This window comes from Pseudophryne corroboree, chromosome 6 (genome assembly GCF_028390025.1).
Source record: "Pseudophryne corroboree isolate aPseCor3 chromosome 6, aPseCor3.hap2, whole genome shotgun sequence".
In the NCBI taxonomy this organism is placed as follows: Eukaryota; Metazoa; Chordata; class Amphibia; order Anura; family Myobatrachidae; genus Pseudophryne; species Pseudophryne corroboree.
The window spans coordinates 373,651,753-373,795,931 of NC_086449.1; the positions used below are offsets into that span (position 1 = coordinate 373,651,753).

At 45.7% G+C, this 144,179-nt stretch overlaps 1 protein-coding gene across 2 annotated transcripts; it reads left to right on the plus strand.

Moving 5' to 3' along the window:
• The first annotated feature begins 41,076 nt into the window (after positions 1-41,076).
• Positions 41,077-116,957, plus strand: SMO (smoothened, frizzled class receptor). Of its 2 annotated transcripts, none has more exons than XM_063926719.1 (12): positions 41,077-41,416; positions 48,789-48,994; positions 65,611-65,820; positions 66,012-66,184; positions 68,534-68,753; positions 70,239-70,362; positions 95,271-95,363; positions 109,998-110,106; positions 110,438-110,623; positions 111,851-111,999; positions 113,681-113,815; positions 116,296-116,957. In XM_063926719.1, exons 1-12 carry the CDS (start codon positions 41,173-41,175, stop codon positions 116,871-116,873), a joined length of 2,427 nt encoding a protein of 808 aa, XP_063782789.1. In that variant the 5' UTR covers positions 41,077-41,172; the 3' UTR covers positions 116,874-116,957. The 2 variants fall into 2 exon arrangements, with proteins under 2 accessions (XP_063782789.1, XP_063782790.1); XM_063926720.1 differs by lacking the exon at positions 41,077-41,416 and adding an exon at positions 46,844-46,917.
• The last annotated feature ends 27,222 nt before the right edge of the window (positions 116,958-144,179 follow it).

The window sequence follows — 144,179 nt, forward strand, 5'->3', positions numbered from 1 at the left end:
CAGCCTATCAGCTACCACCCCATAGACCCTAGGACTGTCCAATAGATCTAATCCCTGGGAATGTGCCTCCTCGAGTTCGCACGTATCCCCTGTCATTACTGCACGAAGTCTGGCTGGCCGGGGCTGTATCAGCTCATCCTTCTGCTGCAGCCTGGACCCGTGTAGCCCCGCCCCTTGTTCCATGTAGCCCCACCCCCTTTTAGGTCCGTGCACTGCAACAAGGGAAGGGAGGGGGAGAGGAGGCTTTGTGCTACCAGTGCTGCTGCCTGTCATAGAGTGTGACAGGGGCAGCAGCCGGCAGCAGCATGGGGGACAGGACGGTGCAGCATAGGAATGCAGAGCGCCTCTCCTTCCTGGCTCCTCCCTGCACTGCATCCCTTTGCTGAGCAGCTAGCGCCGGGCCTGGCTATGCTATTTCTTTAAGTCTGTGCTGGTGAACCTTAATAATTTTATTTTGACCTTTTTACTTTTGTAGTAATTTAGAGCTGACACTAGGTGGCATACCTTCTAAGTTTGGTAGAGGTCCAAAGAAGAGGACACCGTGCACTAGTGATGTCAAAAGAGAATGTCTATAGGAGATCATTTCATTAAAACAGCTGTCCAATGTAGTGGCCTCTATGCATGAAAGGGTTAAAGAGAATTTCAGTAAATACTGAAAGTGATTCAACCATGCTATTAAGCCTGTGAGATGAAATAGTTTTATTGCCTGGGGGTGGGGCCTGGAGAGTAAAAAAATCAAGATTATGATTATGATCATGGGAAGCTAAAATAACTAAAAAAATAAAACATGCCACATGGTGCCTTTGTTAGCAAACCAAAATAGCACACTAATGGGTAAACCATGTTGCACTGCAGGTGGGGCAGATGCAGAGAGATTTAGATTTGGGTGGGGTGTGTTCAAACTGAAATTTAAATTGCAGTGTAAAAATAAGCAGCCAGTATTCAACATGCACAGAAACAATATAACCCACCCAAATCTAACTCTCTCTGCACATGATAACAATAGTGGGGTCTATTTAGGTAAGTTTGTACACACTGTATGTTGATTCTGATGAAAGTTTGTTATAAAACTGAAACGATAATCGCAGCCAAGGCTCCAGTTTCCTGATTTATTGTAGTCTTGTGAGTGCAATCCTGCTTCCACTGCCATACATCCTGTAAACGGGAAGCAGTTAGCTTCCCGACAGACGGGATCCAGGCAGTCGATATACCGACACCAGGATCCCGAAGTAGGAGGCAATGCCAGCGTCGAGATACCAACGCCACATGGAATGCAGGCATCACATTGCCGACAGCCGGCATCCTGATCGTCCGAACAGGACACGTTGGCGTCCTGCCGCGGGGGAGAGGTTAGCTTTAGGCAGAAGAAGGGGAATTAGGGTTAGGCTGCAGGGCCGGTAAGGTTAAAATTAGGCATCTGGGGAGGGAGGGTTAGGGTTAGACACACAGAAGGGGAGGTTAGGGTTAGGCATCAAGCAGGGAGTGTTAGGTTTAGGCAGCAGGGAAGGGAGGGTTAGGCACAAAGCGGGGAGGGTTAGGATTAGGCACCACCGGGGAGGGTTAGTGTTAGGTACCCACAAGGGAGGGTTAGGGTTAAGGTAGGGGGCAGAGGAGGGTTAGAGGGGTTACTGGGGGGCTGTTGGGATTCTGATTGATGGGATGCTGCTGTCGGTATTCTAACCGCCGGCATCCTGTCCATCAGCAAATCATACTGTATACTATTGGAGGGGCACCCAGGCAATACCACAGCTGATACGAGTGCCTGTCACTACAAACCTCTATATATATATATATATATATATATATATACCCATCCACAATATGCTGGCACTCAATATAATGATCCCAACTGCTCAGGTGCCCTTCCAAACAAATTAATAGCCAACAATATCAGAGATGGCACTCAGAGACTTGTAGCAGTGAAAAAAGACATCTGTATTGGATGTTGATACACAAACGTATTCGGAGCTTCTGCCCCGTCCTCAGGACAACAGCTACAGCAAATAACAGACACAAAACACTTACATAAATACCCTTACCTGTCCCTCGATTCTCGCTCCGTCCAGCGCTCAAACCACACGCCCACCGGAAGTATCGTCTGCTGTACTTTCTGGTGCGCGGCCTCCGTTACTATGGATACCGCTCAGAGTGCGTTCCACAGCCAGCTTCCTGCGCTCCATCTAGCCAGCAGAGGATCCCGATGTGGCTATAGCATGAGAGTTGTAGGGAAGAGGAACAATAACAAAACAAGTTAAAAACATACATATAACACCAGATAAACTACCCCGAGGCTAAAGAACAGGGTCAATATAAACAATAGTATATACCTGTAAAAAAGGAATTAAAGCTACATGACCACAGTGCCTGCAATATATCAAAGCATACTATTCCAGTTAATTTTTTCATTTAAACCCATAGGTTTAGTAGCGCCCAAGCGGATGATCCAACGGGATTCCTTTACCAACAATTGTTTGCCCCGATCTCCTCCCCGAAGGGATACCGGCACATGGTCAATAATGTAATATTTCAAATCTTCTAGTAAATGACCTGCCTCCTTAAAGTGTCGGGATACCGGCTGATCAATATCTTTCCCATTCAGGGTCATGTTGATTGCCGACCTGTGGGCGTTCATCCTCTCCTTAAACTAACGGGTGGTCTGACCAATATAATATAAGCCACAAGGACACACAATTATGTACACTACATGGGTAGTATTGCATGTCAGGACAAATCTAATATCATAGATTTTGTCCGTGTGCGGATGCTTAAATGCTCTACAGGCTACCATGTATTTGCAAGTAATGCAATTATGGCATCTGTAACAGCCTGGAGGTTTAGTGTACACATTGCTAGGTTTTTTGCCCCCTATGCCCGTAATGTCAGCGTGAACGAGTCTATCCCGTAGATTACTCCCACGCTTAAAAGCTGCCATAGGTCTCTTGTTCCTAAAGATTGGAAGCTCTTTATCAGAACTCACAATGGGCCAAAGTGCATTCGTTGCCCTCCGGATGATTGGACTGGCCGTAGTATAATTACTGACCCAAGGGATAATATTATCTTGATGACGTTTAGCAGGATTGAGTAAACTAGCTCTTTCCATAGCTAACACCTTCATTTTTTGTTCCTTAAGAGTTAATGGACTATACCCCCTATCAGTAAACTTTGCAATAAGGCCATCCAGAGCCTCTGGCAATAGCTCAGGTTCACTAGTGATGCGTGCAAAACGCATCATCTGAGATAACGGGAGACCTTTCTTCAAGGCCAAAGGGTGATGACTTGAGGCCCTCAGGAAAGTATTCCTATCAGTGCTTTTAGAATAAACACCTGTCTCAATTTTGCCATTAGTGACTGTCACCCGTACATCTAGGAAGTTGGCACTACTGGTACTATGGGTAAAAGTAAACTTAATTGGTGAATCAAAGTTGTTAATAGAAGCCATTAGTTGCAAGAAACTTTCCTCTCCCCCGGTCCATAGAAGAAACATGTCATCTATGTACCGGGTGAAGAACAAAATATGCTGACTGACATTTGCATCACTAAAGAACATGTCTGCCTCCTGAGAAAACATATACACATTTGCATACGAGGGGGCCACAGGGGACCCCATGGCACACCCTCGTAGTTGAAGGAAGAACCCACCATCAAATAAAAAGTAATTGCGCCTTAAAGTTAACTCTAGTAAAGTAAAAAAAAAAAAACATGATCAAAGCTCGATGTAGGGAGATGTCGTTCAAGAAAACGCCTCATAGCTGTCAGTCCTCCCTCATGGTCTTTCAAGGCCAAATGTTGGACGAGTCGGTGATTAAATATACGTCTACCCCCTGCCAGGTACGCCCCAATCTCTCCAAACTGGAACATTTGGCCTTGAAAGACCTGGTATCATACCAGGATATTGTCATCAGGCCCGCCAACAAAGGCGGGGCCATAGTGATCCAAGATCTTGACAAATATAGATTGGAAATTATAAGCCAGTTGGAGGATCGGGAAGTGTACTTGAAATTGGGTAAGGATCCTACCGCCTTATACCAAAAAGAACTGTTTGAAATCTTGGAGAAGGCATACAACGAGAATCAAATTCCCCAAAATGTTTTCAAAACCCTTTGTGTGCAGCACCCTAAGGTGCCGGTGTTGTACACTTTGCCAAAAATACATAAAAGCCTTACCGAACCACCGGGCAGGCCTATTATCTCCGCTAGGGACTCGTTGCTACAACATACTTCTCAATTACTGGACAGTGTCCTCCAGGCACTACTGTTGAAAGAAAAAACTTTCCTGAAGGATACGACTTCTTTTCTGAATCTCCTTGGCGACATTGGCAGTGTACCAAGTGGAACTTTGTTATGCTGTCTAGATGTGTCCAGCCTTTATACCTTTATCCCCCATGAGGGAGGACTGACAGCTATGAGGCGTTTCTTGAACGACATCTCCCTACATCGAGCTTTGATCATGTTTTTTTTTTACTTTACTAGAGTTAACTTTAAGGCGCAATTACTTTTTATTTGATGGTGGGTTCTTCCTTCAACTACGAGGGTGTGCCATGGGGTCCCCTGTGGCCCCATCGTATGCAAATGTGTATATGTTTTCTCAGGAGGCAGACATGTTCTTTAGTGATGCAAATGTCAGTCAGCATGTTTTGTTCTTCACCCGGTACATAGATGACGTGTTTCTTCTATGGACCGGGGGAGAGGAAAGTTTCTTGCAACTAATGGCTTCTATTAACAACTTTGATTCACCAATTAAGTTTACTTTTACCCATAGTACCAGTAGTGCCAACTTCCTGGACGTACGGGTGACAGTCACTAATGGCAAAATTGAGACAGGTGTTTATTCTAAAAGCACTGATAGGAATACTTTCCTGAGGGCCTCAAGCCATCACCCTTTTGCCTTGAAGAAAGGTCTCCCGTTATCTCAGATGATGCGTTTTGCACGCATCACTAGTGAACCTGAGCTATTGCCAGAGGCTCTGGATGGCCTTATTGCAAAGTTTACTGATAGGGGGTATTGTCCATTAACTCTTAAGGAACAAAAAATGAAGGTGTTAGCTATGGATAGAGCTAGTTTACTCAATCCTGCTAAACGTCATCAAGATAATATTATCCCTTGGGTCAGTAATTATACTACGGCCAGTCCAATCATCCGGAGGGCAACGAATGCACTTTGGCCCATTGTGAGTTCTGATAAAGAGCTTCCAATCTTTAGGAACAAGAGACCTTTGGCAGCTTTCAAGCGTGGGAGTAATCTACGGGATAGACTCGTTCACGCTGACATTACGGGCATAGGGGGCAAAAAACCTAGCAATGTGTACACTAAACCTCCAGGCTGTTACAGATGCCATAATTGCATTACTTGCAAATACATGGTAGCCTGTAGAGAATTTAAGCATCCGCACACGGACAAAATCTATGATATTAGATTTGTCCTGACATGCAATACTACCCATGTAGTGTACATAATTGTGTGTCCTTGTGGCTTATATTATATTGGTCAGACCACCCGTTAGTTTAAGGAGAGGATGAACGCCCACAGGTCGGCAATCAACATGACCCTGAATGGGAAAGATATTGATCAGCCGGTATCCCGACACTTTAAGGAGGCAGGTCATTTGCTAGAAGATTTGAAATATTACATTATTGACCATGTGCCGGTATCCCTTCGGGGAGGAGATCGGGGCAAACAATTGTTGGTAAAGGAATCACGTTGGATCATCCGCTTGGGCACTACTAAACCTATGGGTTTAAATGAAAAAATTAACTGGAATAGTATGCTTTGATATATTGCAGGCACTGTGGTCATGTAGCTTTAATTCCTTTTTTACAGGTATATACTATTGTTTACATTGACCCTGTTCTTTAGCCTCGGGGTAGTTTATCTGGTGTTATATGTATGTTTTTAACTTGTTTTGTTATTGTTCCTCTTCCCTACAGCTCTCATGCTATAGCCACATCGGGATCCTCTGCTGGCTAGATGGAGCGCAGGAAGCTGGCTGTGGAACGCACTCTGAGCGGTATCCATAGTAACGGAGGCCGCGCACCAGGAAGTACAGCAGACAATACTTCCGGTGGGCGTGTGGTTTGAGCGCTGGACGGAGCGGGAATCGAGGGACAGGTAAGGGTATTTATGTAAGTGTTTTGTGTCTGTTATTTGCTGTAGCTGTTGTCCTGAGGACGGGGCAGAAGCTCCGAAAACGTTTGTGTATCAACATCCAATACAGATGTCTTTTTTCACTGCTACAAGTCTCTGAGTGCCATCTCTGATATTACTGGATATGTATATATATATATATATATATATATATATATATATATATATCTATCTATCTATCTATATCTTTCTTTGGGAAATCTGGAAATCCCGGCGCCAGAATCCAGGCACATGGCCACAATCCCGGCGCAGGAACTCTTAACCATTGGCATCCTGAATGTAAGTGTGCCAGGGTCTCCTAGATATTAGCTGCTGGGGTTGGGGGTTGGGGGTAAGATTAGGTTTAGGCCACAAGGGGGAGGGGGTTAGGGTTAGGCACCCCCGATGAGGGTTAGGGATATGCTGCGGGGAAGGGGTGGTTAGGTTTAGGCTGCAAGGTGGGGGGAGCTAGGTTTAGGCACTACCAGGGAGGGATAAAGGTTAGGCTGCGGGTTGGAAGGTAGGCTGCTGCAAGGAAGGGTTACAGTTAGGGGGGTAAGAGGCAGGGACGTGCAGTCAGGGGAGGCAGGGGAGGCAGTGCCTCCCCTCTCATTCCTGATTACAATAATAGAAAGAAGATACTTATGACACATATTCTGTGTCATAAGTATCTTCTTTATATTATGGGAATCATTTTAGAGTGTAAATACTTGTGTAAAGCAGTTGTGCGGCACCGAGAACAGTGCCTCCCGCTGCCGATTGTAAGGGGACGGGCAGGGGTCGTGGCCAAGCCGAGGTCTGTAAAAGCCCATTAAAAAAAACAATGGAAGCGGCACTTGTCCAAATGCCGCAGAGCATCAGGGACGTGCTTTCAGCCTATCTGAAAGCACGCCCCTGTGACTGTGAGTGACTGCATCCAGCTGTACAGACAGGGCCGGATTAAGCCTTCAGGGGAATCCTCATGCCTCCGGCTCCTGGTGCTGCTGCAACTCGGCTCTTCCCAGCTCCAGGCGCTGCTGCTGCCGCTCGGCTCTCTCCGGCTCCAGGCGCTGCTGCTGCCGCTCGGCTCTCCTCGGCTCCAGGCGCTGCTGCTGCCGCTCGGCTCTCCCCGGCTCCGTGCGCTGCTGCTGCCACTCACCAGTGTGGGCTGATGCCCCTCTCTTCCCGGCTCATAACAGAGACGGACGATGCTGCGCTGCTGCTTATGAGTTAGTCTAGCTGAGAGCCCCCGGAGACAGGGGGGGCCGGGTTACTTACCCCCTGTAACCTCCCTCAATCCGGCTCCGTGTACAGGGAGTGCCAGCCTCTGGTGGGCGGATGAGTGAGAAGTGATTATCACATCGTAAGTGATCTCCCATGCGGTGTTGTGTGTGTGTTCTCCCTCTCCCTCTCCCTCTCTCTCTCCCCCTCCCTCTCCCTCTCTCTCTCTCTCCTGAGTCTCCTCCCCCCTGTGTATGACTTCAGGAACCACTAGATTGTTTGTAAGTATAAGTTTTCTTTTTTTAGAGGTACCCCTATTGGATTCTACTGGCAGTACGGATGGTGTAATGGTTAGCATTACTGCCTCACAGCAGTGAGGTCATGGGTTCTATTCCCACCATGTCCCTAACTGTGCAGAGTTTGTATATTCTCCCCGTATTTGCGTGGGTTTCCTCCCACAATCCAAAAATATACTGGTAAGTTAATTGGCACCCAACAAAATTAACCCTAGCGTGAATGTTTCTGTGTGTACATGTGATAGGGAATATAGATTGTAAGCTCCACTGGGGCAGGGACTGATGTGAATGGACAAATATTCTCTGTTAAGTGCTGCGGAATATGTGTGCGCTATATAAATAACTGATAATAAATAAATAATAATACTGGACAAGTGGACGTGATCGGCGTGGGATGTAGGTAAGTAATCTCTCTCTCATTTTTACAGGTACCCCTATTGGATTCTACTGGACAAGTGGATGTGTTCGGAGGGGGATGTAGGCAAGTATGTGTGAGTGTATAAGTGTGTTTTAATAAAGTTTTACTTTCAAGGTGTGTGTGTTATGTTTTTATTTGGGTATTTTTGTTGTTGTAGAACTACAGGTACCAGCGGGCCTGTTAGTTCCCCGCATGCTGGTACTTGTGGTTATCCAAGCGGGGGAGGTTTGCTGGGCCTTGTAGTTTCACAACAAAAAACAATATTCTTCTTTTTTTTTTTAACTTATGGCTATCAGCCCGGCACCCACCGCCATGGGGTGCTGGGGACAGCCTCGGGCTTCACCCCTTGCCCTTGGGTGCCTGTAGGGGGGGACCCCTTCATTTAAGGGGTTCCCACTCCTCCAGGGAACCCCGGCCAGGAGTGACTAGTTGGGGGGGGGGGGGTAATGCCATGGCCGCAGGGACCAATATAAAAGTGTCCCCCGGCTGTGGCATTATCTCCCTGGCTAGTGGAGTCTGATGCTGGTTTTACAAATACGGGGAACCCTACATCTTTTGTCCCCATTATTTTTGGAACCAGGACCGGACTAAGAGCCCGGTGCTGGATGTCTAAATATGGGGAACCCCTGTCCAATGTTTTCCCCAGTATTTAAACAACCAGGACCGGCTCAAAGAGCCCGAGGCTGGTTATACTTAGGAGGGGGGGGGTGTGGTTCGTTTTATCGACAGTATCTAGGTCGACAATGTTTAGACCTTTAGACCTGTCGACCTAGCACATGTCGACCTAGAAACCCTGTCGACCTTCCATCCATGTCGACCTGGTGACTGTCGACCTATAGTGGTCGACCTAAACATTGTCGACCTAGACACTGTCGATCTTCAGACCGGATCCCCTCTGTTTAATCTTAAATTTTAGGACACTTTTTTATCAAGGTATGATGTGGAGTGGTAGCTGTCACAGTTGATCAGGTATCTACTCACATAGCTATGTTGGCTGAATATGTAATCTATATACTGTACAGTAGTAGCACTATTAACAGGATCATGCAAATGATTTCTCCTGGGACGTCTGTAATCCAACTTCACAAAAAACCACCTCATGCCTGTTTCAACCAAATGACTAATGTCATCGTGATTGACTGCTTCCTTGCTCTTCTTCATACAGTGATTGTTTAGAGTAATACAGCAATGTTTACAGTACGGTCAGCCAGCTGAGAATTGTCCTGCACACTAACCAGCTGAGACACTGTATAGTAGTGAATACCAGACCCAATGAGGGTGCTGTAAACTAGACAATCTGTAGTCTGTAACAGGCAGAACACTCAGCAACACAACACAGCAGCTGTGCATCTGCAGGTTCTAAAAACTTTTATCAGTCATTATGGGCCAGACTCACATAGGGACTGCATCATCGTATATAGGGGGTCATTCCAAGTTGATCACTCGCTAGCAGTTTTTAGCAGCCGTGCAAACGCTATGCCGCCGCCCACTGGGAGTGTATTTTAGCTTAGCAGAAGTGCGAACTGTTGTATCGCAGAGTGCCTGCAAAATTTTTGTGTGTAGTTTCAGAGTAGCTCAAAACCTACTCAGCGCTTGCGATCACTTCAGACTATTCAGTTCCGGATTTGACGTCACACACCCGCCCAGCGTTCGCCCAGCCACGCCTGCGTTTTCCCTGGCACACCTGCGTTTTTCTGAACACTCCCTGAAAACGGTCAGTTGCCACCCAGAAATGCCCACTTTCTGTCAATCACTCTGCGGCAACCAGTGTGACTGAAATGCATCGCTAGACCCTGTGCAAAACTGCATAATTCGTTGTGCCCGTACATCGCACGTGCGCATTGCGCCGCATGCGCAGAACTGCCAGTTTTTAGCCTGATTGCTGCGCACAAATGCAGCTAGCGATCAACTCAGAATGACCCCCATAGTTGTACTGTGGACACATGCCTATACCACACCTGCTGTAATTTGTACAGAGACGCCCACTGTCAGCGTCTTTAATACGCCTTTTACGTACTAGTTGCATTATCAGTCATACCAACCAACCCTATGGTTTCTCAGAATGTCCGTCACAGCAAAACTGCTGGGGCCCAGTACAAATGCGTACACAGATGCAGCCGCTGGCTGCAAAACACCTGTGTTTGCCCCATTTTACCTCCCATAAATAGTCACTGATTAGCAATATTTCTGCATCTAAGTTATCACTGTGACCGCCATTGGTACACAATCGCAACTGATGCGTAGTGTGACTCAGAATGATGGCCCTCATTCCGAGTTGTTCGCTCGCAAGGCGATTTTAGCAGTATTGCACACGCTAAGCCGCCGCCTACTGGGAGTGAATCTTAGCTTCTTAAAATTGCGAACGAAAGATTCGCAATATTGCGATTACACATCTCGTAGCAGTTTCAGAGTAGCTTCAGACTTACTCGGCATCTGCGATCAGTTCAGTGCTTATCGTTCCTGGTTTGACGTCACAAACACACCCAGCGTTCGCCCAGACACTCCTCCGTTTCTCCAGCCACTCCCGCGTTTTTTCCGGAAACGGTAGCGTTTTTTCCCACACGCCCATAAAACGGCCTGTTTCCGCCCAGTAACACCCATTTCCTGTCAATCACACTACGATCGCCTGAGCGAAGAAAAAGCCGTGAGTAAAAATCCAAACTTCATAGCAAATTTACTTGGCGCAGTCGCAGTGCGGACATTGCGCATGCGCACTAAGCGGAAAAACGCTGCAATGCGAAGAAATTTTCTGAGCGAACGACTCGGAATGACCTCCGATATGTGTACAAATGACCTGCAGCCTGCAACTGAGGATTTGTGAAAGGAGGATTACCAGGGATAATATAATATATATATATATATATATATATATATATACATACACACACACACACACACATACATATATGGAATACATACAAAATGGTGGATTGCCGGTGGGTGGGATACCGGCAGTCATATGACAGATGCCGGTATCCCAATGCACAGAATCCCTACAGAGGTTGACTAAGTATGTTTACCATCCCTCTTACCAGTGGCGTGCGGTGAGGTCAGTGGCTGGTGAGGCACTGCAGCCATAATGTCTGCCGAATCCTGCCGATAACCCCTACCGCTGCCGAGCCAATGCCCGCTACTGCCCCTGAGCCGATGCCTGCTGCCACCGCTAATGGCTTACAAACTCGCCCACCAACTGACCCAGCCCTCTGCCACTAATTTGTAACTCAGTCCGATGCCGCCAATGCCCGCTGCCTGCCTGCTCATCATACTTGTGATATATTGTACATTTTTATAGAAAAAATAAATAAAAATTAGTGTGTGGGACTGGGAAGGGAATGGGAGGAGGACAAGAATGCAATTTTGTTGTCCAAGGCTTCCATTAACTTAATAGCACCGTGGATGAGGCGCTATTAAGTTAATGGAAGTCCTGGACAACAAAATAGCCAGCAGTGGGTGATGCCAGGGAGAGGGTGACAGGAAGAGCGTGACGCCAGGGAGAGAGTCGCCAGGGAGAGGGTGACAGCAGTGGGTGATGCCAGGGAGAAGGTGACGGAGAGGGTGATGCCAGGGAGAGGGTGAAAGCGGTGGGTGATGCCAGGGAGAAGGTGACGGGGAGGGTGACGCCAGGGAGAGGGTGACAGCAGTGGGTGATGCCAGGGAGAGGGTGACGCTAGGGAGAAGGTGGCGGGGAGGGTGATGCCAGGGAGAGGGTGACAGCAGTGGGTGATGCCAGGGAAAAGGTGACGGGTAGGGTGATGCCAGGGAGATGGTGACAGCAGTGGGTGATGCCAGGGAGAGGGTGACGGGGAGGGTGAGATACACTGCCGACCACACAAACACGAATCAATAGACCATCGGTCAAACATGGCTTTTATTTAATAGAACTCAGTAATTTACTAAGAAATTATAGTAATGCACGGATCATTGAGATCCGTGCATGCTTATCTGTGGAAAAGGGTGGGAATGGGTTAAAAAAAAAATGTAAAAATGCGTGGGGTCCCCCCTCCGGGATCTGGTCTGAAGATCGACAGTGTCTAGGTCGACAATGTTTAGGTCGACCACTATAGGTCGACAGTCACTAGGTCGACATGGATGGAAGGTCGACAGGGTTTCTAGGTCGACATGTGCTAGGTCGACAGGTCTAAAGGTCGACATGAGTTTTTCACATTTTTTTTTTTTTTTGGGATTTTTTCATACTTAACGATCCACGTGGACTACGATTGGAACGGTAAAGTGTGCCGAGCGAAGCGAAGGCACCATGCCCGAAGCATGGCGAGCGAAGCGAGCCATGCGAGGGGACGCGGCGCACTAATTTGGGATCCCGGTCACTTTACGAAGAAAACGACACAAAAAAAAATAACAAATCCTCATGTCGACCTTTAGACCTGTCGACCTAGCACATGTCGACCTAGAAACCCTGTCGACCTTCCATCCATGTCGACCTAGTGATTGTCGACCTATAGTGGTCGACCTAAACATTGTCGACCTAGATACTGTCGATAAAACGAACCACACCCAAACAGAGACATTTAGGGGCCCATTTATCATTGTATATTTGCAGTTATATCCCACAAAACACCAGTTTTCAGGGGTTTTACACCATCATGGTTATCCATCAATGGTACAAATGATGGTGACCATCAATGGATAAACCACCGATGGCCATCCCTAATGTCACATGTGCTGTCTTAGCATCCTTAGCAGCCATCACAGCATATTGCAGGGATGGGCTCATTTTGGAGGGTTCCGGTATGAATGGTCGACCATGTTATGGTCGACAGTCATTAGGTTGACCACTATTGGTCGACATTGACATGGTCGACATGGACACATGGTCGGCACATGGAATGGTCGACACATGAAAGGTCGACACATGAAAAGGCCGACATGAGTTTTTTTTACTTTTTTTGGTGTCGTTTTTTGCGTAATGTGACTGGGAACCCCAATTAGTGCACCGCGTCCCCTCGCATGGTGCCTTCACTCGGCTACCGCTTCGGCACAGATTACCGTTCCAATCGTAGTCCACGTGGATCGTAAAGTATGGAAAAGTTCCCCAAAAGAAAAAAAAGTAAAAAACCTCATGTCGACCTTTTCATGTGTCGACCTTTCATGTGTCGACCATGTGTCCATGTCGACCATGTCAATGTCGACCAATAGTGGTCGACCTAATGACTGTCGACCATAACATGGTCGACCATCTGAACGGATACCATTTTGGAGCCCTTGTCCCTGCATATGCTGGAAAATACATCCAGCCTATAGGATGGCATTTAATATGCGATCACTGGCATATTTATAATGGGTGCAGTATGTGTAGTGCACACGGGCCACCGGGGTTCAGAGGGGTGCACACCGCACACCCTGCACCCATTATTTTTAAAACTTACCCTCCGGAGTCCCGTGGCACAGCAGCAGCACTGCAGAAATCACTGGGAAAATGGTGCAGCGCTTTTTTCACTGTGTTTCACGCATGCGCAGTAGAAACATCACTGGGGCTATAAGAGGGATCCTGCACATGGTACTCCTCCTCTCTAGAAATGCCCCTGTATATGATCCATGATAAATGGGCCCTACTTGAAATAATGATGAAATGCTGGTTCCTTATCTACAGTGCTATTATATGAATCTGTTTTTTGTGCCAATGTTAAATTATAAGTCCTAGTTTGCACTACCTGCCAAAGCCACAGTTTCTTCGTTGGGAGGCTTGCCACCTAGCAACAGCTGGTGGGGTGGGTGAGCAAGCATCCCTGTCATATTTAAACGCAGAAAGGAGAATCACAAATTATATGTGATCTAAGGTGTGGTGATTACCTGCAGAAATAATCACCAATAATGATTGCAAGTAACTGTATACATACGACTGATCCATATTAAGGAGAGGATGAATGGGGCCGTGTATCGTGAGATTTTGGGCAAAAACCTCCTTCCCTCAGTAAGAGCATTGAAGATGGGACGTGGCTGGGTATTCCAGCATGACAATGACCCCAAACACACCACCTGGGCAACTAAGGAGTGGCTCCGTAAGAAGCATTTCAAGGTCCTGGAATGGCCTAGCCAGTCTCCAGGCCTCAACCCAATAGAATATCTGTGGAGGGAGTTGAAAGTCCGTGTTGCCCGGCGACAGCCCCAAAACATGACAGATCTAGAGAAGAACTGCATGGAAGAGTGGGCCAAAATACCTGCTACAGTGTGTGCAAACCTGGTCAAGAACGACAGGAAACGTTTAACCTCTGTAATTGCCAACTGAGATTATATTACAAAGTATTTAGTTATGGGCCCAACACACTGGCCGACAAGACTGCACGATATGAACGATCTCGTTCATTAATGAACGAGATACCGTGCAGTGTGGAGGCTCCAGCGATGAACAATGCGCAGCCCCGCGCTCGTTCATCGCTGGTTCCCCGTCGGCTGTACATGCAGGCCAATATGGATGATCTCGTCCATATTTGCCTGCACTTCAATGCAGCCGGGTGACGGGGGGAGTGATGAAACTTCACTCCCCCCGTCACTGCCCCCCCGCCGCCGGGTCGCCCGTCGGCCGTATCAGCCGTCGGGCAGCTCGGCGGCGGATCGGCCAGTGTGTAGGGCCTATTAAACTTTTTGATTGTCCAAATATTTATTTTCTGCAAGAATATACTAATAAATTGTTTAAAAATCATACAATGTGCTTTCCTGGGTTTTTTTCCCCCAGATTCTGTCTCTCACAGTTGAAATGTACCTATGATGGAAATTACAGACCTCTCTCATCTTTTTAAATGGGTCAACTTGCACAATCGGTGGCTGTTCAAATACTTTTTTGCCCCACTATATATATATATATATATATATATATTTATATATATATTTATATATATAAGTATATTTTTTTATTATTTCCGCCAATTATTTTTTTGGCAATGAGTGGGTCAATTAACACTTTCTCCCCAAAACACCAGAATGAATGTAATAAAGATGGAAGGGAAGGGGGGGAGGCACGACTTTTAGGAGACAGATTGTCACACCCTCACCTCAGTAATGTCAGTGGGAATTTCCCACTGTTTTGTGGGCCACTGTCTGATCCTGCGGAACTCCGTCAGTGGTCAGCCACAGAACACTTCAAGTTCTGTGTGTGGGTTGGCGGGTCGCGGGCGGGAGGACAGGACAGCACAGGAGGACGAGCGGGCATGAGGGAGCGTGGTGTGACATCAGCACGTCACACCGTGGCCAGGAACACAGCACAGGGTGGCCAGGAGCACAGCGCAGGGCGGGCAGGAGGGAGTACTGTGTGACATCAGCACGTCACATCGCAAGCCGGGCCGGTGCTGGATGGGGCTGTGTCTCAGCAGCGCGACCGTCCATTACCCTCAGGAATGTTAAATTTACCCCTGTTCCCTGACCACTGCACTAAACCGTGCTGGCAGTGATTATTTAGCATTTACGCTGTTATTTACAAGTCAGGTGAGTGTAATAAATGTTTATTCTTTCTACCCCAGAGTCTGAGGTAAAGTCACCTCTATTCTCTGTGCAGAGATAGAAATAAAGTGGTCTCTTCCTGCTGGTAGCGATTGTTTATTATTTAATTTGTTTATTATGATGAACATAAATATTATTCTGTTAAGTGAGTGGAATACATTTTTTTGTTTGTTTCTACCTCAGAGTCTGAGGTACAAACCACTGCCAAAAGACACCCTTCCCTGAAATTGCCCACAGGCGGCAAAGCACCAGTTACAGGTATAGGAACCTTTATATTTAAGTACCATTTATTTCACCCGATTGGCTATATAGCCACAAAGCAAATTACACCTTCATCCTAGAAAAACTGGGGTGAAAATGTATCAGATTTAATTAATTTTTAAGTACTGAAATGTCTGTTTACTCAGGGATGTTGAATTTGACCTTTTTTTAGTGCATATCAATTAAAATTTTAGTTTTATTATTAACATAACTGATACCCCTTTCACATCGCAAAAATAACCCGGTATATTGCCGAGTTTGAGCCGTGTCAGCCCGGTTTGAGGTGCAGTGTGAAAGCGCCATTATGAATTTACCGTGTCAAACAACCCGGTATTTCAACCCGTGTAAAAAGAAGGATCCTACACGGTTCGGAACTGGTTCATTTGGCAGTGTGAAAGCCTCAGACCCGCTATATTCAACCCGGTAATCTTAAAAAGGAGGTGATAGGTTGTCTCCCTGCATGATGTCACCTGTCTGAACCCGGAAATAACAGGCAGCACGCTTTAAACAGTGTGTTTTTATTTATACTACATTCACAGTGCTACATTGCTACAGTGCTTGGAGAATATGGCAAACTGGAGTGAGGATGAGGTTAGGGAGCTGTTACGGATAAGAGGGGAGTCTGAAATCACCCACCAAATGCCAGGGACTGTTAAGGATGCAATCACGTACAAAAACATAACTAAGATGCTTGCAGCCTCTGGATTCCACCGTACCTCCCAGCAGGTAATCAATAAACTAAAGGCCCTTAAAAGGAATTTCCATAAGGTCCACGACCACAACTGAAATAAAAGTGGTGCTGCCCATATGGAGTGGCAATATTACGACCAGTGTGCCACCATATTTGGCCACACAGCACTTGCAACACGGTTAGCTTATCCTCCAGCATAGCAGCAGCAGAAACAAGACAGGCCTGTGCTGCTTCCACCTGCAGCGTACAGGACCCAGACACCCGATCACCACCACCACCATCTCCACTACTCGTACTGGATGATACGCAACCGATGCCAACCACTATGCCTGACCCAGTTGTACAGGAGCCCAGCAGAACTGAAACCACTGATGAGCCAGAAGCCACAGAGGCTGGGCCAAGTCAAATGGCCCCAATTGCACAAACGCAGCCTTTACGTGGAAACAGTAAGTACAACAATCCTAAAAGCATAATAACTAACATTAACAATTAACGTAAACTAAACACAAACTAACAACTCTAAACATTAACGTCATTAAATCTTAACAATAAATGCATACAATTAAAAATGATAAATGTTGGAGAGTATATGCAGTGTGTAGGTGGAAGGAGGCCACAAACACGTTTGCGAACAACACTGCTATTTTATATAAGCTCTTTGCAAATTCCAATAACATAATTATTTGATTTGTGTCTGCAGTATATACTGTTCCGCCAAGGAGGCACTGCCCAAACAAAACGGAGCAAGCTGCAAGAATTATGACCATTGTCCTGGTGGAGAAATTAGAGCAGATGGACGCTGCCATGGCTGATCGAGAAGATGCACGTCTCGAGCGATTTTTGCAGGCAGAGCAAGACATGAACAACACATTTATGACGCAGCTGATCGCTATGCAGGAAACCTATAATAGGAATGCAAGAGAACGTCAGAGGGAAATGCAGGAATTTCAAATGTCCATATTTGACCGAATGTTCCAATGCATTGAAGGGCTGCACACAGTGCCACCAAACTACCCTCAACCGTATACCGAATATTACCCTTGCCCCCCCTACTATGATCATATCCCACCTCAACCAACGCCACACCATACCCATCCTCGACATAACCAACCTCAACAAAACCCACCTCCACTAACTCCAACTCACTATACCCATCCTCGACATACACAACCTCAACAAACCCCACCTCCACTAACTCCAACTCACTATACCCATCCTCAACATACACAACCTCAACACACCCAATCACCTTCTGAAACGGAGACAACTACAGAGTCTCCTGTTTATCGTAATTTATCTTAAATGGTTATTGTTTTGTTTTTTTTAAAGTTGGTTTTAAAATCATAGGAGTGTTTTTCCTACACTATTACTGGTTTGACTTTTATTACTGTAAAGATTTCACTACTTTATTTACCAAAGTTTTATACAAATTAAAATTCTAAGGTCTCTGACCTTTTGTTAATCTTTGGACTTGTCCTATTTTTACTTACAAACAAAATGCATGATACATCCATTTCAAATTGGATATTGATGTTGAACATTTGTTATCGACACAGTAGCAGAACGTCAACTAAACAGGTTTATTTTTTGTAGCAACAACAATTAACTGAATATACAAACTGAAAAAAATTAACGGAGTAATGAGGGAAGGTTGGCCATTATAGCAGACCTCATCTGTTCTGCACTTCCAGAATGGTCGCCCAGATAGGCCTCACAATCAAGTGCAGGGTACGCAGCAGAGGCCTGCACTGTCCACTCTGGTAGGAATTCCTCCCTCTGAAACTCACATAGGTTATGCAGAATACAACATGCTGCAACAATGTTAGGCATGATATTAATGTCTACATCATTGCGCTTCATAAGACAGCGCCAACGTCCTTTTAATCGTCCAAAGGCATTTTCGACCACCATTCTTGCTGAGCTCAGGGTGTGCGTTTATGTAATTTGAATGGGACTCAGCTGGACATGTTGAGTGAACCCCTTCATGAGCCATCGTCGTAACGGGTAGGCGACATCACCAATTATGTGTACCGGGATCTCCACTCCATCCACAAATTTGGATTTCTAGTAGGAATATAGATTAAAAAATGTACGTTAGCAACAGGGGCGGATCCAGAAGAAAATTAAAGGGGGGGCACCATAATATGGGAACAGTAATAGCTATATTTACATGCACCTAAGGCACGCGTGCTCCAGATAAGGAGTGTGGTTCTCCTTTTGAAAATAAAAATAAAAAAGTGTCAGTGATCGCGCTGAGCCCAAGGAAAAGTGGGTCCCACGGACCCCTCACTTTTAAAAATTGGGGTCCTATCTGTCCTTTTCTTGGTCCCATCGGAATGAAGGTTCATATTAATCTTATTAATTATTCAAATATAAAAACAGACTTGATTTGGACACTACAAAAGTATTGCGAGGGGGAGGAGGGGGTGACAATGCTGCTGGGCTGTGTAGCCAACAGGACACTCTGCCCCAGAGCTGTAACTAGACATTTCAGTGCCCTTTGGCAGAAAGTAAATTGGTGGTCCCCCTGCCACATTTCAAACCAAGGATAGTGCGCGCCGAAGGCGTGCACCAAAAATTTAGGGGTGTGGCTTCATGGGGAAAGAGCATAGCCACATAACAGTACCAATTCACATTACACCACACAGGTAGAGCACGTTATATACACATTGCACCAGGTAGAGCACGTTACACACATTGCGCCAGTTAGAAACACACATTGCGCCAGTTAGAACACCCTATACACATTGCGCCAGGTAGAGCACGTTACACACGCTGCGCCAGGTAGAGCACGTTACACACACTGCGCCAGGTAGAACACATTATACAGACAGAGCCAGGTAGAACACGTTATACAGATTGCGCCAGTTACAACACGTTATACACACTGCACCAGTTAGAGCACGTTCTACACAATGCGCCAGTTAGAACACCCTACACACGCTGCGCCAGGTAGAGCACGTTACACACGCTGCGCCAGGTAGAGCACGTTACACACACTGCGCCAGGTAGAACACATTATACAGACAGAGCCAGGTAGAATACGTTATACAGATTGCGCCAGTTACAACACGTTATACACACTGCACCAGGTAGAGCACGTTATACACAATGCGCCAGGTAGAGCACGTTATACACAATGCGCCAGGTAGAGCACGTTATACACAATGCGCCAGTTACAACACGTTCTACACAATGCGCCAGGTAGAGCACGTTATACACAATGCGCCAGGTAGAGCACGTTATACACACTGCGCCAGGTAGAGCACGTTACACACACTGCGCCAGGTAGAGCACATTATACAGATTGCGCCAGGTAGAGCACGTTATATAGATTGCGCCAGGTAGAACACGTTATACACACTGCACCAGGTAGAACACGTTACACACATTGCACCAGTTAGTGTTCTATACACATTGCGCCAGGTAGAGCATGTTATACACGTTTTATATGGTACTAGGGAGTAGCGACAGAGGTAGCAGGGAGAAGGGACAGAGGTAGCAGGGACAGAGATAGGCACCAGGGAATAGGGACAGAGAGAGCAAGGAGTAGGGACAGAGGCACCAGGCGGTAGGGACAGAGAGAGGCACCAGGGGGTAGGGACAGAGGCAGCAGGGGGGTAGGGACAGAGGCAGCAGGGGTTGTAGGGACAGAGGCACCAGGGGGGTAGGGACAGAGGCACCAGGGGGGTAGGGACAGAGGCACCAGGGGGGTAGGGACAGAGGCACCAGGGGGTAGGGACAGACAGGCAGGAGAGTGTGCAGCCAGAAACCCCACCAAATAACTCCCTTCAGGGACCAGGCCCCCACTGCTTACCATGGACACTGTGAGCAGCCAGCAGCGCTGTCAGGCCGGGGGTTATAGTTCGCCAGCATGGAGTCTCAGGATGCGGCCAGGGGGGAGCGGAAAACGCTGAGGGGGCGGCCGCATGGTCGAGGAGGGAGAAGAGGGGAATCAGCGGGGAGTGCGGCGGCATCCAGCTGGGGGACCAGGGACCAAACTGCCCCCACCTCAGGTACAGCAGCGGAGACGGAGTTCATCGTGGGGGGAGAGCATGCGGAGCAGAGGAGGAGGGGAGGGCGGGAGATCACACTCTTCATGGTCTCCGCCTCTTCCAAGTTCCTCCCTCCGTTCCGTCCCTCCCACCGGACTGATTGACAGGACAGCGCTGCGGCTCACAGCGCGTCCTGAGTGAGTCGGGACCCAGCGTTTTTTTATGTTTTTGTGTACCCATATCAATTCCTGGGTAACGACAGGGGGGGCACGGGCCCGAGTGCCCCCCCCCTGGATCCGCCACTGGTTAGCAACAAGAAATTGGAATACAAATATGAGCAGACTCCTCCGTGATGAGCAGGCTGGTGGGCACATAGGAAGCATGTTTGAAGGTAACGACAACTAATTGGTCCCAATGTAAATTAAATTGCATTCATCTATTACCTGCTTGATTCATGAACATTGCGTCATTTTAACACATCTTTTCTTGGGCATGTTTTCAAAAGTATTAAAATTATTAAACAAAATCACCTCTCTTGGAAAAAGGTAGCCCCCTTGCTTGTCCTCTGCTAAGCGGTACAGATCAGAGTTAGCAAGCACTCGAGCGTCATGTGACCGTCCCGGCCAACCGATGAATACGTCTGTGAAGCTAATATAAAAATATATATTAAGTTGTAAATTAATTATAAACAATTAGCATTAAGAAAACACACTGACAAGAACATTACCAATACTTATGATCGACCACAGCTGGCAAAACAATGGAATGCCATCCCTTTCTGTTGTAGTAGTCGGCAGGATTATCATGAGGTGCGATTATAGGGATGTGGGTACCATCAATTGCACCTGCACACTGCGGATATCCAGACTCCACAAATACCTTAATTGTTTTATCCAAACGCTGGCCATGCGGAAGAGAAATAAATCTGTGGTATAGGTTGTCCACCAATGCTCTGGTCACCTCATGTACAATGGTGCAAACGGTAGATAACCCCACACCAAACAGGCAAGCAATTGTGCGATATTCACCTGGAGTGGCATACCACCACAATGCTATAGCTAGCCTCCTGCTTGGCTCTATTGGTGACCTGAAGTTTGTGGTCTGTCTAGAGAGTGCTGGGGACATTAAATCCAAAAGATAGTGGAATGTGTGACGTGACATTCTGAAGTGACACTTCCACTGAACATCCTGAAAGTTCAGCACACTTTGCATAAAAACTTGCCCATGCTGCCGTTCTCTAGACCACAATTTTCGTTGAGTAGTGAGGTTAAGGTTGAGTATGGTGGTCACAGAAGCAGATATAAATATATTTCCTCCTGCGCAGGTATTGTCGGCGATGAATGCCGGTGTCTCTCAAATACTGCAGCCTCCTCCTCCTCATAACATAGCTGCTGAACAAGCTACAGAATGTGAGAAGCTCAAATATCCTCTCACAGGCTGAATCCAAGAGCAGTACAGCTGAGACTATCACAAAGTCTATAGAGACATGTGCTGTGTCGGCCATGATTGCTGCACTACTGAGCACTCCCCAGCCCCTCCTTGTAATACCTTTCAAACCTCATCAATAGGAGACAGAAAAGTCCATTTATAATGACATCACAAATGTTTTCAAAGGGTGAACCGGGTTCAGTGTGAAAGGCACCAACCCGGGAATAACCCGGTAATAACACGGCTCCAATGTGAAAGGGGTATAGCGTGTTCAGACCTGGGTCGGAAGCGTGTTCAAAAGCCGGTTCTTTACCGGGTTAGCGATGTGAAAGCGGTATAAGAGTGCCCCCAAAAGAGGTAAAATCTTTCTTCTTTTTCCTGTCCTATATGGTAAAACCCTTATTTTTTTATGTAAATGTCAATTTCCTCAGGGGAGCACCACCAACACCGTAAATTCTGTGAATTATCTACATGACACATATGCTAATGGGTTGGTACACAGAACAGATAATACTATAACTTGGTTGTGCAGGATCACCTAAAAAAACTTTTCAAAAGGCAAAGCACCAGTGTTGTTTTATTAAGGAAATTCAGATTTTTGCTAGCTTAAACTTTAGTGGCCAGGGTTGCTGAACTAACCTTAATTTATATTACTGATCCAAAACACTCTCCTTTGAAAATTGTATAGATGAGTCTGAGACTGGACAAATCTAAGTCTTTGTTTGGTTACTCAGCTCAACTCATACAGTACTTAAAACTTACTGCTCCGCTAACGTGAATCTTCACAGTTATTTCTTACTTGCCATAAACCCCTTTGACTTGCCAAACCGTCTATAATTAGAGAATATATAGTTACAGCTATGAAAAGTGTCCCAATTTAAGGGACACTCCTTCTGGGATGCTGATACCTCTAGTGCAGCTACAAAAGGTATGTTACAACTTTCCATAATGCATGCCACTCATTGGTCCTCTGAGTAAATGTTTGCAAAGCATTATTGGAGACCAACCAGTCTTCAAAGCAACCACCAGGTATGTGGTAGTCAGGCCCGGCGCTACCCGCTCAGCGAAGGGATGCAGTGCAGGGAGGCGCTCCCGCTGCTCTGCATCCCTTCCCTGCTGCTGCACTGTCCTGTCCCCCCTGCTGCTGCTGCCAGCTGCCGTGCCTGTCACTGTATGACAGGCAGCGGCGCCGGCAGCATGAAAAGCCTTCTCCTCTCCCTTCCCCTCACCTGTGTGACAGCGACTGTGTACATATCAGAGGAGGGGGCGGAGCTACATGGGCCAGAAGACGGCGGAGCTAAACGGGGCATAAGGGGTGGGGCTACACGGACCAGGTTGCTGTACTGAGGGAGACTGGAGAGTAATTACAGTGGCGGCCAGCCAGACTTAGGTAAGTGGAGGGTGAGAGAGAAATGTATGTTTGTGTGTATGGTGGGTGTGTGTGTGTATATGGTGGGTGTGTATGTGTGTGTATATATGTGTGAATTGTGTGTGTGTGTGTGTGTGTGTGTGTGTGTGTGTGTGTGTGTGTGTGTGTGTGAGGTATGTCTGTGTGCGCGCTTTATGGACGCTATTACTGGGGGGACATTACGTATAACGACGCTACTACTGGGGGGGCCATTACATGTAAGGACACTACTACTACTGGGGGGGGTAATACGTATAAGGACGCTACTATTACTGGGGGGGCATTACATATAAGGATGCTACTACTACTGGGGGGGCATTACGTATAAGGATGCTACTACTACTGGGGGGGCATTACGTATAAGGAAGCTACTACTACTTGGGGTCATTATGTATAAGGACGCTACTATTACTGGGGGGCATTATGTATAACAATACTACAACTACTGGTGGGGCATTACGTATAAGGATGCTACTACTACTGGGGGGGCATTACGTATAACAATGCTACAACTACTGGGGGGGCATTACGTATAAGGAAGCTGCTACTACTGGGGGGGAATTACATATAAGGATGCTACTACTACTAGGGGGGAATTACGTATGAGGACGCTTCTACTACTGGGTGTGCACTACGTATAAGGACGCGTCTACTACTGGGGGTGCACTACATATAAGGACACTACTACTACTGTGGGTGCATTATGTATAAGGATGCTACTACTACTGGGGGGGGCATTATGTATAAGGATGCTGCTACTACTACTGGGGTGCATTACATATAAGGACGCTACTACTACGGGTGGGGCATTACGTATAAGATGAATAAGATTGTGCTACATTGTGACATCATTTTAAATGGGGGTACTATTGTGCAGCCATGCCCCTTACTTGTGAGACCACACCCCTTTTCCCGATGCGCTCCAAAGGAATATGGGAGGGCGCAAATTTATAGTTTTCAGGGGGACGCCGAAAACCCTAGCACCGGCCCTGGTGGTAGTGTACCTACCAGCTGTTGCTAGGTGGCAAGCCTCCCGACGAACAAACAGTAGTTTGCAGGATTCTATGACCTGCAAATTTTCTTTGTTCTAGGGAATAGGATTGCCACATAGCAACAGCACCCACCCTACCCACCCATTACCTTGCTAGGTCTGTTGGTTGCTCTGTCCAGAGTTGCTTTCTCCTGAGTGGGCCAGGGGAGCATGAGATGCCACGGGAGTCAAAAGCTAGAGATATAAAATGTCTTACCATCTAGTTGTCCAACCTATAATAAAAAAAAACGTATAGAGTGTGCATGGCGCTGTATGATAAATCAGACGGTGTCAGCGTCCGGGGTCTTACCTGTATGCCAAGGCCATGGGGTTTGCCGTGCGGGCGGCTGGGGGGCAGCGGCGGTGGAGGGATGCTGCGCCGGGTAGGCGGCTGTGGTGGGTCCGCTCGCAGTGGCGGGATGCTGCTGCAGCGGATCTCACTAAATGCAGTTGCCGGGAGGCCAGGGACAAGGGAGTGTCTAAGCACCAGCAGGAATGTCTGCCTTATAGGGAGCCGACAGGTTGGAGACCAATTCTGAGCAATGGTGCAGGCTTCTTGTTGTATCCAGCCAATCCAGGGAGATCTCTCCTTATAAAAAGGGGCTGGTTTATGACAGAGGCGCCAGTGCTTCAAGTTACTACCAAGGTGTAGCCGCTATAGCTCTGCGCTCCTAGAATTCCTTCCGTGTCCTGTTACTCCCTGGCTCTGCTCTGCCATCATTTATTTGTTGCCGCAGCCCTGCCGTTTCTAACGTACTGCCGCTTGTGAGAGCGCTCCTGGGAACCCCGACCCAGTAAGGGTCTCAGGTCACGGACAGTCCCCGTGCTCTTCAGCCACAGTCCACAAGTCCGCAGTTCAGCCTTGTCTTTCAAGCCACAATTCACCAGTCCGCAGTTCTTTATCCTCAGCCTCGTCTTTCAAACCACAGTCCACAAGTCCGCAGTTCAGCCTCGTCTTTCAAGCCACAACCTACTAGTCCGCAGTTCTTTGTCTTCAGTTTCGTTTTCTGTTAAACTACTACTACCCGTCTCCAAGTCCTGCCTACGTTCTCCATTGGTTTCGTGTCTCATGAGAAGGAACTATATCCAGCACCCTCGTCATCTTCATCCGCAGGCAATCACTTCCTTGGGCAAATCTCAGTTGCCGCATCCTCAAACTCAGCCAAGCGTGACAGATGGCCTTTCCTCAGAAAAAATTTTTCTCTGGCAAAGCAGTCGTTTTCTAACACACCGTAACCAATGGAAACAGACTTACATTCTGGTTCTCACCCGCAGACTTTGAAAGGTATCTTTAGGGCTTGACCCAAGCACAGGGTGGTACAGACACATATGCGATGGTGTATCCACCATCACATATGTGTCTGTGCCACCCTGTGCTTGGGTCAAGCCCTCAAGAGCTCGTGCCGGCATTCTGGCAGGCGGGATGCTGCTGTCGGGATCTTGGCAACCGGCATCCCACCCACCGGGAAATAGTATGTAAAAAAAGTAGTTTCCTATACAGTATGTCCTTTTAGTGGGGAAGGCAATGGCTGTTTGTATTGACATAGACGTATTTAGTACTTTCATGTTGTATTTACATCTAGTATTGCCTTTTACATGGTAAATATGACTTTAGTATTAAATAATGACATTGTCCAAACATGTCCTACTGTATATTGTGTACTATAACTTTTGCATTTACTGCTAGCACTGTCAAGCCACATCTCCCGGAGTAAATCAGGTGTGTAAATTACTGTTCTCTCTGGAGTAAACCAGTCGCGTGTGTACCTAATTACCCTGCACCCAGGGCCGGTTCAAGGGCGCTCTGCGCCCCGGGCAGGAAAAGGGGTGTGGCCTAATACAAGGGGCGTGGTCAGTTACGCCCCCTGTACATTGCTAGCGCCGCTTGAATGCTGAGTGGTGCGCGATGACGTCATCACGCACCGCACAGCAAAAGGTCCTCTCCACGAAGGGAAACTAGACGCTATGCGTCTAGTTCCCTTCGTGGAGAGGACCTTTGCTGTGCGGTGCGCGATGACGTCATCGCGCACCGCTCAGCAAAGTTACTCTCCCCGAAGGGAAACTAGACGCATAGCGTCTAGTTCCCTTCACAGGAGGCGGACGGGGACGGCAGCGGGCAGCGGAGGCGGACGGGGGACACAGCGGGCAGCAGTGGCGGATCTTGCCACGGTGCGGTGCCCTCCGGATGGCGCCAGCGCCCTCCAGAAGGCGGCGCCCCGGGCAAAAGTCCTGCTTGCCCGTGGCAAGATCCGCTACTGCCTGCACCTAATAATTGAGGATAGCACATTTTCATTTTTAAGGGCAAAATTTTACATGTGACATTTCATTGTCTAATCCAGAAAAGATAAAAGTGCAAAATGCTGAATGATTGCTGTGGTTTTAGAGTGTTTTTTTCACCTTCCAGCAATATTAATAAATAACCCTTGCTTTTTGTCTGACAAATACTCTATACATTATTTCAATAAAACAAATTTAAAATAAAGAAACCACACACAGTATACATTGTTTGTATTATTGTATATAAAAAAAAAACAACAACCAAGCATTTCAGTTCAGTCTCAGCACCTTATTCAGTAAGGATTGCAAAATTTGCGATTCGCAATTGGGCCTATTATCGAATGACTGCGCATGCGTAGCGTTCACGGGGGTAATTCCAAGTTGATCGCAGCAGGATTTTTGTTAGCAGTTGGGCAAAACCATGGGGGTAATTCCAAGTTGATCGCAGCAGGAAATTTTTTAGCAGTTGGGCAAAACCATGTGCACTGCAGGGGGGGCAGATATAACATGTGCAGAGAGAGAGAGATTTGGGTGTGGTGAGTTCAATCTGCAATCTAAATTACAGTGTAAAAATAAAGCAGCCAGTATTTACCCTGCACAGAAACAAAATAACCCACCCAAATCTAACTCTCTCTGCAAATGTTATATCTGACCCCCCCCCCTCAGTGCAAATGGTTTTGCCCAACTGCTAAAAAATATCCTGCTGCGATCAATTTGGAATTACCCCCCATGTGCACTGCACCCACCCAAATCTATCTCTCTCTGCACATGTTATATCTGCCTCCCCTGCAGTGCACATGGTTTTGCCCAACTGCTAACAAAAATCCTGCTGCGATCAACTTGGAATTACCCCCACAGTGCGCAGACGCAAAGGGAAATAGCAACAGAAAATGCGTACAGATCGTAATCAGCCGCTGTTTGACTGACAGGAAGACGACGTTTCTGAGCAGAAACCTGCCATTTTCTGGGTGTGTCTGAAAAAACGCAGGCATGCCCAGGTATTTTTAAGGAGGGCCTCTGACGTCAGCGATGTCCACTTCCAGCCTCTTGTGTCGCAAAAATTGTGGACATTACCTGGTGCAGATACCAAAAATCTTCGATGTTCTGGTAATTGCGTATGGTTTTGCGATCAGTTCACATATTGTGATGCATTTGCATTTCTGCAATGGGCGTTTCTCCGGCAGGGTCCACAGGTTATCCACAGGATAACAATGGGATATGATGAAGCGACAGCGGATTGGCACCAATCGATCAAAGCCTGCCGGCCTCCCAGCATGCAGTGGGCCTGTCCATATATCCCCGCCTCCTGGCTCAGGCAAATCAGTTTTTTGTTTGGTGCGGCAGGAGCCGGACCATGGTCATAGGGCTGCTGCTTTTTAGCAGCCCTAAGCTTTCTTAATTTATTTTTATAGTCTTACTAGTTTTTTGAGTAATCTTTCTAAACGGCGTCCTATACGTATATTAGAAAGAGTCACTCCAACAACTCTCCGCCGGGTCGCGACAACGCTTACCCACGAGTACAGTGCTGTTTTGGCGGGCGTCTGTGTCGGATATACTAGCAGGTCCACAGACGTTACCAGGCTGTGGCCGGAGCACGGGGAGAAGGTAAGGCATCGGTTCCGCTTAGCTAGATGGAATACGGACACAGCCGCACTGTTTTGGGAGGAGACTACCAAACAGTAGCTGATGCGGCTGCCACCGCGGGTGCACCAGTGCTAGGCCATAGGGATCATAGGCTCCAGGAATAGCATGAGACCGCGATCCCTAGGGTTGATGTCAGAAGGGGGAGTCAGATGCTCTCCTTGTCGCCCCTCCCCCCGGTTCATGACCAGTTTCCTCCAAGTCTCACGCCATGAACTACTTCCGTCCCAGACGCTGTGCACGAGGGGACCCGGTCGCAGCATAGGCGGCTGTGTGACCGGTGCGTCTGTGTTCATTGAGCGTCTGTGTTCACTATAGGTTCATGGAGCGGCAGTGTACACTAGTAGCGTTTGGATCCACTCAGCGTTCGCTTACGTATTGATCGATCCTGGAAGCGAGGCGAGTCTCCCTGTATCCCGCTCTACTGAGTACAGGTTATACAGCACTAAATCTCTATCTACCTTTTAGTACGAATAGTTAGATAAGTGCCTATTGCATATGAGTCTGTATACATTTACTGTTGTTTCTTTCGCATTGCGTCTGAATACGTTAGATCCATTTAAACATGATCAGTAATATGTTCTCCTACATACTTAAAAATGTGTTTGTAGTTGATGATGTGCTCATATTGCTAATTATACTAATGTATAACATGTGACTGACTGCCAGTGTGATTGCTGACTTTACTATATGTCTGTCAGTTTGTTTCTCTGATCCTCAATGCTGGTGCATGGGTAGGGTCAGCTTGCATGTCACTTTAGAAAGTTTAAAGTGATTACAGTCACAAATTGTGTAGTACACTGTGAAAGTGCTGATTATTTATCAAGTCTAAGACCGGCAAAGGTGAGGAAGGTACACTCACAGCAACACCAACACTCATATCATGTTTGTCTTGCAAAACTGTATTATCCTCTCAGGATCTGGTTCAGGATGGTTTGTGTGCAAATTGTTTTAGTTTTCAGCAAAATACAAGGCAGATCTCTGTACAACGTCAGGTACAGATGGATCCACCTTGGGCTATGTTTGCACAGACCTTATCCAGTATAGCTGAATGGATAATTCCTACAGCTTCTGTACCAGGAATAGGTTACACTATTAACCCTTACATGCAGCTCCCTACCTACGGTATATCAATTTCACCAGCAGCTTCTCAAGAGAAACAAGCTGATAAACCGATGGTAAGTAAATCTTCACCTTCACAGGCTACACATGAGGCAGAGGAGGATTCATCGGAAGATGAAAGCTCAATTAATTCTACTTTGGCATACTAAGAGGAGGAAGAAGGTCTCAGCTCAGTGGATATAGCGGAGTTAATTAAAGCAATGAAAACCATTCTATCCTTAGAGGATTCAGCAGAGCCGGGGTTAAAAACCAAGGCACCTGTGTTTAAACATCCCAAAACATTTAAAACTGAGTTTCCAGGGTCAGATCAGCTGATGGAAATCATGGAAGAGGCTTGGGCGACACCCAATAAGAAGTTTAGAATTCCTAAAAAATGGGATTCCAATTATCCTCTTCCAGCTGGGGATTGTTTAAAAAGGGAGGTGGCTCCTAATGTAGATACACATGTGATTCGATTAGTGCGAAAATCTATATTACCTTTGCCTTCAACATCATTAAATGATGTCACGGATAGGAGAATGGATAGGTTTCTAAAAAAACAAATCTTCCCTGTCTGGGGCAGTCATAAGGCCAGCCATGGCATCAGCTTGGAAGGCAAAGGCAGTGGCTGCCTGGGCTGATACATTGGAGGGGGATTTTTCTGTAGCTTCTAGACAGCAAATATCCCATATAGCTCATATAAAACAGGCTGCAATATTCTTGGAAGAAGCAGCATTAGATATGGGTACTATTGCCTCCAGGGCACCAGCTTCAACAATAGCTCCTCGCAGAGCAGTTTGGTTACGTACGTGGAAAGCTGATTCAGAATCTAAGAAGGTTTTGGAATCTTTGCCTTTTTCTGGAAATATTCTTTTTGGTAAAGAATTGACAGATATTCTGGAGTCAGAAGCAGACTCCAAAAAGGTCAGGTTTCCTTCCACATACAACTTCAAACCTAAAGTTCTGGCTTTTCGTCCCTTTCGGTCTCAAGGAAAAGCTAGGGGAAAAAGGGATCGCAAGCAGCCCCAATACAACAAGTCTGATAAGTCAAAAAGCATTGGGCTACCAGAGGGACGGCTTCCACATCAGAAGACAAGCCATCAGCCTGATGGTGTAGGCCCCCACCTGGGGGACCCCAGGGCAGGGGGCTGACTTCTTCAGTTTGCACAGATCTGGCAGCAGTCTACAACAGATGCCTGGGTGCAGGAAGCGGTATCTCTAGGTTATGATTTTCCCTTCAAGAAGCATCCTCCTCGAAGGTTTTTTTGTACCAGCCCATCTTGGGTAGAGACAAAGACCAGGGCTTTGCAAGAAGCAGTTCAGAAATTGCTTTAGTCAGGAGTAGTCATTCCAGTTCCCCCTGCACAACGAGGACAGGGTTTTTACTCCAACCTGTTTTTGGTTCAGAAGCCAAATGAGTCATTTCTGCCCATTATCAATCTCAAAATGCTAAACAAATACATTTGGGTACCTCGGTTTCACATGGAGATGTTACGGTCCATAGTCTTGGCCATGGAGCCAGGAGATTATATGGTATCCCTAGATATACAGGATGCTTACTGACATGTTCCTATAGCACTGTCTCATCGGTGTTATCTCAGTTCACTATCCTCCAACAGCATTTTCAGTTCCAGGCTCTACCCTTTGGGTTAGCCACAGCCCCCAGAGTATTTACCAAAAGTATGGTGGTTATAGCAACTTATCTCCGCCAGCAGGGGATAAGAATTTTTCCATACCTCGACGATCTTTTAATCCTGGCACAGTCACAGGAATTGCTCCTATGTCATCTCCAACAGACAATAACATGTTTACAGAGGCACGGGTGGCTCATAAATTGGGCAAAATCGTCTCTAGTTCCGTCACAACGGATGACTCACTTGGGGGCTGTACTGGATTCAGGTCTGCAGAGAGTATTTTTACCTCGGTACAAGATATCCAAGGTTCAGTCAAGGATTCAAGACTTGCTACACAGTCAATCAGTATCCATTCATGCAGCAATGCGAGTGATGGGTTTGATGTTGTCAACATTCGACCTGGTGGAGTATGCACAATTCCACTCAAGGCTTCTGCAGCATCTGATTCTTGCCAAATGCAATGGATTACATCAGCCGATAAAAACACAGACTATGGTACTTTCGATAAAAGTAAGAAGGTCATTAGTCTGGTGGCTACAGATGTCCCCTCTGGACAAAGGGAGACCCTTTTGGATATCAGATTGGGAAATTCTGACAACAGATGCCAGTCTCCAGGGCTGGGGAGCAGTGTTCGGAAGGTTGTGTTTCCAGGGGCGATGGACCACAGAAGAAAGTTGTCTGCCAATAAATGTGTTGTAACTTCGGGCCATATACATGGCACTGATTCAGGCAAAGGACATTGTTTGAGGAAAACCAGTCCAGATCCGCTCACACAATGCGACGGCAGTAGCGTACCTCAACCATCAGGGAGGAACTTGCAGCCAAAAAGCAATGGAGGAGGTAAGTCACATACTAAAGTGGGCAGAACTTCATCATCCAGCCTTGTCCGCAGTGTTCGTTCTGGGAGTCCTAAACTGGGAAGCGGACTTTCTCAGTTGACACAGCATTCAAGCAAGTGAATGGGCTCTACACCTGGAGGTCTTCCAGACTCTAGTAGACAAATGGGGGTTGCCAGAGATAGATCTCATAGCGTCTCATCTGAACAACAAAGTGCTCAAATACGGGTCAAGAACAAAGGATCCCAGAGCAATCTTTTTGGACGCCTTGTCGGTGAGATGGGACTTTCATCTGGCTTATGTGTTCCCTCCAACCACTCTATTACCCAGGGTGCCGTGATACTAATTGCTTCGGCTTGGCTCAGAAGGCATTGGTATACGGATCTGCAGAGAATGTCGATGGATGCTCCATTTCTGCTCCCTCAACGTCCAGACCTACTGACGCAGGGTCCTTGTTATCACAGACATCTGGATCGACTGTCTTTGATGGGGTGGCTCTTGAAACCTCTATCCTGAAGTCAAGAGGATTCTCACAACAGGTAATTCAAACAATGTTCAGAGCAAGGAAACCTTCCTCAGCTCGTGTTTATCACCGAATATGGCAAACCTATATTCATATCCTGAATGCTTAGCCATAGGTATGTCTAGTGGAACAACAATACCCAGCAAGCTGTACCGAGTCTGCTAATTATCACATAGGAATATCCTGAATGCTTAGCCATAGGTATGTCTAGTGGAACAACAATACCCAGCAAGCTGTACCGAGTCTGCTAATTATCACATAGGAATATCCTGAATGCTTAGCCATAGGTATGTCTAGTCACTAGTGTATTAAATATTAGCAGATTTATCCAAGTTTTATTTGTAGTTATTTGGGGAATGTGTAATGGTTTCATTCCTACACATTATTTGTTTGTTTAAGTTTTATTGCCCCAAATGGGTGATGGGCTAGGGGAGGGTCCAATCAATCAATGTGCTTACATACACATGTTTGGGCTTTATATTGGTGTGTAGTTTAGCTGATTTTAGCGTAGCTGAATCATTGTGTGGAGAAAGATCTCAAAGGGAGAAAATCTCTAAGGGATTCGTCTGGCACTTATACTGGACTTTAACTGGACGGAAACTGCATGGAAACTCCAAACAAAAGCAAATCAACACAATCCACCAAACCTTGGACTGCAGCTACAAATGTATGTACACACCTATTATTCTCCAAACCTCACTTACCCGGACACTAAACATTCACTTTCTGCAAAAAACCTGCAATACAACTTTTACTCTGACCCTGCAAATACCTGGAAAACAAATGTTTAATTGAGAAGCATATTTGATGAAATAACACTGACTTGTGGTTTGCCAACACTGTATAATTTTCCATCTAACATCAACAAATATTTGATTTACTGGTAATCTGTAGATATTAATATCATTTTAATTACTTGCAAATCGTATTTCTTTCTGCAAACTTCACTGCTCTCTCATACAGCCACCACTCCTCCCCCTATTCTCATTACACTACCAGTTTACACACCATCCACACTATGGCCAGGCTGGCAACCCCCCTTACTCATTGTCCTTCTATTCCTTTATTCTGTCCCCTGTTACCACCTCTATCCCTCTCTCACAGTCTCCTACATCTCATCCTCCCTCCTCTCCTCTGTCTGCCTCCCTACCCCTCTTCTGTTTCCCCATTGCAATTCACTTCTGCCCCTTCACACCACTTATACCCCACCGCTCAACCCTACTCTTTCCCTCCTCTGCCTGTCTCCTCACCTCTCCTCCACCAGTATCAAACTGCACTCCCTCCCTGTTTCACGCATGCAGTCTCCCTTCCTAGCCAAGGCCCCAGCACCATCATCACACCCTCTTTATCTTCTCCTTCCAAATTACTCCTACCTCAACGCTACAGCAATCCTGATAATCTCATTCACATCTCTCCCACAAACTCATACCCCCTATCTTGTGCACTCTGGAATGCCCGATCTATTTGCAACAAACTGACCCCCACTCATGACCTTTTCATTTCCAACTCCCTGCACCTCCTGGCCATTACAGAAACCTGGATTACTCCTCATGACACCACTTCTCCTGCTGCTCTCTCTGCTGGGGGCCTCACATTCTCACACACACCCCGACCCGGGGGTCGCCATGGGGGTGGTGTTGGGATCCTTTTACCCTCAAGCTACACATACCAACTTATACCTCCAGAACCTTCTCTTACATTCTCTACATTTGAGGTCCATGCATTACGCCTCTACCAACCAACTAATCTTCGAGTTGCTGTAATTTACCGTCCACCTGGCATTTCCTCCAAATTCCTTGACAACTTTGCTTCCTGGCTACCTCACTTCCTCTCTTCTGACATTCCCTCCATTATTCTAGGTGATTTCAACATCCCTATCGATAACCCCACAAAATCACCTGCCTCTAAACTCCTTAACCTCACCTCTTCACTTGGTCTCTCCCAGTGGACCACCTCACCCTCCCATGTGAACGGGAGCTCACTGGATCTGGTTTTCACTCACCGCTGTGATATTTCTGATTTCTCCAATTCCCCTTTTCCCCTCTCTGACCACCATTTGCTCTCTTTCAACTTATCTATCTCTGCTTCCCCATCTCTCCCTCCTAAGGCTACCATCACGAAGCGTAACATTGAGGCTATTGACACCTCATCCCTGTCCTCCCTGTTTGACTCCCTTCTCTCTCCTCTTCTCTCTCTCACATGCCTTGAACAAGCCACATCCCTATACAATGCATCTCTTACTTCTGCCCTTGACTCTGTTGCTCCGCCAACCACTATTCACCCTCGCAGATCAACACCTCAACCCTGGCACACCAAATGCACCAGATACCTACAAAAATGCTCACGTACTGCCGAGCGACAGTGGAGGAAATCACGCTCTAAAGCAGACTTCCTCCATTTCAAATTCATGCTCTCATCCTTCAGTACTGCCCTTTCCCTTGCTAAACAATCATACTTCAAAATCCTCATTTCTACACAGTCTTCCAACCCCCGGCGCCTCTTTGCCACTGTTAACTCCCTCCTCTGCCCACCACCACCTCCTCTCCCTTCCTCATTGTCTGCTCTTGACTTTGCCACTTATTTCACATCCAAGATTGACTCCATACGTCAGGATATCACTTCCCACCAGACCAGCAACCAGCCACCACCCATCCCTTGCCACCCCTCCCCTTCCCTCTTACCAACTCTGACATCTTTCTCCCATGTATCTGGCGAGGAAGTCATGGCCCTCATCCGTTCCTCCCCCCCCACAACCTCCCCGCTCGACCCTATCCCCTCCCACCTCCTCCATTACCTCTCCCCTTCTGCCTGTTCCCATCTTGCCCACCTTCTCAATCTCTCCCTTTCATCAGGCACTGTCCCCTCTGCCTTCAAGCATGCTCTTGTCTCCCCTATTCTTAAAAAACCTACCCTTGATCCTAACACTCTCTCCAACTATCGACCCATCTCTCTCCTCCCCTTTGCCTCCAAACTTCTTGAGCGTATTGTCTATAATCGCCTCACTGCCTTTCTTTCCTCTCACTCACTGCTTGACCCATTCCAGTCTGGTTTCCGTTCTCTCCACTCCACTGAAACTGCCCTCACAAAAGTCTGCAATGACCTCCATGCAGCCAAATCTAAGGGCCACTACTCTCTGCTTATTCTTCTTGACCTCTCTGCTGCTTTTGACACTGTGGACCATCCTCTCCTTCTGCAAATCCTTCACTCTCTTGGTCTGCGTGATACTGCCCTCTCCTGGCTGTCCTCCTACCTCTCTGATCGTTCCTTCTCTGTCTCCTCTCATGATGCTACCTCCCCCCCACTTCCACTAACTGTTGGTGTCCCCCAAGGCTCTGTTCTTGGTCCTCTCCTTTTCTCTCTCTATACGTCCTCTTTAGGTGAACTCATTAGTTCTTTTAACTTCCAATATCACCTCTATGCTGATGACACTCAAATCTACCTCTCCTCCCCTGATCTCTCCACGGCTCTCCTCACTCGTACCTCAAACTGTCTTTCTGCTATCTCTTCCTGGATGTCTCAGCGCTTTCTTAAACTCAACATGTCTAAGACTGAGCTGATCATCTTCCCACCCTCCCGCACAGCCTCACCTCCCACAATCTCATTATCCATTGATGGCACAACTATCTCCCCTAGCCCCCAAGTACGCTGTCTTGGCGTAATCCTTGACTCCTCCCTCTCCTTCAAACCACACATTCAGCACCTCTCACAAACCTGTCATTTTCATCTCAAAAACATTTCTAGAATCAGACCTTTTCTCACACAGGATGCCACTAAGATCATTATTCACTCACTGATTATTTCCAGACTGGACTACTGTAATCTCCTCTTAACTGGCCTCCCTGACAATCACCTCTCTCCACTCCAATCTATCCTCAATGCTGCTGCCCGGCTCATCTTCCTCACCAAACGCACTACGTCTACCTCCCCCCTCCTACAGGCCCTCCACTGGCTTCCCTTCCCTTTCAGAATCCAATTCAAACTTCTCACACTCACTTACAAAGCACTCACCCACTCCTCTCCCATCTACATCTCTGACCTTATCTCCCTTTACTCTCCCACCCGTCCTCTTCGCTCTGCTAATGCACGCCGTCTCTCCTGTCTTCTGATTACTTCCTCCCACTCCTATCTCCAAGATTTTTCACGTGCTGCTCCATTTCTCTGGAATTCTTTACCTCTCCCCCTCTCTACAAAACTTCAAACGGGCTCTTAAGACCCATTTCTTTACCAAATGTAGCCAAATCTCAACATAACCCTCTGTTCCACGCTCTCTATGTACCCCATCTGTGTCATCCCTGTCTGTCTACCCCTCCCCTTAGAATGTAAGCTCTCACGAGTAGGGCCCTCTTCCCTCATGTGCTTATACTTTTCTTACTTTAATAATCCTCAACCACCCAGATCCCACAGTTTTTTGACCACCTGGAACTTATCTCTATGTTTACTGGTGTAGTTATGCTTAGCTGCCCTGTACTTGTCCTATATTGTATTCAACTGTAAGTCACTGTTTTCCTATTTTTTATGTGCATTTGTACTCTGTAATCGGGCGCTGCGGAACCCTTGTGGCGCCATATAAATAAAGGATAATAATAATAATAATAATAATAATTGGTGCAGTGAAAGAAAGGTGGACCCTAAAGCTTCATAATATCCCATTGTCATCCTGTGGACGTAGGAGAAATACCGTTATCAAAGGTACGTTCTTACCATAACGTATATTTTTTCTCTATTTTTGGGTGGCAATTATTTGATCGCAAAAACTGCTTTTTAGCAGAAAATGCAATCCTTGCTAAGATCCTCAGTTCAGAATATGGGACCCCCCGTGCTAGCATAACTAAACTGCCTCAGAACACTGTCCACATGGAGAAACATTGGGCATAGTAACCTGCAAGTGGAGCGGAGTGAGCCACCGTGCCTGAAGTGTGGTGATCGAAGCGAGCCCGCCAGAGTAGAGTTTCATGATCTGAGCAAGTTTAATGATGTTCTGAATAGAGATGTGCACCGGAAATTTTTTGGGTTTTGGGTTTCGGTTTGGATTCGGTTCCGCGGCCGTGTTTTGGATTCGGACGCATTTTGGCAAAACCTCCCTTAAAATTTTTTGGCGGATTCGGGTGTTTTTTTTCAAACCCCCCTCAAAAACAGCTTAAATCATAGAATTTGGGGGTAATTTTGATCCTATAGTAGTATTAACCTCAATAACTATAATTTCCACTCTATTCTGAACACCTCACACCTCACAATATTATTTTTAGTCCTAAAATTTGCACCGAGGTCGCTGGATGACTAAGCTAAGCGACCCAAGAGGGCGGCACAAACACCTGGCCCATCTAGGAGTGGCACTGCAGTGTCAGACAGGATGGCACTTAAAAAAATAGTCCCCAAACAGCACATGATACAAAGAAAACAGAAAATGAGGTGCACTGTGGTCGCTGGATGGCTAAGCTAAGCTAAGCGACACAAACACCTCAATATCACAGGAATTATTCATTCTAATCAATGGTATTATTGGTCCAAATCACTGGAAGAAGATGACAAAATCACAGGAATTATTTGTTCTAATCAATGGTATTATTGGTCCAAATCACTGGACGAAAATGACAAAATCACAGGAATTATTCGTTCTAATCAATGGTTTTATTGGTCCAAATCACTGGAAGAAAATGACAAAATCACTGGAATTAAATGGCAGTAATGTCGGGAATTATATCAAATGGCAGTACCACTGGACATATACAGAAGTATCAGACAGGATGGCACTTAAAAAAATAGTCCCCAAACAGCACATGATGCAAAGATAAGAGAAAAAGAGATTCACTGTGGTCGCAGGACGGCTAAGCTAAGTGACACAAACACCTCAATGTCACAGGAATTATTCGTTCTAATCAATGGTATTATTGGTCCAAATCACTGGAAGAAAATGACAAATTTACAGGAATTATTCGTTCTAATCAATGGTATTATTGGTCCAAATCACTGGAAGAAAATGACAAAATCACTGGAATAATTTGGCAAGATCACTGTAATTAATAATTAATTATAAATCACTTTTATTAATTGGTAAAATCTCGCTATCGCCTGCCTAGTGAAGTGGAATCTAGATGGGATTTTGTACCGGGGACACAATAACTTCATCAATTGTCTAAATCCCAGTGCACTAATGGCGGAAAACGAGCGCACGTCTAACAGCGCACTGATTATACTGAGAACTGATTATACTGATCAATCACTGATTATACAGAGCACTGATTTTACTGAGCACTGAGGATACTATGGAGAACTGACACTGAGCAGCGAGAACAGCACTGGACTATTGTACTGTAGTATACTGGTCACCACAATGCAGCACTGACACTGAACACTGTACTACTGTACTGTACAACTATATACTGTTCGTCACCAAAATGCTGCACTGTACTACTATATATACTGCTCACAACAATGCAGCACAGATATGGATACTTGAAGTGACACGGAGCTGCAAGATACAGCAATGGACTACTGTACTGTACAACTATATACTGGTGGTCACCAAAATGCAGCACTGTACTACTATATATATACTGCTCACAACAATGCAGCACAGATATGGATACTTGAAGTGACATGGAGCTGCAAGATACAGCAATGGCCTACTGTACTGTTCAACTATATACTGTTGGTCACCAAAATGCTGCACTGTACTACTATATATACTGCTCACAACAATGCAGCACAGATATGGATACTTGAAGTGACACTGAGCTGCAAGATACAGCAATGGACTACTGTACTGTACAACTATATACTGTTGGTCACAAAAATGCTGCACTGTACTACTATATATACTGTTCACAACAATGCAGCACAGATATGGATACTTGAAGTGACACGGAGCTGCAAGATACAGCAATGGACTACTGTACTGTACAACTATATACTGTTGGTCACCAAAATGCTGCACTGTACTACTATATATAATATATATAGTATATACTGGTCACACAACAATGCAGCAGATATTGAGCACTGATGATCAGGATACTGTCTAGAACTGAGTCTGACATGGAGCTGCAAGATACAGCAATGGCCTACTGTACTGTACTACTATAATTATATACTGGTAGTCCCCACAATGCAGCACACTGAGCACAGATATTTGCAGCACACTGAGCACAGATATGGAGCTTTTCAGGCAGAGAACTTAGATATTTGCTGCACACTGAGCACAGATATGGAGCTTTTCAGGCAGAGAACGTAGCCACGTCCTCTCCGTTCAATCTCCAATGCACAAGTTAAAATGGCGGCGACACGCAGCTCTTTATATGGAATACGAATCTCGCGAGAATCCGACAGCGGGATGATGACGTTCGGCCTCGTTCGGGTTAACCGAGCAAGGCGGAAAGAGCCGAGGCTGCCTCGGACTCGTGTAAAATAGGTGAAGTTCAGGGGGGTTCGGATCTCGACGAACCGAACCGGCTCATCTCTAGTTCTGAAGCAGTTTAGTGATGCGAGCCCAAAGGGTCCCATGTTCTGTACTTGAACCAACATAACATTTATTAAAAAGCATATGTGTATGGAAGTGATGGTGTTTTCCTATATACATTATTTATTACTGGTGGTGACTAAACTAGAAGTGACACCTGAAATAACCGATCTAAAACATTCTCAATGGCTCTTTGAGCAGAATGAATGTGTTCCTTCTATGTGCCCTGCAGATTATTCAGATGTCTTAGCATGAAACTGGCAGCACAGGATGGCTGGGGAAAGATGCTGCTAAATCTGATCTCAGCACATTGTCCTGCCAATCACCACTTTCCTTCTTGTCTGTATTTGGGGAGGGGAAAATTAGAAACTTTGTTCTTTTTTTTTTTTTGTCTCTTCCTTCCAGAAGGCACATTCCATTGTCTCCCTGCTCCCAAGCTGAATCTCAAAGCAACATTACAACTCTGGAAGAGCACTATTAAGATAAATTGATATATTGTGAGGGAAACTGCTTCTTTTAACACTGTGAGTCTCCAGGAAGTATTAGCGGTTGCAGGCACTATCCTGAGTGGGAAAGTGTACCCTTCTTTGTGTGAGGGGGAGGGCGAGGGGTGGGGGTGCCTGCGTCATATGCATTCCCAGCCCAGCCTGAGGAGGGAACGTGAATGAAAGACTGAACGTTCATGTAAATCATTGCAGTGTAAAAGTGGCCGGAATCGATGTGATTACTGTAGAACATCATTATGATGTTAAAAAATAAAATGAGGTGTTTAAAGGGAGCACAACATCTGGGTCCCTTCTGCCACATAGCAGGGCATAAACTTCATGGTAAACCGAGAAGTCAGTGCAGAATCATTGGTATTTGAGGAGTGTAAAAGCCACTTTCTCAAGTGTGAGTTAAAGTGAGTGAGAATGAGATGCAAAACTCAGAGAGCCCCAGAGAGAGAGAAAAGGAGGAGGAGGAGGCTGCAGATCCCATGGCCGGGATCAAATTACACCCCACTCTCCGAGTCTCACCAAATCCCTTTCCTGCAAGTTTTTGTTTGGGACAGGAAGAGCTGTTCTATCCAAGACCCCAACAAGTTGCGTTCAAGTGTTACCTGGCTGGGAAGTCGCCCGTGAGGGCGAGAACTGGGGATGGTTCTGTTTTGGTTCGAAGTTAGGACTATTGGGAATTGTTGTTTTTGGATTGCTTTGACTGAATGATCTGAGCTCTGGAGAGAAAAAAATGGAGGAGGGCAGATTGCAGGGCTGCAGTGGGCTAGCCAAGCACCCATCCTTCTGAAACGACATTTTGCTGGACAAAGCTGGAGGAGTTTGATGCAATTTCAGCTCTGTGTTCCTCCTGGAGAGTCATTACAGAGTTTCTCTAGGACCATCCCTCCTCCCTTACCCCTCTTCTGAAGATGTCCTCCATGGTGCTGTTGCTAGGCTGGATAGTGGGGGTGAGCTTTTCCATTTCTGGATCCAGTGGGGCTCAGTTCAATGAGTCTTTTTACATGGATCGGTGTAAGAAGACCACCACTTGTGAGTCCCTCAAGTATAACGTGTGCCTTGGCTCCACTTTACCCTATGGATTGACCTCCACTGTCCTGGCTGAGGACTCCTCTTCCCAGGAAGAAGTTCTCGGTAAACTGCAGCTGTGGTCCGGTAAGTATGGCCCTGACTCGGGCATTGCTGCCGCATATTGCTCTCTCTATGTAGGATTGCAGCAGTGACTTGCCCCATTACACGTGCAGCAGGAGAGCAGTCCCTTGTCTTTGTTAATGTGTACTGTGTTCGCATCTGTGATGGTGCTATTACATGGCTGCAAAACATTCTGTTTACAAAAAAAAGTTTAGTTCATGGAAAAGTGTTTCAGGTTGTTGCTGCTATTGTTTTGTGTGTATTCTTTTGTTGTGCGAAGTATCGAGCAAGTTACAAAACATAGGAGTTGTACACGTAATGGCAACATGTGCAGTTTGTTGTGTCCCGTTGCAGAGATCTGGTTTTCATTTAAGAATTGAATCGGCTATTTACACCTATCTAAATAGGTTGCACTGAAGTGTATTTTTATGTTGTCACTGGCTACGTACATTAGTGAGCAGCACAGCTGTCTAATGAGTTGTGGCATTGTAGCTAGTAGTAAGATGTGGTCACGTGATGCAGCTGCACTCATACAGTTACTGACCGGATGCTCAAATGATTGCTGAAAACATGAAACGTTATCCTTTTACATGTTGAGGGTTCTTTGCAACTCATCAAATTCACTTTGTCAACTACATCAGTATAACATTTTGCAAAATAGATCTATCTTAATGTAAACTTTTTATGTCCAGTGTTGAAACAATGTGTTAATAGTTGTCTGCATTTTTTGTTTAAACTTTATATTGACCATAAATGTGCAAAGTCTGTGTAGAGGGATGTGTCACTGGTGGGTTGTAAACAATCATCTCACATTGGGGGAGATGTACTAAGCCTGAAAAGTAATACATTTCACAGTGATAAACTGCCAGCCAATCAGCTCCTAACTACCATATCACTGGTTATGTTTGAAAAATGACAGTTAGGAGCAGATTGGCTGGTACTTTATCACCGTGATATTTATCACTTTTCAAGGCTTAGTACATCTGGCCCATTAAATTGTAACATGGAAGGCCAAGGTTTGATTAGACACAAAGGGAATTTGGTGCAAGTCCAGATATGTAGATCGGTCCAACCCCCGTGCCCGGACCACGCAGAGGGCGGGATTCCGCGGCTGCGTGACGTGACACACACCGCTGTGACCTGGACAGCGACGAGTAGCTCTTTGCCAGCACGCAGGAGCTGCGCTGGTAGGAAGCTACTCTTCAAGTACAAAAGCATAGCTGCTGTGCGATGCTTTTGTGCTTGTGCGGTGGGGTAGGGCCTGACATGCGGTGCGGACTAGCCCTGTGCTGGGCGTCCCCCCGCATGTCAGGGAAGCTGATCGTAGATGTGCTACATTTAGCACATCTACGATCAGGTCTGAATTAGGCCCACAGTGAGATGCAAAGGCCTCTCACTTCTGCAATCACCTCTGCCTGGTTGACAGAGAGAGGTGGTCACGGGATGTGTCGGCGGAGTTTTCAGGGAGTGGTCCGTACAACGCAGGCGTGTCCGGACCATTTGCGGGGCAGGCCACGGCGGCTGCGTGACGTCACATGCAGACGCTGCTGCCAAAAGCATGGTGGGGCGGACCAGCCCTGTGCTGGGCATCTCCCTGCATGTCAGAGATTATAATCGTAGATTTGTGTTTTTTCGCACATCTACGATCAGGTCTGCATTAGGCCCTCCGTTCAGCATTTAGCAAACAGCAGTCAGCTACTTCTGTATAGTATGTTACTGTACCACTTATTGTACACCAGGCATGTCAAACTCATGGTCATCCAGCTGTTGTGAAACTACAAGTCTCAGCATGCTTTACCAGCTTATCAGTGGAAGGTATGTTGGCAAAGCATGCTGGCAGTGCCGTTTCTTGCGGCGGGCGAGCCGTGCAACCGCCGCAGCACTTTTTGAGGACTTTGAAACTCTCCTCCCGAGTGCCCAGCTCGGGGGGCGAGGTCTCGCGGAATGACGCGTTTGCGTCACGACGCAATCGCGTAATTCCGCAAAACCCCGCCCCCCGAGCTGGGCACTCGAGAAGGGGGAGCCAAGCCGGCCGGCGGCGGCGCCGCACAGACGAGGGAGCGGCGGCTGAAGAGCGGGAAGAACCGCTTGAAATGTAAGTCAGCCACTCTCCCAATCTCTCTCTCTCTCTCATCACCACCACCTGCCGTACTGTGTAAAATGGGGACACCTGTCTGCCGGAATGTGTAAAATGGGGACGCAGTCTGCCGGAATGTGTAAAATGGGGACGCAGTCTGCCGGAATGTGTAAAATGGGGACGCAGTCTGCCGGAATGTGTAAAATGGGGACTCTTGCCTGCCTTAATGTGTAAAATAGGGACACCTGTCTGCCGGAATGTGTAAAATGGGGACACTTGCTTGCCGGAATGTGTAAAATGGGGACACTTGCCTGTTGTACTGTGTAAAATGGGAGCACGTGCCTGCCGCAATGTGTAAAATGGGGACACTTTCCTGCCGCAATGTGTAAAATGGGGGCACGTGCCTGCCGCAATGTATAAAATGGGGACACTTTCCTGCCACAATGTGTAAAATGGGGGCACGTGCCTGTCGCAATGTGTAAAATGGGGACACTTTCCTGCCGCAATGTGTAAAATGGGGACACTTGCCTGCCGTGCTGTGTAAAATGGGGTCGCGTGCCTGCTGTAATGTGTAAAATGAGGACCTTTTTTTTTTTTATATATATATCCTGTGGTGGCCGTGATGATGAGATCAGATGAGGTCACGCCCATCTTAACAAAGCCACGCCCATTTTAATGAGGCCACGCCCCTTGCCGGGAGCGCGCGCGCGCCTTCGGCGCACGCATGCTTTCACTCTTTATATCTATGGGGGGGGGGGGGCGCATTTTTTTATGTGAATGGGGGGAGTGGGGGGGCCCATTTTTAAATCTCGCACTGGGAGCCAAATTGGCTAGAAACGGCCGTGCATGCTGGGACTTGTAGTTTCACAACAGCTGGAGGGCCACGAGTTTGACATGCCTGTAGTACACCATCGTAGTGTTAGCGGTACAATTTCCATTGCCAGCAATGTGGACCTAGCAAATGCCTTTCAGACTATGCAGAGTCCCCACCAGGATGTAGCACAATGCACCTGAGCAGATGGACATAGCGCATGCGTACTAGTCATTAGGATGTTGCCGTCTGAGTTGGTTTTCTAACAAATTAGCAGAGAATGCAGCGGAAGAGGGACACTTGGCCGGACAGTGGCATATTCCTTGGTATTACTGTGATACTAAATAAAATATGCTGTGGTGTTAAATGGACCCCATTGGTTTGCTGATTTAAATGTGTTAAAGGTGTTTCCAGTGTAGTTGACTGAGATCTTTAAAAGTTGGGTTCCATATTTTTGGCTTCCCCAGCATAACATGTAACCTAAGTTTTCAATGGCATGAACCAAGGGAAAAATAAAGTAAAAGAGAAAATGAGTGATTAGTTGCCAAATGGAAACATTCATGTTTGTACACAAAGGGGGTAATTCAGACCTGATCGCTGCTGTGCATGTTCGCACAGCAGCGATCAGGTCTGAAGTGCGCCGGCGCATGGCAGATTAACGACAGCTATCTTAGCCCTGCAATGGCCTCTGCTTGATTGACAGCCAGAGGCGGTCGCTGGGCAGGCCGGCGGCGTTCAGGGAGGGAATTAAACTGTAAAGAATAAGGAACCCACTTAATGGAAATTCCTTTTTCTTTTATATTAACAATTACTCCATAGATCTCAGTTATAGCAGTTTCCAAATAAAGAGTAAAAGATAATTTCTGGTCTTAGCCAGGGCCAGTGCAAGGTCTGTCTCAGGGCCGTTTTAAGAGAGGAGGGGACCCGCATGCAGCTTCCGTCGCGGGCCCCTCCTCTCTACGGCAGCAGTAGACTCTGGCATAATGCCAGAGTCTACTGCACATGCGCAGGTCTCCGGGAACATGTCGCCTACGCCTTGTTCCCGGGGACACCTCCAGTGCGCATGTGCAAATCACTCGGAAATGGCCACGGCGGCCATTTTCCGAGTGATCTGTGCCCGCACAGCAGGAACCCCGTACCGGGACTCCGGAGGGGTAAGTATATTCTATGGGTGTCGTGTGTGCGGTGTGGGCCCCCCTGGACACCGCACACACTGCACCCATTATAGTAACGCCTATGGTCTGTCTGCACCCCAGGTGGAACTTTAGCCTAGCGACCCCTAACCTGGAAACCCCTGTCCCCCACCACCACCTCCTGGAGAGGAGATTCAGGTGGCCTGGGCTGAATTGCATCATCTTACATATACAGAGAAAAGGGACTAAGCTCAATTGACTTTTTAAAGTGTGCCGGTATTCTGAATGCCAGCATCCTGTCTGCCCGGATGACGACTGCAGTACATCCCTATAATTGTGTGTATGTGTATATATATGTATATATATATATATATATATATATATATATATATATATATATAAATAAATAAATATTAGCACAGAAATACATATATTTGTATGCTCCTTCTCGTGTTCCATCCCCCATCTGTAAGTTCATCACAGACACCCCTCCTCCATTTGTACTGTAATGTGCCCTAGTGCCTGTGTTGTCCTTATGCTGTTTACAAGTGCAACTTACCTTTCCCTTAGCATGATTGTTCTTGCAGTGTTACAGTGATTCTGCTTTGTGCAAACATGTAGTCAGGTGCTGCTTGCTGCTGGAGAGCCGGGATCCAGAGTCCTAGGGGAGGTGCATCAGGGCTATGAGGAGTGGCCCGTGGGGGCGCCCCTCGGTAGCTATAGTTATGTGCCTTTACATGACTTGAAGTTACAAGTGTCGGCACGGAGTAAGTGCCTGAGCGCTATGTGGTAGAGCCTAATAATGGCGGCTACACCTGACAAAACCCGCAGCAGCAGCCAGTGCAGTGTAAAAGGAGGAGGCCACATACAGAGACATCATTCAGTTTTTTGCTAGATGAATTCAGTGGTGCCCTCCAGGGGCTAGTGCAGGCATTCCCAACCGCGGTCCTCAAGGCACACCAACAGTGCAGGTTTTAGTGATATCCAGGCTTCAGCACAGATGGTTATATCAAAATAACTGAGGTACTAATTAAGTCACCTGTGTCCAAGCCTGGATATCACTAAAACCAGGACTGTTAGTGTGCCTTGAGGACCGTGGTTGGGAATGCCTTGGCTAGTGCCTCTAGGTAGCCACCTAAAGCTGCCTAATACTAAAGCCATCCCTGGTCTTAGCAATGAAAATGGAATGAAATAGCAGTATTAATGATATAACACTGCTGCTAAAATATGTTTTGAAAATGGAAGATATATAGCTGTGGTAATCAGAGGAAAATGTTAATTGCTTATTGCAGTGATTCTCAAACTCGGTCCACAGGACCCCACACAGTTCACGTTTTCCAGGTAACATAGCAGGTGCACAGGTGTATTAATTACTCACTGACACATTTAAAAGGTCCACAGGTGGAGCTAATTATTTCACTTGTGATTCTGTGTGGAGACCTGCAAAACATGCACTGTGTGGGGTCCTGTGGACCGAGTTTGAGAACCTGTGGCTTATTGTTTGGTAGGTACACTTGCGACACTGTTTTGTTATGGTTGTTTCTTTCTTTAAATTAGGCAAATGACTGAGCAATACTCATCTTCTCCTCCCAGATCGACAAGAGTAACTTACTGGAGAGAGAGAGATAAAGTACCACAAGCAAAGAGAGAGAGAATGCAGGGCACTATTCAAATATTACTAAGTAGAATTATATTAGAAATTTGCTATTAAATAGAGAGTTGCTTTTTTTAATCAAAATTGTGGCCAAGGTTATGGGCTTACCTACTACATCCAGGTAACCTCATCATCGGGTAAGTCCGTAGCATTCCAAAAGTTCAAGTTTAGGGTGTAGGACACCCCTAAGCCTGCCCAACTAAACCAATCCAAGGCAACACACTAGTGAGAGATAATAAGTGTTAAGGCCCATACACACTGGGCGATTTTTGAGCTCAAAGTAGCTCACTTTTGGCATTTTGAGCTCAAACTCGTCCAGTGTGTATGGGTGAGCGGTGAGCGCTGATGCACACTCCTGCATCATCGCTAGTGGCCACCGTCCATCGGGCTGTTTATACAGCCGAGTGAACCACCGCTGGTGAAAATACATGTGTATGCAGGGCCGACCCTAACCAATATGATGCCTTAGGCAAGATTTTGGCTGGTGCCCCCTTGCACAGACGCTAGTTCCGCCTCTGACGCTGTACCACTTTCCCAGCACCATCACCCCTCACCCATAGCAGTCCTCATTTTGGTGCTGCTACCCCCTATATTCTAAATAGGAACAGTGTGCACATTCGGTGCGCATCCCAGAACGGTGCGTGTTCTTGCTGGGAAGGGGTATGGCCAGACAATAATACCCCCAGTTGAAATTACGCCACACAGTACTGCAACTTTATTCACATTATACTGTATCATGCAATAGTGTCTCTTATTCACATTACATTACACAGTAGTACATGTTACTCCTCACAGTAGTGCCTCTTATTCACACTATACCACACCATATTGCTCTTTATTCACATTACACCACACAGTAATGCCCTTTCTATACGTTACGCCACAAAGTACTGTAGTACACCTTATACACATAATGGCTCACATTAGTAATGCATTTCGTATGCAGATAGAGCTGCAGTCACACCCAGAATATAGGCATATCATTTTAATCAGCAGAAGCTACTTGTGCCCCTAGGCATTTGCCTAGTTTGCCTATGCCTAGGGTCGGCTCTGTGTGTATGCACCTTTAGAGTGTTAGATAGGTGAGAGCAGCTACTATGTGTTAGGAGTGTTACGAGGGTGAAAGGTAAATGTCTGAAAATGTTACATGGATAAAAACAAACATATACGTTCTATAAAGTGCTAACTTGAGTGTTACAGCGTGATGCCTTGAAGCAGCCCAGCCAGAGCAATTCAAGGGGCCCCAAAACTCACCCCATAACTGACATACTATATAAGTTTATTCAGGTCTTACCTTAATAGTCTTATTTAATGTATTATAATTCTAAGTAGTAATGTTTGAATAGTGCACTTGCATGCTTTTTCTTGGTGTGTGGCACTATAAGCCTCAGCAAGGTAGCACCTCTCATTACATGTAGTTAGGGGTGTGCAGTCTAGGGCCCCAAGCATAGAGAGATAAAGTACTAACCATTCAGCTGCAAATGGCCATGTTACAGACTCTGTTTGAAAAATGACAGGAGCTGGTTGGTAGGTAATTTATCTCTCTTCAAGACTTAGTAAATAGACCCCTTTATCTCTCTCCAAGCTTTGATAAAGCTCCTTCTTTATGAGTAATTCACAACTAATTTTTTCAGCTGTGCATGTGTAATGTACCTGTTCTATACCATTAGTGTATTATGCCTGTTTCATTACAACTAATCTAGTTTGTGTTTCTGTGTCAGGTTTGCGGAATGCTCCCCGCTGCTGGGAGGCTATACAACCCCTGCTGTGTGCTGTGTACATGCCAAAGTGTGAGGCAGGCAAAGTAGAGCTGCCAAGTCAGGGCCTGTGTCAAGCTACACGTGGCCCTTGTGCCATTGTAGAACGTGAGAGGGGCTGGCCAGACTTTCTGAAGTGCTCCACTGATCGCTTCCCTGAGGGCTGTCCGGTAAGAAAGTACATATTTATATTTGCTGTTTAAGATGTATTTTATTTATTTATCTTCAAGATTTTAGCAAAACAGCGATAGCATTATAGAGAGGTCGTTATGTAGGAGCAGAAAGAAAACAAACAGAAAATAATGCATATCAATAAGTGGATGCTAACAAAAATATACAGAAGATGCATGTAGAGGAGAACATACCTCCCAATTTTCGCAGGACAGTCCAGTTTTTTGGGAGGCTGTTCCACCCGTGGGCTGCAGTGTCCCGCAGTTTGGAGGCTCCTGTCAATCACTGCTCTGCCTAGCAGAGCAGCGTTAAATAGACGCTGTGCTGGACATGCCCACTTAGTGACGAAAAACGTGGGGCGTGACCAGCGATTGCGGCACTGCCACGGAGCCATGTCCACTTTTGCTTAGGCCACACCTCTTTTTGGCACGAGCGCACGCTAGCCGCGCGCATAACCGCAGTGTCCCATTTTTAATTACCTCCCAACATTTGTGTATGGGAGAATGTTATGGTGGGGAGAACGTCTCCCGGGGATGAAAAACACAAGGTGGTAGATCTCTGCCCAATGGTAGAGGTGTTCAACAGAATAGTTTATAAATTGGGAGCAATGAAAACAAAATTTCCAGAAGTGTTTGGGATGTATGACTAATAGAGGAAGACTGGCTGAAGGTATACCAAAGGCTCCAAATTTATTATGAAAGTATACCATTATTGTCTCTATAGCAGCCACATATGTGCCAAATTATGTTGAGTTACTTATATAGTGCCAGTATATTCCGTTGCACTTTACAATTGGGAACAGACAGAAATAGAACAAGGCTTGCATAATAAACAGAAAGACATAGAGATAAGAGGGCCCTGCTCGCAGGGTATCAATAGGCATTGATAAACATGGATAAGTGCTACATAGTGCATATTGGTCCAGCCAGGTTTCAGAGGTTCTTGATGGGCTCTATGATCCAAACACACAGGAATGTTTTGTGTGTGGTGCTAAAATTTGATGAGCTTGTATGTAGAGGTGAGTTTTCAGGGAATGCTTGACTGTTAGAAGGATAGTCTTATTGTGCATGAGAGGGCATTGAGTGGGTGCAGCCCAAAAAAGTCCTGAAATCGGGATTGGTCGCAGGAATTGCGTGTGGATGAGAGTTGCAGATTTTGTGCAGAGCGAAGAGGTGGAGCTGGGAGATATTATGAGATAAGCATGAAATGTTTGTTGGTGTAGTTTGGTTAATAGCCTTAATGGTAAGTAAAAGTATTTTTATATTGAATTCAGTAGAATACAGGTGACCAATGGACGGTGAACGTTTAGTGAGGAAGATCAGCCTCACTGCTGCATTCAAATTAGACTGTAATGGTGAGAGTCTGTTTTTGGGGAAGACCAGTAAGAAGACAATTGTAATGGGATGCGGTTACAATACTGACAGTCGGGATGAGATACCAGTGCAGGAATCCCTACATACGCTGGAATCCCGAAAGGGACTAGGACACCGATGACAGAATCCTGACCGTCGGGATCCTGATTGTCGAGACAGTGGGCCAGGTAAATACTATGTTTAGGCGACCCCCGGGGGTTTAGGGTGTGGGGAGGGCGGTTAGGGTTGGGAACCACCGGTGTGGGGCATAGGGTTTGGATGCAGGGGGAAAACGGTTAGGCTTAGGGTGCAGGGAGGGGGGTTAGGCTGTAGGATGGGTGGGGCTTAGGGCTAGGCACTTAAAAGGGAGGGGTAGGGTAGGGGAAGGGTAACACTACTTACTGGCCCATGACGGGATTTCGACTGTTTTGGGGGCTGCTGTCTGTTTCCTGACCGATAGCATTTTATACTTAACCCAAGATTATTCCTAAAATGTAGTTTGCATTTCTGATGGAGACACTAAATGTCCCATATTTTACATCTGCCTCCTCATCATTGATGAAATGGTTTAAATGGCACAAAGTTACCACTGACGGCGAAGGAGGGGGATTTATTGTTAGGAGAGTCTTCCTTGTCCCACTTAATTATTGTCAAAATTTTAATTGTTTCTAAATTCCGACTAGATATAATACATGACCAGTTCTTTGTACGCTATATATTGCTGCTGTTTCATATTGAGTTCTGTAAAATGTACTTAAATGTGTGGCTCATGTGGGTGTGGTTCATTAGGTCGACATGAGTTGGGTCAACCACATTTGGTCAACATGCATGATGTCGACATGGTCATTAGGTCGACATGGAAAAAGATCGACATTAGTTTTTTTTTTAGTTTTTTTGGTGTCGTTTTCTTCGAAAAGTGACGGGGAACCCCAATTAGTGCACCGCGTCCCCTCGCATGGCTCGCTTCGCTCGCCATGCTTCGGGTACGGTGCCTCACTCTGCTACCGCTGTGCTCGCCACAGGCTACCGTTCCCAATTGTAGTCCACGTGGATCATTAAGTATGAAAAAGGTAAAAAAATAAATAAATAAAAATGTGAAAAACTAACGTCGACCTTTTCCATGTTGACCTAGATCATGTCGACCAAACGCGGTCGACACAATGTATGTCGACCTAATGACCGTCATCCGGCTTAAGGATCCTTTCCCCTCTTTCCCTGTTTTCTGTACTTTCCCTCTTTCCTCTCACTTTTTGCATATTGTTTCTTTAAAAAAAATTTAAATAAATAAAGCCTCTTGCATATAGAAAATTGTTTTCCTTGAAGATTTGTTTATGTCTTGCGTTATTTTTCCCTCTTATTTGAAAAATAAGAACGTTTGAAAGCATCCTCGTAGCATTATGCTCTCACCACAAAGTGTCACAGTAGCTTGTGTCATAACATAACATTTAGCATTAAGGCCAAGAAGTCCACCCATGGTCTCATGAGATAATAGAATATTCCTCCAATTGGAAAGTGGGTCTTCTACAGACTCTCTAGCAAACTAGATGATACGTCACATGAGTTTTCTTCAATAATTGTTTGTTTTTGCCTCTTTCCCATATAGTGTAGATTTGTGAAATGACAGAATTTTTGTCTCAGAAGGACAGTTATTTTCCCTACTCTGCCATAGAAAAAAATAACTTGTGCCATACTCTCTTCATTTTTTTTTTTAATAATAGACAGGACAGTGGTCTAGGAGATATTATTTCTTTTTAAATAATGTTATGTTTTTCACTGATTGTTAACTTTTCAAAAGCCTTTTTTTCTGATATACTTTTGAATGTTCTTGATCTTCATGATGAAGTTCTTGTTTAGAAATACACTGACCAACTGTAGTAACTCTCACAGGTTGGACTTATTTTTAAATAATTTGAGACACTTTAAATGCACACAGGTAAACTTGTGTAATATTTGATTATATGGCTTCTGGAAACCATTCATTGCACCCAGATTTATTAGGTATACCACAGTGACGAAGTTTTAAGAATAAGAAAACACTTTTTTGTGTTTTTTTTTTTTTTTAATTGGACAGTACAGAGCACTTTGTATAGATCAATGTTAAAACAAAAAAATCAAAGAAAAATCAATTTGAAAGAAAATTGTGACAAATATAAAAGAACCACTGTATATACATACTTCCTTCAAAGCCACAGGATACATCAGAGGCTTTTAAATCTTCAGCAAAAGTTTTAAGGGCCCTACACACTGGCAGATAACACTGCACGATATGAACGTTCTCGTTCATTAATGAATGAGAACTCGTTCATATCGTGCAGTGTGTAGGCACCAAAGATGAACGATGCGCGGCCCTGCGCTCGTTCATCATTGGTGCTCCATTGCTTATGCATGCAGGCCAATATGGACAATGTCGTCCATATTAGCATGCATTGCTATGGCGCCGGGTGACGGGGTGAGTGAAGAAACCTCACTTTCTCCCCCTTCCCCTGCCGCCGGGTCGCCCATATCCACCGTCGGGCAGCTCGGATCACCAAGTCTGTTGGGGGCATAACTTCTTTTTTTTTTTTTTTTTTTTTTTTTATTCTTTATTCTTTATTTTTCATTTTTCATTATAGAACATTTTCCAAATATGTCAACATACATATCAAAAATAGAACATGAAGGGCAGTCTCACATCTTATCAACTGCAGTAATACAACATCAGTAAATGGTTGCGAAAAGGAGAGAGCAACAGATTCATATATATTATCTTAAGTTGTGCAACGGTCAGCAGAAATGGTAGAATCTGAAATAAAGAGCAATCTCGCAGCAATATCGCTTAGGCACACAGTAGTCCTACAAAGTGTGAGGTAGCAAACATTTGGAAACACATAAAGAGAGAGAGGCGGACAAGGGGAAGGAGGGAGAAGGGGAGAAGCAGAATAGGGGGGGGGGGAGCAGGTAGGCCATAGATGTAGAGCATTTAGAAGGCAGCGCGGGGGCCTTATCAGCCTCCGTCAGCAGTGTATGTCAGGGTGTATAGCTAGCATAGGTCTTAGTGGTCTTAAAATCAATCCAAAGAAACCAGGTAGCCATATAGTCTGAGTATTTGTCTAGTGCGGCAGAATACACATCTTCCATGTGCATATAGAAATCAATGCGTTGGAACCATTCCCATATTGTCGGTGGGTTGGTGGATCTCCAGTGTACCGGGAGTACAGCTCTCGCCGCATTATTTAAGTGCTTAAGGAGGGACTTCTTGTAACGGGAGAGGGGTATGTCTGAATGTGACAATAGCCAAAAATCTGGACCCGGTGGAACTGGGCTTCCCAAAATCTTTGTTGATAAATCAATAATTTTATTCCAAAATGGGGTAATTGACGGGCAGTCCCACCATATGTGGATCAATGTACCAGTATCTCTACTACATCGCCAGCACAGAGGGGAAACGGAGGGGTAAAATTTATGTAGGAGAGATGGGCATCTATACCATCTCGTCAGTAATTTGTATTGCGTTTCCACAACGTCCAGGCTGGTAGAGCATTGTGCCATAACCTTACAGTGTGTGTCCCAGCGGATCTTGATTCCCCGATGTATTAAATCTCTATCCCAGGTGTCACAAAAAGAGGGGACAGTAGGAAAGGAACCCTGTTGAAGAATCTTGTAGATACCGGACACTACATGCAAGGGGGCTGTCTCCTGGTTGCACATGGATTCAAAGGGAGTGAGAGCCTTATAAAGGTCTATCGCCTCTCGCTGCGAGGTAATAAAGTGGTGTACCTGAAGGTAGAACCAATAATCTTTGGCGGGTATGGCGCCCGTTTTCTGTATTTCAGAGAACGTTTTGAGTTTGCCATGTGCAAGCAAGTGGGCCACCCTAGTCACACCCGCCCCCTCCCATCTAGAAGCAATCACGTTAGACCTTCCTGGGGAGAATAACGGATTATCAAAAAGAGGTATAAGGGAACTCCGTTTAGACGAGATTCCCATCTTATAGCGGAGCGTCCGCCACAAAGCCAAGGTGGGCCCCACAGTGGGATGTGTTGAGCGACTAAATCTAGGGGACCAGGGCACTGCCTGCAGGTTAAGGTTGGTGGAAGAAGACTCCAGGTCAACCCACAGTTTCCTGTGTGAAATGGGACGGGACCAATCTATAACTCTATGTAGTAGTGTGGCATGATAATATGAAGAAATCATAGGTAGTTGTTGTCCGCCTTGGGATTTCAGCCTAGATAAATGGCTATGCTTGAACCTAGGCTTCCGGCCGCCCCAAATGAAGTGGCTTATCGCCTTGTGCGCTTCAGCTAAGAATTGCAGGGGAAGTTTCAAAGGGATGGTTTGAAAAAGGTATAGCAACCTGGGGAGAATATTCATCTTTACTATATTTATACGGCCTAGCCATGAGAACCTCTGCGTGAGCCAGTATTTCATTTCCTGTCGCAGTTTGCGAAGTAGAGGGGTATGATTAATATTAGCTATAGTAGTGAGTGCCGACGGGATTCGGATTCCTAAATATGTAATATGGGATTTTTGCCATGTGAATTGAAATGATTGCGACAAGAGGGATGCCGTGGCGGGTGGGAGCGTGACATTCATTGCCATGGATTTCGAATAATTAATTTTAAAGTTCGACATGTCACCGAACCGCGCAAATTCTTTCATAAGGTTGGGTAGAGAGATCAAAGGATTCGTTATGACCGCCAGTAAGTCGTCTGCAAAGAGGGCCAAACGATGATCAATTTTGCCCACTCGCAGGCCCGTGATGTTAGGGTTGCATCTGATCGCACGAGCCAGGGCCTCCATGCATAGCACAAAAATTAAGGGCGACAGCGGACAACCCTGGCGTGTGCCGTTGGAGATTGATATGGATTCGGAAAGAACGCCATTCACCCTAACCCGGGCAGACGGAGCTCTATACAATGAAAGAATCCTCTGCAGGAAAACCTCTCCCAGACCCAACCGCCGAAGCAAAAACTAGACAAGAGAGCGCAGGCAGACTCCACTGAAAGTCACAATTTTAATATACACAATGATCACATACTAAATATGCATAATTAATACTAATTAGAGCCAATAAAAATCAATAAAATCAATAAAAGTCCGCACTACAATTTCATATATTTCCACACAATTTAGTGCATTAATAACCTGGTATATTGATAATGTATGGATTAAATATCTTGAAAATTGGCAGCTGATGTTTAAATGCTTAAAGTCCGAACAATATCCATAAAGCAGACTGATGTTTGAAACTGCTTCGTTCAGATTAGAGTCAGGTGAATATAAGACAAGTGAACTGTTAATTATGAATAAAGACCTCCAAAACCCCAAGTCAACACCGGTTCTGCTTTGTTTAGTGTAGCAGCATACTGTGGTGATATCGCTTACCACATCCTCTGTGTGTACGTAACACTGACAGGAGCTCGAGTGCTGCTAGCTCCGGCGGCTGAGTCCGATGCTCTCTCCTTATTGCGGCGTGTCAGACCAGTTGTTACTCGCCGCTTCTACGGAGCGTCTAAGCGGCACTATATTTATCCAGAGTACCGCTGATCCAAGGTATTGAGCTGACAGCCACGGTCCCCGTATGGCAAAAGGGACCAGTGCAGGTGGCTTTGTTCGGGCCGGTTTGACCCGACAGTGCAATGGAGCTCGAACGGGTGAAGCAGCCGTGAGAAGTTGGGGTGGTCAGATGAAAAGGTAGTCGGATCCTGAAACAGCCCTGACGCGTTTCTCGACCGGCACAATCTGGTCGTTTCCTCAGAGGGTTATGATCCCATCCTACCGGTTCCTCACATTTAAAGGACTCCTGGGATGGTCATTATTACAGGCACCTGAAAGCACCTGTTTGGCTCATTAATAGGTGTGTGTGCAGGCGGAGTCATAGTCTGCTCCACAGACAACCAAGCATATCTATATATATTCATTCCTAAATAAATAAACATTTAGATAGAATACCATAAAATAAAATTTACTTATAATTAATACTCTGATATCATTCTTTAATGTAATTCCTCTTATTAGCGGAGCGGGAGACAGCAGTATAACACTCTTAATACAATTAATATGACAAATCCATATTCATAAATTAAATTAAACATATATAAAATAAGTCAATACAACCGGGACAGTCACTAATCCAACAAATTCTTATCAGTGCAATATGACTGCTCCGGTGGTATATCATACATATTAATATTTATATTCATAATATTACAGTGCTTCTAGACCCTATATCTATAGGGGAATTTTCTCACTCTAATTTATCTGACCATAGGATATAGAGCATAAGTATAAAGAAAACCATATGCACTCCAAATAAAATTAAATAAAAAACTAGAATGCTCATAGACAGATTGTATACATTCCTATTCGTTACAACTAGACAATTTAGATATATAAATACAGATAGCATTATCTTAAAGGTGCAAAGATTAATAGGGGAAAGAGATATGAATAAATCTATAAGATCCATCCTCCTCCTCTCCCCTTTTTAAAGGGAAAAAAAGGAGAATTTAAATTAGATCGGGGGAATGGAGGAACCCACCCCAGCAGGGCAGAGAGATATATTTAAACTCGACCTGCCAAGATGGGGTGGGTAAAACCTCCATTCCCCCGACACCCACAAAGGACCAACAAACCAAGTAAAAATCATATAGAAAACATAAGGAGCGAGTCATGGGAATGATTAACTCCACGCTACAATTGGGGACAAAACCTTCCCCCATCACTTGTATTGCTATATAAGGAGAGGTTAATTAGATAGCATTGAGTTCCACCGTGTCATTAAGACCATGTGGACTCAATGTGTGTAATTGAAAGATCCAGAATGCTTCGCGCATGCAAAGCCTTCTAAATCTATCGCCTCCCCTCATAGTTACTTTTATATGTTCCACCGCTCTAATAGTCAAACCATTAGTAGCACCCTTCTGACACCAAGAGACATGACTAGACAGACTATGGGTTTTGATGTTCTTCGTGATGTTTCTCTTGTGTTCCATAAACCTTTCATGGAGGGGGCGAATAGTGCGGCCAACATACTGTATGCCGCACTTACATTGGATGACATATATCACAAAATTGGTCCTACAGTTCATAAAACCTTTTATCTCAAACTCTTCTGATCTACTGAAGGATTTGATCTTTGTACACTTATTTTCTGCAAAAAGACAGGTTACACATCTGTCCTTACCACATTTAAAGAAACCATTAGGTTTAGGTGGTAGTCTCAAAATATTTTCTCCCATTTCTTTAGATTTTCTTTTGTATAGACTCGGTGCTAGTTTTTGCTTCAATGAGTCAGCTTTTCTAAACGCCACTAGATTTTTGCCAGTTAGTGTTGTCTCTAGAAGTTTATCTGATTTCAGAATGGCAGAATTTTTTGTAATAATTCTTTTAATATCTTTTGCAGCTGTATTGTACTGTGTAATAAATGTTATTTGTCTATCATTAGGTTCTTGTCTCTTAACTACCGGATGGACCAATGAATTCCTAGATTTAAGTTGGGTCTCTGTGAGGGCTTTATCCAAAATCTGTGCAGGATATCCCTGCCTTCTAAATGCATTATACATACTCTCAACTTGATTCCCAAAGGCCTCCTCAGTGGAACAGTTCCGTCGTAACCGTTGGAACTGTCCTTTAGGTATATTTAATTTCCATGGTTTATAGTGACTGCTTGAGTCACTATAAACTCAAACACAATTGGTTTAAAATTCACTAACACTTTTAGTAAAGTATCTGTTAATTTTCTTGATATTACTGTCACTGTTCAGGATGGTAGTTTAGTCACTTCCACATACATCAAAGATGTGGATTGTAACAATTATCTACACTTCACAAGCAGTCACTATAAACCATGGAAATTAAATATACCTAAAGGACAGTTCCAACGGTTACGACGGAACTGTTCCACTGAGGAGGCCTTTGGGAATCAAGTTGAGAGTATGTATAATGCATTTAGAAGGCAGGGATATCCTGCACAGATTTTGGATAAAGCCCTCACAGAGACCCAACTTAAATCTAGGAATTCATTGGTCCATCCGGTAGTTAAGAGACAAGAACCTAATGATAGACAAATAACATTTATTACACAGTACAATACAGCTGCAAAAGATATTAAAAGAATTATTACAAAAAATTCTGCCATTCTGAAATCAGATAAACTTCTAGAGACAACACTAACTGGCAAAAATCTAGTGGTGTTTAGAAAAGCTGACTCATTGAAGCAAAAACTAGCACCGAGTCTATACAAAAGAAAATCTAAAGAAATGGGAGAAAATATTTTGAGACTACCACCTAAACCTAATGGTTTCTTTAAATGTGGTAAGGACAGATGTGTAACCTGTCTTTTTGCAGAAAATAAGTGTACAAAGATCAAATCCTTCAGTAGATCAGAAGAGTTTGAGATAAAAGGTTTTATGAACTGTAGGACCAATTTTGTGATATATGTCATCCAATGTAAGTGCGGCATACAGTATGTTGCCGCACTATTCGCCCCCTCCATGAAAGGTTTATGGAACACAAGAGAAACATCACGAAGAACATCAAAACCCATAGTCTGTCTAGTCATGTCTCTTGGTGTCAGAAGGGTGCTACTAATGGTTTGACTATTAGAGCGGTGGAACATATAAAAGTAACTATGAGGGGAGGCGATAGATTTAGAAGGCTTTGCATGCGCGAAGCATTCTGGATCTTTCAATTACACACATTGAGTCCACATGGTCTTAATGACACGGTGGAACTCAATGCTATCTAATTAACCTCTCCTTATATAGCAATACAAGTGATGGGGGAAGGTTTTGTCCCCAATTGTAGCGTGGAGTTAATCATTCCCATGACTCGCTCCTTATGTTTTCTATATGATTTTTACTTGGTTTGTTGGTCCTTTGTGGGTGTCGGGGGAATGGAGGTTTTACCCACCCCATCTTGGCAGGTCGAGTTTAAATATATCTCTCTGCCCTGCTGGGGTGGGTTCCTCCATTCCCCCGATCTAATTTAAATTCTCCTTTTTTTCCCTTTAAAAAGGGGAGAGGAGGAGGATGGATCTTATAGATTTATTCATATCTCTTTCCCCTATTAATCTTTGCACCTTTAAGATAATGCTATCTGTATTTATATATCTAAATTGTCTAGTTGTAACGAATAGGAATGTATACAATCTGTCTATGAGCATTCTAGTTTTTTATTTAATTTTATTTGGAGTGCATATGGTTTTCTTTATACTTATGCTCTATATCCTATGGTCAGATAAATTAGAGTGAGAAAATTCCCCTATAGATATAGGGTCTAGAAGCACTGTAATATTATGAATATAAATATTAATATGTATGATATACCACCGGAGCAGTCATATTGCACTGATAAGAATTTGTTGGATTAGTGACTGTCCCGGTTGTATTGACTTATTTTATATATGTTTAATTTAATTTATGAATATGGATTTGTCATATTAATTGTATTAAGAGTGTTATACTGCTGTCTCCCGCTCCGCTAATAAGAAGAATTACATTAAAGAATGATATCAGAGTATTAATTATAAGTAAATTTTATTTTATGGTATTCTATCTAAATGTTTATTTATTTAGGAATGAATATATATAGATATGCTTGGTTGTCTGTGGAGCAGACTATGACTCCGCCTGCACACACACCTATTAATGAGCCAAACAGGTGCTTTCAGGTGCCTGTAATAATGACCATCCCAGGAGTCCTTTAAATGTGAGGAACCGGTAGGATGGGATCATAACCCTCTGAGGAAACGACCAGATTGTGCCGGTCGAGAAACGCGTCAGGGCTGTTTCAGGATCCGACTACCTTTTCATCTGACCACCCCAACTTCTCACGGCTGCTTCACCCGTTCGAGCTCCATTGCACTGTCGGGTCAAACCGGCCCGAACAAAGCCACCTGCACTGGTCCCTTTTGCCATACGGGGACCGTGGCTGTCAGCTCAATACCTTGGATCAGCGGTACTCTGGATAAATATAGTGCCGCTTAGACGCTCCGTAGAAGCGGCGAGTAACAACTGGTCTGACACGCCGCAATAAGGAGAGAGCATCGGACTCAGCCGCCGGAGCTAGCAGCACTCGAGCTCCTGTCAGTGTTACGTACACACAGAGGATGTGGTAAGCGATATCACCACAGTATGCTGCTACACTAAACAAAGCAGAACCGGTGTTGACTTGGGGTTTTGGAGGTCTTTATTCATAATTAACAGTTCACTTGTCTTATATTCACCTGACTCTAATCTGAACGAAGCAGTTTCAAACATCAGTCTGCTTTATGGATATTGTTCGGACTTTAAGCATTTAAACATCAGCTGCCAATTTTCAAGATATTTAATCCATACATTATCAATATACCAGGTTATTAATGCACTAAATTGTGTGGAAATATATGAAATTGTAGTGCGGACTTTTATTGATTTTATTGATTTTTATTGGCTCTAATTAGTATTAATTATGCATATTTAGTATGTGATCATTGTGTATATTAAAATTGTGACTTTCAGTGGAGTCTGCCTGCGCTCTCTTGTCTAGTTTTTGTTTCTCACTTGTTTAGGGACTGCTAATACCCTGATCCTTTGGGAGCAGCAGGCAGCATCTTTCAACATAGGCTCAGGGAGGCGCCTTTTCCTTCTTGTAGTTTTGTTCCAACCGCCGAAGCACTGCCTCCATAAAATCCCAATCCACCCGATCAAAGGCCTTTTCTGCATCTGTGGAAAGGAGCATGAGAGGAGCATCAGCTATCTGTGCGTGTGCTATCAAGTCAATGACTCTAATAGTATTGTCTCTTGCTTCTCTGCCCATAACAAAGCCGACCTGATCAGGGTGTAGTAGATCTGGCAGGAGTTGCTTAAGACGGTTAGCCATGAGTTTTGCAAATAATTTAACATCTACATTTAGTAGCGATATCGGCCGATAGCTGGAAGGGAGCGTCGGGTCCTTAGATTCCTTTGGGATGACAGTGATATGGGCATTTAAGGACTGGTCCGATAGAGGAACCGCTGAGGAAATGGCATTGCATGCCCGCAGGAGAAGGGGGCTGAGTTTATCCTGAAAGGTCTTATAATACGTGATTGGGAAACCATCTGGCCCTGGGCATTTACTGTTAGGGGACGACTTTAGAGCAGCCCGCAGTTCTACCTCAGTAAAAGGGTCATCTAGGGCCCGAGCAACGTCCGTTGGGAGAGCCGGGAAAGTTATTTCATCTAGAAATCTCTGTATGGTGTGTATGTGATCCTTGCGTGCAGTTGAGGTCCGCGTAGAGGTCAGATTGTACAAGGCTGAGTAATAATTATGGAAAATCTCCGCTATCTCTGTATCAGAGGCCCGGGACAACCCATCAGCACCCGTGAGTTTAGAAATGTACGTTGAAGATCTCTGAGCCCTAAGAGCACGTGCTAGAAGTTTACCGGGTTTATTTCCCCATCTATGATATTTATGTCGGCAGTTACGAAACGCCCTGCGGGTACTGTCGCTAAGTAAAGTATTAAGAGCTTGCCTCGCTGTATGGAGCTCGGCAAAGGTGTCCGACGCCAACGTGGCCTTATGGGTCAGTTCTAGTTTTTTTATTTTCTCTAGCAAGACGTTTCTACATTCAGCCTTCTGTTTTTTCAGACGCGAGCCTAATTGTATGCACTGACCTCTAATCACACATTTGTGTGCTTCCCATAATATAACCGGGGAAACATCATCAGATGTATTCAAAGAGATATAATCATCTATTACTGTCTCAATTTGGGCTCGGCAAACAGGGTCCCGAAGGAGTTGTTCATTAAATCGCCAGCGCCAGTGTTTGGGGGGAGGATGACGGAGAGAGAGTATGAGCGTAATTGGGGCATGGTCTGATATTGTTATTTGGCCAATTGTCGCATCAATCAATTGATCAAGATGGGCATGGCTCACGCAGAGGCAATCTATTCGAGAATATGAGTTATGTGGGGGTGAGTAGAAGGTGAAGTCTTTGTCTGAGGGATGTAAAAGACGCCAAGCGTCAACTAGTTGGAAATCATGTAAAACAGCTTTAAATTGTCTGGTCTCTCTAATAGTATTCCGCGGAGACTCAGAGGAGGAATCTAAGCAGGGTTCAAGGACCCAGTTAAGATCTCCGCCCACTACCAAAGTGCCCTTCAGGTTTTGCTCGATTAGTTCCAATGATTCTCTAAGAAATCGAGTTTGGCCCCGGTTAGGAAGGTAGAGATTTACAAAGGTGAATGTCTGGTGGGCTATGGAAGCTCTGACCAGAATTCCCCTCCCATCACCTATCGACACTTCGGAAACATCCATCAATCTCAGATGTTTGGCGAAGAGTATGGCAACACCCCTAGCCTTCGCTCCCGAGTAATTGTTAAAGTAACCAGTAGGAAAGTGACGTGAGCGAAGACCAGGGGAGGCCCCCTTCTTGAAATGCGTTTCCTGTAAGAAAACAACTTCCGCCCCATCAGTATGTAGGGTGTGTAGTAAGCCCGATCTCTTTTCAGGGATATTTAAACCCTTGACATTATAGGAGATAATTTTTAAACTAGCCATATAGAAAAGAATGTAGGAACCAACAGACTGAACAATATGCCATGACTACAACTCCGACACAGTGCCTCGCCATATAAAGCCCGGGGTTGGTAGTGGCCCTGTAAAGGGGGGGGGGGGGGGTAGGCAGGGGAACACACGAGGAAAGAAAGGAAGACATAGGTATTTTTAACACAGAAAAAAGGAAGTAATCCAAAGAAAGAGAAAAAAAAAACATAGACATCGACAAATAGTGGCAGTCTCTGCATTGATAGCCATGAGCATAAGTTAAGCAGCCCATGGTCTAAGAATATACAGCAGAAAGGGGGGGTCCAAAGGGTGATAACGGGATCAACACATTTAAATAGTTAAATAAAAAGGTTTTATAAAGGGAATATGTCATGGTCAGGAGGGAGATGTGCGGAGGTAAACCAATCAACCGCCTCCTCTATCTCGCCACCTAATCCCACACTGCCCACAAGAAACCTCGCAAACTAAGTACATGAATAACTGCTAACAATAAGGGAGTAGTAGGCAATCTCAGGGCAATTGAAGCTTATACATGGAACAACCTGTAAAAAGATCAACGTGAGCATTCAGTGAGGTGACATAGAAAAAGGATATCACGTTTTAGGATGGCAACCGCTGTCACGGAATTTCAGATGTTTCAGCCGTTCTGCCAGCCCGATTACGTCTTCTGGAGGAGCCCACTTTTTTCCAAGGTTCTCCGCGGGGTAGTGTCGTGGTGGGAAGCTGCAGGGGGTCTGTCCAGTTTGGCAGCGAGATTAACGGTAGGCCCAACGCGGTACAAAATGCTGGGACACCATCATAGTCCTCAAGGACATGTCGGGTACCATCACGGGTGACCTGGACACTTAAAGGAAAGCCCCAGCGGAACCTGATATCCTTCTTCCGAAGAGCTTCCGTAAGGGGATGGAGAAGACGTCTCTGCTGTAGGGTCACCCAGGAAAGGTCCTGGAAAATCTGAATGTGGTGGCCATTGAAATCTATGGTCGGGACCTGTCTGGACTTCTGTAGAATAGTCTCTTTCACCTGGAAGTAATGTAGCCGACAGATGACATCTCTAGGACGCTCCGTGGGCGCCCCCCTCGGCTGTAGTGCCCGATGCGCTCTGTCAAACACTATTTGAGAGTTGGGGTCGGCACCAATAAGGCCGTTGAATATTGTAGTCAGTGCCGCGACCAAGTCCTGGGGTTGCACATCTTCGGGTAGACCTTTGACCCTTAAGTTATTCCGCCTACCTCTGTTATCTATATCATCCAGTCTACGTCTCATTTCGGTGGTGGTACGGGAGTATCGAGATACAAGATCGTGGAGGTCGGCGAGCTTAGAGTCCGTTTCATCTCTGTGATCTTCCAAATCAACCACTCTGTTTGCTACTTGCGTGAGATCAGACTGGATGGTGGAGAGACTCGCTTGTAGGGAATCCTGGATTCTTTTCTCCATATTGGATAGGTCTTGTTGAATGTCTTGGCGAGTCGGAAGAGAGCGTAGTTGTAGGAGGACTGCCGCCATATCGGCAGAGTCTTTACTGGCAGGACCAGCTTGGCGGTGTTTTGGAGAGGGCAGGGCCCCGGTGTCCTCCATGATGGTTGACGGCAGGGTATTAGAGAGAGGAATGGAGGTAACGGGGTCAGGCACGGGGGTGCCAAATAGAGTATGGAAGGCTGCAACTTGAGTGGTCGCGGATTTAGCTTTCGATGCGTTACCAGAGCGGCGCCGTCTTGTCATCTGTCTGAGTGAAGAGAACAGAGTCCCGGACAGTTCCCAAAGGAAGTAAAAAAAAAAACTTGATGACATATCTCAATTAGAAGTATAACCCGTTATCCCCTCTGCGTGGCTTGGACATATTATAGCATAATATACGTCAGGCCAGCACCTGTAAGCACTGGGGTAGGCAGTGTGGTAGCATACAGGACACGGTTGTGGACGCTCCGCTTTTGGTGTTCACATAGCCCCGATGGGAGAGCCGCGTTGGCATTGGTGGTCGCTGGGAAGATGGCCGCAGCGAGGCAGCAAGGGAGGCAGCTCACTTAATGCACCTTATTCAGGTTCCCCAAACAGATCGCTCCCGGCCGCTGGCTCTCGTCTCGATCCGCCAAGCGACCGTCGGAGGTTGCAGTGATGACGGGGAGTGCGCCGGGTCAGATGCCGCGAGCAGCCGTCCGCCACTCCGCGTCTCCCGTCCAGGCCTCAGGCAGGGTTTCAAGAAGATGGCGGCCGCCGTCCCCACCGACCTCGCCGTCTGAAGCCTCAGAGTCCGGCAGCGGCGGGTGTCCACGAGGGCAGTCAATGCAAGGTGGGTGTCCTGTAAGCCCCACGCAGAGCTCCCGAATCGCCGGGAGGGGTACACGGACGTCTGGTACACAGGCCGGGGTCCGCAATCACTCCAGGCCCCGGCTTCTGTCCGGGGGGAGGGCCGCAACCCGCAGGAGCGCTAAAAAGCACTCCCCGATTCCGCGGCGTTCCCCCAGAGCAGCTCAGAACACTCCACCGGCAATAAGGGAGACGGATGGATGTGGGTGAATGGGCCCAGGTAATCAAATATAGACTTTTATCAGGGGGATTCACAGGAGCTCTCAAGCTGTGTGTCTTTCTCCTCCAGCAGCCAAGCCACGCCCTGGGGGCATAACTTCTAAAAAGCATTTGACTTATTTTCTTAGAGTGGTATCCATTTCATTTGGATGACATGTCTACAAGATTTGTTAATGCAGAAAGCAGTATGTGGGTTGCTTCTAATTATTATAATCTTATGCTGATTGCAGAATGAGGTACAGAACATCAAGTTTAACAGCTCAGGACAGTGTGAGGCACCTTTGGTCCGCACAGACAATCCCAAGAGCTGGTACGAGGATGTGGAAGGCTGTGGTATTCAGTGTGAGAACCCACTCTTCACCATGAAGGAGCATCGTGAAATGCATGTCTACATCGCCATATTCAGCTCAGTCACCATATTCTGTACCTTCTTCACTCTGGTAAGCAAGTGTGCAGTTAAAAACATTAATGAGGTCACTGAAACATGTGAGTGCTCAAACAGCAAGGCTTCTGTATGTAGGTTACTAAGATTCTATACAATGCAGTGGTGAGAGGATGTGACAGACCTAAGTTATAGTGATATTGAGGAATCATTGCTAATTTTTTGTTTGTCCTCCACCCCTCTTACCAGGCCACATTCTTATCAGACTGGAAGAACTCCAACCGTTATCCTGCTGTGATTCTTTTCTATGTTAATGCTTGCTTCTTCATGGGCAGCATTGGGTGGCTCGCACAGTTCATGGATGGTGCCCGCAATGAAATAGTCTGTCGGGGGGATGGCACAATGAGGCTCGGTGAACCCACGTAAGTTGTATTCATTTATATAAAAAAATTATCTGAAGCTGCTAACTCAGGGCTGACAGGATAATGTTTGATTCACCAGTCAGACTCTGTCATAAAAGTATAACTAGCGACGGGCAACAGAAGGTATTGCTGTTTATACAAAAGTGTGCTGCCTGCCTTCCTTTGTGTACCAAAATCTAGTCTCTTCCTGATCTGATGACATGGTGTAGTATACCCACAGAAGTGTACAACAAAAATACTATAGACCAGATGTAATGACGCCCAAGATCAGCAGAGGTGCGAGATGCTGACCGATAGCAGACTTTTTTTAAAGGGGCAATCACTTATAATTCAAAACCATGCCTTGTAATTGATTTTTACGAAGCCGACGGGTGAGTAAGACGTGTTCTCCACTCTCCCCAACCCCCTATCTCTAATCCTTCGTCCCCACAGCCTAACCCCCCTGTAGGTGCCTAAACCTAACACCCCCCCCCCCCCATAGCCTAAACCTATCCTCTAACCCGCCCCCCCACCCCTAACCCTCCGAGGAGGGGTGCATAACCCTACACCCCTCCCTGCAGCCTAACCCTAACGCACCGGGACTCTAACAGCCTAAACCTTACTTGTTTAATTTTTTTTTTTTTAGTAAAAAAAAAAAAATGCATTAAAAAAATCCCTGATTTCACACCTATTATACAGTTATCCAATGTTAGTTGCCACTTTTTTTGGGTACAGGGTGATTTCCCCACTTATCCACACACTTAACATAGGTATTACCAGCCAGAATTATGACTCGACTTGGTGGAAGCCTTTTTGAGTTGACTTGCACTTTAAGCAAGAGCGCGTATATGCGACTAATTGAATTTGAACCCTTGTCTACACACAATACATAGCAAAAACATTAAGATATCATAGCATGCAAGACATAAGTAGCAAAGCTGAAGTAGCAAGAGGACAAAGGGCCTGATTCAGAGTTGTGCGCAATGACCGATATTCACACAAGTGAGCAATTTATCAGCAGTCTGTTCATGTGCTGCTATCACACTGCGCAAGCTTCAAGGTCCCGCTATGATCCCGCTCACAGTGAGGATTTCATGGGAAAGCGATTAACAGGAAGTGACCATTTGGAGGATATTGACAGAGAGTGGTTGCAAAAAGGCAGGCGTATCATTGTCATTTTCATGGTATGTATCTGACATCAGCTGCAAGCTTGTACGTACAACACGGCGCATGCGTCACTACTGACGTGTCCAGTCTGCGTAACCATAGGGCAACCCTTAGCCTCCATGTTCCTCAATTTTGCATATAGGCTGCGAATGTGTATTCAGCTGTGAAGGCTCCGGTGGGCGTCTCTTTTCATTTCTGGGCGGCAGCTTCACTTGCTAACATTAGCAGTTCTGTAGCCTAGAAAATGGCATTTGTGTATAATTCTGAATCAGGCCCATAGTTATCTACTTTAATATCTTGCCAAGATTGTACACTTACAATGACCTCTCTAGTTTGTCTTGTAGTCATATAAGTAGAATATTCAATTACTGTCACTCATGATGTGTTATGCTTCTGTGTGCTGTTCATGTACTTCTGCCCCATTTTAGAACTCTGCCTTCTGCCCCATTATAACTTTATAGATATATTGTATTTGAATACTGGAATTGATAAAACAGTGTACACAACATATTTAGGGGGTAATTCCAACTTGATTGCAGCAGGAATTTTGTTAGCAGTTGGGCAAAACCATGTGCACTGCAGGGGAGGCAGATATAACATGTGCAGAAAGAGTTAGATTTGGGTGGGTTATTTTATTTCTGTGCAGGGTAAATACTGGCTGCTTTATTTTTACACTGCAAATTAGATTGCAGATTGAACACACCGCACCCAAATCTAATAGGCCCTACACACATGCCGATCTTTCTGCACGATATGAACGATCTCGTTCATTAATGAACGAGATAACGTTCATATCGTGCAGTGTGGAGTCACCAGCGATGAACGATGCGCGGCCCCGCGCTCGTTCATCGCTGGGGACATGTCGGCTGTGCATGCAGGCCAATATGGACGAGATCGTCCATATTTGCCTGCAAGTCTACGGAGCCGGGTGACGGGGGGAGTGAAGAAACTTCACTCCCCCCGTCACTGCCCCCCCGCCGCCGGGTCGCCCGTCGGCCGTCGGGCATCTCGGCGGCACCTCGTTAAATGTGTAGGGCCCATAACTCTCTCTGCACATGTTAAATCTGACTCCCCTGCAGTGCACATGGTTTTGCCCAACTGCTAACAAAATTCCTGCTGCGATCAACTTGGAATTACCCCCATATTTAGTTGTGTTATATAGATATGGCATTTAGCTAACACTCTTTAACGTTTCTATTGCAGATCAAATGAGACACTCTCCTGTGTTATTATATTTATTATTGTGTACTATTCCATGATGTCAGGGGTAATCTGGTTTGTTATGCTGACTTATGCTTGGCACACATCCTTCAAAGCTCTGGGCACCACTTACCAGCCCCTCTCTGGCAAGACATCATATTTCCACTTGGTGACGTGGTCCATCCCTTTTGTCCTCACCGTGGCCATCCTTGCAATAGCTCAGGTAATTGGACTCCACAAGCCTGTGTGCACTTACCCAAAAATAACTTTCCTGACTGGACTAGACTGTATTGTCAACGTAATCATTACAACTCCTCTTGGTGGTATTTCAATGTTTCTGGGATGTCAGCTTATCTGCTTATTTGTCCTGACTCTATACATATTTAAAGTTTTAGTTACACCCTCCCTGCTCTATCCATGTAGATTTCTACACACAGCTCTAATGCTGGCCAATCACCAGGACGACCAGCATCCAATCCGATTCCAGTCTCGATTTCCCTTCAATTCCCTCGGCAGCTCTAGACATACAATTTGGTGCTGTGAACACATGACAATTCGTTAAATGATTGATGGTGTGCCTCACCCAAAAAAAATCCATGGAACTGCCCCTCAAAATCGTACGATGCATCAAACATGGGGGCCAATTCAGACCTGATCGCTGTGCTGCTCATTTTGTTGTCCTGCGATCAGATAGTCGCTGCTCAAGGGGGAGTGTAAATTTGCCCTGTGCAAGTGTACGATCGCATGTGTATTCTGTGCATAAATGCCCCTCAGTCAGCAGACAGCTGCAAATCCGTTCGCAACTCACTCACCATCTAATGATTTTTCCAGTGTGTGCGCGCAGCCCAGGACTTACTCCTACGGTGCGATGACAACAGGCTGATTGGGTCCGGAGCTGACATCACACACCCTCCCAGAAAACGCTTGAGCATGCCTGCGTTTTCCCTGACACTCCCAGAAAACGGCCAGTTACCACCCACAAACGGCCTCTTCCTGTCAATCAGTTGGCGAACGGCTGTGAGATTTAGATTTTTGCATCAGCCTGTCACTGTTTGGCGACCTGCATGTGCATTACGGTGCATGCGCAGTCAATCGATAATCGCTCGCTGTGCGAAAACGCACAGCAACGATCAGGTTTGAATTGGGCCCTTGGTACGATGTGCATACAATTGCTACGGATAATATGGGCTGCACGTATGATAATTTGATGCGACGTGCGACCCGCGGGCCCACAAATCACATCATGATGTGCACACAATGCGCCAAGCGACGCGTCGATATCGTGTATTCATACACTATATCGACCTGATGTATGGCCAGCATAAGCCTACAGAGTTCAACATAGAAGTAGAATGTTACAGTAGGATACATTTGAGTGCTTTCAAATCTTATGCCACCTTTTAATTCTTTATGCTGCCCATCGAGTACAACAATCTATATAGATTGCATATTCTTTAAAGCATTTATTTTTACCATGTAACCAGTTGACAGTCTGTTTCACCCAGATTACCAAACAGCAATGTTTTATTACTGCAAATATCTTGTTCCTTAAATGCAATACCATCTATTATAATTTTATTACGTGCTGAGCCATAAAAAGTCACCTTGAATTAAACGGTAATACTGAAAAATCCTACTCAAAGAAGCATTTTCAAAAGCACTAACCCTACAGTATGTAAGATATTTATTCTGTGTCTTGTTTTAACAGGTGGATGGTGACTCTGTAAGCGGGATATGCTTTGTGGGGTACAAAAACTATCGCTATAGAGCTGGCTTCGTGTTAGCCCCCATTGGAATAGTACTGGTTGTAGGGGGTTACTTCCTAATCCGAGGTAAGAATAAGCAAATTAAGAAAATGGTTGTTAGAAAGTATCTCACAACTGAAATAACATATAAGATTAGTTGTATGTCTTTGTCCTTGTGGGCCAGCTGAATTGGATCTCAGCTGATGACTAGGCTTCTCCTGGGGTTGGGTACGAAATCCCATCAGATACTGTCCTGACCCTAACCTCCCCCTGGTGCCTAACCCTGACGCCTGTACTTACCTTTGGGATTCATCGGGATTCCGCTGTCAGTATTCTGACTGCCAGTATCCTGTCTGTATCCCTTCTCCTGGATCTGACTATTAAACAGTGGTGGAAGTTCAGCCTCGGCAGGATCCAACTCCGTCAGGGCCATTATCAATGTGGCAAAACGTTAATTTAGCATATTTTTTGTCATTAGTATTTTGTGTTGCAGATGTTTTTTTTTTTTTTTTAACATGTCCCTATGTTACTTCTGGACCATTGAATTGTTTTTTGTTTTGTTTTTCTCGCAAAAAATTTGTCTGAAAAACTGTTTCATGCAATTCCTATATATATATATATATATATATATATATATATATATATATATATATGTGTATATATATATATATATATATATATATATATATATATATATATATATATGTATATAGGGATACAAATCAGCCGGCACTCATTCGTGTATCCAACAGCTAGCCCCGGTGCCGTAGTCCAGTAAATACATGTAGATCCAAATGCGGAAAAAAGGCACTCCAGAGGCGTAATGAAATCAGCAAAGTTGTATTAAAGTGACGTTTCGGGGATAACCCCTTCCTCAAGACATAACCAACAAGAAAACATAGTGAACTTACCAATATAAGTACCCCTGGACTAGCGGCATCCTCCTCCGTCTCTTCCGCCGCTTCTTCCGTCTCAGGCCGCAATCGTGATGCACTTCCGGGCTGTAGCTCTGCCTAGGTAGGCATAGCAACCCAGGCCGCTTGCGTTTCATCCCGGGAGGCTCGTGTTGCAGTCCGGACTCAAGAGCGCTGCGGGTGGTTGGAGGCTAGTAATACCGCATAAGTCCTTACAACATCTATAGAAAAAAACATATACATAAAATCAAATGGCAATGGAGCAACATTAATATGGTTTGAGGGCATCTCTGTCCCGACTAAAAACAAGCTGGGACAGTAATAAACTGATCATATCATAATACAATATAAGGATACAGTAATGGCATTCAAACCTCCAGATCAAAAATTAAGGATATAAGCTCGCTACATCAAACTATCCCAGTTGATTTTGTCATTAAGCCCATTGGGCCACATAGTGTTGAGTCTGAATATCCATCTAGATTCCGCCAGAAGTAAAGCTTTCTGGCGATCACCACCTCGAATAGACAGTGGAATATGGTCAATCATGAAATATTTTAACATGGATAATGAATGACCCATAGATTTAAAATGGCGGGCCACTGGCTGATCTAAATTCTTGCCAGCTAAACTTATTGCAGAACGATGTAAAGCCATTCTATCCCTAAATGGCCTTGTGGTCTGTCCAACATAATAAAGCCCGCAAGGGCAACAAATTACATACACCACAAATTCAGTTCTGCAGGTAAGGACATGCCTAATCTCAAAGGATTTCTCACAATGTGGATGGGAGAATTTTTTACAGGGCTGCATGTATTTACAGGTAGTACAGTTGAAGCAACTATAGCATCCCGGAGGTTTATAATATACATTAGGTAAAACCTCCTTGTCTAGCCCCGAGATATCAGATCTAACCAGCCTGTCTCGGAGATTGCGACCCCTTTTATATGCTGCCATGGGCCTGGTTTCTCTAAAGCAGGGTAATTCTTTATCTGATTTGACAATTGGCCACAATGCTTGAGTGGCTTTGTTAATAATTGGGCTGGCAGTGGTAAATTGGCTGACCCAGGGGATACGTGTATCGAGCTCTCGTACTTTAGATTGTAACAATTGAGACCTAGGCATATCCAAAACCATAGTTTTTTGCTGACTCAAAATTTTAGGATCATACCCACGCGAGATGAATTTCAAAATAAGATCATCTAAACGCTCAGGAAGAGTAGTATGATCACTCACTATTCTGGCTATTCGCATCATCTGAGACAGGGGTAAACCCCGTTTGAGTGCTGGTGGGTGATGACTGTCAGCCCTTAGAAAGGTATTGCGATCAACATTTTTGTAAAAGATATCAGTACTGATGGTTCCATCTGAGATCATGACCTTGACATCTAAGAAATGCATAACATCAGAGCTACAGGAATACGTGTACTTGATGCCTGAATTTTGGCTGTTAACACTGCACATCAGATCATCAAAACTGTCTCTACTCCCGGTCCAAAGGATGAAAATATCATCTATGTACCGGGAGTAGAGCAGGAGATGCTGGCTTACATCGGGGCGATTCAAAAAATTACGTTCTTCTTGAGCAAACATAAATACATTTGCGTACGATGGGGCCACTGCCGACCCCATCGCACATCCCCGACGTTGCAGGAAAAACTGACTATCAAAAATAAAAAAATTTCTATACAAGGTCAGTTCCAACAGCTTAATAAATAAATTGTGGTCAAAGATCTCAGGATCAAGGTGACATTCAAGAAAAGCACGCATAGCCTCCACACCTTCAACGTGCTGTATGGAGGTGTAGAGGCTACAGACATCTAAGCAACACATGATGGTACCCTGTGGGACTCGTGACACATCAAGCAGTAATTTAATAAAACTGGTGGTGTCCTTTAAGAAAGACCGCTTCCTTAACAATAGGGGTTGTAAGATAAAATCCAACAGCTGAGCTATTGTCTGTAATAGCGAGTTCCTGGCCGATATGATAGGCCGTCCAGGGGGGAAAGCACTGTCCTTGTGCAATTTCGGTAGAGTATAGAGCACAGGAGTTACTGGGTGCTCTTTATAAAGAATCTTCTGTAGAGATGGAGTCAACAGGCCCTCTTGGACAGCAATATCAAGAATGGCTCTCACTTCACGTTGGTATTCTTTGGTAGGATCACCCGGCAATTTTATATATACAGCTGGATCAGACAACTGACGAGCAATTTCAGCCCGATAGTCTGTGATGTTTTGAACCACCACAGCCCCGCCCTTATCGGCGGGCCTAATAACTATATCTTTATAGCTGGCTAAATTTTTGAGAGCGATGGTTTCATGGTGAGACAAATTCTTGCGTATACGCCCTGGAGCAGAAACAAATTTAGTGACGGAGTCATCCAAGAGTCTGTTGAAAGTTTTTAGTGACGCATTTGATGAAACAGGATCAAATTTAGAACTAGAGTGTAGATGCAAAAAAGGATCCATAGGAGTAGTTGCTGTAGTAACCGGACGAGACTGAAAATGTTCTTTTAGTCGTAGTTTGCGTGCCAATTTATGGTGATCTTGTTGCCAATCAAAACCATCGTGCATGTTGGTCGGCACAAAGGATAAACCTTTCTGTAGCACTTGTACTTCGTCGTCAGTTAGTGATCTATCGGATAGATTGAAGATTAGCGAATCTTCTTTTTGTCGACATTTCTGCCGCCTCTTGTTCTGCCCTCCCCGACGGGTGGACGATCGCTTGAGTGGCTTGCTTGCTGAAGATCGTGGCCTAAAGGGACAATAGTGCTTGATTGACCATCTTCGGAATCGGTGATACAGAAATCACTGTCACTGTTGCTGTTAGCTGTATCACGGGCAGAGCGTTTTTTCTGCCATGGTCGTCTCTTTTGGTAACGAGCTTTGCCGCGATATTCGCCCTCTGAGCCAGATAACCAGCGGTAGACTCTGTTTTCATCGTAGTCATTATCAACCGTGGATCGTTTATTCTTCTTAAATTTAAGTAGATCTTTTCTGTACTGTTCACAACTCTGTTCAAGTTTGGTGACCCAGCTCGCATTATTCGGGTCATTCAACAATTTCTTGGACTCTTTCTCTAGGATCTTAATTTTAGCACGAGTAGAGTCCAATTCAGAGCGTGACTCCTCAATCACTAGAATCATCAGATCTAGTGCGCACCTGTTTAGGATGCCAATCCATTTTCTAATGAACTCAGGATTACCTCTCCCGATCGTCGGGGTATTTCTGCAACGAAACCCCCGAGGGATTTTCTTATCTCTATAATATTCTGTTAGAGAGGAGGCATGTAAGAGATAATCCGTCTCTCGACGTTTGAGCTTAAAAAGCTGAAAGTACACGTCTTCCATGGTGAGCTTGGCATCATACCCGGGTACTTTCTCTTTAAGAAGAATACCTTCTATTTGCTCTGGGGTAAAGCAAAAAATCTCACCGGGCGGTACTATAAAATTTTGGCATCCTGCTGGATCTTGTGAGGCTGAAGTGCCACTGGCTGAATCCATAATGACAATGTTGCATACAAATACCACACCAGTGCAAAACCGCAGTGCAAGTTAAAAAAACAGACAGCCTGGCTTAGCTGTCTGCAGAGGCACAAATAGGTCAGTCCAAATAGTCAATGCAAGATAATTACTGTAGGTGCCATGCAACACGAACTGCAGAAACCACAGTTCCAATGTACAGGGATACAAATCAGCCGGCACTCATTCGTGTATCCAACAGCTAGCCCCGGTGCCGTAGTCCAGTAAATACATGTAGATCCAAATGCGGAAAAAAGGCACTCCAGAGGCTTAATGAAATCAGCAAAGTTGTATTAAAGTGACGTTTCGGGGATAACCCCTTCCTCAAGACATAACCAACAAGAAAACATAGTGAACTTACCAATATAAGTACCCCTGGACTAGCGGCATCCTCCTCCGTCTCTTCCGCCGCTTCTTCCGTCTCAGGCCGCAATCGTGATGCACTTCCGGGCTGTAGCTCTGCCTAGGTAGGCATAGCAACCCAGGCCGCTTGCGTTTCATCCCGGGAGGCTCGTGTTGCAGTCCGGACTCAAGAGCGCTGCGGGTGGTTGGAGGCTAGTAATACCGCATAAGTCCTTACAACATCTATAGAAAAAAACATATACATAAAATCAAATGGCAATGGAGCAACATTAATATGGTTTGAGGGCATCTCTGTCCCGACTAACCACCCGCAGCGCTCTTGAGTCCGGACTGCAACACGAGCCTCCCGGGATGAAACGCAAGCGGCCTGGGTTGCTATGCCTACCTAGGCAGAGCTACAGCCCGGAAGTGCATCACGATTGCGGCCTGAGACGGAAGAAGCGGCGGAAGAGACGGAGGAGGATGCCGCTAGTCCAGGGGTACTTATATTGGTAAGTTCACTATGTTTTCTTGTTGGTTATGTCTTGAGGAAGGGGTTATCCCCGAAACGTCACTTTAATACAACTTTGCTGATTTCATTACGCCTCTGGAGTGCCTTTTTTCCGCATTTGGATCTATATATATGTATATATATATATATCCTCAGTAAAAATGGATATATGGAAAAAACAGCTGCGGCACTCAGGGTCTTGTGAAAAAGTCAGATTTGTATTTGCATCACAAAATAAAACACCAACGTTTCGGGGTGTCTAGCCCCGTTGTCAAGATGTGACACATCTTGACAACGGGGCTAGACACCCCGAAACGTTGGTGTTTTATTTTGTGATGCAAATACAAATCTGAATTTTTCACAAGACCCTGAGTGCCGCAGCTGTTTTTTCCACATATATATATGTGTGTGTATATATATATATATATATATATATATATATATATATATATATATATATGTATATGTGTATATATATATATATATATATGTATGTATATATGTATGTATATATATATATATATATATATATATAATGTATGTATGTGTGTATATATATATATATATATATATATATATATATATATATGTATGTATGTTCCCAAATGACCGGCACTCCAAACAACTTGTTAATTACCTGGGTGCCCTCCCACGGTCCAGACAGAGCAGAAACAAAGAGCAAGTTCAGGCGGCACTCCACGGATTTACAAAACCAAATAAGACAGCTACACCAGCTTGATTGTCAACGTTTCAGGTGCTATTTAATTACACCTTTCGTCAGGATACAAATAAAGAAAGTACAACATACCTTATATAGATCACCAGTGTTCAGACCCCAATCACCTTTGCCACCCTTTTCCGGTGACGGGTGCCGTCATTAAGCACGGCCATCCACAGCTGACAGGAAAACGGGTTGCCATAGCAACCCCCAACCAACCAACACGTAACCTACGTGCTCCAGACCACCCACACCCCCGGAGCCCGCCCAGCGGCATCGCGTAAAGCCGCGTCTACCAATGAGCGGACGGGGGAGGCGGGGGCCCGTCGCCTAGGCAACGAAATGCTTACCAATGTGACAACAAACAGTGTGCGGAATCATGCTGGAACATAACACAGGCAATCAAAGCATATAACAATATCACATTGTGGTGCTTCGTCATGAGTACAACAACTAGGTTTAAATAAAAGGTCTGGATGCTGCAATAATCACGATATTAATGAGTCGGTTATCTAAGGAATTACGGCAGTATTGCGGTATATATTAATGATCAGAAAGCTATTACTTTAAAGCTGGTAACATCCATGGAAAAAATTCCTAAAGGCATTGATTAACCACCCTTACAACACTAAATGTGTCAAAGATCATAGCAACAACATAGCCAAATATAATATTAGTTTATGAATCCATTCAGCAATAAGCCGCCTCTCCTAGAAACCGAATTAATTAACAGTTAAATGTGTCATTAAATAGAAAGACTCATTATCGCTGCTAGCAGACCTATTAGGTATACAAAAAAACATATTTGTTGATGCTATTACCAGGCCTATTATACCCAAGCAGAGACAATACTTTATAAAAAGCATAGAAGAGATAAGTTTTCATTTGAGGCCCATTGGTGAGACAGTGTTTAAAGTTATTTATCCAACGTGCCTCCAACTGCAGCAGCTTATTTCGGTCGCCCCCACGCGGTAATGGTGGAACATGGTCCACCAATTTGTACCGCAAAGTGGCCATACTGTGGCCCATTTCCTTATAGTGACGCGCTACTGGCTGTTCGGTGGCTTTACCCTCCAAGGCCATTCTGATGGCGGATCTATGTTGTGCAGCCCGTTCCCGAAAGGTGCATACCGTTTTGCCTATGTATGCTAGACCGCACGGACATTTAATGATGTAGATAACAAATCTTGAAGTGCACGTCAGCACATGCTTAATGGCAATTTTTTTACCAGAGTGGGGATGCAGTACCACTGGTCCTGTTTCCAGGAATCTGCAAGTTGTACATCCCGTACACTTGTAGGACCCCGGGGGCTTACTCAAAAAATGAGACCTGAGCTCCCTTTGTGGTGATACTATATCAGAATGTACCAACCAGTCTTTTAAATTTCTTCCTCGACGATGACACTTGAGTAAGGAGCTGTTATGGAGCGCTGGAATCGAGTTGTCTGTACTGACAATGGGCCAGAGTATGTTGGCATTTTTCCTGATGATTGTACTGGCCGTCGTGTAAGTAGTTACCAAAGGAACTATCTTCCGTTCAGATTTACTTTTTCTACGTAGGCATTCTTCACGTGATAGTGCCATTGCTTTTTCTTTGGCCTTAATCAACTCATGCCTTCTATAGCCTCGTTGAAGGAATTTTTCCATCAAGTCGTTGATTTCTCTCTCTGCATCCATCTCATTGCTTGAAATCCGCTTTACTCTTAGAAATTGCGAGTACGGAAGACCTTTTTTCATGGCTTCTGGATGGAAGCTCCTTGCATGGAGTAGTGTGTTCCTATCCGTGGGTTTGTGATACATTGATGTAAATAATGCTGTACCTGTTTTTGTGATTTGGACGTCCAGGTAATGGATTGTGTCAGTACTTACATCATAGGTGAACTTGATGTTAGCGTCCATTTGATTGATAAGTGTCATATGACACAAAAAATCATTGAGTTTGCCGGACCATATTATAAGCAGATCATCTATATAACGCAAAAATAAGATGATACCGTTAGCAAAAGGTAAATTTTCTAAAAACAGCGTTTTTTCAACGGACAACATAAACGCATTTGCAAACGCTGGGGCCACGTTACTCCCCATCGCGCACCCCAAGCGTTGCAGAAAGAAGGTACCGTCAAACATAAAAAAGTTTCGGGTGAGAGTCTTTTCCAACAAAAGTAAGAAAAAGTCAATATCCGGGCCTTTGTAATGTGAGTTACCAATCAGCAACCGCCTCATTGAGGAAATTCCCTCTCGATGTGGGATGTTTGTGTACAGACTTACTACATCAATGCTCGCTAATACACATTCCTCAGGTAGATCTGTACAGTTTTGAAGGTGGAGCAAAAGTTGTGTGGTATCCATGAGTACCGTCTGCTCTGCTTGGATTACCGGCTGTAGATAATGGTCTAGATATCTGGAGATGGCATTGTATAGCGACCCACGTGCCGAGATTATTGGGCGTCCCGGGGGGGCAGACAGGCTCTTGTGCACTTTTGGCAATGTGTAAAGAATTGGAGTAATAGGATGGTCCACCGTCAGTGCTTTCAGGGTAATTTTATCAATATAATTCTTCTGATATGCATCCTGTAGAATTATATCAATCTCTTTTTTGAATGAGATTGAGGGATCCCCCCCCAATTTCTCATAGACCGACTGGTCATTAAGCTGGCGGTGGATTTCGTCCATGTATTGGGCACGATCCTGCAGCACAATGGCCCCTCCCTTGTCGGCCGCTCGTATCACCAACTCCTTGTTCTCGCTTAAAGATCTCATTGCTACAAATTCTCCTTGTGTTAAGTTCGGCAGGGGTTTATCCATCTTTTTGATCTCCTTGATGACAGTGGATTCAAGCATCCTTGAATAGCTTCTAATCGAAGCATTATGCGTCTGCGGATCAAAATGAGAAATAGGTCTTAAAGGATGATCCGGACCCTCCAAAACCTCAGTGATTGGATTCTTCCCAAAATGCTCTTTTAACTTTAGGTTACGTTGGTGTTTCCATGCATCCACTTTCCAATCAAAAGCATTAAATTTTGTTGTGGGTACATATGAGAGCCCTTTATTCAGTAAACTGGTTTCTTCATCGGATAGTGTATACGAGGGCAGATTAATTATGAGCTTGTTGCAAGGAATTAGCGTTTTCCTCTTCCTTTCTCCTTGGCCACCCCTCCTCGTTTGGGAGCGTGTTCTTTTCTTCGCGCACCGCCGGTGCGTGTCGAGGTCCCTAAAGGGGGTTTACTGCTTTGGGCGCTGGATAGGGGTTCTTGTTCCTCTGCTGAGCTTCCCCCAGTGGATACCTCAGTATCTGTTAGAAATCGTCTTGAATTTCGTTTATTAAAGAATTGCTTCCTTCTTAGGGGATAACGCCCTGTGGCCCAGGGGTAGACTGTTTGTTCTTCATAGTCCTTATTCACTGTTACCAGTTTTGATTTTTTATATTTGATCAGTTCACTTTTATAGGACTCAACCTTTTGATTCAGTTTGGTCATCCAATCTGTATTGGGGTCGCTTGTCAAGAGGGTATTGGAGGATTTTACCAGGTCTGCTATTTTAGCTTTGGTTTCATTCATTATTCTGGTGGATTCTTCCACCACTAATAACATCAGGTCACATGAGCATTTGTTCAACACTGCCACCCAGCGGCGACAAAACTCCGAATTCATCCTCCCTATAGTGGGGATATTTTTGATTCTAAATCCCCTGGGGATCTTCCGTTCCCTATAATAATCAGAGATTGTTACGCTATGCAGGTGATAATCTATCTCCTTTTTCTTTAATTTGAGTAATGAGAAATAAATGTCCTCTGCGGCATCTACACCAGCAGTACTTTTAAAGGTGTCTTTGTTTAGTAATATCTCTGCCTCAGAGTCAGTGAAGCTCAGAAACTCCCCTGTAGGTAGGGTGATAGTCTGAAAACCTGGAATATTTTTCAATCTGCCTTGACTTGATCCCTCCATAATTGTGAATCAATCAAAGCAGCAGCAAGCCCTTATGCATAAACAAACACCGTGTTCACAAATAAGCGTGCAGAAAAGAATAATTTAGTGAGCAAAAAAGACGGTACTGACACAAATCCATATCATTTTTGAAGAATGGTTGCCATGTCCAATAAATATGTGACAAGCAGAAATTTAATGCATAAAGTTCCCAAATGACCGGCACTCCAAACAACTTGTTAATTACCTGGGTGCCCTCCCACGGTCCAGACAGAGCAGAAACAAAGAGCAAGTTCAGGCGGCACTCCACGGATTTACAAAACCAAATAAGACAGCTACACCAGCTTGATTGTCAACGTTTCAGGTGCTATTTAATTACACCTTTCGTCAGGATACAAATAAAGAAAGTACAACATACCTTATATAGATCACCAGTGTTCAGACCCCAATCACCTTTGCCACCCTTTTCCGGTCACGGGTGCCGTCATTAAGCACGGCCATCCACAGCTGACAGGAAAACGGGTTGCCATAGCAACCCCCAACCAACCAACACGTAACCTACGTGCTCCAGACCACCCACACCCCCGGAGCCCGCCCAGCGGCATCGCGTAAAGCCGCGTCTACCAATGAGCGGACGGGGGAGGCGGGGGCCCGTCGCCTAGGCAACGAAATGCTCCGGGGGTGTGGGTGGTCTGGAGCACGTAGGTTACGTGTTGGTTGGTTGGGGGTTGCTATGGCAACCCGTTTTCCTGTCAGCTGTGGATGGCCGTGCTTAATGACGGCACCCGTGACCGGAAAAGGGTGGCAAAGGTGATTGGGGTCTGAACACTGGTGATCTATATAAGGTATGTTGTACTTTCTTTATTTGTATCCTGACGAAAGGTGTAATTAAATAGCACCTGAAACGTTGACAATCAAGCTGGTGTAGCTGTCTTATTTGGTTTTGTAAATCCGTGGAGTGCCGCCTGAACTTGCTCTTTGTTTCTGCTCTGTCTGGACCGTGGGAGGGCACCCAGGTAATTAACAAGTTGTTTGGAGTGCCGGTCATTTGGGAACTTTATGCATTAAATTTCTGCTTGTCAGATATTTATTGGACATGGCAACCATTCTTCAAAAATGATATGGATTTGTGTCAGTACCGTCTTTTTTGCTCACTAAATTATTCTTTTCTGCACGCTTATTTGTGAACACAGTGTTTGTTTATGCATAAGGGCTTGCTGCTGCTTTGATTGATTCACAATTATGGAGGGATCAAGTCAAGGCAGATTGAAAAATATTCCAGGTTTTCAGACTATCACCCTACCTACAGGGGAGTTTCTGAGCTTCACTGACTCTGAGGCAGAGATATTACTAAACAAAGACACCTTTAAAAGTACTGCTGGTGTAGATGCCGCAGAGGACATTTATTTCTCATTACTCAAATTAAAGAAAAAGGAGATAGATTATCACCTGCATAGCGTAACAATCTCTGATTATTATAGGGAACGGAAGATCCCCAGGGGATTTAGAATCAAAAATATCCCCACTATAGGGAGGATGAATTCGGAGTTTTGTCGCCGCTGGGTGGCAGTGTTGAACAAATGCTCATGTGACCTGATGTTATTAGTGGTGGAAGAATCCACCAGAATAATGAATGAAACCAAAGCTAAAATAGCAGACCTGGTAAAATCCTCCAATACCCTCTTGACAAGCGACCCCAATACAGATTGGATGACCAAACTGAATCAAAAGGTTGAGTCCTATAAAAGTGAACTGATCAAATATAAAAAATCAAAACTGGTAACAGTGAATAAGGACTATGAAGAACAAACAGTCTACCCCTGGGCCACAGGGCGTTATCCCCTAAGAAGGAAGCAATTCTTTAATAAACGAAATTCAAGACGATTTCTAACAGATACTGAGGTATCCACTGGGGGAAGCTCAGCAGAGGAACAAGAACCCCTATCCAGCGCCCAAAGCAGTAAACCCCCTTTAGGGACCTCGACACGCACCGGCGGTGCGCGAAGAAAAGAACACGCTCCCAAACGAGGAGGGGTGGCCAAGGAGAAAGGAAGAGGAAAACGCTAATTCCTTGCAACAATCTCATAATTAATCTGTCCTCGTATACACTATCCGATGAAGAAACCAGTTTACTGAATAAAGGGCTCTCATATGTACCCACAACAAAATTTAATGCTTTTGATTGGAAAGTGGATGCATGGAAACACCAACGTAACCTAAAGTTAAAAGAGCATTTTGGGAAGAATCCAATCACTGAGGTTTTGGAGGGTCCGGATCATCCTTTAAGACCTATTTCTCATTTTGATCCGCAGACGCATAATGCTTCGATTAGAAGCTATTCAAGGATGCTTGAATCCACTGTCATCAAGGAGATCAAAAAGATGGATAAACCCCTGCCGAACTTAACACAAGGAGAATTTGTAGCAATGAGATCTTTAAGCGAGAACAAGGAGTTGGTGATACGAGCGGCCGACAAGGGAGGGGCCATTGTGCTGCAGGATCGTGCCCAATACATGGACGAAATCCACCGCCAGCTTAATGACCAGTCGGTCTATGAGAAATTGGGGGGGGATCCCTCAATCTCATTCAAAAAAGAGATTGATATAATTCTACAGGATGCATATCAGAAGAATTATATTGATAAAATTACCCTGAAAGCACTGACGGTGGACCATCCTATTACTCCAATTCTTTACACATTGCCAAAAGTGCACAAGAGCCTGTCTGCCCCCCCGGGACGCCCAATAATCTCGGCACGTGGGTCGCTATACAATGCCATCTCCAGATATCTAGACCATTATCTACAGCCGGTAATCCAAGCAGAGCAGACGGTACTCATGGATACCACACAACTTTTGCTCCACCTTCAAAACTGTACAGATCTACCTGAGGAATGTGTATTAGCGAGCATTGATGTAGTAAGTCTGTACACAAACATCCCACATCGAGAGGGAATTTCCTCAATGAGGCGGTTGCTGATTGGTAACTCACATTACAAAGGCCCGGATATTGACTTTTTCTTACTTTTGTTGGAAAAGACTCTCACCCGAAACTTTTTTATGTTTGACGGTACCTTCTTTCTGCAACGCTTGGGGTGCGCGATGGGGAGTAACGTGGCCCCAGCGTTTGCAAATGCGTTTATGTTGTCCGTTGAAAAAACCCTGTTTTTAGAAAATTTACCTTTTGCTAACGGTATCATCTTATTTTTGCGTTATATAGATGATCTGCTTATAATATGGTCCGGCAAACTCAATGATTTTTTTTGTGTCATATGACACTTATCAATCAAATGGACGCTAACATCAAGTTCACCTATGATGTAAGTACTGACACAATCCATTACCTGGACGTCCAAATCACAAAAACAGGTACAGCATTATTTACATCAATGTATCACAAACCCACGGATAGGAACACACTACTCCATGCAAGGAGCTTCCATCCAGAAGCCATGAAAAAAGGTCTTCCGTACTCGCAATTTCTAAGAGTAAAGCGGATTTCAAGCAATGAGATGGATGCAGAGAGAGAAATCAACGACTTGATGGAAAAATTCCTTCAACGAGGCTATAGAAGGCATGAGTTGATTAAGGCCAAAGAAAAAGCAATGGCACTATCACGTGAAGAATGCCTACGTAGAAAAAGTAAATCTGAACGGAAGATAGTTCCTTTGGTAACTACTTACACGACGGCCAGTACAATCATCAGGAAAAATGCCAACATACTCTGGCCCATTGTCAGTACAGACAACTCGATTCCAGCGCTCCATAACAGCTCCTTACTCAAGTGTCATCGTCGAGGAAGAAATTTAAAAGACTGGTTGGTACATTCTGATATAGTATCACCACAAAGGGAACTCAGGTCTCAATTTTTGAGTAAGCCCCCGGGGTCCTACAAGTGTACGGGATGTACAACTTGCAGATTCCTGGAAACAGGACCAGTGGTACTGCATCCCCACTCTGGTAAAAAAATTGCCATTAAGCATGTGCTGACGTGCACTTCAAGATTTGTTATCTACATCATTAAATGTCCGTGCGGTCTAGCATACATAGGCAAAACGGTATGCACCTTTTGGGAACGGGCTGCACAACATAGATCCGCCATCAGAATGGCCTTGGAGGGTAAAGCCACCGAACAGCCAGTAGCGCGTCACTATAAGGAAATGGGCCACAGTATGGCCACTTTGCGGTACAAATTGGTGGACCATGTTCCACCATTACCGCGTGGGGGCGACCGAAATAAGAAGCTGCTGCAGTTGGAGGCACGTTGGATAAATAACTTTAACACTGTCTCACCAATGGGCCTCAATGAAAACTTATCTCTTCTATGCTTTTTATAAAGTATTGTCTCTGCTTGGGTATAATAGGCCTGGTAATAGCATCAACAAATATGTTTTTTTGTATACCTAATAGGTCTGCTAGCAGCGATAATGAGTCTTTCTATTTAATGACACATTTAACTGTTAATTAATTCGGTTTCTAGGAGAGGCGGCTTATTGCTGAATGGATTCATAAACTAATATTATATTTGGCTATGTTGTTGCTATGATCTTTGACACATTTAGTGTTGTAAGGGTGGTTAATCAATGCCTTTAGGAATTTTTTCCATGGATGTTACCAGCTTTAAAGTAATAGCTTTCTGATCATTAATATATACCGCAATACTGCCGTAATTCCTTAGATAACCGACTCATTAATATCGTGATTATTGCAGCATCCAGACCTTTTATTTAAACCTAGTTGTTGTACTCATGACGAAGCACCACAATGTGATATTGTTATATGCTTTGATTGCCTGTGTTATGTTCCAGCATGATTCCGCACACTGTTTGTTGTCACATTGGTAAGCATTTCGTTGCCTAGGCGACGGGCCCCCGCCTCCCCCGTCCGCTCATTGGTAGACGCGGCTTTACGCGATGCCGCTGGGCGGGCTCCGGGGGTGTGGGTGGTCTGGAGCACGTAGGTTACGTGTTGGTTGGTTGGGGGTTGCTATGGCAACCCGTTTTCCTGTCAGCTGTGGATGGCCGTGCTTAATGACGGCACCCGTGACCGGAAAAGGGTGGCAAAGGTGATTGGGGTCTGAACACTGGTGATCTATATAAGGTATGTTGTACTTTCTTTATTTGTATCCTGACGAAAGGTGTAATTAAATAGCACCTGAAACGTTGACAATCAAGCTGGTGTAGCTGTCTTATTTGGTTTTGTAAATCCGTGGAGTGCCGCCTGAACTTGCTCTTTATATATATATATATATATATATATATATATATATATATATATATATGTGTGTGTACATATTAGCCTGGATCTGTGACTGTGTGGCTAACGCTGGGCGGAGTCACAACGCTGGGTGGAGTCAACTGCATCTGCAGGGAGCTACACCATGGCCTGTGGCAGCAGCAGAGTCAGGTACAAGATGCCCAGTGACACTACCTACAGTATAGGGAGGTGACCATGGCCAGCGGCAGCAGCAGCGACAGGTACTGCCAGCATCAGCAGGGAGGGGAACACAGCTGATACGGAGGGTACTTGGAAGCAGCAGGTGGGCGGGTGCCACTCCTCTCCCCAGTAGACACCATGCCTGGATGCTTACACCCACACCCCACACCGGGGAAATGCTCCCTCATGCACCCCTATATCACAACCTGCCGCATACAGAGACACGGGGGTGCCATGCTGGCCGGCAAGCGGAGCAGAACATGTGCAGCTGGACGGCGCCAGGAAGCCACAGTCCCCAATCCCTATTGCTGCTCCGACAGAACTTCCTCCGTCTGCAACCTAAGGCCGCCCCATGCTCCTCTCCGGGGAAAACACTATGCCTGCCGGATGACAGCCAGACTGCAGGGCTGGGGACGCAATCGACTGACCTGCAATAAAATCACCTGTCGCAGCCACATAGTGTGGAGGCATGCTGCCCTTCAGATGGGGTGGACCATGTGCAACGGAACGGGCACAGGGCGCAACAATAATCACGCCACATTGCTGCAGAGCTGGAGCTCCCTCCCTCTGCAGCCGACTCATCTCACATCAGCAGCCAGTGACCATTACAGCAGAATGCAGTTAATGTGATGCTATCTGACTGGACCGAAACTTACAATACATTTCCCAATAAAAATGTGATTCAGGCTTTGTGGTAAACTAATGTAAAAATAGGATTATAATTACCTACCAGTAAATCCTTTTCTCGTAGTCCATAAGGGATATTGAGGAATCTAGTACGATGGGGTATAGACGGGGTCCAAAGGAGCCAGTGCACTTTAAATTTCAACTGGGTGTGCTGGATCCTCCCCTCTATGCCCCCTCCCACAGGCAGTTATAGGTAAAAACGTGTCCGAAGGAGAAAGGACATATATGGGAGAAGGAAATATGATAACAAAGAGTGGTGAGATTTACATACCAGTACACCACTAACATATAACAACCAGCGGTTGCTGTTGCTGTTACCAGCCGTTGCTGAACAGGTAACCACATAACAAGAACCTGCAGAAAAGTCAACGCACTGAGGCGGGTGCCCAATATCCCTTATGGACTACGAGAAAAGGATTTACCGGTAGGTAATTAAAATCCAATTTTCTGATCCGAGCCGTTCTACATAGATCTTCAAGGCTCGCACAGCATCCAATGCCTCCGGAGGAGCAGAAGTGCCAGAACCGGACGGAATCACAATAGGCTGATTCAAGTGAAACGCAGAGACAACCTTCGGCAGGAACTGCTGCCTAGTCCGGAGCTCTGCTCTGTCCTCGTAAAAGACCATGTTTGGACTTTTACATGACAAGGCACCCAATTCTGAGACACGTCGAGCAGAAGCCAGGGCCAGTAACATCACCGTTTTCCACATGAGGTACTTGTCTCCTAACGTCATCAGAGGTTCAAACCAGGAGGACTGTAGAAATCCAACACTACATGCAGATCACAAGGTGCCGTAGGCGGCACAAAAGGAGGTTGGATGTGGAATACCCCTTGCAAGAATGTCTGAACTTCTGGCAACACTGCCAATTTCTTCTGGAAGAAAATGGAGAGCGCTGAAATATGGACTTTAATGGAACACAGACGTAAGCCTTTATCCACACCAGCCTGCAGGAAATGTATGAAACGTCCCAAGTAAAACTCAGCAGGCAGATACTTGCGCTCCTCGCACCAAGAGACATATCTTCAGATATGGTGATAGTGTTTTGACGTAACCGGTTTTCTTGCCTGAACCATGGTAGCAATAACCTTTTTTGGAAAGGCCCTTGTGAGCTAGGAAGTTCTGCTCAACCGCCATACCGTCAAACAAAGTCGCCGTAAGTCCGGGTAGATGAACGGTCCTTGTTGAAGAAGATCGCTTCTTAGTGGCAGAGGCCAAGGGTCTTCGATGGACATGTCCAGAAGACCCTCCGAGGCCAATCCGGGGCAATCCGAATTGCCTGGGTTCTTTGATTCCTGATTCGCTTTAGCACCCCTGGGAGCAATGGAATTGGAGGAAACAGGTAGACCAGCCGGTAAGGCCAAGGCGATGCCAGTGCATCCACTGCCGTCCCCCGAGGGTTCCTGGTTCACGAGCAATACCAGGGAAGTTTCTTGTTGAGACGAGAAGCCATCATGTCTATCTGCGGGCAGCCCCACTGGTTGATGACCTGCTGGAACACCTGCTGGTGGAGACCCCACTCCCCTGGGTGGAGATCGTGACAACTCAGGAAGTCCGCTTCCCAGTTGTGCACACCCGGAATGAAGATTACTGACAGAGCTCTTGCATTTCTTCCCGCCCAGTGGAGTATCTTTGACACCTCTCGCATGCAGGCTCTGCTTTTTGTCCCTCCTTGTCGATTGATATATGCCACCGCCGTGGCATTGTCCGACTGTACCTGGATTGCGTGATCCCTGAGCAGAGGAGAGGCCTAAAGCAGAGCATTTTAGATTGCACGAAGTTTCAGAATGCTGATCGAAAGGAGGCTTTCGTGGGTTGACCACCTGCTCTGGAACTGCGCCCCTTGGGTGACAGCTCCCCATCCCCTCAGACTCGCATCCGTTGTGAGTAGGGTCCAATCCTCAATCCTGAAACTCCAGCCTTCCAGTAGGTTGGAGGACTGTAGCCACCACAGGAGGAAAATCCTGTAGATGTGATCCGAACCACTTTCTCAGGAGATCCAACTGAAATGTTCTGGCATGGAACCTCCCATACTGGATCACCTCGTAAGAGGTGACCATCTTTCCCAACAATCTTATGCAAAGATGGACGGACACTCGAGTAGGTTGGAGCACCATGCAGATCATCTCCTGAAGTTTTCTCGCCTTGTCCTCTGGTAGGAACACCTTCTGGGCCACAGTATCCAGCAACATCCCCAGGAACAGGATTCTCTGAGTCGGCTCCAGGTGGGACTTCTGTAAGTTGAGAATCCACCCATGGTGTGACAAAAGTTGGATAGTGCGGTCGATATGGATCAATAAAAGCTCCCTGGATCTTGCTTTTATCAGAAGATCGGTAAGGGACAACATTGACCCCCTTGACCCGGATTTGGAACATCATCTCCGCCATGACCTTCATGAATACCCTCAGAGCTGTAGACAGGCCGAAGGGCAGAGCCTGGAATTGGAAGTGATTGCCCAGCAGGGCAAACCACAGGTAAGCCAAATTCGGTCTTACCGAACCGTCCGGTTTCTGCACCACAAATAGGTTGGAGTAAATCCCCTTGCCGCATTGCGGTATTGGTACTGGAACAATGACGTGGGACTGGGCCAATTTTTGGATGGCCTGTTGCAACGTAACTTGCATATCCTCCAAAGCTGGTAAGCTTGATTTGAAAAATCGTTGGGGAGGAGTACTGTTGAATTCCTCTAGCTTGTAGCCTTGAGAAATGAGATTTCTGACCCAGGTAACCTGGTAGGAAGTCTACCAGACGCGGCTGAAGTGACGCAATCGAGCTCCAACCTCGAGATCCCCTCGGGGTGGGTGGGCACCGTCATGCTGAGGCCTTAGCGGAAGCAGAAGTGGTGGTCTGTTCCTGAGAGCTGGGGCTTGCAGGCTTTCTGGACTTACCTCTGGTGCCTCTAGTCCCATTGGAGGCACTACCGGCCTTCGCTCAAAATCTGTGAGACCGAAAGGACTGGACAGATGGCCCCGGGTAGGAGCGTCTCGCCGGCGAGGCCCCAGAGGGGAGAAACATGGATTTCCCAGCAGTAACTTTGGAAATCCAGGTATCCAATTCATCCCCAAAGAGCCATTCCCCAGAAATGGGGAGGAATTCCACACTACGTTTGGATTCTGCATCCGCAATCCACTGACGCAACTACAAGGCCCTGCGCGCCGACACTGCCATGGCAGAAGTCCTAGCATTAATGTTCCCCATCTCCTTGAGCGAATCACAGAGGACACGTGCAGTGTCCTGAATGTGTTTTAGGAGGGTCACCATAGTGACCAAGGGCATATCCCCCGAGAGGCCCCCCCTGAATTTGAGTGGTCCAGTAATGAATTGCATGGGTCATCCAGCAACCCGCAGTGACCGGCCTTTGCGATACACCTGCTGCCATGTAAATAGATTAGAGTGTAGTCTCTATCTTCCTATTCCCAGGATCCTTCATGGTAGAGGAGCCCGGGGCAGGCAGCACCGCCTTTTTTGACAGGCGAGAGACTGATACATCAACCCCAGGAGGTTCCTCCCAAAATTTCCTACCTTCAGGAGCAAATGGAAAAGTGCGCAAAAATTTTTAGGACACTTGGAATTTTTTGTCTGGATTTTTCCAGGCCAACTTGAATAGGTCATCTAACTCTGTCGAGTCAGGGAAAGTGCCATTAGGCTTGTTTTGTATAAAGAGAAACGACTGCTGTGACGCAGCGTCCTCTAGAGGGAGCTTTAAAACGTCCCGTATAGCCGGAATTCGGGGTTCAATACCCTGAGCAGAATCAGGATCCCCACTAACAGTATCCAAGTCATCCCCATCCTCCTGTATATCCTCATCTGTATCGGAGAGTAGAGCGGGTAACCCACGCTTCTGTGGACCTGCCTGAGGGAGGGGGGGCTCTGCTGCATATGCCCTAGCAGCTAAATCTGAAACAGCTCGTTGTAGTAGCTGAGTCTTCTGTACATTAGCAGTGAGCTGGGATGACATATCTGACATCATAGTTTTAAGAGACCCTAGCCAGTGGGGCTCTGGACCCTCTCCCCCAGCCCCTGATTTGTGAAGATTGGCTGCATTGTTCACAGGAAACAGAATCAGTAGATAATGGAGAGAATGTGGTGTAGCATACACTGCACAGCTTGTGTTTACACATGTTTCACAGTAAGAACAATAACATACACACAGACAGTTACGGCCCATACACACTGGGCGATTTTGAGCTGTAAGCAGCTCACTTTTGGTGTTTTGAGCTACTTTCAGCTTAAAACCGCCCAGTGTGTATGCCCAAACGATGAGCGTGCTCCCGCTTCATCGCTGGCGGCCGCCGTTCATCTACTGGTATTACCAGTAGATGAACGGCGGGGTGAGCGGCTTTCCGTAGCATCCTGCTATGGAAAGCCGCTGACATCGCTGGGCAGGGGGGAAAAACGCTCAATGTGTATGCACTGAGTGCTTTTCAGCCCAGCGATGTCAGCGATCATCGCTGTGCATACACAATGGGCAAAAACGCCCAGTGTGTATGCACCTTTATATTGCAAGCCTGCCCTACAGTATGTGAGAGGAGAGAGAGAGACAACAGCACACCCCTAGCTGTACAGCCCCAGTGAGGCTGTCAGCTCACTATATTACAATAAACACTAACAAATCCTGTCCTAAAGAGGACCCAGATAGTGTATACAAGCGGCTCTCCCCCTTTGCTACACCCTGTACCAGAGATCCAGTGTGGCTGAGGATCAGGAAGTGCTGTGTGTGCTGAGAATGGCTGCAGTAAGCACAGGAAGGCACCAAAACGCCTCAGGTCCCGCTCTGATGTAGCTCCGCACCCTTCAATGGCGCCGGAGTTACAGGGATATATTATACTGGCAAACTCTTAATTTAGCTTAAAAACAGCACAAGTGCTAGTGAAAGTGTTTTTGTGCCAGTCTACATGGGGGATCTTAGCGGGACCCCCCCCCAGGAGGGTCCCGTATGCCGTTCCCGTGGTCAGCTGCACAGTGAACCGGGGCCCCCGTGTGTACTCACCAACGATGTCGCCTTCAGGCAGCGTTAGGGGTGTGCGGTGTGCTGTGGCTGTGACAGCTGGCCAGCCAAGGCGCAGTGCCCCGCTGAACAACAACCTTTCAGTACGGTGGTCCTGTAGCGGGGAAGCGGCTCTGCACCTCGTAAGGCTGGAGACCGCCCCCCTTCCCTAACTCCCACGGTGCAGGTATACTGTTGCCCAAACAGCATACCGAAAATAACAAACATTAAAAAAAAATTGAGAAACTCTCTGGAGCTCAGAGATGTGCATAGTCTCCTGAGGGCACTTTTTTCTAAACTGCCTGTGGGAGGGGGCATTGAGGGGAGGACCCAGTTGCAGAAATTTAAAGTGCACTTGCTCCTTTGGACCCCGTCTATACCCCATCATACTAGATTCCCCAATATCCCTTATGTATGCTAGAGAAATATACTACGTGGAAATAATAGGGCTCATTTACTAATACTGCATATAGATGCAAAATCTATACTAAACTGTAGTTTTTATCTGTAGATAATTGGAGAGAGACTGCGCTCACTGGGATGGGGGGTTAGTGCTGCTAGGCCTAGAGGTGTCCTACCTCCGTACTAATGTTAAGCAATGGTGAGGTCAGCGCACTTGTGGGAGAGAAGGAATGTGAGAAAAAGGGTGAAGATGGAAAGGGATGGAGAAAGAAGGGATGAAAGAAAATGGGAAGAAAGTAATGTGACAATTTGATGTATGATAGTGTTCACAAATGACCATATGTCGTAATATAATGATGTTTATTAGGGTGGTATGTTCCCACTGTCAGGTGTGTCATGCAGACCACCCTTTTCAGTGTACCCTCCTGAATGGTACACTTCTGCTCAAAACTTCTAGAATTAATAATAAGAGTGGTGGGTAAAAGTATGTGCCTCTCCGTAAATCTGGCACAATGTCTGTGTCAGTGTTATGTCCTTAGGAGTCCTAATGTTCAGAGGTCCCTTGCGGGATGAATGTCAGGTATGCCCAAGGGTGCACCTTTACCATAGGTATGGTATCACCTATGTGGCTCTGTAACTAGGTAAGTATCAGTCGTGGTGGGGTGTGTGACAGTTTGCGGCGTCCCGCCTGTCAGACCTCCCTGTGTGCACCAAATGAGGAATCGGGGGTACGGGCTTGGTTCTTACACTTACCGCCGGGGGTGCGTTCCGCGCGCCTGTGCCGGCTCAGCTTCCGTTCCCGAGTCCTCCGGTGTCCTTTGATGTCCAGGCCGTCTCGTCTCGGTCCCCGTGGTCGGTCAGCGGCCGCCGCTTTCCTCCTTACTCCGCCGGGTCCCGTCTGTGACTTCCTGCTTTGCCGCTCACGTGATGTGTCACGTGAGCGGGAGTGTTCAATTAGCCCCTGTTGCTCGGGGATACCTCTCTCCAGCCGGGGAGAGGTGTCTGTAGAATGTAGTGTGTAGTGAGACAAGTCCTCCAACGCGTTTCAGCAATCTGCCTTTTTCTAGGATTACAAGTCTTGAGTCCTTGGATCATTATATGCTTGTTACATGGCACTGATTGGTTCCCAATGTATGTGCACGCCCCTTTATGTTAATGGCCAGTATTATATAATCGGCTTTCTCCAATGTTGATAGGAAGAGACGTATTCTTTGTCCCTAATTTGGGATGTCTGTTAACACTGATTGATTACTAATAATGGGTAATACTTGTGTGAAAAAAGATGGGGGATAATGTATGATAGAACTGTCGGTGCATATATTGTATAGATTGAAAAAGTTATGATAATTACGTAGGTGGATGGGATAAACATGGTTTGGGGGGGGGATAACATGATTGGTTTGGATAGTATGTGATGATAACTAAAATAAAAATAAATATAAATAAAAATAAATATGAATAATGAAAAAAAAAATGAAAATAAAAATAAATACATAAAAAATAAAAATAAATATAAAAAATAATAAAAAAATAATCTAATAATAAATAAAAATAAATATAAAAATAAACATAAATATGAAAATAAACAAATATAATAAAAATAAATATAAATAAAATTAAAATGAAAAAGAAAAAAATAAATAAAAAAATATATATAATAAAAAATATATAAAATAAATAAATATAAATATAAAAATAAGAATGATGAATGTATTAATGATTAGAGTGTGTGTGAGTACTTTAATGTATATTGGTAGTAGGAGCTCAGGAGGCGGTTACATTCCTGATTTAATGATGTTACACTGACCCTAAATGTTTATGGCTTTCTAAGGATGAGTGGATTGCCTCAGTGTAGGACTAATATAATGGTACTGACCATGTGTTTACTTATGAATTAATCTAAGTCCCTAGACGTCTTGTCATACCCCTACATTTGTAGTCCCATCACCCGAGGTATGGGTTCATCATACCGTGTTAATTAATTTTTTTTTATTTTTTTTTCATTATTCATATTTATTTTTATTTATATTTTTTTTATTTTATTATTATTTTTATATTTATTTATTTTCAATCACATATCAATCATATCTACTATTAATTTTTCATTCATTAATAATTTTTCACTCATCGTTACTATCTTTTCCTTTCACATCTTTCATCCTGTCATGCAATTGCATACGTCGATATCCCACGTTACAGACAATTACCTAATATCATCACATACTTTCCAAACCAATCATGTTATCCCCCCCCCCAAACCATGTTTATCCCATCCACCTACGTAATTATCATAACTTTTTCAATCTATACAATATATGCACCGACAGTTCTATCATACATTATCCCCCATCTTTTTTCACACAAGTATTACCCATTATTAGTAATCAATCAGTGTTAACAGACATCCCAAATTAGGGACAAAGAATACGTCTCTTCCTATCAACATTGGAGAAAGCCGATTATATAATACTGGCCATTAACATAAAGGGGCGTGCACATACATTGGGAACCAATCAGTGCCATGTAACAAGCATATAATGATCCAAGGACTCAAGACTTGTAATCCTAGAAAAAGGCAGATTGCTGAAACGCGTTGGAGGACTTGTCTCACTACACACTGCATTCTACAGACACCTCTCCCCGGCTGGAGAGAGGTATCCCCGAGCAACAGGGGCTAATTGAACACTCCCGCTCACGTGACACATCACGTGAGCGGCAAAGCAGGAAGTCACAGACGGGACCCGGCGGAGTAAGGAGGAAAGCGGCGGCCGCTGACCGACCACGGGGACCGAGACGAGACGGCCTGGACATCAAAGGACACCGGAGGACTCGGGAACGGAAGCTGAGCCGGCACAGGCGCGCGGAACGCACCCCCGGCGGTAAGTGTAAGAACCAAGCCCGTACCCCCGATTCCTCATTTGGTGCACACAGGGAGGTCTGACAGGCGGGACGCCGCAAACTGTCACACACCCCACCACGACTGATACTTACCTAGTTTCAGAGCCACATAGGTGATACCATACCTATGGTAAAGGTGCACCCTTGGGCATACCTGACATTCATCCCGCAAGGGACCTCTGAACATTAGGACTCCTAAGGACATAACACTGACACAGACATTGTGCCAGATTTACGGAGAGGCACATACTTTTACCCACCACTCTTATTATTAATTCTAGAAGTTTTGAGCAGAAGTGTACCATTCAGGAGGGTACACTGAAAAGGGTGGTCTGCATGACACACCTGACAGTGGGAATATACCACCCTAATAAACATCATTATATTACGACATATGGTCATTTGTGAACACTATCATACATCAAATTGTCACATTACTTTCTTCCCATTTTCTTTCATCCCTTCTTTCTCCATCCCTTTCCATCTTCACCCTTTCTCTCACATTCCTTCTCTCCCGCAAGTGCGCTGTAGTTTTTATCTGTCTACTACAAGTGAAGAAATTAAAGCAAGTGTCTAATTACCTAGATGCTCATTTACTAACATTACATTTATTTATTTTTTATTTATTTTTTACCAACTCAAATTTCTCCTATAGGGGTAATGACATTATTTTCCATCAAGAGCAATCATCCTGGGCTCCTTAGTGAGAAAGCAGCCAGTAAAATCAATGAAACCATGCTGCGACTAGGTAATACTGCTTTCTGTTCCCATTTTTATCTATATGCTGTTCAATATATTTTGTTTTCTGATAAGGAGAATGTGTCAGTATCCTTAAATGTACAAGCTTGGAGTTGCTGGTTAAACAGTAAGAAATGAGGACAGGAATTAGAGGTTGTCAATGAAATGATTAGTCGTTAATGTTCATTATGTAAAATAAGGTAATTTTCTATTTGTTTTATTGTATTTTTTCCTTTATTTACAGTTTTTGTGTGTGTGTGTGTGTGTGTGTGTGTGTGTGTGTGTGTGTGTGTGTGTGTTTCTCTATTAATTATTTCAAATGTATGATTAATATTCATCCTCCCTGCACTGCGGGCAAGATTTAATGGCTCTGACAGCCATTGTTTAAGAAAAGTACGCAGTTCCCAGTGTTTGGTAAAATTGAATTTAGAAGCTGGTCTCACTTAGTGGATATCTGTAGAAAAAGCAGTACTAATTTAAAAAATCTTTTCCAGTTTACTACAACACATTTTAAAAATAATTTAAAATGTTTTAGGATTTGTTACTGTGTGCTGATAATGTCGATATTATCTTAGACCGAAAAACTATACCTCTAGATACACTATTACCGTGGAGCCGCTATGGCCGCTAGACTGGATACACGTGCTACGCACTTTGTACGCTATTTGAGTACAGAGTCCCGCACGTGATACGTACTTGGCGTACACATGTCGCGCTGAGTGTACAGAGTACACACAGCGTGCGCACACACAATTGATAACCTTTAAACCTTGTTAATGATACAATGCAATGATATGATTATACTTTAAACCCTTAGCAGCAAAGTACTGCAACGATGTTATACCTTAAACCTTAAGTAACGCTGATGGTATAAAGTACCCGCAGTGCGTACACCTTATCAATGCCTATACACCTTATACAGATACACTCTAAGACCCTTGCAGGAAAGTGAAGACACAACACTGATTTTTAGTTGAAACCACAGGGTTCTAAGGCCACCGTGGATTAATTCCAAAAGGTAAACAGTACAAATCATACACTACAGGCTAACAAGATAAATCTAAACAGAATAATGGCTGCAGAGAATGTACATACGTGAGAATGTTCGCAAAACGCAACCCGGCCGGTCTTCCGCTGGTCATACAGATAGCGTTCAGAGTCTTCTGACCGGCCAGGCAACAATGGGCTTTTTATACACAACATGCATACACAATACAATGGTCACTGTAATCTCATTGTCCATTGGACACAGGGATGTGTCTTTACATTACAGAAGAGGTCATAGGTGGATTTGAATAGATGGGCGATGTCTTTCCCCAACTGCTCTTGTGGGTGGTATCCTCTGGATTCCCGCCGCATACATAATATACAGTTAATATCTATATTCTACTTTTGCACATAACTATACGCAGGAACATGCAATCTTTCTCTAACCAACACCGGAATGTTACCCTCAAAATACCCTACAGCTGGATACTAGACATCACCTTCCAACCTTTATCTGACCCTTCCTATCATGCAAAGGCAAATCTCTTAGTCCAGGAACTGTTTAAACTATTAATACTCGCTGACGTGGTCTAGGGGAGCTATATCTAAAATGTACACTATTTGGGTTAAATATGTAATGTTCTAATAACCCTCTATGCGTTCACAAACTCTACCGTAAATGCGCATACCACGCGCTAAGGCGCATGGCCGTGGAAAGCTCCTTTACGCAAATTGCGGATATGTGCACGCACGGCAGACTGAGTGCACGCGCAGCGGGCATGTACATGGGGTTAGTACGTGGGGCATGCATTACAATATTTTTGGACTTTGACAGTGCCCAAAAAGTCAAGAGAATAATACTATCCAGTACAGTACGGACGGTGTAATGGTTAGCATTACTGCCTCACAGCACTGAGGTCATGGGTTAGATTCCCACCATGGGAATAACTGTGTGGAGTTTGTATATTCTCCCGTACTTGTGTGGGTTTCCTCCAACAATCTAAAAATATACTGGTAGGTTAATTGGCTCTTAACAAAATTAACCCTATGTATGTGTATGTGCTTATAGAAGGGAATATAGGGGGTAATTCCAAGTTGATCGCAGCAGGAATTTTTTTAGCAGTTGGGCAAAACCATGTGCACTGCAGGGGAGGCAGATATATCATGTGCAGAAAGAGTTAGATTTGGGTGGGTTACTTTGTTTCTGTGCAGGGTAAATACTGGCTGCTTTATTTTTACACTGCAAATTAGATTGCAGATTGAACACACCACACCCAAATCTAACTCTCTCTGCAAATGTTATATCTGCCCCCCTGCAGTGCACATGGTTTTGCCCAACTGCTAACCAAATTCCTGCTGCGATCAACTTGGAATTACCCCCCATAGATTGAAAGCTCCACTGGGGCAGGGACTGATGTGAATGGCCAAAATACTCTCTGTAAAGTGCTGTGGAATATGTGTGCGCTATATAAATAACTAGTAATAAATACAATAATAAATAAATACCATATGATGCCAACTTCTGTATTTAAAACATTGGTCTCCGATACAGTAGTCTACAGAGTAGGCTCAGAATACAGAATTATATGGAGCTATTATTGTCACATACAGATAGTATTGGAATTTCAGAGATACTAAAAAGATTTTGGTACTTACTTGTGCCTAGCACAAGGAACATATAAGGTGTGTGTGTGTGTATATGTGTATATATATATATATATATATATATTATGTATATCGAGGACATGCGGTGAGGTCATTGGCTGAGGAGGCGGCTTTGGCTGGTACCAGAGCCAGATTTACACAAAGTATAGGAGCCCAAGGGTTTGTGTGGGCATTATACACAGGGCAGAAATTTGGTAAGTTCAAAGTTCATTTATTGTCATCAGCGAAAACAAATTGACAGACGAAATTACAGTAGTAGTATATTGATGTAGGACAGTGCTTCCTCCCAATTATTTATTGTTCTTGATAGATTTATGAGATTTTAAGTAGCAGACGAGAGGATTATGGGAAGAATAGAAAGCAAATAATGCAGTTTGTTCTTATTGGTAAACTGCAATAAATATTCTAGCACCATCATAGAAACTGGTAAAAGTCTAATAAATAATAATAATAATAATAATAGAACACATTTATTCCTTCTTTTCTCTGACGTCCTAGTGGATGCTGGGAACTCCGTAAGGACCATGGGGAATAGCGGCTCCGCAGGAGACTGGGCACAAAAAGTAAAAGCTTTAGACTAGCTGGTGTGCACTGGCTCCTCCCCCTATGACCCTCCTCCAAGCCTCAGTTAGATTTTTGTGCCCGAACGAGAAGGGTGCAAGCTAGGTGGCTCTCCTGAGCTGCTTAGAAGTAAAAGTTTAAATAGGTTTTTTATTTTCAGTGAGTCCTGCTGGCAACAGGCTCACTGCATCGTGGGACTAAGGGGAGAAGAAGCGAACTCACCTGACTGCAGAGTGGATTGGGCTTCTTGGCTACTGGACATTAGCTCCAGAGGGACGATCACAGGTTCAGCCTGGATGGGTCCCGGAGCCGCGCCGCCGGCCCCCTTACAGAGCCAGAAGAGCGAAGAGGTCCGGAGAAAGCGGCGGCAGAAGACGTTCCTGTCTTCAAATAAGGTAGCGCACAGCACTGCAGCTGTGCGCCATTGCTCTCAGCACACTTCACACTCCGGTCACTGAGGGTGGGGGGGAGCGCCCTGAGACGCAATAAAAACGATATAAAAACCTTATATGGCTAAAAAAAATGCATCACATATAGCTCCTGGGCTATATGGATGCATTTATCCCCTGCCAGTTTCCTGAAAAAAGCGGGAGAAAAGGCCGCCGTGAAGGGGGCGGAGCCTTTCTCCTCAGCACACAAGCGCCATTTTCTTTCACAGCTCCGCTGGAAGGACGGCTCCCTGACTCTCCCCTGCAGTCCTGCACTACAGAAACAGGGTAAAACAGAGAGGGGGGCACTATTGGCAGCTAATATATAAATACAGCAGCTATAACAGGGAGTAACACTTATATAAGGTTATCCCTGTATATATATAGCGCTCTGGTGTGTGCTGGCAAACTCTCCCTCTGTCTCCCCAAAGGGCTAGTGGGGTCCTGTCCTCTATCAGAGCATTCCCTGTGTGTGTGCTAGGTGTCGGTACGATGGTGTCGACATGTATGAGGAGGAAAATGATGTGGAAGCAGAGCAATTGCCTGTGTTAGTGATGTCACCCCCTAGGGAGTCGACACCTGACTGGATGGTAGTAATAAAAGAATTACGTGACAATGTCAGCACTTTGCAAAAAACTGTTGACGACATGAGACAGCCGACAAATCAATTAGTGCCTGTTCAGGCGTCTCAGACACCGTCAGGGGCGCTAAAACGCCCGTTACCTCAGATGGTCGACACAGACCCTGACACGGATACTGAATCCAGTGTCGACGGTGACGAGACAAACGTAATGTCCAGTAGGGCCACACGTTACATGATCACGGCAATGAAGGAGGCTTTGAACATTTCTGACACTACAAGTACCACAAAAAAGGGTATTATGTGGGGTGTGAAAAAACTACCAGTGGTTTTTCCTGAGTCAGATGAATTAAATGAGGTGTGTGATAAAGCGTGGGTTTCCCCCGATAAAAAACTGCTGATTTCTAATAAATTATTGGCACTATACCCTTTCCCGCCAGAGGTTAGTGCACGTTGGGAAACACCCCCTAGGGTAGATAAGGCGCTCACACGCTTATCAAAACAAGTGGCGTTACCGTCTCCTGATACGGCCGCTCTCAAGGAACCAGCTGATAGAAGGCTGGAAAATATCTTAAAAGGTATATACACACATACCGGTGTTATACTGCGACCAGCGATCGCCTCAGCCTGGATGTGCAGCGCTGGAGTGGCTTGGTCGGATTCCCTGACTGAAAATATTGATACCCTGGATAGGGACAGTATATTATTAACTATAGAGCATCTAAAGGATGCATTACTATATATGCGAGATGCACAGAGGGATATTTGCACCCTGGCATCTAGAGTAAGTGCGATGTCCATTTCTGCCAGAAGAACGTTATGGACGCGACAGTGGTCAGGTGATGCGGATTCCAAACGACATATGGAAGTATTGCCGTATAAAGGGGAGGAGTTATTTGGGGTCGGTCTATCGGACCTGGTGGCCACAGCAACGGCTGGAAAATCCACTTTTTTACCCCAGGTCACCTCTCAGCAGAAAAAGACACCGTCTTTTCAAACCCAGTCCTTTCGTCCCTATAAGGGCAAGAGGGAAAAAGGCCGCTCGTTCCTGCCCCGGGGCAGAGGAAGGGGAAAAAGACTGCACCATGCAGCCTCTTCCCAGGAGCAGAAGCCCTCTCCCGCTTCTGCCAAGTCCTCAGCATGACGCTGGGGCTCTGCAAGCAGACTCGGGCACGGTGGGGGGCCGTCTCAAGAATTTCAGCGCGCAGTGGGCTCACTCGCAAGTGGACCCCTGGATCCTGCAGGTAGTATCACAGGGGTACAAATTGGAATTCGAGACGTCTCCCCCTCGCCGGTTCCTGAAGTCTGCTCTACCAACGTCTCCCTCCGACAGGGAGGCAGTATTGGAAGCTATTCACAAGCTGTATTCCCAGCAGGTGATAATCAAGGTACCCCTCCTACAACAGGGAAAGGGGTATTATTCCACGCTGTTTGTGGTACCGAAGCCGGACGGCTCGGTGAGACCAATTTTAAATCTAAAATCTTTGAACACTTACATAAAAAGGTTCAAATTCAAGATGGAGTCACTCAGAGCAGTGATAGCGAACCTGGAAGAAGGGGACTATATGGTATCTCTAGACATCAAGGATGCTTATCTCCACGTCCCAATCTACCCTTCTCACCAAGGGTACCTCAGGTTTGTGATACAAAACTGTCATTATCAGTTTCAGACGCTGCCGTTTGGATTGTCCACGGCACCACGGGTCTTTACCAAGGTAATGGCAGAAATGATGATTCTTCTTCGAAGAAAAGGCGTATTAATTATCCCTTACTTGGACGATCTCCTGATAAGGGCAAGGTCCAGGGAACAGTTAGAGGTCGGAGTAGCACTATCTCAGGTAGTGCTACGTCAGCACGGGTGGATTCTAAATATCCCAAAATCACAGCTGATTCCAACAACACGTCTACTGTTCCTAGGGATGATTCTGGACACAGTCCAGAAAAAGGTGTTTCTCTCGGAGGAGAAGGCCAGGGAGTTATCCGAGCTAGTCAGGAACCTCCTAAAACCAGGACAAGTGTCAGTGCATCAGTGCACGAGAGTCCTGGGAAAAATGGTGGCTTCTTACGAAGCGATTCCATTCGGAAGATTCCATGCAAGAACTTTTCAGTGGGATCTGCTGGACAAATGGTCCGGATCGCATCTTCAGATGCATCAGCGGATAACCCTATCTCCAAGGACAAGGGTATCTCTCCTGTGGTGGTTACAGAAGGCTCATCTTCTAGAGGGCCGCAGATTCGGCATTCAGGATTGGATGCTGGTAACCACGGATGCCAGCCTGAGAGGCTGGGGAGCAGTCACACAGGGAAGAAATTTCCAGGGCTTGTGGTCAAGCATGGAAACGTCTCTTCACATAAATATCCTAGAGCTAAGGGCCATTTACAATGCCCTAAGTCAAGCAAGGCCTCTGCTTCAGGGTCAACCGGTATTGATCCAGTCGGACAACATCACGGCTGTCGCCCACGTAAACAGACAGGGCGGCACAAGAAGCAGGAGGGCAATGGCAGAAGCTGCAAGGATTCTCCGCTGGGCGGAAAATCATGTGATAGCACTGTCAGCAGTGTTCATTCCGGGAGTGGACAACTGGGAAGCAGACTTCCTCAGCAGACACGACCTCCACCCGGGGGAGTGGGGACTTCATCCAGAAGTCTTCCAAGTGATTGTAAACCGTTGGGAAAAACCAAAGGTGGACATGATGGCGTCCCGTCTCAACAAGAAACTGGACAGATATTGCGCCAGGACAAGGGACCCTCAGGCAATAGCGGTGGACGCTCTGGTAACTCCGTGGGTGTTCCAGTCGGTATATGTGTTCCCTCCTCTTCCTCTCATACCAAAAGTACTGAGAATGATAAGAAGGAGAGGAGTAAGAACGATACTCGTGGCTCCGGATTGGCCAAGAAGAACTTGGTACCCGGAGCTGCAAGAGATGCTCACAGAGGACCCGTGGCCTCTACCTCTAAGGAAGGACCTGCTCCAGCAGGGACCTTGTCTGTTCGAAGACTTACCGCGGCTGCGTTTGACGGCATGGCGGTTGAACGCCGGATCCTGAAGGAAAAAGGCATTCCAGATGAAGTCATCCCTACCCTGATCAAGGCCAGGAAGGATGTAACTGCAAAACATTATCATCGCATTTGGCGAAAATATGTTGCGTGGTGTGAGGCCAAGAAGGCCCCTACGGAGGAATTTCAACTGGGTCGTTTCCTACATTTCCTGCAAGCAGGATTGTCTATGGGCCTAAAATTAGGATCCATTAAGGTTCAAATTTCGGCCCTGTCGATCTTCTTCCAGAAAGAACTGGCTTCAGTGCCTGAAGTTCAGACGTTTGTCAAAGGGGTACTGCATATACAGCCTCCTTTTGTGCCTCCAGTGGCACCTTGGGATCTCAATGTAGTTTTAGGGTTCCTAAAATCACATTGGTTTGAACCACTTGCCACAGTGGATTTGAAATATCTCACATGGAAAGTGGTAATGCTGTTGGCCCTGGCTTCAGCCAGGCGCGTATCAGAATTGGCGGCTTTATCCTATAAAAGCCCTTACCTGATTTCTCTATCGTCCTAAGTGGATGCTGGGGTTCCTGAAAGGACCATGGGGAATAGCGGCTCCGCAGGAGACAGGGCACAAAAAAGTAAAGCTTTTACCAGATCAGGTGGTGTGCACTGGCTCCTCCCCCCATGACCCTCCTCCAGACTCCAGTTAGATTTTGTGCCCGAACGAGAAGGGTGCAATCTAGGTGGCTCTCCTAAAGAGCTGCTTAGAGAAAGTTTAGCTTAGGTTTTTTACTTTACAGTGAGTCCTGCTGGCAACAGGATCACTGCAACGAGGGACTTAGGGGAGAAGTAGTGAACTCACCTGCGTGCAGAGTGGATTTGCTGCTTGGCTACTGGACACTAGCTCCAGAGGGACGATCACAGGTACAGCCTGGATGGTCACCGGAGCCGCGCCGCCGGCCCCCTTGCAGACGCTGAAGAGAGAAGAGGTCCAAAATCGGCGGCTGAAGACTCCTGAGTCTTCATAAAGGTAGCGCACAGCACTGCAGCTGTGCGCCATTTTCCTCTCAGCACACTTCACACAACAGTCACTGAGGGTGCAGAGCGCTGGGGGGGGCGCTCTGAGAGGCAAATAAAAACCTTATTAGAGGCAAAAAATACCTCACATATAGCCCACAGAGGCTATATGGAGATATTTAACCCCTGCCTAACTTCAAAAATAGCGGGAGACGAGCCCGCCGTAAAAGGGGCGGGGCCTATCTCCTCAGCACACAGCGCCATTTTCTCTCACAGAAAAGCTGGAGAGAAGGCTCCCAGGCTCTCCCCTGCACTGCACTACAGAAACAGGGTTAAAACAGAGAGGGGGGGCACTGATTTTGGCGATATTGTATATATATAAAAGATGCTATAAGGGAGAAACACTTATATAAGGTTGTCCCTATATAATTATAGCGTTTTTGGTGTGTGCTGGCAGACTCTCCCTCTGTCTCCCCAAAGGGCTAGTGGGTCCTGTCCTCTGTCAGAGCATTCCCGGTGTGTGTGCTGTGTGTCGGTACGTGTGTGTCGACATGTATGAGGACGATGTTGGTGAGGAGGCGGAGAAATTGCCTGTAATGGTGATGTCACTCTCTAGGGAGTCGACACCGGAATGGATGGCTTATTTAGAGAATTACGTGAGAATGTCAACACGCTGCAAGGTCGGTTGACGACATGAGACGGCCGACAATCTATTAGGACCGGTCCAGGCGTCTCAGAAACACCGTCAGGGGTTTTAAAAACGCCCATTTACCTCAGTCGGTCGACACAGACACAGACACGGACACTGAATACAGTGTCGACGGTGAATAAACAAACGTATTTCTCATTAGGGCCACACGTTAAGGGCAATGAAGGAGGTGTTACGTGTTTCTGATACTACAAGTACCACAAGAAAGGGTATTATGTGGGAGTGGAAAAAACTACCTGTAGTTTTTCCTGAATCAGATAAAATAAAATGAAGTGTGTGATGATGCGTAGGGTTACCCCGATAGCAAATATTGGCGTTATACCCTTTCCCGCCAGAAATTAGGGTACGTTGGGAAACACCCCTTAGGGTGATAAGGCGCTCACACGCTTATCAAGTGGCGTTACCGTCTCCAGATACGGCCGCCCTCAAGGAGCCAGCTGATAGGAAGCTGGAAAAATATCCTAAAAAGTATATACACACATACGGTGGTTATACTGCGACCAGCGATCGCCATCAGCCTGGAGATGCAGTGCTGGGTTGGCTTGGTCGGATTCCCTGACTGAAAATATTTTATTCATGTAGAGCATTTAATAGGATGCATTCTATATATATGTATGTGAGATGCACAGAGGGATATTTGCTCTCTGGCATCAAGATAAGTGCGTTGTCCATATCTCCCAGAAGATGTCAGGGACACGACAGTGGTCAGGTGATACAGATCCCATACGGCAGATGGAAGTATTGCTGTATAAAGGGAAGGAGTTATTTGGGGGTCGGTCCATCGGACCTGGGGACCACAGCAACAGCTGGGAAATCCAACCTTTTTTACCCCAAGTTACATCTCAGCTAAAAAAGACACCGTCTTTTCAGCCTCAATCTTTCCTTTCCCATGAGGGCATGCAGGCAAAAGGCCAGTCATATCTGCCCAGACATAGAGGTAAGGGAAGTAGACTGCAGCAGGCAGCCCTTTCCCAGGAAAAGAAGCCCTCCACCGCGTCTGCCAAGTCCTCAGCATGACGCTGGGGCAGTGCAAGCGGACTCAAGGTGGGGGGGTAGTCTCAAGAGTCTCAGGGCGCAGTGGGATCACTCGCAAGTTGACCCCTAGATCGTACGAGTATTATCCCAGGGGTAAAGATTGGAGAGTCGAGACATCTTCTCCTCGCAGGTTCCTGAAGTCTGCTTTACCAACGGCTCCCTCCGACAGGGAGGCAGCATTGGAAACAATTCACAAGCTGTATATCCAGCAGGTGATAATCAAAGTACCCCTCCTACGACAAGGAAAAGGGTATTATTTTTCCACACTATATTGTGGTACTGAAGCCAGACGGCTTGGTGACACATAGTCTAAATCTAAAATGTTTTGAACACTTACATAAAAGGTTCAAATCGAGATAAAGTCACTCAGAGCAGTGATAGCGAACCGGAAAAAAGGGGACTATATGGTGTCCCTGGACATCAAGGATTACCTCCATGTCCAAATTTTGTCCTTCTCATCAAGGGTACCTCTGGTTCGTGGTACAGAACTGTCAATATCAGTTTCAGACGATGCCGTTTGAATTATCCACGGCACCCCGGGCCTTTTTACCAAGGTAATGGCCGAAAAGATGTTTCTTCAAAGAAAAAAGGCATCTAAATTATCCCTTACTTGCACGACCTTAAAAGGGCAAGTTCCAGAGAACAGTTGGAGGTCGGAAGAGCACTATCTAAAGTAGTTCTTCGACGGCACGACTGGATTCTAAATATTCCAAGAATCGCAGCTGTTTTCCGACGATACGTCTGCTGTTCCTAGGGATGATTCTGGACACGGTTCAGAAAAAGGTTTTTCTTCCCGAGGAAAAAGCCAAGGAGTTATCCGACCTGTCAGGAACCTCCTAAAACCAGGAAAGGTGTCTGTACATCAATGCACAAGAGTCCTGGGAAAAATGGTGGCTTTTTACGAAGCAATTCCATTCGGCAGATTCCATGCAAGAATTTTCCAAAGGGATCTGTTGGACAAATGGTCAGGGTCGCATCCTCAGATGCACCTGCGAATAACCCTGTCGCCAAGGACAAGGGTATATCTTCTGTGGTGGTTGCAAAAGGCTCATCTATTGGAGGGCCGCAGATTCGGCATACAGGATTTGATCCTGGTGACCACGGACGCCAGCCTGAGAGGTTGGGGAGCAGTCACACAAGGAAGAAACTTCCAGGGGGTATGGACGAACCTGGAAAAGTCTCTTCACATAAACATTCTGGTACTAAGAGCAATCTAAAATGCTCTAAGCCAGGCGGAACCACTCCTGCAAGGAAAACCGGTGTTGATTCAGTCGGACAACATCACGGCGGTCGCCCATGTAAACAGACAGGGCGGCACAAGAAGCAGGAGTGCAATGGCAGAAGCTGCCAAGATTCTTCGCTGGGCGGAGAATCACGTAATAGCACTGTCAGCAGTGTTCTTCCCGGGCGTGGACAACTGGGAAGCAGACTTCCTCAGCAGACACGATATTCACCCGGGAGAGGGGGGTCTTCATCCAGAAGTCTTCCACATGCTAATAAACTGTTGGGAAAGACCAATGGTAGACATGATGGCGTCTCGCCTCAACAAGAAACTGGACAAGTATTGCGCCAGGTCAAGAGATCCACAGGCAATAGCTGTGGACGCACTGGTAACACCTTGGGTGTACAAATCAGTATATGTGTTTCCTCCTCTGCCTCTCATACCAAAGGTATTGAAGATTATACGGTGAGGAGGAGTAAGAACAATACTAGTGGCTCCGGATTAGCCAAGAAGGACTTGGTACCCGGAACTTCAAGAGTTGGTCACGGACGACCCGTGCCCTCTACTTCTGAGAAGGGACCTGCTACAACAGGGTCCCTGTCTTTTTCAAGACTTACCGCGGCTGCGTTTGACGGCATGGCGGTTGAACGCCAGATCCTAAAAGGGAAAGGCATTCCAGAAGAAGTCATTCCTACCTTGATTAAGGCAAGGAAGGAAGTCACCGCGAAACATTATCACCGCATTTGGCGAAAATATGTCGCGTGGTGCGAGGATCGGAGTGTTCCGACGGAGGAATTTCAACTGGGTCGTTTCCTACATTTCCTACAATCAGGATTGTCTATGGGTCTCAAATTGAGATCTATTAAGGTTCAAATTTCGGCCCTGTCAATATTCTTCCAAAAAGAATTGGCCTCAGTTCCTGAGGTACAGACTTTTGTTAAAGGAGTACTGCATATACAGCCTCCTGTGGTGCCTCCGGTGGCACCGTGGGATCTAAATGTAGTTTTAGATTTCCTCAAATCCCATTGGTTTGAACCATTGAAAAAGGTGGATTTTAAATATCTCACATGGAAAGTGACTATGTTACTGGCCCTGGCTTCCGCCAGGAGAGTATCTGAATTGGCGGCTTTATCTTATAAAAGCCCTTATCTAATCTTCCATTCGGATAGGGCAGAACTGAGGACTCGTCCGCATTTTCTCCCTAAGGTGGTATCAGCGTTTCACCTGAACCAACCTATTGTGGTGCCTGCGGCCACTGGCGACTTGGAGGACTCCAAGTTGTTGGACGTTGTCAGAGCCTTAAAAATATACATTTCAAGGACGGCTGAAGTCAGAAAATCTGACTCGCTGTTGATACTATATGCACCCAACAAGTTGGGTGCCCCTGCTTCTAAGCAGACGATTGCTCGTTGGATTTGTAACACAATTCAACTTGCTCATTCTGTGGCAGGCCTGCCACAGCCTAAATCTGTTAAGGCCCATTCCACAAGGAAGGTGGGCTCATCTTGGGCGGCTGCCCGAGGGGTCTCGGCATTACAATTCTGTCGAGCAGCTACGTGGTCGGGGGAAAACACGTTTGTAAAATTCTACAAATTTGATACCCTGGCAAAAGAGGACTTGGAATTCTCTCATTCGGTGCTGCAGAGTCATCCGCACTCTCCCGCCCGTTTGGGAGCTTTGGTATAATCCCCATGGTCCTTTCAGGAACCCCAGCATCCACTTAGGACGATAGAGAAAATAAGAATTTACTTACCGATAATTCTATTTCTCGGAGTCCGTAGTGGATGCTGGGCGCCCATCCCAAGTGCGGATTATCTGCAATACTGTACATAGTTATTGTTAACAAATTCGGGTTATATTGTTAAGGAGCCATCTTTAAGAGGCTCTTTCTGTTATCATACTGTTAACTGGGTTTAGATCACAAGTTGTACGGTGTGATTGGTGTGGCTGGTATGAGTCTTACCCGGGATTCAAATTGCCTCCCTTATTGTGTACGCTCGTCCGGGCACAGTACCTAACTGGAGTCTGGAGGAGGGTCATGGGGGGAGGAGCCAGTGCACACCACCTGATCTGGTAAAAGCTTTACTTTTTTGTGCCCTGTCTCCTGCGGAGCCGCTATTCCCCATGGTCCTTTCAGGAACCCCAGCATCCACTACGGACTCCGAGAAATAGAATTATCGGTAAGTAAATTCTTATTATTTCATTCGGATAGGGCGGAATTGAGGACTCGTCCTCAATTTCTCCCTAAGGTGGTTTCAGCGTTTCACATGAATCAACCTATTGTGGTACCTGTGGCTACTAGGGACTTGGAGGACTCCAAGTTGCTGGACGTAGTCAGGGCCCTGAAAATATATGTTTCCAGGACGGCTGGAGTCAGAAAATCTGACTCGCTGTTTATACTGTATGCACCCAACAAGCTGGGTGCTCCTGCTTCTAAGCAGACGATTGCTCGTTGGATTTGTAGTACAATTCAACTTGCACATTCTGTGGCAGGCCTGCCACAGCCAAAATCTGTAAAAGCCCATTCCACAAGGAAGGTGGGCTCTTCTTGGGCGGCTGCCCGAGGGGTCTCGGCTTTACAACTTTGCCGAGCAGCTACTTGGTCAGGGGCAAACACGTTTGCTAAATTCTACAAATTTGATACCCTGGCTGAGGAGGACCTGGAGTTCTCTCATTCGGTGCTGCAGAGTCATCCGCACTCTCCCGCCCGTTTGGGAGCTTTGGTATAATCCCCATGGTCCTTACGGAGTTCCCAGCATCCACTAGGACGTCAGAGAAAATAAGAATTTACTTACCGATAATTCTATTTCTCATAGTCCGTAGTGGATGCTGGGCGCCCATCCCAAGTGCGGATTGTCTGCAATACTTGTATATAGTTATTGTTACAAACAAATCGGGTTGTTTATTGTTGGAAGCCATCTTTTCAGAGGCTCCTACGGTTATCATACTGTTAACTGGGTTCAGATCACGAGTTGTACGGTGTGATTGGTGTGGCTGGTATGAGTCTTACCCGGGATTCAAGATCCTTCCTTATTATGTACGCTCGTCCGGGCACAGTATCTTAACTGAGGCTTGGAGAAGGGTCATAGGGGGAGGAGCCAGTGCACACCAGCTAGTCTAAAGCTTTTACTTTTTGTGCCCAGTCTCCTGCGGAGCCGCTATTCCCCATGGTCCTTACGGAGTTCCCAGCATCCACTACGGACTCTGAGAAATAGAATTATCGATAAGTAAATTCTTATTATTTATATTAGAAATTTAAAAATATGGGGTTAGATTGTGTTTCAGAACAATAATCACAGTGGTATATTTGTTCCTGGAATATATCTGAGCTACAGCGCTTAGAGCTAGACCGATTTGGTAATACAGAGAGTGAGCTGTAGGGAAAAACTAATAATTTTGCAACTATATTATTTTTATATGATTATTGATTTATTTTGCAATCTGTTCTGATTCAGGAATATTTGGATTCTTGGCTTTTGGCTTTGTGCTTATAACTTTTGGCTGCCATTTCTATGACTTCTTCAACCAGGCTGAGTGGGAGAGGAGCTTCCGGGAATATGTTCTGTGAGTATGCATTGGGCAGGGAAATAAAAATTACATTCAAGCATCATCATCATCATCACCACCACCCTCTGTAAGCTTCCTGACTGTCCTGTCTGAACCCACCCAGCCAACAAATTCAGCAGCTTGATTGCACCATTCTAGTAAAATGGGCATGTGTTCCGTGTTCAACATATTAGCCACTGCTGCCAAATGGACCCTGTGAACTCATATGTCTGGCTAAGCCAATGTAAAGCTGCCCAGTATGTTATAGTCCATTGCATACATCTTATATATAGGTTTTACTTCTGTCTTCTTCCATATCCTATGAGCGGTGTACTTTGCTGTCTTTAAGGTGTGAAGCTAATGTGACCATTGCTGTTGAGGCCAACAAGCCACGACCAGAGTGTGAAATCAAGAACAGACCCAGCCTCCTTGTAGAGAAGATTAATCTTTTTGCCATGTTTGGCACTGGCATATCCATGAGCACATGGGTATGGACCAAAGCAACCATTATTATCTGGAAGAGAGCCTGGTGCAGGTGAGGGAAAGAGCTCTGCACAGGCAGAGGCAAAACTGTCAACCTTTGATTCATTTTATCTCCTGTGTAAATCTCCATGCATATTCTTTTTTCCACATATTGCAATGTTTTCTGTATTTCATTTGAATACAGAAATCTAAAAAAAAAACCTTATATTTAAATCATATTTACTGACGCATACTAAAGCTCTTCAGGTGATCCTGGAGATTAGGGGGTATATTTACTAGAAGTGGAGATGTTGCCTATAGCAACCAATCAGATTCTACTTATTTATCTAGCACCTTTTACAAGATAATATCTAGAATCTTATTGGTTGCTATGGGGAACATCTCCACTTCTATAAACCCGCGTTTTAGTAACTATACCCCCTAGGTGCAGGTGGAAGATGCAGGGAATGTGTTCCAGTCCTACTTTTAAGGTGTGTACACACGGTGAGATCCTTGTTATGCCCGATTTTGACTATGCGATTTCTCTTGAACTCCCCCAGAGCCCAGAGAGCACAGATTTTGATTATCTGTACCTTCGATTTTTCTATGTATGATTTTCGCTAAGTGCCAATTTTGACTATACTTTGTACTAGATAGTACACCAGATAGACTGTGCAGGCAAGTCAATCTTGACTATCTAGTCTTGCGATACCGACCCCACGGGAGCGCGCATCAGGATCGAATCGGTATCACAAGCTGCCTAACACCTTGAGATGTGCACTAACTTTCCTTGAGATTTTGACTATATAGTCAAAATCTTACAGATTTATCTCAGTGTGTACACACATTTAAACAAAAGGGAATGTCATTTTGAGATGTTAAAATATCATAAATAAAAAAATAAATGTTGAGTTGTGTACACACGGTGAGATTCGGGCTAACCCCGATTCTCACTATGCGATAGGGACTAGGTCGGCATCGCAAGCACATAATGACTGTGCTTGTGATACTGACTGTGCGATTTTGGCTGTCAATTTTGACTATCTTTTCTATGAGAGTCAAAATTGACTTGCCTGCACAGTCTATTTAGGCTTGCGATGCCGACCGCGCAGGACCGCATATTGGCATCACATCGGGATCGCAAGGTGACTTTCACCTTGCGATCTGCACTAACTTTTCTTACGATTTTGACTATATAGTCAAAATCGTAAGAAAAAAAATCTCACCATGTGTACACACCATTAATGTTATTTGAATAGTTCTCTTTATTGTACATTTTTTTTTGTATTTATTTTTTAAGGGTTTTGGGACGCAGTGATGATGAACCAAAAAGAATCAAGAAAAGTAAGATGATTGCAAAGGCATTTTCTAAGAGAAAGGAACTGTTAAACAACCCTGAGAGAGAACTGTCCTTCAGTCTGCATACAGTGTCTCATGAAGGACCAGTTGGTATGTATAAGTAACCAGTTGTGGTGCTTAATTTCTAGTAAAGCTATTCACTATAAAATTCTGTCTGGGGGGAAGTGTTTTAGAAGAAATACACAGTATGTCACCATTTATTGTCCCATATAAAACTGCGTGCTAAACAACATCACTGCAGTAATGTGGTCATGAATCTATTCAGTTCATTCCTGGCCACCAGTCCCCATACACTGTGATTCCACCAAACGCGGTCAGATACACATGCTTCATCACTGTGATGTAACTAAGAACATCCCTATGTGAAGTAAGGCTAGTGGGTTAGGGAGGATACAAATGGATTCACAAGCTAAAAGATCTAGCGTTACATAGATCTGGTAGTATTTGCCAGGCTGTAATGGGGTATACACACTGGGCGCTTTTTGACTATTTTCTAAGTGATCTGTCGAGATCGCTTAGAAATTAAGCACGGATCGCTCATTGGCCCTCATTCCGAGTTGATCGCTCGCTGCCGATTTTCGCAGCGCAGCGATCAGGTAAAAAAACGGCAAAACTGCGCATGCGTACGGGCCGCAGTACGCACGCGCGAAGTACTTTCACACAAAACTATGCAGTTTCACACGGTCGGGCGACGCTTTTCTGTCGCTCTGTTGATCGGTGAGTGATTGACAGGAAGTGGGTGTTTCTGGGTGGTAACTGGCCGTTTTCATGGAGTGTGCTAAAAAACGCAGGCGTGACAGGTAAAAACGTAGGCGTGCCTGGGGAAACGGGGGAGTGGCTGGCCGTACGCAGGGCGTGTTTGTGACGTCAAAGCAGGAACTAAACTGAGTGAGGTGATCGCAAGGTAGGAGTAGGTTTGGAGCTGCTCAGAAACTGCATGAAAATGTTTACGAGCAGTTCTGCTAACCTTTCGTTCGCACTTCTGCTAAGCTAAGATACACTCCCAGAGGGCGGCGGCTTAGCTTGTACACTGCTGCTAAAAGCAGCTAGCGAGCGATCAACTCGGAATGAGGGCCCGTGTGTACATCCCATAGCGACCCACTCAGATCTTTAGCACATGCAGGCAAGCTCTAATTAGATCGCCTATCATGTCCATATAGAACACTGGTTAGCACAAATCATTCAGCACACATCGCTGTGTGTATAGCAATGTGTGCTGAGCGATCTGTGCTAACCTAGATCGCTTGGCACACAGCACAAGTCGCCCCCTGTGTATGCCCCCTTAAACCCTCACCACTAATTGCACCTTTTATTTATGGATCCTATACCTGGAAAAAACCTTGAGAAAGAACACTTTGCTGTTCCTAAACCCAGAAGATTTAGCTTTGTAAGCAGGGGCAGATCCAGAACAAAATGACGGGAAGGGGGGGGGGGGCATGACGACAGGGGAAGGTTTTTTTTGTGCGCGCCGAAGGCATGCACACTCCTGGAAGGGTGAGTGCAGTCCGGTTTGGCGGAAGGAGAAGATACTGGTGATGGACAGGCCAATCGGGGATCAAGCGTAGGCTGCGAATCAGAATGCAGGAGGCGGAGCTGGGCTGATCATTCATAGCTGCCCAGGGGAGGGCTGACTGGCTGACCATTTAGTACCTATGTTTTGATAATGAGTGGAACCTTACTAAGTAATGTATTGATAGATACTAATGTTCTGTTATGTTGCTGCTGTCCTGTACTGTTTGAATTATCATAAATGTTCTGTTTTACTCTCCAGCTGGTCTGAACTTTGACATTAATGAGCCTTCGGCTGATATGTCATCGGCATGGGCACAGCATGTGACAAAGATGGTGGCCAGGAGAGGAGCCATTTTACCTCAGGATGTTTCTGTAACACCTGTGGCAACTCCAGGTAATAACACTTCTCATTGGTGCTACCGATTGCTTTCTTTTTCTTACACAAATATGTAATACTCAATTGTTTTTCAAAGCTCATTTTGACCACTTTCATTTTAACCTGATATGAGCACCCTTGTGTAGATAATGCATGTGAATCCCCATGTGTCATGAAGTAAAACGATAACTCTCTGAGGTAATTGATGTAACAAACGACAGTGTTCGCAGGCTGAAGGCCAGTGAAGTGTGCGCACCCGCATTGAGATGCGACGGCAGCGGCGTTGGAATGGCGTTGCGGCGGCATGGGGGGGTGCAGTCAGGACAACGGAGGCGTGTCTGGGCCGTTGCTAGGGTGGGTCGCGGCATCTGCGTAGGCAGAGGCTACCCCTGTGCTGGGCATCCCCCTGCCTGTCAAAGATTTTGATCTTAGATGTGCATTTTTTCGCACATCTACGATCAGGTCTGAATTAGACCCTTAGTCAGATGAGAATGTGTGATGTGTGCTGGCTGCTCTGTATGTTGCACAGGAATCAGGAGTGTTCCTCTGCATACTTTGTCTTCGCACTTCTTGTGGTCAAGAGCAAGTAACATGGCAGAATTAATTCTAATTGTAATTATGTAATTAATTAAGACATGCAGTCTCCACATATGCAATGTCTTAATGGTGTATAAGTAGGTTTAGTGTCTTAGGGAATCTTTGTTCGATTTTATTGCAGCAGCACACCAGAAATTTGTGCTAATGGGAGAAAAAAAGTCTGTAACCGCACAAGCTAAAGAACAAAACAATTTCAATAGGATAGGCATGCCTCTGTGGGAGTGCATGTATAGTCTGTCTTTTGTGAGGTTCTATAATAAGCAATTGATAGATAATGATAGAAAAATGGGATCTGGTCAGGATCCCAGCAGTTAGGGTCAGGCTGCGGAAAAGGAGAGTTAGGGTTAAGGGTTTTGGGGACTAGGGATACCGGGCCTAATACAGACCTGATCGCTGTTGTGCGAAATCGCACAGCGGCTGATTATCGAATGACTGCGCATGCCTATGGATCGCATTGCACATGTGCAAGGCCAAACTGTGAAAGAATAGTGCAAAAATTTAGATCAATAGGTGTACGCAAGTTGATCGACAGTTTGTGGGTGATAACTGCCCATTTTCTGGGAGTGTCAGGAAAAACGCAGGCGTTCCCAAGCGTTTTCAGGGCTGGTGTGTGATGTCCGATCTGGCTCCGATCAGTCTGTGTCACACTGTACAGTGCATCTGGAAAGTATTCACAGCGCTTCACTTTTTCCATATTTTGTTATGTTACACCCTTACTCCAAAATGGAATAAATACATTTTTCCCTCAAAATTCTACACACAATAGCAGGACCCTCTGGCCCATTTGTGTCTATTACTATGCAGTCTCGTTTTATTACTTTGTTCCCAATTGTAAGGCTTAATGGAATATGCTGGTGCTATATAAGTAAATGGTAATAATAAGTACAATGCCCAGACACAAGGGTATCTTTACTTTGTCATTGTATCTAATGCAGAGCGTATACCTGGTATGTGTCAAATTAATTAGAATAGCACTTATAAAAATGGCCGGGAGACTCCCAAAAATTGGGTTGCAAGTCTCCTTAATCCGGCCTCCACTTGTCACAGCCACCGAAACCCACCCGGAAACCCGACCGCAAAAGTGGCCGGTATTGGGGCTGTTGACGCGATTTGCACTGAATCATGTCACCGCAGCCCCGCCCCTCCCCCACTTTACAATGCCGTTAATGTGGGCATTGTTGGGTTAGTGGCGCTGCTCCGATGATGTGACAGAGCTTCCATGCCCCCATATCACCCACCTTGGATGATGTGTTGCTCCCTCTTGCACCGACCTGGCTGCCTCCTCCCGAAGGGGCCAGCCATAAAGTCAGTAAGTGTGCTGAGAGCTTAAACAAGATATTTTGTAAAAGCTTCTCTGAAGGACAATACAGTAAATAATCTAAATTGTGTAATTCCTTTATGGCAAGTTTTTACATACTGTAGCTAAAGGATCCTACGTTTCAAATAATAAAATATAAATTAAAATATGATGTGAACCAAGAAGCACAAATACATTATTTAGTTACATGTAACCTTTCCAGTTATTTTCTGTATATCACTTTGCTTATAACACACAGCATTACCTGTACATCAATGCCAAATAGTGTTTGCACTAGCTTTTTATAAATTGAAAATAGTAGAAACGCAGTATTTATTGTATAAAATGTTGACACAAGAATGTCGACTTGGACGCAGTGTTGACATTCACAATTTTGACAGAATGTCAACAGTTGGCATGTCATCAGAGCGTTTTTTCAGCTAATTTTAGTCCTAACCACAGCCTAGCGCCAGCACTTAAATGGACAGTAGACTGTTACAATGTCAGCATTATGTCAGTCAACATAACGACAGCATACCACACGCATCATATGTGTACTAGCTATATAAAGTATATATATATTTTTTAATAAATTTAATTTTAGTGCCTCCTGAAGAGAGAGAAAACATGTGGCTTGCCGATGCAAACAACCCTTATGGACTGGAGAAGAAAACTGCTAAAAAGAAAAAGAGGAGGAAGAAAGAGGTCAGACCAATGGAGGAATCTAGGGGCATAAATAGCTATGCACTTCGGGCCTCAACAGCGGTACCTCGTCTTCCAAAACTTCCTACTAAGCCAGGTCTAGTGACCAGAGCTAAAGAACCTCAGGACCTGGACGATGCTCTTCCAGGATCATACCGAGAGTGCATGAGATGGCCCCCTCTGCAAGGAAGTTTATACTATGCTGAAAACATGGATGACCATCTTGGTTACAGAAGATATACTCACAGTAATTTGATGTCTCCTTACTCCACTGATGAGCTTCCTATCCCTGGACAGAGCAGTGTCCCTCAACCAAAGCATGACGGTGTATTCCAATACTCAAATGGGAATAACCAACGGTATTCCATGAGGCATGGCCCTTGTGATAGAACTGAAGTTAAAAGACCAGGGTTTCCTCCAATGCATTCCAGGGCAAACCTTATGGATGCTGAACTAATGGACACAGATTCAGATTTCTAGGGGTTCTTCAGTTGTTTAAAAAGGGGTTAATAGTTGCAATCTACATGAATATATTTTGATCTAATTAAAAATTGTTTTCAGAAATGGACGTTTGCTGGAATCTTTGCTAAATCTTATTGTAGCAGAATATTTTTCAGATAAGGATTTGGACTTCAACAATAGTTCCAATCTGTGAGGTTATTATCAAATGGGATATGTAAATGAGGAGAGTGCACAAAAGATGCCTATTTACTGATCATTCACATTGCAGCTACTGTATGCAGTGCAAATTCTTTTATAGGAGCTGAAACTTAGGTACAGAATATTTGATGTAAGATGTTCTGCATGATACTACATTTATTTATTATGTACAGGACAATGTATTCCGGATTCAAAAATGAAATACAACAAACCTTTAACAGGGCGCTCTGAATTCAGACTAAAGTCTGTCTAATGGTAAGAACGGCTCCTTGCCATAGAGAAACATTTTACTTTCTTCCAAGTCGTGACTCTGAAAGTGGCTTCAGAAAGCCAGACTATGTCTGGTACCTTGGTACCATATCAAACACACTTGACTATTCTTCTCTGTATAGAAATGTGTTTAAAACGACAAATTACTTAAGTAGAAGATTTTAAAAAACAACAACAAACAAACAAACAGGAATTTGGCATACCTGTTCTGCGAGATACTACCCCACCTGAATATATTATTCTCTGTTATAGAATGACTTCAAAATATGATCACTGTTTTAGTGTTGGAACGTTTGTATGGAACCTTGGTTAGAAACGCTTGGCTGGCAAAGTGAGAATTCCCAGACTAGTTCATTTTAAGGTAACACCATTTAAAATCTGAATTTATGTAATGTGTAACAGTAGAAGTTTATAAATACCTGTACTGGAAATGTGCAAGATTGTGCACACCATCTTATGAGAGACTTTTATAATTGTAGCAGTGCTCTGATATCACTTTGGGGGGAATCCAATTATCCGTGTTAAACGCAGGGTTAACACATGCTTGATTCTTTGTAACATGTGTAATCAATGGGTTTCCCTATGTGTTAAACCCTAGAGGGTACTTTATTATTGTGGACTAAACCCTGCAGCTAATTGGATTCCCCCCTTAAAGTACAGTATGCCAGTTCATAACACACTGTGCAACTGTCATTTTGGGGGTTCCAGCAGTATTCATGATAAGGTTGCCAACAACCATCCTCCTTTCCTACAATAGAAGATACCCCACATTGCTGCACAGCGTCGGCTTGTAATGGTGACCATGACATACCACCCAATAGCCCTGGTAGTTGGGAGTTGGGACCTTCATCTTAAAACGGAACACCATCTACAGAGGACCTCATTCAGAGCTGGCCACTGATTCGGCCCGCGGAGCAGTTTGTCTGCATCCACAAACTGCGCATGAGCAGTGTCTACATCACGCCTGCACGGCCTTACACATTGGGGCAGCATCCCGGAAGGATGCAGCCGCAATGTGATTGACAGGGCTTTGGATTGGCGGTGACGGGCCATTGTGGGGGTAGGCCGATTAGGGGCATGCCTGGAGTGTTTTCAGGGGGGGCTGCGTGATGACACATGCAGCCGCTCCGATTAAAAAAATGGCAGCCAACCGCCTCACTGCGCAGACAGGCTGTGCAGCCAGGGGTCAACCTTAATTCAATGCGGAAGCATCGTGAGGCGGTGCCACACATGTTGGGTGGCCTTGTCCTGTGTTGGGGTATCCCCCAGCATGTAATGAGATGGATGCAGATCATGCTCCGTATGCAGCAATCTGCATCCATCTCTGAAGAACCCCCAGAGCTCTCCTGAATGTTGGTTCAGCTCCCAAAAGTCTATTTACACTGACTGCAGGGAAAATTTATACATTTATACTGGTCACTCTTTTCTTATATCCAGATATAACGCAGACAAGTCAGTGGTCAGTGCCTTGTGATACTTTTGCCTTTTTCTGTATCGGACTGTTTATTTGTTGTTTTTATCTAAACAAAATACTGTAGTGTTATTTTTTTCCTATGGAAATATCTGCCTAGACAGAACTGTACATTGTACATATTGGTTCTTCCGCTCAGCGGCCCTTCTCCAGATATAAACTGTTGCTGCTGGAATATGTGCATGATGTTTTTTTTCTGCTTTGTTTTTATACACCATATTTACATTTACTTTATAACATATTTCTTATAATGGGACATTTGTTAAATATGTACTTATTTTGAATATTATGTATTCCTTAAGGTATTTCTATGTTGGTGAGATGATACATTCATGACAAATTATTTTGTGATGCCTTTTCCAGTTTCTCGTAGTCATTTTAGATAATATGTACCTGCCCAAGAATAAACAACGAGCAGTATCATAATATCTAAAAAAGGAATTTGTCATGATAAGTAATGTTGCTTCAATATTTTATTTTTTGTTTTGTTGTTGTTGTTTTTTGGGGGGGGATATAGAGTGACTTTACCAAGCCATAGTCAAGGGCAAAAAAAATAAAAAAAAAGATCACTCATAATTAGCAAATACTTTTCATTGTAGTTTCAATAGGGAAATATCTACTCATTTTAATGGATATACTTTTGATGGCTGAGCAGACTCTTCTGCAATGTATTTATTCACATTCCAAAGTAAGGGACTACCAGAGTTCATAATGCGGGCCATACATGGCTAATTCCCCGATCAGCTGATCAAAAATGGCGATCAGGTAGTGTTCATTTGCGATCAGGTAGTGTACTATGCACCTGTCACAACCTGTGCGGTTCCTCTTTCCTGCCTGGGGTGTCACTCTCTACTGTGGCGCTTCTAACACACTCAGGTCTGTAGCTCAGTGCTGAAATACAGACCAGAGTGTGCTAGAGGCACCACAGCAGAGAGGAACACTCCAGGCAGGAAATAGGAACTGCACAGGTTGTGACAAGTGCAGGGTGCTAGAATGAACATTGAGCGGGCATTGATGATTTGCAACCTGTTGGGTAATCGGGAGGTTATGCAGGTTAAAAATTCCCAATTTGCTGATCCTGATAATTTTTTAGTTGGGATCGGCAAATCAGGGAAAGCCAACATGTTGAATTTCCCCGATTCCCCAACCCAGACGTCGGGAGATCCTGGGAATTGTGGCAGTCTGTCTCTGATGTATTTAAGAAACCTTTGCTCCTTTGCTGAAGGTTGCTTCATCAGGGTTCAACAGATTGAATTAAGTGTAAATGTATCATAACTAATTGGATAGCTGTCAGTGTTAAATGCAACTTTATAACATAATTGAATTGTCACTATGCTACACAACAGTTTGTAATATATTGTTATATAGAAATGGTTTTAACTGGATAATGTATACCTCAAATAATATCCCAACTTTGGTAGAACAGCCAAGACAAGTGACAGATTTGGGGCTAAATCCCCTTGTTTATTTTATCTTCCACTTTTTCCCTCTTGAGTTTGTATTGATCTGTACCTCCTTTAGCACCTAGCATTATAGGTTTGTTCTTAAATGTAAAATAGTGTCCTGCCAAGTATATTACAGGTTGAGTATCCCATATCCAAATATTCCGAAATACGGAATATTCCGAAATACGGACTTTTTTGAGTGAGAGTGAGATAGTGAAACCTTTGTTTTTTGATGGCTCAATGTACACAAACTTTGTTTAATACACAAAGTTATTAAAAAATAAGAATTTACTTACCGATAATTCTATTTCTCGTAGTCCGTAGTGGATGCTGGGGACTCCGTAAGGACCATGGGGAATAGCGGCTCCGCAGGAGACTGGGCACAAAAGTAAAAGCTTTAGGACTACCTGGTGTGCACTGGCTCCTCCCCCTATGACCCTCCTCCAAGCCTCAGTTAGGATACTGTGCCCGGACGAGCGTACACAATAAGGAAGGATATTGAATCCCGGGTAAGACTCATACCAGCCACACCAATCACACCGTACAACCTGTGATCTGAACCCAGTTAACAGCATGATAACAGAGGAGCCTCTGAAAAGATGGCTCACAACAATAATAACCCGATTTTTGTAACAATAACTATGTACAAGTATTGTAGACAATCCGCACTTGGGATGGGCGCCCAGCATCCACTACGGACTACGAGAAATAGAATTATCGGTAAGTAAATTCTTATTTTCTCTAACGTCCTAAGCTGATGCTGGGGACTCCGTAAGGACCATGGGGATTATACCAAAGCTCCCAAACGGGCGGGAGAGTGCGGATGACTCTGCAGCACCGAATGAGAGAACTCAAGGTCCTCCTCAGCCAGGGTATCAAATTTCTAGAATTTAGCAAACGTGTTTGCCCCTGACCAAGTAGCTGCTCGGCAAAGTTGTAAAGCCGAGACCCCTCGGGCAGCCGCCCAAGATGAGCCCACTTTCCTTGTGGAATGGGCTTTTACAGATTTTGGCTGTGGCAGGCCTGCCACAGAATGTGCAAGCTGAATTGTACTACAAATCCAACGAGCAATAGTCTGCTTAGAAGCAGGAGCACCCAGCTTGTTGGGTGCATACAGGATAAATAGCGAGTCAGATTTTCTGACTCCAGCCGTCCTGGAAACATATATTTTCAGGGCCCTGCCTACGTCCAGCAACTTGGAGTCCTCCAAGTCCCTAGTAGCCGCAGGCACCACTATAGGCTGGTTCAAGTGAAATGCTGAAACCACCTTAGGGAGAAATTGAGGACGAGTCCTCAATTCTGCCCTGTCCGTATGAAAAATTAGGTAAGGGCTTTTATAGGATAAAGCCGCCAATTCTGAGACACGCCTGGCTGAAGCCAGGGCTAACAGCATTACCACCTTCCATGTGAGATATTTTAAGTCCACAGTGGAAAGTGGTTCAAACCAATGTGATTTTAGGAATCCCAAAACTACATTTAGATCCCAAGGTGCCACTGGAGGCACAAAAGGAGGTTGTATATGCAGTACCCCCTTGACAAACGTCTGAACTTCAGGCACTGAAGCCAGTTCTTTCTGGAAGAAAATCGACAGGGCCGAAATCTGAACCTTAATGGATCCCAATTTGAGGCCCATAGACAGTCCTGTTTGCAGGAAATGTAGGAATCGACCCAGTTGAAATTCCTCTGTAGGGGCCTTCCTGGCCTCGCACCACGCAACATATTTACGCCAAATACGGTGATAATTTTGTACGGTTACATCCTTCCTGGCTTTGATCAGGGTAGGGATGACTTCATCCGGAATGCCTTTTTCCTTCAGGATCCGGCGTTCAACCGCCATGCCGTCAAACGCAGCCGCGGTAAGTCTTGGAAGAGACAGGGTCCCTGCTGGAGCAGGTCCTTTCTTAGAGGTAGAGGCCACGGGTCCTCTGTGAGCATCTCTTGAAGTTCCGGGTACCAAGTCCTTCTTGGCCAATCCGGAGCCACGAGTATAGTCCTTACTCCTCTCCTTCTTATAATCCTCAGTACCTTGGGTATGAGAGGCAGAGGAGGGAACACATACACTGACTGGTACACCCATGGTGTTACCAGAGCGTCCACAGCTATTGCCTGAGGGTCCCTTGACCTGGCGCAATATCTGTCTAGTTTTTTGTTGAGGCGGGACGCCATCATTTCCACCTTTTGGTTTTTCCCAACGGTTCACAATCATGTGGAAGACTTCTGGGTGAAGTCCCCACTCCCCCGGGTGGATCTGCTGAGGAAGTCTGCTTCCCAGTTGTCCACACCCGGAATGAACACTGCTGACAGTGCTATCACATGATTTTCTGCCCAGCGAAGAATCCTTGCAACTTCTGTCATTGCCCTCCTGCTTCTTGTGCCGCCCTGTCTGTTTACGTGGGCGACTGCCGTGATGTTGTCCGACTGGATCAGCACCGGCTGACCTTGAAGCAGAGGTCTTGCTAGGCTCAGAGCATTGTAGATGGCTCTTAGCTCCAGGATATTTATGTGAAGTGATGTCTCCAGGCTTGACCACAAGCCCTGGAAATTTCTTCCCTGTGTGACTGCTCCCCAGCCTCTCAGGCTGGCATCCGTGGTCACCAGGACCCAGTCCTGAATGCCGAATCTGCGGCCCTCTAGAAGATGAGCACTCTGCAACCACCACAGGAGAGACACCCTTGTCCTTGGAGACAGGGTTATCCGCTGATGCATCTGAAGATGCGATCCGGACCATTTGTCCAGCAGATCCCACTGAAAAGTTCTTGCGTGGAATCTGCCGAATGGAATCGCTTCGTAAGAAGCCACCATTTTTCCCAGGACCCTTGTGCATTGATGCACTGACACTTGGCCTGGTTTTAGGAGGTTCCTGACTAGCTCGGATAACTCCCTGGCTTTCTCCTCCGGGAGAAACACCTTTTTCTGGACTGTGTCCAGAATCATCCCTAGGAACAGCAGACGTGTCGTCGGAATCAGCTGCGATTTTGGAATATTTAGAATCCACCCGTGCTGTCGTAGCACTACTTGAGATAGTGCTACTCCGACCTCTAACTGTTCCCTGGACCTTGCCCTTATCAGGAGATCGTCCAAGTAAGGGATAATTAAGACGCCTTTTCTTCGAAGAAGAATCATCATTTCGGCCATTACCTTGGTAAAGACCCGGGGTGCCGTGGACAATCCAAACGGCAGCGTCTGAAACTGATAGTGACAGTTCTGTACCACAAACCTGAGGTACCCTTGGTGAGAAGGGCAAATTGGGACATGGAGGTAAGCATCCTTGATGTCCAGAGACACCATATAGTCCCCTTCTTCCAGGTTCGCTATCACTGCTCTGAGTGACTCCATCTTGAATTTGAACCTTTGTATGTAAGTGTTCAAGGATTTCAGATTTAAAATAGGTCTCACCGAGCCGTCCGGCTTCGGTACCACAAACAGCGTGGAATAATACCCCTTTCCCTGTTGTAGGAGGGGTACCTTGATTATCACCTGCTGGGAATACAGCTTGTGAATGGCTTCCAATACCGCCTCCCTGTCGGAGGGAGACGTTGGTAAAGCAGACTTCAGGAACCGGCGAGGGGGAGACGTCTCGAATTCCAATTTGTACCCCTGAGATACTACCTGCAGGATCCAGGGGTCCACTTGCGAGTGAGCCCACTGCGCGCTGAAATTTTTGAGACGACCCCCCACCGTACCTGAGTCCGCTTGTAAGGCCCCAGCGTCATGCTGAGGACTTGGCAGAAGCGGGGGAGGGCTTCTGTTCCTGGGAAGAGGCTGCCTGCTGCAGTCTTTTTCCCCTTCCTCTGCCCCGGGGCAGATGAGTGGCCTTTTGCCCGCTTGCCCTTATGGGGACGAAAGGATTGAGCCTGAAAAGACGGTGTCTTTTTCTGCTGAGAGGTGACCTGGGGTAAAAAGGTGGATTTCCCAGCCGTTGCCGTGGCCACCAGGTCCGATAGACCGACCCCAAATAACTCCTCCCCTTTATACGGCAATACTTCCATATGCCGTTTGGAATCCGCATCACCTGACCACTGTCGCGTCCATAACCCTCTTCTGGCAGAAATGGACAGCGCACTTACTCTTGATGCCAGAGTGCAAATATCCCTCTGTGCATCTCGCATATATAGAAATGCATCCTTTAAATGCTCTATAGTCAATAATATATTGTCCCTGTCCAGGGTATCAATATTTTCAGTCAGGGAATCCGACCAAGCCACCCCAGCACTGCACATCCAGGCTGAGGCGATTGCTGGTCTCAGTATAACACCAGTATGTGTGTATATACTTTTTAGGATATTTTCCAGCTTCCTATCAGCTGGCTCCTTGAGGGCGGCCGTATCCGGAGACGGTAGTGCCACCTGTTTAGACAAGCGTGTGAGCGCCTTATCTACCCTAGGGGGTGTTTCCCAACGCGCCCTAACCTCTGGCGGGAAAGGGTATAATGCCAATAATTTTTTAGAAATTAGCAGTTTTTTATCGGGGGAAACCCACGCTTCATCACACACCTCATTTAATTCATCTGATTCAGGAAAAACTACGGGTAGTTTTTTCACACCCCACATAATACCCTTTTTTGTGGTACTTGTAGTATCAGAAATGTTCAAAACCTCCTTCATTGCCGTGATCATATAACGTGTGGCCCTACTGGAAAATACGTTTGTTTCCTCACCGTCGACACTGGAGTCAGTGTCCGTGTCTGGGTCTGTGTCGACCATCTGAGGTAACGGGCGCTTTAGAGCCCCTGACGGTGTTTGAGACGCCTGGACAGGTATTAACTGTTTTTCCGGCTGTCTCATGTCGTCAACAGTCTTTTGTAAAGTGCTGACGCTATCACGTAATTCCTTCCATACGACCATCCAGTCAGGTGTCGACTCCCTAGGGGGTGACATCACTATCACAGGCAATTGCTCCGCCTCCATACCATTTTCCTCCTCATACATGTCGACACAACGTACCGACACACAGCACACACACAGGGAATGCTCTGATAGAGGACAGGACCCCACTAGCCCTTTGGGGAGACAGAGGGAGAGTTTGCCAGCACACACCAGAGCGCTATATATATACAGGGATAACCTTATATATGTGTTTTTCCCTTATATAGCTGCTGTATTATTAATCTGCCAAATTTAGTGCCCCCCCTCTCTTGTTTTACCCTGTTTCTGTAGTGCAGGACTGCAGGGGAGAGCCAGGGAGCTTCCCTCCAACGGAGCTGTGAGGGAAAATGGCGCTTGTGTGCTGAGGAGATAGGCTCCGTCCCCTTTTCGGCGGCCTTTCTCCCGCTTTTTTAAGGAAAAACTGGCAGGGGTTAAATACATCCATATAGCCCAGGAGCTATATGTGATGTATTTTTAGCCATCTAAGGTATTTTTATTGCGTCTCAGGGCGCCCCCCCCCAGCGCCCTGCACCCTCAGTGACCGGAGTGTGAAGTGTGCTGAGAGCAATGGCGCACAGCTGCGGTGCTGTGCGCTACCTTATTGAAGACAGGACGTCTTCTGCCGCCGACTTCCCGGACCTCTTCAGTCTTCTGGCTCTGTAAGGGGGCCGGCGGCGCGGCTCTGGGACCCATCCATGGCTGGGCCTGTGATCGTCCCTCTGGAGCTAATGTCCAGTAGCCTAAGAAGCCCAATCCACTCTGCACGCAGGTGAGTTCGCTTCTTCTCCCCTTAGTCCCTCGGTGCAGTGAGCCTGTTGCCAGCAGGTCTCACTGAAAATAAAAAACCTAAAACTAAACTTTTCACTATGCAGCTCAGGAGAGCCACCTAGTGTGCACCCTTCTCGTTCGGGCACAAAAATCTAACTGAGGCTTGGAGGAGGGTCATAGGGGGAGGAGCCAGTGCACACCAGGTAGTCCTAAAGCTTTTACTTTTGTGCCCAGTCTCCTGCGGAGCCGCTATTCCCCATGGTCCTTACGGAGTCCCCAGCATCCACTTAGGACGTTAGAGAAATATTGTATTAAATGACCTTCAGGCTGTGTGTATAAGGTGTATATGAAACATAAATGAATTGTGTGAATGCAGACACACTTTGTTTAATTCACAAAGTTATAAAAAATATTGGCTAAAATTACCTTCAGGCTGTGTGTATAAGGTGTATATGTAACATAAATGCATTCTGTGCTTAGATTTAGGTCCCATCGCCATGATATCTCATTATGGTATGCAATTATTCCAAAATACGGAAAAATCCCATATCCAAAATACCTCTGGTCCCAAGCATTTTGGATAAGGGAGACTCAACCTGTACATCATCCAGTGTTTTGTGGTCTTTCCAATTGTGCATATTTTACCGTTTTACAATGATTTTGTATCTGAAAGTCTACAAGTGTGTGTGTGTGTGTGTGTGTGTGTGTGTGTGTGTGTGTGTGTGTTCATGTGTAAATAAGTAAGAAGAATCATTTTGCATTAACCTTAATTGTCCCTGAGCCACCATTAAAATGTTTATGCCATGTTAATGGCCTGTCCTGGATGTCCTGCAGATGGGATGTAATCATAATGTCGACATTTACAAATGTAAACAGCTATGAAGTCGACTTCACTGCAATATCAATACTGACCATGTCAGCATTTGCAGAATGTCGACATGTTAACAGTTTCGCTATCTGAAATGTTGACATGTGAAATACTGACATTTTCCATGGACCGGCAGCAGAGGGTTATGGTTAGGTTGTGAGACGGGAGGGTTAGGGTTGAGCACTAGGGGTTAATATATGGGACGGGTACTTAGGGTTAGACACTATGGGGGGTGTTAGGGTTAGAGGTTAGCCATACTTACTGCTGGAAGATGTGCAGTATCCACAGGAAGTCATCCTGATGCCACCATCAGACCTTAAAGACTCCGCTGGAGCTGCCGTACTAGTCACCAGTAGACCACCAGGGACCTTTTGTCGATATTCTAATCATGACCATATTTCGTCAGTGTGATCAAGGTTGTTTTTGTTTTTTGTTTTTTTGTGCTAGTGGCCCTGTAGAAAACGTTTTGGGGAATTTTGAGTCTGAGAAGATAATGGTTACCTCAGAAAGGTCCCTCCTATATTAGCTGAGCACCCTCACCTCCAGGCCTAATAACAACTAAACACATGCAGTGACACTAGTTCCGCCATAGTTTCTTGTATTATTACTGTCATACTCTGCTTATTGCCTTGCTTTCTGCAGTACATTTAAGCTTTTAAATGTGCATTATTACATTTGCAATCAGACGTGCAAGATACTTATTATTATGACCACAGCTTAGCATTTATAAAAGAGTCTTATTCAATATAAAATGTACAGGGGTATTTGTGCCTTCTAGCTCAAACATTGTACAATAACTATTTTTGGATATTTTATATTGTTTAATTTGTACATGAAAACCAAAATGTTTTAAAGCTTCTATTTAGAAAGCAACAAGCTGTAACTAAAATAATTTTGTATTTTTGTACCTGTACATATGAATAAAATGTGCTCAGTGTTACATGTGTTATCCGGTTTCTTCTTTTTATTCTCATTGCTTTTTTTTCATATTTAACCCCCACATCTTTACTTAAACAAGAAATGGCAGTGAATGGGTTACAGCCAGTGCAGAATTAAGGCTTGTGGGGGCCCTGGGGAAACTTAGTTGTGGTGACTTCCTCTGTAAAAGTTCAGAACATGGGGTACACTAAGTAAACTCCTACCTTTGACTAAGTGACCAACTGTCCATGACTGGTTGACTGTAGCCGAGAGAACGACTGTCCATCACTGAGAGACCGACTCTCCATAACAGAGTGACCAAATGTCTGTGACTGACTGAAGGACTCTTCTTGACCGAGAGACCATTGTTGTCACTGTATCCCATCATGTTCTGTAACTTTGCTTTCAGTGTACCCATGTTCTGAACTTTTATCTGCCCTCTCCAATAATATTGATGCCTCATAAAAGCCCTATGCTCCTTACCTTGTTTTTGGACCATGCACTCTCTACTGGCCATCAGCTTTGCCCATATTACATCATGTCCACAACACTACTGGAAACGGCTGCCAGCAGCAGACCTTATGTAAAACATTATGGAGCCAGGCAGGAAGGGTTCAGACTGGGCCAGATCCGGGCACTGTTTGTGGCAGTGTAGGGGCTCTCAATGTGTTTGGGCCCCTGTGCGACTGCCCCGTCCACCCCAATATAATCCGACTAAACTAACAATGCAAAGAGCAGAGGTCGTAAATTGCTTTGGAGACTATGCATGAGTTGGGAAGCTTAAAACTTAGCTGCAGGGTAAAAGGCAGTTGACTAGGGTACCTAGTTGTGCATTCGGCCTCTGATTGTCCACTGTGCCAGTACAGAGACTCCAGCTGTGAATGAAGGAAGAACAGAGAGTTGTCCTCCTCCTATGGGCGTATTATGGCAGACAGATCTGCCCTTCTGCTGAAAGAGATTGTACGTGATGGTGAAACTAAAGACGGAGGATTGAAGTTGTCCTGATATTAACAGAGGCTGATGGACATCCAATGCCTGCTCAATTAATGTCTGTATCCTAACTACATTACACTGCCTGGACATAGTAGCACAGTTAGTGCCTACTCCTCACATCAGGTACCTGAGTTCAACTGCCTTCAACCCCGCAGCTGAATTTTAAGCTTCCCGACTGCACAGTATAGTCAGAATGGGTGGTCTTCAGGTTGCCGACTGTCGGGATCCCGGCGCACAGTATACCAGCGCCGGAATCCCGACAGCCGGCATACCGACAGGTATTCTCCCTCTTGGGGGTCCACGACCCCCCTGGAGGGAGAATAAATAGCGTGGCGAGCCTGCAAGGGGCTCATTTGCGCTCGCCACGCTGTCTGTATGCCGGCGGTCAGGCTCCCGGCGCCGGTATGCTGGTCGCCGGGAGCCCGGCCGCCGGCATACCATACTACACCCGTCAGAATGATTTGAGCTTTCTATACTAACAATACCAGTGCAAAAAGGTCAGTAAGGAAACTCAACCCTATGTGGTGACAATGCACCTCCTGGTGTAACAGGCCCACTAGGAATTGACAGGATGAACCAGGTGGTGCCCCCCTTTAACCAATGCCTCTTGCGAGTGCCATCATGGCCAACTCCTAGTTAGAGCCCTGCAGTTAAGTAGGCAAGAGCATCATCAGCTCTTGTGGACTCTTTGTGATCTTTACCTTCTAAAAATGTGCAACTTGGCTGGGTAGAGAAGTGCAATCTTTCTGGATAACTTGCTAAGTAGAGCACATACTGGGATAAACTCTCTCCTGGCTCTAGTAACCTCCGCAGATTAATCTTTAAAAAGGAGTAGTCCTTTAGTCTCCCACATTTTTGGGACTAATATTTTGGCAGTAATCCTCAAAGCTTGTCGGCATAGTTGAGGCATCTAAATATGAGGGTGCATGGCTTGTCCGTTACATTTGTTCTGGTAGACCTGTTACACCTTGTATGCCTGCGTGTGCTATAGGTTTAAGGTGTTCTGCTAGCAGGGGCATTTTAATAGAGAAGGGCGCCCATGTGCAGACTTCAGGTTGACCCCCTCCCATCCACGGTGCAGTAGGCTCTGGGATTGTGCCAAAGTCTACTGTGCATGTGCAGGTCTCCGGAAACATGATGCCCGCCATGTTCCAGACACTAATTTCAGTACTGCACATGTGTGGTGGCCATTTTGGGTGAGATATTTGCTGCGGCTGCTGCGCCCGATACGGGACTCTGGAAAGGTAAGTAAAACATGGGTGCAGTGTGAACCCTCCTGGACCCAGGGACCCGTATTCAACACACATATTGCACACATTATAGAAACAGGTATCCGTTCAGATGGTCGGCAATGTTAAGGTCGACACTCATTAGGTCGACCACTATTGGTCGACATTGACATGGTTGACATGGACAAATGGTCGACACATGAAAATGTTCAGCACAAGAAAGGTCGACACATGACAAGGTCGTCATGGCTTCTTTTTTTTATAATAATAATTAGATTTTTAACTTTTTCATACTTTACCATCCACGTGGACTACGATTGGGAATAGACGTGGTACACTAATTGAAGTTCCTAGTCACGTTACAGAAAAAATGACATAAAAAAACAGTTCAAAAGTTCAGGTCAACGTTTTCATGTCGGCAATTTGTCCATGTCGACCATGTCCGTGTCGACCAATAGTGGTCAACCTAATGACTGTCGATCTTAACACTGTCGACCATTCATACCGGAACCCAGAGCCGGCCATAGGCAAACTAGGCAATTGCCTAGGGCATCTGGTATGCCTAGGGGCACAAGCAGCTTCTGCTGATTAAAATGATATGCGGTATGCCTATATTCTGTGTGTAGCATTTCGTATGCAGATACAGCCACAGTCGCACACAGTATATAGGCATGCCGTATATAATTTTAATCAGCAGAAGCTGCTTGTGCATCCTAGCCACATAGCAATGCAAATAAGATGCATTTTCATAAATAATAGGCACCCGACATTAACACAGCTGCCAGTTGACTCACGCCTAGGAATTATATGTTTCATTATGTGTATAAGGGCATTAATAATGTGTAACATATGTGTAAGGGGCACTGTGTGTCATTATGTGTATAAGGGCACAAATAATGTGCGGCATATGTGTAAGGGACATTATGTGTATAAGGGCATTAACAATGTGCAGCATATGTGTAAGGGAAATTATGTGTATAAGGGCATTAATAAGGGTTGGCATAACGTGTAAGGCACATTATGTTTATAAGGACATTAATAATGTGTGTAATATGTGTGGTATTATGTGTATAAATGCATTACCAATGTGTGGCATTATGTGTATAAGGTGCTCTACTGTTTGGCGTAACGTATAGAAAGGGCACTACTGTGTGGTCTTATGTGAATAAAGAGCAATATGGTGTGGTGTAATGAGAATAATGAGCAATATTGTGTGTTGTAATGTGAATAAGGAGCAATTCAGTATGATGATATGTGAATGAGGGGCACTACTGTGAGGAGTAATGTATATAAGGTAAAGTGGTACTACTGTGTGATGTAATGTGAATAAGGGACACTATCGCATGATAAAATAGGATTTTGATAACCTACCGGTAAATCCTTTTCTCCTAGTCCGTAGAGTATGCTGGAGACGACATCAAGATCGTGGGGTATAGATGGGATCCGCAGGAGACATGGGCACTCCAAAGACTTTTCATTGGGTGTGAACTGGCTCCTCCCTCTATGCCCCTCCTCCAGACCTCAGTTGTAGGAACTGTGCCCAGGGAGACTGACATTTTGAGGAAAGGAATTACTTAACTAGTGGTGAAATAGCTACCAACTCACACCCTCAACCATGCCGCACACATGGCATTCAACATAACACACGCCAACAGGCATGAACTAATTGCAGCAACATGCTGAAACCAAGATAACACAACTTGTGTAACTGTAATAACTAAACTGCAGGTAAAGTACGCACTGAGACGGGCGCCCAGCATCCTCTACGGACTAGGAGAAAAGGATTTACCGGTAGGTTATCAAAATCCTAATTTCTCATACGTCCTAGAGGATGCTGGGGACGACATCAAGACCATGGGGTCTATACCAAAGCTCCAGTACGGGCGGGAGAGTGCGGATGACCCTGCAGCACCGATTGACCAAACTTTAGGTCCTCATCGGCCAAGGTGTCAAACTTGTAGAACTTAGCAAATGTGTTTGACCCTGACCAAGTAGCTGCTCGGCAAAGTTGTAATGCCGAGACCCCCCGAGTCAGCCGCCCAGGATGAGCCCACCTTCCTAGTGGAGTAGGCCTTTACCGACGTCGGTAATGGCAATCCAGCCGTAGTATGAGCTTGCTGATTCGTATTTCTAATCCAACGTGCAATAGTCTGCTTGGAAGCAGGACAGCCAGTCTTGTTGTGATCATACAGGACAAACAGAGCCTCTGTTTTCCGTATACGAGCTGTTCTAACAACATAGATTTTCAAAGCTCTAACCACATCTAGAGACTTTGAATCAGTGAATGTGTCAGTAACTACTGGCACCACAATAGGTTGGTTTATGTGAAAAGCAGAAACCACCTTTGGAAGAAAATGTTGGCGAGTTCGCAGCTCTGCCCTATCTTCATGGAAAATCAGGTAAGGGCTCTTGTGAGACAAGGCCCCCAATTCTGACACCCGCCTTGCGGATGCCAGTGCCAAAAGCATCACCACTTTCCAAGTGAGAAACTTCAACTCTATCTTTTGTAGAGGCTCAAACCAATCCGATTGAAGGAACTGCAATACCACGTTAAGGTCCCATGGTGCCACTGGAGGCACGAATGGAGGCTGGATGTGCAGAACCCCTTTCACGAAGGTCTGAACCTCTGGAAGAGAGGCCAATTGTTTTTGGAAGAACACTGACAAGGCCGAAATCTGAACCTTGATTGATCCCAATTGTAGGCCCGTCTCCACACCATCCTGCAAAAAATTGAGAAAACGTCCTAAGTGAAAATCTTCCGTAGGATCTTTCTTGGATTCACACCAAGACAAATATTTTCTCCAAATATGGTGGTAATGTTTTGACATTACTCCCTTTCTGGCCTGAATAAGGGTGGGGATGACCTCCTCAGGAATACCCTTCCTGGCTAGGATACGGTGCTCAACAGCCATGCCGTCAAACGTAGCCGCGGTAAGTCTTGGTACACACATGGGCCCTGCTGCAGCAGGTCCTCCCGAGGAGGAAGAGGCCGAGGATCTCCTATGAGTAACTGCTGAAGATCTGGGTACCAAGCCCTTCTTGGCCAGTCTGGGGCAATGAAGATTGCTCAAACCCTTGTCTTTCTTATGATCCTGAGTACTTTTGAAATCAGCGGAAGTGGAGGGAAAACATACACTGACGGAAACACCCACTGGGTCACCAGTGCATCCACTGCTACTGCTTGAGGGTCTCTCGACTTGGAACAGTATCTCTGAAGCTTCTAGTTGAGACGAGACGCCATCATGTGTATTTGAGGACCTACCCAAAGACTTGTCACCTCTGCGAAGACTTCTTGGTGGAGGCCCCACTCTCCTGGATGGAGATCGTGTCTGCTGAGGAAGTCTGCTTCCCAGTTGTCTACTCCCGGAATGAATATTGCCGACAGAGCTTGTAGATGTTTTTCTGCCCAGTGGAGGATTTTTGTCGCCTCTGCCATTGCCGCTCTGCTTTTCGTTCCGCCCTGTTGTTTTTGTATGCGACTGCTGTTACATTGTCCACCTGGATCTGTACGGGACGGTTTTAAAGAAGATGTACCGCTTGTTGAAGGCCGTTGTAAATGGCTCTTAGCTCCAGAACGTTTATGTGAAGGCAGGCTTCCTGTTGTGACCAACGTCCCTGGAAGTTTTCTCCCTGAGAGACTGCTCCCCAGCCTCAGAGACTTGCATCCGTGGTTACTAGGACCCAGTCCTGAATCCCGAACCTGCGTCCCTCTAGCAGGTGAGAGCTGTGCAACCACCACAGGAGCGAAATCCTGTTTTTTGATGACAGGATTATCTTTCTGTGCATGTGTAGGTGTGACCCCGACCACTTGTCCAACATGTCCCACTGGAATACTCTGGCATGGAACCTGCCAAACTGTATGGCCTCGTAGGCCGCCACCATCTTCCCCAACAACCAAATGCACTGATGGATCGACACATTTGATGGGTTCAATATCTGTTTTACCATTTTCTGTATTTCCAGAGCCTTTTCCAGCGGAAGAAATACTCTCTGAACTTCTGTGTCCAGAATCATCCCGAGGAAAGACAATCTTGTCGTCGGTTCCAACTGTGACTTTGGGTAATTTTATGATCCACCCGTGTTGTTGGGAGTATTGACAGGGAGAGGGATATGTTTTGTAATAACTGCTCCCTGGATCTCGCCTTTATCAGGAGGTCGTCCATATAAGGGATTATATTGACTCCTTTCTGACGAAGGAGGACCATCATCTCCACCATCACCATGGTGAATATCCTGAATCGCGAATTTCATATAAGCCTGGTGAGTAGGATAAATGGGAACATGCAGGTAAGCATCCTTTATGTCCACCAACACTAAGTAGTCCCCCTCCTCCAGACTGGCAATCACCGCCCGAAGTGATTCCATCTTGAACTTGAACCTTTTCAGGAAGAAATTCAGATCTTTTAGATTTAGGATCGGTCTGACCGAGCTGTCCGGCTTCGGAACAACAAAGAGACTTGAATAAAAACCCCGCCCTTGTTGTGACAACGGTACCAGGACTATAAACTGGTCTTGACATAATTTTTGGATTGCCGCTGTTACTGCTTCTCTCTCTGGCGGAGAAGCTGGCAAGGTCGATTTGAAAAATCAGCATGGGGGAACATCTTAAAACTCTAGTTTGTATCCCTGGGATACTATTTGCAACACCCAGGTATCCAGGCCAGACAGAATCCAATCCTGGCTGAAGAGTTTGAGACGTGCCCCCACCCGAGCGGCCTCCCGCAAGGGAGTTCCAGTGTCATGCTGGGGATTTGGCAGAATTAGGGGTAGACTTCTGCTTTTGAGAACCTGGAGCCGGTGTGGGCTTCTTTCCCCTTCCCCTTCCCCTACCTGCAAAGAAGGGGGAACCTGGAGCCTTTTTGTATTTATTGGGCCGAAAGGACTGCCTTTGCGGGTGATAGGTCTTTTTTGCCGGTGCAGGCGCAGAGGACAAAAATGTTGACTTACCTGCGGTAGCCGCCGAGACTAACGCATCCAGGCCATCGCCAAATAAGGCCTCACCTTTATATTGGAGAGCCTCCATGTTTCTTTTGGAATCTGCATCCGCGTTCCACTGGCGAATCCATAAGGACCGCCTAGCCGATACTTCCATGGTAGCGGCTTGTGAACTCAAGTGTCCAATATCCTTCATTGCTTCCAGCATGTAGGCGGCAGCGTCCTTGATATTCCCTAACTTAAGGAGTATCTCATCTTTATCAATAGTGTCAATTTCTGATGACACGCTTTCTGACCATTTTTCAATAGCGCGACTCACCCATGCGCAGGTAATAGTGGGCCTGAGCAGTGTACCATTGGTAACAGAAATGGATTTCAATGTCGTTTCCATTTTGCGGTCTGCCGGATTTTTAAGAGAAGCCGTGCCAAGAGCAGGGAGAATTACCTTCTTTGTCAACCCGGAAAGTGCACTGTCTAACACAGGGGTGACTCCCATTTTTTCCTGTCTTCAACCGGGAAAGGATAAGCTATGTGAATCCTTTTGGGAATACAAAATTTTTTATCAGGATTCACCCACATCCCTTCAAACGGGTGGTCTTCAGTATGCCGACTGACGGGATACCGGCGCACATTATACCGGCGCCGGAATCCCGACAGCCGGCATACCGACACTTATTCTCCCTCGTGGGGGTCCACGACCCCCCTGGAGGGAGAATAAAATAGCGTGCCACCGTTCCCGTAGCGTGGCGAGCGCAGCGAGCCCGCAAGGGGCTCATTTGCGCTCGCCACACTGTCGGTAAGCCGGCGGTCGGGCTCCCGGCGCCGGTATGCTGGTCGCTGGGAGCCCGACCGCCGGCATACCATAGTGAACCCCTTCAAACAGAGCATTTTGTTTGTGTGAAGAAGGGAACGTGACTTTGGATTTCTTTTCCTTACATAAATGAGCTTTCTCCTGAGGTACAGGAGTGCTTTCTGTAACCTCCAACACGTCCCTTATAGCCACAATCATATATTGTATACTTTTTGCCAATTTATGATCTATCTCTCTGGATTCACTATTGTCGACACAAGAATCAGAATCCGTGTCGGTATCAGTGTTTACAACATTTGCAAATGGTCTCTTATGTGACCTAGAGGGGCCGCCCGCATAAGGAATAACAGCATCCTGAAAAATCACATCTTCCACAGATTTTCTCCAGCATGCAGCCTTAGATTCAAATTTATCTAATCTACGGTTAATCAGATGTATACTGTCACGTAGCTCTTTAACCCATGCAGGCTCTTGGTGTGCCGGTAGCGCCACCACATTACAACTCTGTGTCCCTAAAATGGCTTCCTCCGGGGAGGAACTACCTGCCTCAGACATGCCTCACACGTGTACACCACACTCACAGACACACTGGGACTTATTTTGGGGACAGACCCACAGTAAAACAGGATCGGAGTAGCCAGTTCACAAACCCAGCGCCAGTATTGCCTGTGAACACAGTATGTCCACAGCCCAAAAGCGCTTTTAAATAGTAATATACACTATCAAATGCACCACAATCGCTTTGTGCCCCCCCCTTTATAGCACCCTGTACTTGTCAGAAGTGGAGGAGAGGACCAGCGTGTTCTCTGCAGCCTGAGGAGAGAGAGAAAATGGTGCTGGGTAGTGTGCTGGCTGCCTAAGGAAGAAGCTCCACCCCTCAGTATCCATGACAATATTTATACTGGCACTGGCGGGGGTAGGGCTGTGCCAGCGGCATCTTATACCCCCTTTCAGCCAGTTTGAGGTATTTTTCTTGCTGCCCTGGGCGCCCCCCCACCGCGCCCTGCACCCTGCAGTGCCTGTGTGTGTGGGCAGCAATGGCGCGCTGCGCTCCCGCCAGCCACGCCGCACCTCAGCCGTCACTTGATTGAAGATCATTCTTCTCATACTCACCTGACTTCTGGCTCTGTGAGGGGGGTGATGGCGTGCTGTGGGAGTGAGCATCTAGACACGGCTAGCGTTCAGTTCCCTTCAGGAGCTAATGGTGTCCTGTCAGCCAGAAACAGAGCCATGAAACTCTGAGGAAGTTGGTTCTGCTTCTGCCCCCTCAGTCCCACGAAGCAGGGAGTCTGATGCCAGCAGATCTCCCTGAAAATAAAAAACCTAACATAAGTCTTTTCAGAGAAACTCAGTAGAGCTCCTCAGAGTGCATCCAGTCGACCTGGGCACATTTCTAAAACTGAGGTCTGGAGGAGGGGCATAGAGGGAGGAGCCAGTTCACACCCAATGAAAGGTCTTTGGAGTACCCATGTCTCCTGCGGATCCCGTCTATACCCCATGGCCTTGATGTCGTTCCCAGCATCCTCTAGGACGTACGAGAAATTGTGAATAAAGTTGCACTACTGTGAGGTATAATTTGAATTGGGGGTACTATTGTGTGGGCATGCCCCTTGCCAGCAAAAACACATACCTCTTTGGGCTGTGCGCCGAATGTGCACACTGTTCTTATTTAAATTACAAGGGCTGGGAAAACAAAAAAAAGGACTGCTATGGGTGGGGGTGATGGTGCTGGGAAAGGGTTTCAGGGTCAGAGGCAGAACTAGCGGTGGTGCCCCCTAGGGCACCAGCCAAATTCTTGCCTAGGGCATCATATTAGTTAGGGCCGGCTCTGCCGGAACCATAGAAACACCAATGTCTGCCAGTACTAAGCACTCTAACTGCATGAGGGGTTCAACACCCTGATTGGATTATACTCCCTATAACTACTGGCTGTTGTTTATCTGTGGGTTTCCAGGTTATCAGGTTTCTTTTCTCATGCTAGTTGCGTGGTTCTGCTGATACTGTTCAGTCTTCATCTCCTTGTTCTTATGCAAATCTGTGTATGACCTCTGTTGCCTCAGACGCCGTTCCTGTATTCTGTCTTTTTGTGATTACCGATTTGGACCTTTTCCCAACTATGCCTGCCTCTGGCGATGACTGACATGGTCCATTTTCTGACTAGGAATTATTGAGGTGCACGCTTGTGCATGTTTTCACCAATCCGAAGCTCATTTGCTTGAACTTGTTTAGAAATGTGAAAAACTGGTCTTCTAGATTTTGGGTTGCAGCACTAACTTTAGCCTGTGAATGCATAAGAAGGAACATCATTTTGTGTATAGTGCAGATCACATTATCATAAATGATGGGGGTAAAACCCACAGATGGGTCTGCAACATACAATGGAGTAGAGGTGAATCTGAATCAGCAGGAGATATGTTAATGGGTGAGCTAGAATCCTGTGTCTTTGAGAAATTATCAATAGAGGTGTCTGTCTGTTTTCTCACATTTATGGCCTAATTCAAGGTTGATTGCAAAAGCAAAGTCTTCCTCTAATGGGCAAAACCATGGGGGTAATTCAGAGTTGATCGCAGCAGCAAATTTGTTAGCAGTTGTGCAAAACCATGTGCACTGCAGGGGGGACAGATATAACATGTGCAGAGAGAGTTAGATTTGGGTGGGGTGTGTTCAAACTGAAATCTAAATTGCAGTGTAAAAATAGAGCAGCCAGTATTTACCCTGCACAAAAACAATATAACCCACCCAAATCTAACTCTCTCTGCAAATGTTATATCTGCCCCACCTGCAGTGCACATGGGGGGTCATTCCGACCCGATCGCACGCTGCATTTGTTCGCAGCGGTGAGACCAGGTCAGAACTGCGCATGCGCCGGCACCAGAGTGTGCCGGCACATACCAGATGGCCGAAGGCTGTTGTTGCCTAGCGATCGCCTCTGCCTGATTGACAGGCAGAGGCGGTCGCTGGGTGGGAGGGGGCTGAACGGCAGTGCTAAGCCGCTGTTTAGGGGGCGCGGTCCGGCCAACGCAGGCGTGGCCGGATCGTTGGGTGTAGCAGGCCTTGGCGGCTGCATGATGTCACATGCAGCTGCCGCGACCCGGGCAGCGAAGAGGTTCTTCTGGCCAGCCGCAGGAGCTGCGCTGGCCGGGAGTTACTCTTCAAGTACAAAAGCATCGCCGCTGTGCAATGTTTTTGTACGTGTGTGTGTGTGTGTGTGTGTGTGAAGGGGGGGCAGGGACTGACATGCGGGGCGGACTAGCCCTGTGCTGGGCATCCCCCCCGCATGTGTTGGGAGATGATCGAGATGATCGTAGTTGTGCTAAATTTAGCACAGCTACGATCAACTCTGAATGACCCCAATGGTTTTGCCCAACTGCTAACAAATTTGCTGCTGCGATCAACTTTGAATTACCCCCCATGTGCAGTGTTCAGCTGGGACAGATATAACGTACAGAGAAAGATAGATGTGGGTGGGTTATTTTGTTTCTGTGCAGGGTAAATACTGGCTGCTTTATTTTTACACTGCAATTTAGATTTCAGTTTGAACACACCCCACCCAAATCTAACTCTCTCTGCACATGTTATATCTGCCCCTCTTGCAGTGTTTTGTCCATTAGTGGAAGATTTTGCTTTTGCAATCAACCTTGAATTAGGCCCTTGGTACGCTGGTCCATTGGTAGGGGTGGGAGTATTAACTAATGTGAGGTCTCAATCACGGGAGTGGTAAAGTAAGTAACATTTTTAAGGTTGAGGATGTTAACACTGAAAGATGATGTTCAACTGATGAAGCCCATTAGGGAAAGATAGCAATTAAACAGGACTGAAATATAAATCAGAAGTTGGTGTTATAGGATAAAAATAATTCAATATATAAATCTGCAAACACAGAGAAGTAATGAAGAGTGACCACTAGGTGGAGCTCTGAAGCTATCAAAACAACACAGATCAAATGCAGTACGTGAAAGGACAATTAAAAGATAAAACAATCCTGGTAACATCTGGGAGTATTATTGGGTAATAATAAATCTCAGAAAGGGGGCTATGACTGTGGTTTGCCAGCAGTTAAAGAGTTAAGTGCTTTAACATTTTCAAGTATAAGTCTTTTAAACCCAAAGTTGCAGTGTTGGCTCCGGCAGACATAACTAAAGTTTAAGCTATACAGGCTGAGGTCCCATGAATGAGCTGCTGCATGTTGCACTAGGTGTCCAACGTTGGGCCACAGTCACAGGCCAACAAGTCATACTTGCCTACATTTGAATTCTCATCTCTCGGCTTCAAAGGTAGTGATGGGGCAGAGCCAGACTAGTTATATCATTAGGCTCTGCCCCCATACTGCGATTTACATAGGGAGCAAGGCTAAAATGACGAGATTACAGCAAACCCTCCAACATGACTCATTCCATCAGGAACAAAATGCTCTTTTTCTAAGTTTCCTTTCCAGTAGCAGGTGCAGAGATGGGGCTGCAGCACAGTCCAAAATTCAAATAGTGGAGCCACTGGAGTTTGTGGTGGCAGTTGGTGTAGCTCCCTTATTTGAATTTTGGACTGTGCTGCAGCCCCATCTCTGTAACTGCCACTGGCAAGGACGTCCAGGAATTGAGCATTTAGTACCTAATGGAATACGGGTGTAGTACTGGTGACCGGCGGTCTCCTGACCGCCGGTCACCTTACCGACGCCGGGATCCCGGCAGCATACCGACGCCGGGATCCCGGCGGGGAGGGGCGAGTGCAGCTCGCCACACTGCGGGCTCGCCACACTGCGGGCTCGGTGGCGACCTGCGGTCGCCACGGGTTCTATTCCCACTCTATGGGTGTCGTGGACACCCACGAGTGGAAATAGTCCCTGTTGGTCGGCATGCCGACCATCGGGATAGTGAGCCGTCGGGCTCACGGAGGAGGTCATGTGACTGTCGGTCAGCTGACCGGCGGTCACATGAATACCACCCATGGAATACAGTAAGTCATATTGGAGGGTATGTTACAATAGAATTGCATTATTAGGCTCTGCCCCCTCACTACAGACCGGGTATTTATCGTCCCCATTCTGCCCACTTCACTAGGAAGTGGACAGGATGCGGGAGGTTGCCTACTGTTCTGGGGTGCAGGGGACTACTCAAAAAAATCAGGTGTGTCCGCAAGGTCCAGCAGAGTAGGCAAATATGCAACAAGTAGAAATTGCCAGTGAAGGGAGAGCAATCGACCATAGGTCGTTAACAACCATTGATGGTTTGCCACTAATGGGCAATTGTTTGCTACCAATGGTTGAGACCCACCACACCTCCGGTCACCAAAGCACCTAGGCCCACCACACTTCCTGTCACGGCAACATCCAGGCCCATCCCATCTGCTGTCCCTGAAGCAGTCTCACCCTTGATATGGAAGGGCCTAAAACTGATAATATATTCTTTTTTTTTTTTTCTTTTTTTTTTTATTATAAATCCAGTCCCGGATTATGGTCTGTGGGGGCCCCTGGGCAACACACTTAAAATATAAATATAAAATTATCAAAGTTTATATACTTATGACTCGCACAGCAGCTGCTTCGGTGCCTTCCCTGGGAACATGCGGATGATGTCATCAGGCAGCGTGTGGGCGCTGTACCGAGTGCCCGCTAGTAATGGATGGATGCAGTCAGCGCGGCTGATTGAACTGGAGGCGTTTACACAGGTGAGGCTGGTAACACACGCTGACAAGGGGGAAGGGGGTATATATTGTATGTGTCTGTGATTACGTGTACATCCCCAACGACGGGATGCTGCCCGAAAAAATTGTAGGATGAACCATCTTTAACAAAGGATCTATGCTAAGTCTTCTGAGTGCCGCCCGTATCTACCTCTGTGTATATGTATATGTGTGTGTGTATATATATATATATATATCTATATATACAGTAGAAGAATGGTACGGAACTCCAGATGTCTTAAATAATTCAGTCTTAAACCAGCATGAAGATAGACAACGTTTCAGTGCTTCGTCAGGTCAGAAAGTGCTACAATAAAAGCACTGAAACGTTGTCTATCTTCATGCTGGTTTAAGACTGAATTATTTAAGACGTTTGGAGTGCCGTACCATTCTTCTACTGTTGCTGTCACTTCCTCGTGCAGGCACCCGGCGCACAAACATTATTGAAGGGAGAGCCGGACCTTCTACTGTATGTATGTATGTGTATATATATATATATATATATATATATATATATATATATATATATATATACACACATACATACATACATACATACATACATACATACATACATACATACTGTACATACATCTGGAACGATGGCGAAGGACCGCGGGAGTGGTAAGTTAAAACTGAGTTTGGTGATCACTTCCGGGTAAAATTAGGGTTTAAATAAAGATGCATGCAGGTGGAAATTCACACTGCCTTGAAGAAGAGTTACTGATAACTCGAAACGCGGTGGAGGACACGGGTGATTACCTACCTTCATCCTATTACTTTGAAGGAGCGCATCGTGTCTGGGGGCTGGTGATTAGCGTGGAGGGAGGAAGGAAGGATCCGGAGCCTCACTTCACTGCTCCTCGCCAGGAGCTAGACACTGTATGGGTCCACTTTTTATTTGTTGCTGTGGATACTTTTTTTATTGTGGAACTATTAAATTTGTAAAAGCCATTTTAAAAGTCTATTGCACTTATAAAGGAAAATACTACACTCTGAGGCAGATGTATTAACCTGGAGAAGGCATAAGGAAGTGATAAACCAGTGATATGTGCAAGGTGATAAATGCACCAGCCAATCGGATCCTAACTGTTAATTTACATATTGGAGCTGATTGGCTGGTGCCTTTATTACCTTGCACATATCACTGGTTTATCACTTCCTTATGCCTTCTCCAGGTTAATACATCTGCCCTATTCCTCCACTTGCTATGTTTTCATTTTCTATGAAGAGTCTACTATCAACTTAATTGAGGATCTTTGAGAGAGAAATCCGGTGTGAAAACTGAGACATATTTGTAGTTTGAGGACTACTTTCTCTTCTTAATTGCTCCAGGACTATATTAATATACAGATCATCAGATGACTTTATTCCTGCCTATAATGAATTAAGACATCATGAGACAGTTGACTTCCATTTCATGTTAATTGTTTTATGGTAGCGCCACAGGTTTCAAATTATTTTTACATATATCTTATATTTGGGTGGGTGGGTTCCACCAGAATAACGCTTGGGCAGCTTTAACCATTTAGCGCCATTGTCGGTTTGCATTTTCTACTTTAACTTCTCTTACATCCTAGAGGATACTGGGAATCCATTTAGTACCATGGTGTAGAGACGCAGGGCCGGCTCCAGGCATGTTCGATTAGAGCGGCCGCGCGGGGCGCCACCCTTAATGGGCGCCGCCATATTCGAACCTGGAGCCGGCCCTGTGCAGCATTACCTGGCCTTAAACTCTTGTGTGCCAGTGCGGGCTGTGCCGGCGCCGGTGTCAGACGCCGGCAGCGCGCATAGCGCACGCAACCGCTTTGGAGCCCGCCCGTGCCCTCAGACAGCAGCACTCCTCCCCCTCCCAGCGCTGCAGGTATTGTGGGGGGCATTTATGGATGGCACTGTGTGGGGTCATATCTGCACTGTGGGGGCATATCTGCACTGTGGGGGCATTTATTTATCTGGCACTGTGGGGGCATTTATGTATCTGGCACCGTGGGGGCATATCTGGCACTGTGGGGGCATTTATGTATCTGGCACTGTGGGGGCATTTATGTATCTGGCACTGTGGGGGCATTTATTTATCTGGCACTGTGGGGGCATTTATTTATCTGGCACTGTGGGGGCATTTAGGTATCTGGCACTGTGGGCATATCTAACACTGTGGGGGCATTTATGTATCTGGCACTGTGGGGGCATTTATTTATCTGGCACTGTGGGGGCATTTCTGTATCTGGCACTGTGGGGGTGTTTATCTGGCACTGTGGGGGCATTTCTGTATCTGGCACTGGGGGCATTTATATATCTGGCACTGTGGGGGCAGTTATGTATCTGGCACTGTGGGGGCATATCTGGCACTGTGGGGGCATTTATGTATCTGGCACTGTGAGGGCGTTTATCTGGCACTGTGGGGGCATTTATGTATCTGGCACTGGGGGCATTTATGTATCTGGCACTGTGGGGGCATTTATTTATCTGGCACTGTGGGGGCATTTATTTATCTGGCACTGGTAGCATTTATTTGGCACTGTGGGGGCATTTCTGTATCTGGCACTGTGGGGGCATTTCTGTATCTGGCAATGGGGGCATTTATCTGGCACTGTGGGGGCATATCTGGCACTGTGGGGACATTTATGTATCTGGCACTGGGGGCATATCTGGTACTGTGGGGGCATATCTGGCACTGTGAGGGCATTTATTTATCTGGCACTGTGGGGGCATTTATTTATCTGGCACTGTGGGGGCATTTATCTGGCACTGTGGGGGCATTTATGTATCTGGCACTGGGGGGCATTTATATATCTGGCACTGTGGGGGCATTTATGTATCTGGCACTGTGGGGGCATATCTGGCACTGTGGGGGCATTTATCTATCTGGCACTGTGG

Coding starts and splice junctions, on each gene's coding strand:
- SMO (XM_063926719.1), top strand. CDS start 41,173: ATGTCCTCCATGGTGCTGTTGCTAGGCTGGATAGTGGGGGTGAGCTTT. Junction 65,821..66,011: donor TCTGTACCTTCTTCACTCTG/GTAAGCAAGTGT, acceptor CCCTCTTACCAG/GCCACATTCTTATCAGACTG. Junction 110,107..110,437: donor AGCTTCCGGGAATATGTTCT/GTGAGTATGCAT, acceptor GCTGTCTTTAAG/GTGTGAAGCTAATGTGACCA.